This window comes from Lissotriton vulgaris, unplaced genomic scaffold (genome assembly GCF_964263255.1).
Source record: "Lissotriton vulgaris unplaced genomic scaffold, aLisVul1.2 SCAFFOLD_511, whole genome shotgun sequence".
NCBI lineage: Eukaryota > Metazoa > Chordata > Amphibia > Caudata > Salamandridae > Lissotriton > Lissotriton vulgaris.
The window spans coordinates 224492-368670 of NW_028252725.1; the positions used below are offsets into that span (position 1 = coordinate 224492).

Below are 144179 nucleotides of genomic sequence, written 5' to 3' on the forward strand. Positions count from 1 at the left end.
ATCCTCCTATCCTCAAAAACCTACACTGGCTCCCAATTGAAGGTCGATCAACCTACAAGATTGCTTGCATCACGCACAAAGCTCTTCACCAAACCAACCCCTCTTACTTTTCAAGCAAACTACTAAAAGCTGGGACCACTAGATCCTTGAGAAGTACAAACTTCCTTGTCCTTATTCCTCCTAAACTTAAATGTAAAAAGACCCAATTGCGGGCATTCTCCGGTAATACCCCTACGATCTGGAATTCCCTACCCAAAGACCTTCGCTGCAACCCCTCCTACCCTCTCTTCAAAAAAAGACTCAAAATACTTCTCCTCAATAAATATTGGGGCTCTTAATGTTTCTTGATCTTGACCCTTCTCATCTCCCATCTACTCTGATTCGCTCTCTTACTCAACCCCTCTCCCACTTCCATCTCACTCTCCCCCACCTCACCCCCTTCTTTAGCGCTATTGTCAACTCTCCCTGTCCCTCTACTACTCCTCTCTCCTTACCCCTATCACTTAAGTCACGCAATGTTTTTATCTCTTTTAATCTTCCTATTCACTTTCAACCACATATTGTACTTACTATGTTCCTGTGTTATCACTATGTAAAGCACTCTGATACTCTCGGGTCCAGCAGCGCTATATAAAACCTTTTAAATAAATAAATCTCCTGCTCACTGTTGGGAATGCTGTAGACGTTGCACCATAATGTTTATCCTGTTTTTATGAAGGAGTCAATCAATCAATTAACACTTATAGAGCGCAGCAAATCACTTGTGAGGGTCTCGAGGCGCTGTAGTTCAGTGTAGCCCTCCTTGCATTGGGAGTGTCTCCATCCTCTCCAGTGCATGAAGGAAGCGAACCAATCACATGATGCTCACAAGGGGAAAGAGTGTATGGTCTGCAGCCTGCATGGGAGTCATACATCTCACCAGATACAAGAGCATGTCTTGCCCAGTAGTTCCAGGCTCCAACCGGATAGCCCCATTACAGCCCATACGACATTCCAGTCCACAGCCGGTCAGCAGATCCTCAGCTCAGATTTCTGCATTTGGTTTTCCATTAGGATGAACATATATTTGGTCTGAAATTGCTTCCAGAGCTCTAAAAGCCAACGGGAGCCACAAGAGCCTTGGTATCTGATCTCTTGAATAGTTGGCCAGTTCAGCTACTGTGTTCGGGGGTCATAGGGGCATATTCTCAAGGAGTTATCGCTGAGTTATCAGCACTTTATCGCAGCCAAAGTTGGAATAAAATCATCACCCCATTCACAAGGTGGTGCTAACAGCCCATAGCACCAGTTTACCTGCGATAGCCGTCGCAAAAAACATCACCACAGATGACCCCGGCAACTTTCGCTAATGAGATGCAGAGTAGGTGTTACAGTGCAAAAAGCAGAGACAACACCACTCCGCAACATTCTCAATGACCCGCCAAATCGGTGATAAGAACACAAAACTGACGATAAGCCGCGTTAGCAGCAGGAAATAACACCTGCTCTGACCTGATGTAAAGTCGGATGACAGCCTACACCACAAAAGGGAGCACAGCCCAGAGCAACACCTGAAGGGCAACAGATGCCTTGGAGCCAACGATCATGCAGCGTGGAGCCCTAACAGGGCCAATACACCCACCACCACCACCCCCAAGACCCCCCTCCCCCAGGAGCCAGCCCCCCCTCAGACCAACACTGAGGCAGCGCAGACAAAGACAGCAACCCTCAGAAAATGCACCAAACTCACAGACCCAACACCAGAGAATGCCATTGCCCACTACATGCTCGAAGGGACAACGATCCTCAGCATCCTGACCACCATTGGCCACAGGCTGGCGGTGCCAATACAGCGGACAACCAACATCCCACCTCAGACAAAGCTGCTGGCCGTGCCTCACTTGTCGGCCTCTGGTACCCTCCAACCAACAACCACATGAGACAGAGGAGTCACACTGCCAGCCCAATTCAAATCCTCCCAAAAATTGCCATGGTTGACACCATCAGCTTGGTACCCCACTATCTATACTTCCCCCACACTGCGCAGGAACAGCCGGAGACCAAGCAAGGCGTCTATGCCACAGCTGGCATCCCGCACGTGTCAGGGGGCAATTGACTGTACACATGTCCTATTTGTGCCCCCTGGCAACACTGCACACAATAACCCCAACAGAAAGCGCACATATCACACCAATGTGCAGGCTCTAGTTTACCACTGGGAAATCACCACCAACTTTGAAGCCAACCACCCAGGCAGTCTGCATGCTTTACACATCTTCCGTCAGTCCGTCATCAACCTGTGTTATGTGGATGCCACCCACGAAAATGAACCGCCCTTAGGCAAATAACAAATGAACAGAGCACACACCTCAACTCCACAATAATGCAACTCACAACACTGGAAATGCACACATCACAAGCTCACATACAATATGCCAACAACATGCGCACACACCAGACAAAACAGCACAACTCACTGTGGGAACCTGGACCAGCCATGTACATCAGCCATCAACGGCATGGCACCTCAGCCACACAATAGCAGAATGTCGGAAGAGGTAGGGACCAGGCATGTGCGAAGGAGGCAATTGACCGATGACGAAGAATGGACAATATACCAAGTGTGGCATGGATGTGAGGGCCAGACTGCAGTATGCAGACCACAGACAGATCCATGTCGACATACATTGCTGGTTTTTGGAGTGTACTGACCAGTGAACACAATCATGTCACCCAAGTCAGTGGGGAAGAATGCAGAAATGTAGCTTGTTACGTCTCCCCGCTTAAGCTTGAGCGGAGTGGGCTGGCCCGGCATACACCAGGCCAGCGTAGGGATGTGAATAAAAAGCACGTAACTCTGGGTGTTGTCCTCTTCCGGAATGGCCAACGTCATTGCCAGGGTGGCGCCTCTCACCCTGCCACGATCCCATCGCCGTGAGCGGTGTTAGCTGCAATCCTGTGCGCCTGCTGCAGCCCGGGCCGCTGGTCCCCGAAGCAGTCTTGCCTGCCCCTGCGCACCCAGGCCTCAATGCCCACCTGCCGCCACCGGCATGTGTCGAAGAGGGCCCACCACCTGCCGGTGCAAGCTCCAAGGCCGAGGCCTGCGACCTTGGGGCCTCCTCAAACAATCACGGCCTCCGCAACACAGGCCCGCAGTACTCCTTTCTCGTTGATGTACGTCACCGGCAGACACAGCGGACAAGTAGGTCACACGTTTGGAACTGGGACTTGATTAAACCATGGCAGGGAACATAGGATCACTGAAATAATATCGAGGGACAAAATATCGACTTGCCAAAATATCGTGGACAAAATATCGACAGTCAAAATATCGAGTTTGTATCTACAAACAGGTAAGTACAAAAATATCGAGTACAAAATATCGTTAACAATAATATAGATGTAAAAAATATCGACTTTATTAAAAACAGTGTTAAATTAAATTAATATTAAATTTTAATTACTAAAATATACTTAAAAATACTTAAATTAAATTATAATTAAATAATAAATGAAAATAATAAAAATAATTTTTACAATCTTATTTGTTGACCCTGAACCCTAAAATATACCCCTTTACCCAAAAACCCAAAACTGACCCTGAACCCTAAAAATACCCCTTTACCCAAAAACTAAAAACTGACCCTGAACCCTAAAAATGGCCCTTTACCCAAAAAACTGAAAACTGACCCTGAACCCTAAAAATGCCCCTTTACCCAAAAACTGAAAACTGACCTTGAACCCTAAAAATGCCCCTTTACCCAAAAACTGAAAACTGACCCTGAACCCTAAAAATGCCCCTTTAACCAAAAACTAAAAACTGACCCTGAACCCTAAAAATGCCCCTTTACCCAAAAACTGAAAACTGACCCTGAACCCTAAAAATGCCCCTTTACCCAAAAACTAAAAACTGACCCTGAACCCTAAAAATACCCCTTTACCCTAAAACTTAAAACTGACCCAAAACCCTAAAAATACCCCTTTACCCAAGAACTGAAAACTGACCCTGAACCCTAAACATACCCCTTTACCCAAAATTTATCAATATTATTTAATTACCAAATAATTATTAATTAACAATAACAATAAAGTAAATATATTAACACATTAGCTGTAATTATTTTAATAATTAATATTATTTGTTTCCAATTAATTACTTAACAATAACACAAAATTATATATATTAAAATGTACTCTAATTAATGTAATTAACTAATTACAATTAATTAATTACCAATTAATTACTAATACAAAATATGTACAAAATTATATTAATTAATTAACTAATTATCATTGATTAATTATCAATTAATTATTAATTATAAATATTTACAAACATATATTAATTAATTAATTATTATTAAATTACTTCCCACCCTATTCCCCTATAAACCCACAACCCGCTACAGAATTACATTACGCAATTATAAAAAAAAAAAATTCATTTAATAAAATATTTTATAACATTAATACACACTTTTCACACATATTATTACATAAAAATACACTATAAAATATTATATATTATTAAAAATTCGATATTTTTGCTATCTATATTTTATACAGTCGATATTACTTCACTTACCTGAAAAACGATATTTTTGTAGTCGATATTATGTCCAGTCGATATTTTGTCCAGTCTATATTTAAAACTCGATATTATGTCCAGTCGATATTTTGGAGTCGATATTTTGTCTGTGCACCGGGAACATAATATATGGCAGATTTTAAATCTCTATACTCCCTTCGATTAGTGGTGCGACTAAGTCTGTGCATAGAATCACAACCACACGTGCATGTGGGCCCACCCGGACTACTGCCCTCGGCCTACGCTGCGCTCGAGTAGGTCACACATTTGGGGCTGAGTCTTGATTACACCGTGGCAGAGGACATTCACTGTGGCAGAGCCTATGTCACTATACTCCCTTCGATTAATGGTGCCACAAAGTCTGTGCATAGCATCACAACCACACATGCATGTGGGCCCACACGAACTACTGCCCCTGGCCTACGCTGCGCACGAGTAGGTCACACATCTGAAACTGAGTCTTGATTACACCATGGCAGAGAACATTAATTGTGACAGAGTCTATGTCACTAAACTCCCTTCGATTAGTGGTGCCACCAAGTCTGTGCATAGAATCGCAACCACACATGCATTTGGGCCCACGCGGACTACTGCCCTCGAACTACGCTGCTCTCGAGTAGGTTACACATTTGGAACTGAGCATCGATTTTTCAAAGACAGAGCACATATTATTGCACGCAAGGAGAGGCGTAAGAGGATGACGCGGTGCAGTCGGGAGGAAAAAAGGATCATCGTTACGGAGGTGATCGTACACTACCGAGTATGTGGATTGCCGAAGCACTCTATATCAAGTAAAAGATTGTACAGTGACAATTTATCAAGCAAATACAAACACCAATTTGACAGAAGTGAAAAAAAGTTCCAATAGATGAGTAAATCTTGGAGTCTTTAATGAAGATTACAGCCAGCCGACACGTGTTTCATCGCCTTCGCGATTCCTCAGGGCTGAAACAAACAAATGAGTAGCGTCTAGCATATTCTTTGTACAAATAGATTTACATACAAGACCATAATTCTTGGTCCTTACGAGCATACAGTGAGTGCTTCCTCTTGCAGTGAGCATACAGTGATTTTTTCAAGTTTGTTTCACTAGTGCCACCACAATACATCCGTGTCGAAAAAGGAGTGTCTATTATCGATGTTTTATAAGGACGTGGATGTATGTGATCATGATTGTGATGGATCTGTGCAGGGACGGAAAATTCATCAGTTATCTCCAACGACAAAATGACACGTGCTCTACCTCGCAACGGAAGTGTCCTATCCGTGTACGGCTCTTACATCCATCATGCCGAATCTTAGTGAAATAGTGAAAACATGTGTCATTATAAAAGCCTACCTAGATGGCCGTGTCAACGTCAGAAGGTCTATATGTTTGTTGAGAAGAAAAAGACAAAATCGGAAAAATCTCATCACTAATTGTACTAACGTGATATTCAGGCAACATATCACCATAATGAGAATGTCCGCCAATAACTACAAGCAGACTCACCGCTCAGCTGGTGATACTTCCGACCCAGCCGGGCCCTTGACCTGTTACACTAGTTCGAGTGCGTCCAGCAGCAGTAAAAATTCTTTGTTTCTGTGACAGAGTAAAAGTAGATGTGTCACCTTAGATACATGTTGTTCGAAACATCATCTCGGTGAGTCGAGTCGATACTTAGCTATGTAATCCAAAGTTTCAAGGATTATCTTAATAGAACCATTGTCTTCAAAATACCTGCCTAGAACTTCCCTTTCTATTGTTTAGATCTCATTACTTATCCCGATTTCTTGAGCATACTTAGTGTGTCATGCATGACCTTAAAAAGTACTTCTATTCTACTTACATGCGTCTAGATATCACACAAGTATAAATCGGGCTCGGAGACCACCCGATATAGTTCACGAAATTTTGAAACTTCCGTTTTCAACAAGATGCTGTTAGGGAAAATGATATTACCGTCAAATATTGACAAAGTTAGTCATTACTGAACAAAGTTACATCTCAGAAGGTCTGGGTTAACCTTACCAAATTGACTTTCTGTGCGTGGATACCGGTTGCGGCTCCAATTCAGGCGTGCGCCAAGCTAAAAGAAATCGAGTGATAGGGAAATATTAGACCTATACTCGTTATACACAGTGAATCAAGAAGCAACTCCTATTTTAGAATCCGTGTACGTTCGCATGATTCACTTACCCGTGTGCGGCTCTTCCGATTGTGTCCGGTGGGTGCACCTCCTCCGAGCCCTGTTCCTGTTTGGACACGTGATAGCGTTCAAACCGACGTATATGCGTGCCTAAACGTGACGCGTTCAAAAGACTAGAACGCATACGGGAGTAGCGCCTCGGCCATGTTGGATAGTTTAGTTCTGTTTAGTTACCCTACTTGCTGAGTAGGACTTCCGTTCATGTAATATTTACAACTCGTATAAGATGAAGTGAGAGTTTATTCTTGTAGGTTATAAAACATAAGTATGTTGTAGCAGATGTGCGATCAGTTGGTCGCAATATCAATCGTCCGAAACACTCTCGTCGAAGTGTATCAAATTCCATACATATCATATTACCAGTGGGTATATATCCTAGGGAACGCCAGTATTTTGCATGGTAGATTCCAATTCACTAGTGCAGTGTAACACTAGATTCCAATATGGTTGTCCATAGTGAAGTGCACACCGTGGTAGACCAACTGATCGCACATCTGCTACAACATACTTATGTCTTATAACCTACAAGAATAAACTCTCACTTCATCTTATACGAGTTGTAAATATTACATGAACGGAAGTCCTACTCAGCAAGTAGGGTAACTAAACAGAACTAAACTATCCAACATGGCCGAGGCGCTACTCCCGTATGCGTTCTAGTCTTTTGAACGCGTCACGTTTAGGCACGCATATACGTCGGTTTGAACGCTATCACGTGTCCAAACAGGAACAGGGCTCGGAGGAGGTGCACCCACCGGACACAATCGGAAGAGCCGCACACGGGTAAGTGAATCATGCGAACGTACACGGATTCTAAAATAGGAGTTGCTTCTTGATTCACTGTGTATAACGAGTATAGGTCTAATATTTCCCTATCACTCGATTTCTTTTAGCTTGGCGCACGCCTGAATTGGAACCGCAACCGGTATCCACGCACAGAAAGTCAATTTGGTAAGGTTAACCCAGACCTTCTGAGATGTAACTTTGTTCAGTAATGACTAACTTTGTCAATATTTGACGGTAATATCATTTTCCCTAACAGCATCTTGTTGAAAACGGAAGTTTCAAAATTTCGTGAACTATATCGGGTGGTCTCCGAGCCCGATTTATACTTGTGTGATATCTAGACGCATGTAAGTAGAATAGAAGTACTTTTTAAGGTCATGCATGACACACTAAGTATGCTCAAGAAATCGGGATAAGTAATGAGATCTAAACAATAGAAAGGGAAGTTCTAGGCAGGTATTTTGAAGACAATGGTTCTATTAAGATAATCCTTGAAACTTTGGATTACATAGCTAAGTATCGACTCGACTCACCGAGATGATGTTTCGAACAACATGTATCTAAGGTGACACATCTACTTTTACTCTGTCACAGAAACAAAGAATTTTTACTGCTGCTGGACGCACTCGAACTAGTGTAACAGGTCAAGGGCCCGGCTGGGTTGGAAGTATCACCAGCTGAGCGGTGAGTCTGCTTGTAGTTATTGGCGGACATTCTCATTATGGTGATATCTTGCCTGAATATCACGTTAGTACAATTAGTGATGAGATTTTTCCGATTTTGTCTTTTTCTTCTCAACAAACATATAGACCTTCTGACGTTGACACGGCCATCTAGGTAGGCTTTTATAATGACACATATTTTCATTATTTCACTAAGATTCGGCATGATGGATGTAAGAGCCGTACACGGATAGGACACTTCCGTTGCGAGGTAGAGCACGTGTCATTTTTTCGTTGGAGATAACTGATGAATTTTCCGTCCCTGCACAGATCCATCACAATCATGATCACATACATCCACGTCCTTATAAAACATCGATAATAGACACTCCTTTTTCGACACGGATGTATTGTGGTGGCACTAGTGAAACGAACTTGAAAAAATCACTGTATGCTCACTGCAAGAGGAAGCACTCACTGTATGCTCGTAAGGACCAAGAATTATGGTCTTGTATGTAAATCTATTTGTACAAAGAATATGCTAGACGCTACTCATTTGTTTGTTTCAGCCCTGAGGAATCGCGAAGGCGATGAAACACGTGTTGGCTGGCTGTAATCTTCATTAAAGACTCCAAGATTTACTCATCTATTGGAACTTTTTTTCACTTCTGTCAAATTGGTGTTTGTAATTGCTTGATAAATTGTCACTGTACAATCTTTTACTTGATATAGAGTGCTTCGGCAATCCACATACTAGTTAGTAGTAATTCTCTACTCATAGGAGTGGTTTAGGTTTACCCACTCGCCGATTAGCACCTAGGAAACTCAGAGTTATAACCATATGCGTATAAACTGGCAGTGCACCCAATCAGAACTGGTCCAAAAACCTTCATCTCCTTAGTCTGTCTGCAGTTGAGGGTAGCCGCCACGCATTATTAACATTTGTGAAACATTTCTAGTATACCAGTGCTAGATACACCAGATATTCCCAATATGGATCGTACCAAAATGGCAGAAGAATTGTTTGAGAACCTAGCGAAAGGCATGTCCTCTCAAACTGCTTCCACTAGCACTAATCCCCCTCGCATTGAGGGCCTCAGAGACAAATTCATTAAACTAGAACGCTTAAAGAAGCTAGAAAATTCAAAATGGTGGTATGGAGCGACTCTCAAACAATATTTGAGATTAAAACGCGTCCCTAGAGGTCTGAGAGGCCAAATCTTTCCCACCTACGACGACCTGGATGCCGACCTCATGATCAAATGGGAAGAATCTCTCTCTAATAATTCTATTACTCTTATGGAAATATTAATTGTAAGTGCTGAACGCAAAGTTACTAAATTACAAACTGAAATAGCCACAATAGAACAAGAAATTAAAGATTTAAATAAACCTGAATCTACTGTAAAAAATTATACCATCCTGGATGAAATCCTATTAAAACATCAATCTGATATTAAAAATAGGAAAGCCAGGCAACTTAGAAGGGATGAGTTGGATTATACCCGTGGTCGGATTTTTACTTTTGACAAAAAATATGATTCCCTGATCCCTAATAGCTCTAAGAATGTCAATAAGAAAACACAAGGTTCAGAACCTGCCTCTTTGTCATCTAGCAACGCTTCACTCAACTCCCTAGGCGCTGCAGGGGGAGAATCAGACAACCAGGATAGACAAGGGATGCCACCTTTTTTTCAAGAGGTTTTACGGATCAGGAAGGGCAACAGATTCCCTACAGCAAGAAACCAATCAGATCCAAAACCAGGAGGGGCAGGGGACGAAAGCTCAGAGGACTACAGAAGGAAGCTGAGATCAGGGGCCAACAGGAATTAGATGGTGCAGACACTAGAGAAGTTCAGGTGATCAACCTCTCCAAATTACACCTCACTCCAGACATGGTTTTGCTCCTTAGCAAAGGTCTAAGTTTCAATCCATACGCAACTGGGGATATTTGTAAACTAAAAATTGATTTGTTTAAATTTGTGAGGAACCTAAAAATGAAAAAGCATTTCTTTGGTTTGGAGAAAAGGGATAGAGGGGTTAGAAACATACCTGTAACAAGCACCACTGAATCTTTATCAATAAATGATGTGCATGCAACTCATCTTCTTTTATCATTGACCGACATGGAAGATTCTCCTCTAGATATGGACAGACTTCTAGAGGAGTTGGATATAGAATCTGATTTTAGCATTGTCAGTGGGCTCAAATCCAAGTCGAAATGGATTCCCACACTACCTGGTGGCAATGCCATAGACAATTTTTATAGACGTGTGTTAGAAGATCTTGACCACCTGAACCGTCTACACAAAGACAGAATGTTTAAGTACAAGGATAACCTCACCATTGGGGAAAGAGTAGCACTTAACACACTTATGAATGACAACACTATCACCATACGGGAGGCGGACAAGGGAGGGAATGTAGTGGTAATGGATCGCATAGATTATCAACTTGAAATTAATCATCAATTACAAGATGAATTGTGCTATGAACGCCTCACTTACAACCCCATTGGTCCCCTAACAATAGACATTAACTCTCATTTGTTAAATTGGAAGCAATCAGGGTTACTTAATGAGGAAGAATACTTGTATTTAAAAGTATTCAGACCTACATATCCATGGTTATACACTTTGCCTAAGATACACAAAAACCTACCCTTTCCACCGGGGAGACCAATTGTGTCTGGCATAGGGGGCCCGACAGAAAGAATAGCAGAATACGTGGATCTTTTTCTGGGCCCGCTAGTTAAAAACTTACCTTCCTATATACAGGACTCTAAGCATATTCTGAGTACCTTAGCAGACATGGAATGGCAAGAAGACTTTCTTCTTGTAACAATGGATGTGGTGTCCCTGTACACCAGTATTAACACGGATTTGGGTATTCAGGCAATCAACAAATTCCTTGGTAACAGACCTGCCACACTCTGGAAACATACTGAAATGCTATCCACAATGATAGAATTGGTCCTCAAAAATAACTATTTTATGTGTGACAAGAACTGGTATCGACAAAAGCAAGGTGTAGCCATGGGCTCTAAAATATCACCCTCTTTTGCGAACCTGTTCATGGGTGCACTAGAGGCAGACCTGATTTGGGGCGAAAAGGGTGCTCAATATATCGACTCCATAATTTTTTGGGGTCGATATATTGATGACTGCATCCTCATTTGGTCAGGCTCAGAGGAGCAACTACAAAATTTCTTTCAATACCTGAATGATAATACTTGGAAGATCAGCTTCACTATGAAGTGGAGTAAAACGAATATGGAATTCCTAGACATTGAGTTCTATATTTCTTCCAATTGCTTGCATAGTAGACTGTTCAGGAAGTCAACAGCATGCAATGCAATTCTGCATGCTTCAAGCTCTCACCCTTCACATCAGATCAACGCCATACCCTTTGGCGAATTTATTCGGGCAAGGAGAAACTGTAGTGAAGACTGTGAGTTTGGGAGATGTCTTACCAGCATGAAAGAAAGATTCCGCACCAGGGGTTATACAAAGAACACCATTGCCAAAGCTGAGAAAAGAATTAAGAGAGTCAAAAGAATAGATACTCTTACCACTAGACAGAAGCTTAATTCTGACAAGAAAGACTGTATAAGAATGGTCACGGACTTTAATTCACTTCATGTGGATTTACGTAAAAGTCTAACAAAACATTGGAGTCTACTAAAAACTGAGAAAGCACTGACTGAGTACATCACAGATCGACCGCAAATCTCTTTTAGAAGAGGAAATACACTACGGAACAAGTTGAGTCCCACAGTACCCCGGGATATAAGGAGTGCTGATTGGTTGACACAACGTGGTCTGGGTTTCCACAAATGCGGGTTCTGCAGTATGTGTAAATGGGCGAAACACGGCATTACAAATTTTGTGGGCCCTGATGGAGTATTGTATACCATCAGGAGTAACATTAATTGTACAACCAAATTTGTCATTTATATTATTGAATGTGAATGTGGCAAACGTTATGTGGGAAGCACGATTAGACCACTAAAAGAGAGAATGATGGAACATGTGAGAGCCATTGTGAATGGTGACCCCAAATATCCCGTGGCCTTACATGTAGCCTCTTGCCAAAAAGATCAGAGAAACAAAAATGTGCAATTTTTTGGAATAGAAACTGTTCCTTTGGAAACAAGAGGTGGGAATCGTGAGCTGAGACTGAGACGCACTGAAGCGACCTGGATTATGCGTTTAAAGTCTGTGGAGTTAGGGTTAAATTATGACCAGGAAATGCAATACTTTTTGGGTGATTGAATAGAGATACTGTAATATTGCCTACACATCTGATTGTCATAAAAGTAAGAAATGTTGCAGAATTGTGTCTGTGAAAACGCTAATACCTAGATTTTTCCTAAATGCTGGGATGAGTCTCCTGCACTAACGAATATTGTTATAAAATCCAAATACTATCCTACGATACTATACGCAATGTTATGTGATATATAGTCACAGTATGAATGGGCTATTCACTCGTAAAGAAACTTTTCTCTACCACGGTGTGCACTTCACTATGGACAACCATATTGGAATCTAGTGTTACACTGCACTAGTGAATTGGAATCTACCATGCAAAATACCGGCGTTCCCTAGGATATATACCCACTGGTAATATGATATGTATGGAATTTGATACACTTCGACGAGAGTGTTTCGGACGATTGATATTGCGACCAACTGATCGCACATCTGCTACAACATACTTATGTCTTATAACCTACAAGAATAAACTCTCACTTCATCTTATACGAGTTGTAAATATTACATGAACGGAAGTCCTACTCAGCAAGTAGGGTAACTAAACAGAACTAAACTATCCAACATGGCCGAGGCGCTACTCCCGTATGTGTTCTAGTCTTTTGAACGCGTCACGTTTAGGCACGCATATACGTCGGTTTGAACGCTATCACGTGTCCAAACAGGAACAGGGCTCGGAGGAGGTGCACCCACCGGACACAATCGGAAGAGCCGCACACGGGTAAGTGAATCATGCGAACGTACACGGATTCTAAAATAGGAGTTGCTTCTTGATTCACTGTGTATAACGAGTATAGGTCTAATATTTCCCTATCACTCGATTTCTTTTAGCTTGGCGCACGCCTGAATTGGAACCGCAACCGGTATCCACGCACAGAAAGTCAATTTGGTAAGGTTAACCCAGACCTTCTGAGATGTAACTTTGTTCAGTAATGACTAACTTTGTCAATATTTGACGGTAATATCATTTTCCCTAACAGCATCTTGTTGAAAACGGAAGTTTCAAAATTTCGTGAACTATATCGGGTGGTCTCCGAGCCCGATTTATACTTGTGTGATATCTAGACGCATGTAAGTAGAATAGAAGTACTTTTTAAGGTCATGCATGACACACTAAGTATGCTCAAGAAATCGGGATAAGTAATGAGATCTAAACAATAGAAAGGGAAGTTCTAGGCAGGTATTTTGAAGACAATGGTTCTATTAAGATAATCCTTGAAACTTTGGATTACATAGCTAAGTATCGACTCGACTCACCGAGATGATGTTTCGAACAACATGTATCTAAGGTGACACATCTACTTTTACTCTGTCACAGAAACAAAGAATTTTTACTGCTGCTGGACGCACTCGAACTAGTGTAACAGGTCAAGGGCCCGGCTGGGTCGGAAGTATCACCAGCTGAGCGGTGAGTCTGCTTGTAGTTATTGGCGGACATTCTCATTATGGTGATATCTTGCCTGAATATCACGTTAGTACAATTAGTGATGAGATTTTTCCGATTTTGTCTTTTTCTTCTCAACAAACATATAGACCTTCTGACGTTGACACGGCCATCTAGGTAGGCTTTTATAATGACACATGTTTTCACTATTTCACTAAGATTCGGCATGATGGATGTAAGAGCCGTACACGGATAGGACACTTCCGTTGCGAGGTAGAGCACGTGTCATTTTGTCGTTGGAGATAACTGATGAATTTTCCGTCCCTGCACAGATCCATCACAATCATGATCACATACATCCACGTCCTTATAAAACATCGATAATAGACACTCCTTTTTCGACACGGATGTATTGTGGTGGCACTAGTGAAACAAACTTGAAAAAATCACTGTATGCTCACTGCAAGAGGAAGCACTCACTGTATGCTCGTAAGGACCAAGAATTATGGTCTTGTATGTAAATCTATTTGTACAAAGAATATGCTAGACGCTACTCATTTGTTTGTTTCAGCCCTGAGGAATCGCGAAGGCGATGAAACACGTGTCGGCTGGCTGTAATCTTCATTAAAGACTCCAAGATTTACTCATCTATTGGAACTTTTTTTCACTTCTGTCAAATTGGTGTTTGTAATTGCTTGATAAATTGTCACTGTACAATCTTTTACTTGATATAGAGTGCTTCGGCAATCCACATACTAGTTAGTAGTAATTCTCTACTCATAGGAGTGGTTTAGGTTTACCCACTCGCCGATTAGCACCTAGGAAACTCAGAGTTATAACCATATGCGTATAAACTGGCAGTGCACCCAATCAGAACTGGTCCAAAAACCTTCATCTCCTTAATCGTACACTACCGACACCTGCCCTGCTGTCACTTACTCTGTGCACTGCTAGCCTACAACACGTGGCTGTGGGCCAGTGCTCACTGCTGCCTCCGGCCTACACTGCAGTCCAGTAGTTTCATAGAGTCTTGATTTAGCAATGGCAGAGTTCATATCAGTGTACCAGCATAATTTCAGACTGCATCCCCTCTCAGCCTCGGTGCCACTAAGTCTGTACCCCGATATTCATGGACACACTCTGGTTGATCTTTGGTGCCATCTGAGTCTATGGACTATGGGGTAGTTTTCATCCTCAAGTAGCTGATACCGAATTGGTGGTGAAAACTAGGCTGTAGCATTCCACTCCTCAATTTGCTGCTTCTGGACGACTTCTGCCCTCTGCATCATGTCCTGGAAGACACCCTCCACTGTCCCACGCAACCCTCCACCACATTCACTTCGGACATCGATGAGGACCCACTCAGTCCACCTGGCCCCACCTCATTACACCGCAATTTACCGTCCCATAGCATTGTGCCTGTGCCAGCCGCTGTGCATCTAGGGCCACTAACTCTGTGCAGCTCAAGTCAGGGAACATTTCTTCTGATATATTGGATGTCCTCTGCGATGATGGCCTTGGGGTCGTCAACGTCATGTGTCTGTGGCCCTGCGCTGTCCGCTGCCTTCGGCCTCAACTGCGATCCACCAGGGCTCACACATCAAACCGAGTACCGACTGGCCCTGATGTTGCATCACCGCAGGAGGCACATGCCAGCACCGCCAGGACCACCTCCAACCGCCATCTGCCAGAGTCGAATAGTGGCCCTGACAGACTAACGGAGTTGTTCACACCTGTCGTGGATGCCATCATCTGCCTGATACCCTGCTCAGCACTCCGGGTGCCACTGACTCAGTGCACCGCATGTCATTGTCCGTTACTGACAGAGTGTTGTGCTGCGGAGATGTTATGCAGCAATGTCACCTCAGGCAGTGTGGGAGACCTGGGACGATGATGAGGAAGATGATGCAGGTGTAACTCACCCCACTGCAGCTGCATCATGACTATCCCGAAGGCACGCAATCCTAGATAATCCATTCACATGTGCACGCTCATCTTTAGTGCCCCAACCTTAGTGCACTGCAAATCACGGACACTTATGTTTGCATGTTGGGTGTCCTCTGTACTTACTCCGGCTACCACCATGATGCTTCGCAGTTGTTCATGTCATGCTGGTGTTTTCTGTTTCTGTTATAATGGTGATCACTATATAAGTTGTTGCCAGCATCCAACCACTCTGTGTGCGCTGGCTTATGCTCACCCTACACCCATCCAGCACAGGCATCACTGTACATGTGGCCATGCCAATAAAAGGGCCGGGCGCACGTGCCCTTAGCCAGTTCCACATACTATCTGCGTGTGTCCGTGTGGTCATGATGTCTGCATGTGGGCCCCGGGCCCTTCAACATTACTATGTGCTGTGTACAGCGGATGCAACCATGTCACCGCAGGCAGCGGGTAAGACCTTGGACATGTAGCTTTGTCGTCCCCAACTCAATATGTAAGAGTAGTGCGCTGGGCCGCCGTACGCAGGTCCTTCGCGGGTGTGTGACTGATCATAGTGGGGCTCTCGGCGTGGTACATTACATGAAATGTGCAGATGCATGTGTCTGTGTCGTAGTTTGGATCTCCTTTGTGGTGTGTAGGTTGTCCCTGAAGAGAAGTGGGCACCCACGTGTGTGATCTCGATCATCTTCCATGTGTGCAGACCCCACCCGCACCTGTTTAGCCACCTCCCTTTGGCATTCTGACACCTGGCATTGGGATGCCATGTGTGGCTCGGTGAAGTGTTGGGAGTCAGGTGTGGTGGCGGGGGCTTCCTGCTGTGTGGTCTGTGCAGGGGGTGGGCTCTCCTCTATGTAGCATGGCTGCCCTGATCCTGGGAGTGGGTTGCCTGTGATGTCAATGAGCTGTTGCGGGGCATCTGTGCCGAAGGTGTGGTGGTCCTCTCCAGCATCACTGATGAGTTGTGTGGTCGGCTCTGCTGGTGTTGTGTGTCCGTCTGCAATGTGAAGGGGAGATGCATGTTGACATTGTGTTGCCATGTATGTTGGCGCATTGTTTTTGGTTACATGCAGACTGTATGACAGTTTCATTGTGACTGTTAGGGTGGTGCTGGATTTTGATGGTGGACAGTGGACATTTGGACTACTCGACGGATGTGGGGTTGTACGGGTACATTTCCATCTCAATGTTTCCTACTCTGTCAGATGTAGTTGGCCTGTTTCAGTGCATGTACAGAGCCAGTTGTATCCTCTGTTCTGCGGTGTCGGAGTTGCATATTGTACCACATTGTCGTCAATGTGGATGTGCTGTTGTTGCTATGTCTGTGTGCTGCAGAGTGCCAAAGGTATCAGGGGCATGATCCAGGGTCATTGTGGGTGTGCAGTGTGCTAAACATCATTGTGCATGTGTGCCATTGTGCCCATCTCCCTCCGTCCCCCCAGTCCCTGGTCGTTACCCGCCCTGTTGATGTTGTGTCAGGTCCTATGGAGCCGTGTCCGGACTGCCAGCTCATTGCACCGTCTCCACAATGATGACTGTGGCCTCGGTTTCCTCCAGCTCCTCCTGTGGCGCAGGACTCCCACCTCCTGTCACCGTTGCCACCTTCCTGTTGGCAGCGGCTTCATTCCTGGTTTAGATTTTACATCATGCCAGCGCCTCTTGGCCTCCTCCATTGGCCTCCTCGACACTCCAACACCATTCAGGGTAGTGTAATTGTGGGTCGTTGATGGTAGTGTTCTGTCTCCTCCGTGACACTGATCTGGGTTGCCTGCGGACTGCACCCCTTCTTCCTCTCCCTCTTCTCCTTGGCCTTCCCCGACCACTTTGTTCCTGGCTGGTGATCTGTGGGGCTTGTGGGGTTCGCGTTGGCCTCTGCACTCGGTCAGGGTGCATCCATGTTGCTACGCACTTTGGATTGTTTTAGGTGTGTTCTTTTTGTTGTTTTTATTGTGCATTTTCCTGCCACATGCGTGGGGTTTGCAGGCCTGCCGCTGGTTTTTGCTGCTTTTCGTATCGCGATTAGGGGTGGGAGGAATTTGCGTAGTCACGCTACGCAAAGCTCCGCAAAATGGTAAAAAATTTCAGCGAGCACGCCAGAGTTCTGCGAACAGGCAGCATTGCTTTTTCCGTCGTTCGCGATGCTTTTTTCCTGTTTGCGAATGCTGTTTGTGTGCTCTGGGAGAAATATCTCGCAAACACGCATTTTGAAAACGCGAACATGCAAAAAATAACACAAAGCCGCAGATCACAGAATTTTTGACAAGTCCACATTCCCCGCGGAACACAAAATTACCCTAATTCTGCAAGCAGAACAGAATTTACCGCCCAGGCCTAATCGCAAATTTTCTTGTGTTCGTGTTTCGCATTTTTGTGGCGTGGCATTGATTTTAACACGGTCAGTTGACGCATTATCAGGAGACTATCGCATGGTACCGCCGTGTTGTGAAAACATAGTAAACACAGCATAATTTTCCAGCAATAGACTGCGATGTTGTAGGTTGGGTTAAGTTACTTTTGCGATGGTTATCACACGTTCTTCAGAATATGCCCCAAAGTTGTCTGGAATACTACGTTTGTCAACAAATGTTTCTTGTACTGGAAGTCTTGGCCATGCAAGAAAGAACCACAGAGTTTCTTCACATAACTTATGTCTGCAATGTGCAAGTTTTGCCAAGCCGGCCAGGTAATGTTGATTTTGTTGATATAGTTGGTCCTATCATGAGACAAGAGAGCAGAGTACCGAACATTGCACACACTTTGGAGCACCTCAAGCAAATAAACAGTCACATCTCTGCAGACCTCCTTGTTCTGTTACTGGACTTAATGGAAAGCTCGCCAGAAGCAACACGCGACGCTACCTGGCCCGGAAGTACTGACTTCACTTTGTGGATTTGCTTCTTTTTTTCCAGGAGATGTACAAAGTACCTTATAGTGTGGGTGCCCCTTATTCTCTGTGGGGCAACTGTGTGCAACCCTACCTCGCCATCTGCTCCTAGGGACATGCATATATTGTGCTGCATACTCTTCAGAGCCTCTCAGCCCTTCTGTCCTCTCTGCCACCCAGCACTCCCTTTCTTGAAGCCAGGTGGGGGACCCTTTCTTTCTGCGTTGCTATCATTCTTGTGGTATGTGGAGCAGATGATGTGGTTGGTTCCCTGTAGGCCACCTTAACACAGAGCACCTTTGTGGAGGCCAAGGGTCTCCCCAGGGAAGGTGGACCACTTTATTCTAGAAGCCACTATCTCTTAAGGCAAAAACATAATCACAGTGGGAGGTCGTACACTGGACCCTGGGACCAGTGGGGAACAAACGATTTTTGAGAAAAAGCAAAATTGTCCTTAACATATTTAATTGGTGGTGGGTGCACAGCCCCAGTACTCCTGCTGCAATGCTCAAAAAAAGATGTGCACTATTAAAATGATCTCTCAGTCCTCACTGCTCAGTTCTTTGAAGGCACCAGTGCCACCCTCTAAGGACCTCCAGAATTTATTATAGGATTTCCTCAGCTTGCTTCCACCTCTTGCCACTTCATCTTCTTCCCTCTGGGAAAAGCAGCTGAGCCCTCCTGCCCAGGTCAGGCGATCTCCTGACCTGAGATCTTCTTCAGCTGCCCCTCCCCAAAGGTCCTCCATAGTAGACCACTCTCCTTTCCTGCACCCCCAAGCTGCCCAGACCATATGCCACTTGCAGAGTGACTGTGGGCATCAGCAAAGTCTATAGTGCCACCTCTTAAAGGCACTATAGCAAAACTCGATCAGCGGAAATCCAGAGGAGCACCCCATCCCTCACGCCCCGCAAGTAAATCCTCCAATTGGCCTTGGAGTGAGTCAAGATGCTGGAACCACCAGCCCTGGGGAGCCCTCACAAAACCCAGAGTACAAATGAGATGTAGGTGTATCCTGAACTCCTGACAGGGGCTCATGTGCTCTTCCAGGCTCCTTCTCAACTTTCTGAGTCTGCACAGACAATAAAAACAAAAGAGGCACTGCCTGTGATCAGTCCGGCACCCATCCAACCTAGTGGTGCCACATCCTACCTCCACCCTTACTTTTGCTAAAGGAACCAGCCCACTACCTGCCTTCCCCCTGTGCTGCATTGTGGGTAGGGCTGCAAATGGCAGCACTCAGCACATCTCCCTTATAGCTAATCTCCACCCACATAGGCCTGGCTCTCCAAAGGGTCCACCACAGGGAAGCAGAGAGATCCAGCAGGACCCTTCCGTTGTCAAGTCTTGAATCATACTGAAGTAAAGTGCCTACGATCCGTCTCTATTTTAAGTAGGTGTGACTCCATCTTAGGTAAAGGTACTCAACATTTTCTCAATTTTAGGTGATGGGAGTCACCATTTTTACCCCAATGTATGCAGAATCATTCTCATATCTGCAATTGACGCAGCTGTCATCTGACCTTATCATTTGTAGAACTGTGAAAGTGCCAAGTCATTCAGACAATGACATAGATATAACACCTGATGCGACATCGATCTGGGACAAATGTCTAGTTATCATTCACAATGTCAAGGTCAAATGAGTAAAAATACGGATATACAGCCAAAACAGTGTAATCTGAATTGACCTCCATTTACCTTATATGTTCATAAGGATACATCTGGGACACACACACTGATGCACATAATTTATGTCAGAAAATCCTGAACTTATGTCAGAAATTCCAATCTCTGATAAGATAAAGGGCTTTATTTATGCGGTCTTACGCCACCAATTTTTTGCGTTGTGGATACTGATCTACTGTATCTTTATTTAATTGGCTGACTTTCCATTCTAAACATGAGGATTGCATTTATTGTGTTCCTGGATGGGTGAATGTAGTTTTGAACTACCAACTTTGGAAACACCATGTCACTTGGTAGTTCTCTGTAATATCTCGCGATATCACGCGATATATACCACCTCTCGTCGCCGTGATCATATGTTTTGAACCCTAAACAGAGGCTCAATCCACCACCTTTTGTACCCAGTTACAATAAATATGGGAATTTCGTCCTACGGAATTCCTTCATGACCCATGAACGACTCATATTTAAAACGCGCTCATTCTGAACTACACGCATTGAATGCGTGATCTTAGTTTGTAGTTCCTTATGAGCGTGCGCACAACAGAGCTATTCCTAGCTATGGCTGAGCCAGTGAACTACATACGCGTCACGCGTTACATCATTTTGTAGTTCTTGGCACGGTGGCCTCGCGGGACTACGCGCAAGAGCATTTTCCTGTTTCCAGTCCTCATCGAGTGCAACCCGATACGCCTAACATTAAAATATTTTTAGCATGTAAAACCAATATTTGCAAGGAGGCAGGGTTCCCCACATTGGTCTTTTCTACCAGCCCCTCCCTTCCGAGTCACGGATTGGCAGCAGAAGTGACGACAGAATTATTGAAATGGGAGTGATGACGAGAGCCCAGTGCCTCCCCCTGACTCAGTCACTGTTCGAGACAACGAGGGACAGGTAGGAACACAGCTCTAGAGGTTTGCTGTGTGGAATTTGGCTCTACCAGTATTACTTGGATAATTAATAGAGATAGTGAGTCTGGATAGATGGTTTTCCAGTTTTTTTCATCGTTTTTATTTACTTTTGACCATGTGGCAAAACTTGGTGACATCTTCAATTTATAGTTAATGAGAGAGTGGATGTGAGGTTTTTATTAGGGACTAGTTGCTATATGCTAGTCAACTCTGTGTGCAGAAGACCATGAGACCTCGTAGATTGTGAATTGCCAGAGCAGATCAGTTTCTGAACTCTCTGTTCACGATAGTCACGTAGTCGGTTTCTGTTCTTGCAGAGCGGGGTCTCAAATATCCTGAGCCAGGTCCAGGAAGAGGTGAGGTCCACTCCCCGGACACTCTGGGTGAGTCAGCAATTTGTATATATTCACGAACTATGAATGTTTCTAACAGACCATGATAGATGAATGTGACTCACTTGCACGTTTGCCTTCAACAGACATTACCAAGACACCAGGTGCCGAAGAGAGGATTCTAGACAGATGAGGGAACACTATATCGTTTACTGTTGTTGTTTCACTTGTGTGTTTTTTCATATAGTTTTCACACATTTATTCACTGATAGGCAGTAGCACTATAATAGAACAGAGACCCTGATGAAAGCCTGGAACATTTCCGTTTGAGGCTGAAACATGTTGGTCCTTTCGCAGCTATTTGTGTGTACTGCGAGTATTGTGTTATACTGTTCTTGTTTTTAAATTGGCAGGGGCTTACGTTTATTAAATAGGTTTTTGTTAAGTTCCCTATCATCTTTTAATCACCACACATATTTTTATTTTTTGCACTGCACCTTCCCATCATATCAATACCATGTGGTACAACCGAGTGACTGTGGGTCGTCACCCCGAACCGGTCAGCAGGGTATGCTGGGTGTCTCAATAATCAAGAGACATAATACCCTGGAAGGATTATCAGAAGAGAATATTGATTAATACAAGACTTTGATGGGAATCCTCAACTAAGTTTGACTGACGGTTGCTGGTGTTTCGCATTCTATTGATATGGTTTGTTAGTTTAGCTTGTCTTCTGTTCCTACGCACATTAGTTGGCATAGGTACAATAACTAAGAATCACTAAAGGATTTCTAATTTAGACCCCTAAGTATTTTGGTTATAGCTGCGGCAGCATAAACAATACCCCACACTGCGCCATATTTACAAAGTGACTCATCTAGGCAGATGCATCACTTTGTAAACCCCTGCTCTACATTATACCTGCGTCAGGTATAATGTATGCAGGGTGGGTGTTCCTCCGTAAAAAAGGCTTGTAGAATTGAAGCAGTGAAATCTCTGAGATTTCACTGTGCCACTCTATGAGTTCTCTGCATTAAATCCTTATGCCTTCTTCACAGCAGGCGTAAGGAATGATGCGGGCCCTTTTACATTGGACTCGCCCATGTGTAATGTCCCATTGCTGGAGTTGGGTCTGTTTTTGCAATACACTCCAGCAATGCGTCATTACAGCACCGCCAGATACGTCAGGAACCCTGACGTATCTGGTCCATCCTTGCAACATGGAGCGCCATATTGTAAATACGGCGCATCCAGGATGTGGCAAGGAGGGCGGAATGAAAAGTGTTGCATCGCTGTTTTCAACCAGCGATGTGACACTTTTCATAAATGAAGCCCATAGTATATAGGTCCTTTGCCCAAATAATCTCTTAAGATACTGATGGAGATATTCTTGACGGTACACAGACAAAATATCGAGTTTTAAATTTCGATATACAATTATATCGAAGTTTAAATATCGATGGGACAAAATATCGAAGGTAAGTAATATCGACAGTCTTAATATCGATATTAGTATGATATCAGTAATATCGAAGTTTTAAATATCGATGTCAATAATATCGAAATAAATAACTTCGATGTTACTAATATCAATTTTTAAATAAATTTAGTGTATATTATATTGTATTTATTATGTTTTATTATTTATTTTTAATGTAAATTAATTAAATATTGTCTTTTACTACTGTAGCGTGTTGTGGGTTTATAGGGGAATAGGGTGGGAAGTAATTTAATTATGTTAAATTAGTTATTAATTAGTAGGAATTATTAATTAATTATTTGAGAAATAATTTTTAATTAATTTGAATTAATTGATTAATTGATGAATATGTTCTGTAGCAGGTTATGGGTTTATAGGGGAATAGGGTGGGAAGTAATTTAATAATAATTAATTAATTAATATATGTTTGTACATATTTTAATTAATAATTAATTGGTAATTAATTTATATCAATTAGTTAATTAATTAATATAATTTTGTACATATTTTTAATTATTAATTAGTTGGTAATTAATTAATATTAATTAGTTAATTACATTAATTAGAGTAATTTTTTATATATAATTTTTTGTTATTCTTAATTAATTAGTTGGGGAAAATAATATTAATTATTAAATTAAATTAATTACAGCTAATGTGCTAATATATTTACTTTATTGTTATTGTTAATTAATAATTAATTGGTAATTAAATAATAATAATTAATTTTGGGTAAAGGAGTATTTTTAGGGTTCAGGGTCAGTTTTCAGTTTTTGGGTATAGGGGTATTTTTAGGGTTCAGGGTCAGTTTTCAGTTCCTGGGTAAAGGGGTATTTTTAGGGTTCAGGGTCAGTTTTCAGTTTTTGGGTAAAGGGGTATTTTTAGGGTTCAGGGTCAGTTTTCAGTTTTTGGGTAAAGGGGTATTTTTAGGGTTCAGGGTCAGTTTTCAGATTTTGGGTAAAGGGGTATTTTTAGGGTTCAGGGTCAGTTTTCAGTTCTTGGGTAAAGGGGTATTTTTAGGGTTCAGGGTCAGTTTTCAGTTTTTGGGTAAAGGGGTATTTTTAGGGTTCAGGGTCTGTTTTCAGTTTTTGGGTAAAGGGGTATTTTTAGGGTTCAGGGTCAGTTTTTGGTTTTTGGGGTACAGGGATATTTTTAGGGTTCAGGGTCAGTTTTGGGTTTTTGGGGTACAGGGATATTTTTAGGGTTCAGGGTCAGTTTTGGGTTTTTGGGGTACAGGCGTACAGGGTAAAAATAAAAAAAAATTACATTAAATCAATTAAATGAAATTAAAAAAAAATTACATTAAATTATTAAGTGTTTTATTTATATTAAATGTATATGTATTAGTTTTAATTTCGTTTTAATATTTTTATTTAATATTTGTAAAATTATATGTATTTTAAAATTATTTTTACATTATTATTAATACATTTAAAAAAACGATATTTTTAATTTCCATATTTTTGTACTACGATATTATTTTTTCGATATTTTTGTACTTACCTTTATGAAGATATGACTCCGATATTTTTGATGTCGATATTTTTGTGCCGATATTTTTTTATTTCGATATTCTGTCTGTCAATATTATGTCAGACATTCATTCTTGACTACTACAAGCACACCAGGAAGATACTACGTCACACTTGATACAGATAATGAGGTGACTCCAGGACAAAGGACACTGCCACGACGTGAAATTTTACTTTTACAGCGATCACTGCCTTCACACCTCCCTGATACCACAGCTAATGCCGCCAACAAGGTATACAATGCATTGCTTCTCCCTAAGAAAGTCCAGATTGCAAGTTCTACTTTGCATGATCGCCTAGTGTAGCACAAAGGGGTTTGTTTTAGGGTGGTAGGTTTTAAATTACATTATAATCATGTTAGAAATGTTCATTTTATTCTTGTAGTTCACAATGCATGCCTATTTTCTGTTTTTATAATATTTTCAGTGGTTATTTTAGGTGTGCTGGGAAAACGGTTTGCCCTGTTGCAGTTATTGATGTGAGTTAAAAGTGTCAATTCTTCTTAGTACCATTTGTGTGCGTGATATTGTAAAGAGTAAAATAGGTTTTATTTCTTATACCACGGTGCCCTAGATCCTGGTTTAGGGATTGTTAATAACCCAGAAGCAATGATTCCAGTTCCACAATGTTTTGGGTGGAGTTCTGCGGAGTTACAATAACCTGCATTTCATATTCAGAACTGGTGCATTGAACCAAGTTCACCTGTGTCAACCATGGTGGGAAAGCAAATATTGTAAAACTACGCTAGAGTCGTAGTCTACGTAATATTCCCTCACCTGAATTAGCAAAAAATTGCCAGATGATGGCAATAGAGATTCAAACCCACCCCCTTCCTCTGGCATGAGATCCTTAATAATGGAATCTGCTATTGTCTACTGCCCGCTGATGCAGCATTGATGCACTGCTCTGCCAGCTGGTGCAGAACAGCTATTAACCCCTTCGCTGCGGCGGCAATTCCGTCGCAGCGCTGGGGGTGGGGGGGCGAGCGGCGCTCGCATGCTCGTGACGGAGCCGCTCCGTCACGAGCCGCGGTTGCGCTGTGCTCATGACGGAGCGGTTCCGTCATGGCCCCGCCCGCTCAATAGAACGCGCCGCGCAGGCGGGAAATCAGCGCCGCACAGGCGCGGCGGCAGGGCCATGATGGAACCGCTCCGTCATGAGCACAGCTCAGCCGATGCTCATGACGGAGCGGCTCCGTCATGAGCATGGGAGGGGTTAACTAGCAGACGGCTCAAATAATAGATTCCACTAAAGGCTGGCAGAGGGAAATATGGTATTTCCTAAAGGAATCCAGTTATGTCAAACATGAACTCATATCTGGGTTTCAGTTCCTCGACTTTCTACACACGTTAGTAACTTTGATCCTTGTATCATCTTCAAATCTAAAGCTAATAGTTCAAAGACAAGCACATTATGTAATGTACACTATACCCATACAGCTCTGTTTCTCTCAGTACCAAATGAAATCAAACTAGTTAAGACTAGCCCCATCTGCCACAGGGCTACCCATGCACGGTTGCCAGGCTGAGTCCCTTTTCCTCACCGAAGGGCTTATTTATGAGAGCCCTCGTCAAGTGATGCATGCATGACATAGGGTTCTCAAAAAGTTTCATGAAGTCACCCAAAGTCACCATGTGTGTCCCTGAGTGGCCTAAAAAAGCATGAGTACGGTGACACAGAGCAAATCGATGCACGCCTTACTCTGCGCCCAGGAGGTGTTCCATGGTCGTTGTGGTGGGTTTTCCCATGCAACACCCATGGAATTTGAAGCTGACCCAGATTTCCAAAAATCACGTATAGCTGGGGAAACGCCAAATCCATACGCCTCCCAAGGTGATGTGTAAGGTGGAGAAATAACTTCATTTCTCCTTGTTTTTTCCTCTTTCCGTGTGTGCGGCATTCTGCATCACCTATGGAAAGAGGAGAACGCCTCTTAGGATTGTTTTTGTGGAGGAAGCGGCCCATTTCTGCACAAAAATACACCCTGCCTGCAATGGAGGCACCCTTGTACCGTGGTGCCAATTGGCGATAGCGCAGGTAGAAAGGACAGGAATGCACCATATTGCTTAAATACAGCGCATTCTTGCCCTTTCACTTTGGTGTAGGGCACCAGACCAAGGGTGGCTTGCTTCACTGCCCTGCTCCAAAACCCCATAAATAAGGGCCACAGTCTGCATGCACGCGCCACTTGCGACCAGCTCTGAGCCCTTTATCCCAGCAGGCCACAGCAGCTGAAATTATTTTAAAAGTTGACACTGGATGTAGCAGCTCAAAACCATTTTACAAAAAGCATCACAATGGGTGAGGTTCCATGAGGGTGTCTCACGTCACAGCAGAGGTCCAAAGAAGGAGAGACTAGGCAGTTCTGTGGATAGAACCAACTGAGTTACACTGACCTTGAAGGCTTGACATAGCTGATCAGGTTCAGTTAAAAGTGTGATAACCCAGATCTACATTGGACCCCATCTCATCACATGCATTTAACAACACATTGCAGATCCAGGTGTGAATGAAACCCTTTCCATAAGTAAAGTGCCAGAGCCTCTTGTGCCATCCTAAAGTGCAGGCAGATTTATTAAAGAAAGTGCTAATAAGGGAGTAAACAAACAAATATATTTGTCATCTACGTGTGTATCACTTGTAATTATAACAAGCTGTGTCTCTATTTATATTGTGTGTGTGTTGCGCGCGGTACAATGATATGTTCTTTATGTGCATGATGTGTAACACCCTTTTATAGGCACAGATCATTTAAAGGGGAAGGGACATCACCTTCCTGGGGACCAATTCTTCTCTCCCCACCAGCAATGAGAGGGGTAGCCAATGTGATTTTCATGCCTGCAGGAATATGGTGTACTTCTAAACCCGATGAGAGGCACAGGCACTGTCAATGTTGTCAGCTGCCCCTCTGGAGCAAACCCTTTGACCACACCAATAACTGTGGCCTCAGATCTCCTACAACATCTGCCTGACTGGTACCAACTGCAAGCATTTGCAGCAGACATAGATACCCAACATGATGTTTCAGAGGGCATTGGGGAAGAACTTGAGGACATATTTCCAGGAGAATGGAGAAGCGCCGCGTTAAGCAGGGATGTGCCATATTCACAAGAATGCGGCGCACCCCTGCATTTCCCCTGTGCTGGTGCTGAGTTCAGCTGCCTAGCGCCAATGCAGGCACCCTTGCACCCTAGTGCAAGGGTGCCTGCATCGGGGGGAGATTGTTTATGTGCAGGAAGGTCCCCTTTCCTGCACATAAACAATCTTCAAATGCTTTTTTGTAACTTCTATGTGTGCTGCTTAATGCAGCTTACATAGAAGTTGTAAAACTGAATTTTTAAAAATGATTGTTAATGTGCAGTAAGGGGGACCTTCCTGCACATAAACAACCATAGGCAGTTTACTGTGTCAATGTGTGGTGCACAAGGCAGCAAACATGGAAACAGCAAAAACAAGGAGAAATAAAGCATTTCTCCTCGTTTTGCCCGTTTGAGACCAGGTTTTCCCTGTTATTAGGGCTTGCGCCCTGCGTTGCACTGCACAGCAGTGCGCGCGCAGACGAGAGTCCTTTTGTCCGGGGTTCTGAAACGGTGAGAGTTGTGCGGGCAGTGTCTAAGTGCAGGGTGGGTAGTGGTGAGTTAAGAGTGAGTGGTACATGAAGGTGCAAGATGAGACGTGTGAGTGCAGGAGGAAAGGTGCAGGAATGAGCAGTCTGTGAGAGGGGAGTTAGATGGTTTATGTGAGTAGTGTGCAAGTGTACTTTAGGAGTTCTGAGTGCAGGGTGGCAGACGTGTGAGTAATGTGATCAGTGTGCCAGTGCAGGGTGAGTAGTGCTTGTACAGGATGAGTGATGCAAGTGTAGAGGTTTGTGAGAATCACATAATTTGCTTTTATGCTGTAGCCTCAAGCTAGAATCATGTTTCCCTTGACAGACAAGCATTCGCAATGCAATCGGTCTCGCAGTTCCGCAAGTTTAAGCTATTGTCATTGTAAATGACAATGATGCCTTTTATTTATGGTTTTAAAACAAATGTACAGCCTAGGGATCACTTGAAATAGATATACAGTCCTGTAAAAGAACCACCCCCCTACCTTTTTGGTCCCAGTCCCTCAAATGCATTTTTTATGGGTTACGACTTAGCGCTATATAAAAACAAGAATTTGCAATGCAATAGGTCTTACATTTTTAAAGTTTGAGCTATTGGTGTTGCATTATTTAGCAATACAAATAGCTCAAACTTTAATATTGCGAGACCTATTGCATTGCAAATGCTTGTTAATTTTGGCACTCCCTCCTTTTTACACCACCCTTGTAAATATGGGGGAACGTCAAAATCAATGGGTGTTGAGGTGGAACGCCCACCACAACACTAACTCTGGGCGTAGTGGGGCTACGCGGAGCACCACAGAGTTTAAAACAAACTCTGAACACTTCGCGTAGCTCTGCTACATGCCACCGTCCTCCCACCCGCCCTATTAACAAGTGTTATACAACCTTAAAAAAACGATATAAAGTTTTAAAAATGTATTAGCTGAGCTGCGGCATCCCCGGGCTGCCCTCTTCTTCCATCGCGACTTCTTGATGACAACTGCGCATGCTTTTCTCTTTGGGTAGCCTGCATTACCTTCCTCCTACTCCAAGGCCTCTGCCTTCCACCATAAGAGATTCCTGGAGGACCTTTGCAGGCCTTTGGAACAGGCGTTGGCCAAGCTTGGAAGATGCAAAAGACACACAATTGATGGACGGAATGCAGAACAAATCAAAACATTCACCCCCAGTCAAGGGATATGGGTTAAATCCATCATTCTTTTGCTCACCACCCCAGTTTAGACCTGGCAATATGCAAATCAGTCTTGACCCTGTGTCTCATGGGAACAGTCCAGCCCGAACTGCCAAGCCAGGTCCTCCCTGCACCGGAAACAAGCATCATGGGCCTGGTTTCAGGGTTTCACCCCTCTTCAGCCAGGATAGCTTGATTCCAGTGGCACAGTGAGCCCAGGACCCACGTCTGGGCATACCTGGTGCACTTAGGGCAAGCTTGGAAGATGTACAGCAGTCTGGGCAACACATTTATTTTAGCCCCTGCTACTCTACACAACCAGGAGACAAAGATTGCTGGCCATCGCCCCCAGGACCTCGCTTGTGTCCACTATTAGCAATGGATGTTTGCCCTACAGGCCCTGCAATCACCTACAGACACCTTTTTTGCGCCACGGTGCACCTTGAAACCAGTGCGCCGGGCACAAACAGGGATAGTGCACCCTAACAGGTTGAATGCGCTGCACTCAGGGCAACCCCGAACTTGTGATGCCATGGGGGCAGCTTATTCAAGTGAATTAAGATTTTTTCCAGTTTGGTAGTAGTAAAGTTGAGAAAATTCCAAATTTTAAGACTTTCGGTATTCACAGAAGGCATTTAGAAGTCCTAAAGTTAGGAGTCCTAACTTTACTACTACTAAATTGAGAAAAATCCTAATTTTAAGGCTTTCGGTATTCACAGAAGGCATTTAGGAGTCCTAAAGTTAGGAGTCCTAACTTTACTACTACTAAATTGAGAAAAATCCTAATTTTAAGACTTTCGGTATTCACAGAAGGCATTTAGGAGTCCTAAAGTTCGGAGTCCTAACTTTACTACAACTAAATTGAGAAAAATCCTAACTTTAAGACTTTCGGTATTCACAGAAGGCATTTAGGAGTCTTAAAGTTCGGACTCCTAACTTCTGTGAATACCAAAATGAGTAAGTGCATTCTGTGAATACCAAAATGGTAGTAAGTTTAGGATTTTGTCTTAAGTTAGTTCTGTGAATCGGACCCTGTATCATGTACACTAACTGCATATATTTCTTATAGGTCCACACCATGGGGCATAAAGAACTTTGCAATAATGAAACCCTTCCCAGGCACCATGGACTTGCCTCTACTGCCACCAGATGTCACCAGTGGCAGAGACATGAATGCCACTTGGCAGTAAGGTATGAATGGTAATGACACATCTGTTTCCATTGATTTTTTTGCCTATCTCTTTGACACTGAGAGTCATGTGTGCACACATGCCCAACCTTACTGTGGACCTCACGTTCTACCTAGATGTCTTTTTGCTTCCCAGGATCAAGTGAAACTATATGGGAGGTAGTTTGAGTTTGAGTTTAAAATATTTATTAAGTGCATGTTCACCTGGCGGTTTCATGGCGCTGATTGAACTGATGCCCTGAGGCTTCAGAGACGGGAGGAAAGAAGGGGGGGGGATTAGGAGGGAAAAGCCTGAGTAAAAAGAAAAGTCTTTAAAGCCTTGCGAAAAAGTGAGTATTGAGGGCAAGATCTCAGGTGAGCCGGGAGGGAGTTCCAAAAAGTGGGGGCGAGTGTGGAAAATTTGGATCCACCCCACTTTTTGCGATTGAAACGGGGAACTAGGAGGAGTTGTTGGGTAGAGGAACGTAGCTCCCTGAGGGGAACGTAGAGATGAATTTCGGAAGTAATAAAGGCAGGGGCTGATCCAGCCCGAGCGTTGAAGATGATGCAACCTAGTTTGAACTGGGCACGTTCACGGATGGGGAGCCAGTGTAGAGTCTTAAGAAGAGGGGTGACATGGTGGGACTTGGGTAGGTTAAAAACCAGTCGGGCCGCCTGGTTTTGTACTAATTGAAGGTGTCGCAAACTGTACGCGGGCATGCCACAATAAAGGGCATTGCCATAGTCCAGGCGGGAGATCACCATGGCAAGAACTATAAGTTTGAGAGCTGGATAGGAGAAAAACCGGGAGACTTTACGGATGGTGCGAAGGGAGTGGAAAGATGAGGACACCACCGAACTGACCTGGGAGTGAAGTGAGAGTTGGTGATCTAGTTTAAATCCAAGGGTTTTTACAGAGGAAGAGGGGGTGGGTGGAGAACCCAATGAAGGAGGCCAGAAGGAGGGGGTCCAGGGACTGGAACAACCACCTGTCAGCACCAACTCCGTTTTATCGGGGTTGAGCTTCAGGTGGTTGTGGTTCATCCAGTCCCGGATAAAAGTCATAGTAGATTGAAAATTGGAAATAGACTGAGGGGAAGCAGATAGGGAGAAGATCAGAAGGAGGTCATCCGCGTAATTAAAGACAGAGACCTCCAGCTGTTGGAGAGCAAAGATGAGGGGGGCGATGTACAGGTTAAATAATAACGGGGACAAAGAGGAGCCCTGGGGGACCCCGCATTTGACCGCCTGGAAGTCTGCTGCAAAATCTCCCAGGTGCACAGCTTGGGAGCGGCCGCTCAGAAAGGAGGACAGCCAGACCAGGGCGACGCCTCCGATACCCGCCACCTTGACACAGGATAATAAGATGGAGTGATCGACCGTGTCAAAGGCGGCGGAGAGATCGAGGAAAACCAGGGCCTGGGGATGATTGCTGTCCATACCCTCTCTCAGGGTGTCCAGAACCGAAAGAACCACGGACTCGGTTGAGTGCGATGGACGGAATCCTGCCTGCCTAGGGGCCAAAATCTTATTCTCCTCCACAAATGTGCTGAGCGTCTTGGTTACATGGCGCTCTAGGACTTTCGCCTGAAATGGAAGGAGGGAGATGGGACGGTAGTTGACAAGTGTGGTGGGGTCCGCTCCGGGTTTTTTTAGAATGGGTAAGATGACGGCTGTTTTGAGGGAGGGAATTACAGTGCCTTGAGATAGCGAACTGTTCTGAAGGGTGAGGGGGGGTGAAGTGCAGACCGAGTAGATCTGTTTCAGAATGGGTACAGGGCAAGGATCAAGGGGAGAGCCGGACTTGATCATCAGTAGAATGGAAAGAAAAGATTTTTCTGTAAGAGGTGGAAATGAGTCAAGAGGAGCTGAATTGGGGGGGCATAGGGGAATTACAAAGGAGGGGGAGGGCGGAGGAATATTGGCTTTAATGATGGAAATTTTGTCAAGAAAAAAGTGTTAAGGGAGTTGCAGAGGTGCTGGGAGGGGGAAGGTTTCAAGAAAGCCCTATCGGAGTAAGCAAGATCGTGCACGATGGTGAAAATTTCTTTAGACTGATTCTCTGCGGCTAAAATTTTAGAAGAAAAATAAGCTGTCTTGGTTGCTAGGATGGATTTTTTGTACTGGGCCAGGAGAGAGATATACTGTTTTCTTAGGGTTGGGCAGTAGGCTTGCCTCCAGGCGCGTTCCGCTCGCCGGAGATTGAGTTTTAGATCTTTAAGATCCTGATTGAACCAGCGGTTGGCTTCATTAGTGCGTTTTGAGGATACACGCCTGAGGGGGGCTACTGAGTCACAGCCCGAACAGAGCCAGGAATTGATGGAGTCTGCTTGCTCAAGGGAAGAGAGCCCATGGAGATCTGGGCAGGAATCAGAGAGAGAGGTGGCCAGGGAGGTCACATCTACGCGGTTCCAGGAGCGTGCCCAGATGTTTTTGGGGAGGGGGGGCTTACAGGATGAGCGGATAGGTAGTAAAAAGGAGATAAGAAAATGGTCAGACCAGGTGCAAGGGGAAATAGTCAAGGACGAGACTGGGCAGTTGAGAGACCAGATTTGGTCTAAGATGTGGCCCTTACAGTGGGTAGGGTGGTGCACGGCTGGCAGGAAGTCAAGAGAACGGAGGGACTCAGAAAATTCCTTCGATGTTGAACATTCGGCCGGGTCTGAGGGCCAGAAGTTGAAATCTCCTAGTATGAGAATAGCTGAGTTGTTAACTGCTAGGGTAGCTACCAGGTCAAGAAAAGTCGGGAGAAAGAGTTGGGGAGAGGAGGGAGGATGATACAGCAGCACACAAGTGAGCGGGGTGCTGAAGGAAAGTGAGCGGGCGACCAAGTAATCTGAGGATCCAATTGGGGAGTAAGTTAGGGATTGGAAGACAATGTCTTTACGAGCAATGAGGGCAACGCCTCCGCCTGACTTGCCAGGGGGGCGGTCGGCGCGAAGTGCGTAATACGAAGCCGGAAGAGTGGCTAACAGGGATGGAAGTGAGTTCTCGCAGAACCAAGTTTCCGTAAGAAACAGTAAGTCGGGTTTGTGCGAGTCCAGTAATGTGAAGAGTTCGTGATAATGCTTAACGGCCGACCTGGTGTTGAGGTAGAAGGCAGATACGGTAACTCTTTTATTTTCATTTGACATGTACCTAATCATCTCTGTCTGAGGTGTGCATGGGTACATATGTCTGCCTACTGCCTACCTTTGCCTTGCAATATCCCAGTTCTTTTGAATTAAAAACAATATCTTACATCATCACGTCTCAGTCTCTAGTGCATAGTTTACAAGTGCAATCAGGAGTCGAAGTGCATTTTAAAAAGTAGGGGAAATGTGATACTGTGTGTGATGGGAGGAGGGTCAGTGAGAGAGGGGGCGTAGTCAAAAGAGTGGAGGGAAAACAAAACATCCTGTAAATGTTTTTGGTCTTTCACCTTGAGGAACTTTCATAGAAAATGACGCACAGCATAAATAAAAAATAAATACAAGTTAAGTTAATCAGTGGGAAATGCACTACTGTACATTATTAAACCTCTATTTAATGCTCTGAAAAGATCTGTGTGTGTGGCCAGCAAGACACAGAAATGCACCCTGGGTGGTGCAGTGGAGAATCGTGAATTTTGTATTTTTAGTGCAACGAGTTCCCGCCTGTGACAGAAAGCACTGTGAACATCTAAGTTATTATTTTAAACTCGCATTAGACACAGTATACGAAGGAATGCTATCAAATGTGCGAAAAAGTTTAAAATAAAAAAACGAATTTAAAAATTTTGATTTTAGTAATATCAAGACTATACATAGTGCATTTTTGTTTCTGTAACTGTCCATTAAAAGCACGACTTCACAGCTCAGCTGCTTACTCCCTTGCAATACTGCTAAAAAAAACATAAGGGCCTCATTTACAACAAAATGACGCAGCGTGGGGGCAGCCATCTTGCTGCTCTGTGCTGCATCAGTTTCAAAGCACAACGATGCATCATATCAACAACAATATGACGCATCCTTGTGCTTTTCCCTGCCCTGGCTTACAATTGGCTGCCTTGCACCAGTGCAGCCACTCTTGCGTCATGTTGCAAGGGTGCCTGTGTTGCGGGGATGCTTGTTTTTGTACAGAGAGGACACCTTCCTGCACAAAAACAATAATTGATGCTGTTTCCTCTTTCTATGCGTGCTGCACAATGCACCTCCTTGCGATTCTCACGCATTCCCAGGTTTACGAAAAGTTGTAAATCTGGGAATGCAGCAGAGCCATGGGTGTTGCAGGGGAACACCCACAGCAAACCCCATGGCACGCCCCTTTCACGCAAAGTGATGCGTGAAAAGGGGCCGCATTTACAAGGCCATGAAAAACCACTCAGAGTGGCTTTTTGCGGCCTTGTAAATATGGGCCAACACAATGCGCCGCTGGTGCGTCAACAAAGATGATGCTTTGGCGCAAGAGGCTTGTAAATAAGCCCCTACATCTATGTTATCAGGAAGTTTAAAGTGTTTCCATTAATTAAAGCCAATAATGGTTTCCTAGCACTGTTGACATTTGCAGACTCCCTGCTGTAGGCTTTAGCTGAAGTATTTCAGCTATCAGAATTAGCCATCCCGGGATAGTTTTCTTTTAACAAAAAGTAGGGGAATTGTTTTTCTTAAATCAAAAAAGTATGGGCACGTTGGGCCCCTCAGATCCTACCCACTTCGACCTCTGTGTGTGCAATGAAAAACATTTCCAGGAATAAGCAGTTGTTGGCTTGATGAGGCTCAGTGTGATATTTACAGAAAGATAATTAGATTTTCGTTCAGTGACTCTCAACTGAGACTTGAATGTGGACAAACACGAGATCTGGTTTGCCTGCTTGCTTTTATTAACATTGTTGGTGCCTGAGGCATGTTCCAGCAAACACTGTTGAGTCATTTGTTTGGCATTACATGGCCAGCTAGCAAACAGATTGCATCCCCAGCACCTACTTGAAAATAACTCAAGGTCACTTGGAGGTTAATGACATTTGGTATAGTTCACCCACGGTCTGTAGTCTTAAAAAGGACCACTAGAATTATGCATGGGACAAATTATGCAGCAGGGTTGACTAAATTATGCGGCAAGAAAGGGCAAAATATGTGACATAATGTGGCACATTTTCTCATAGTAGTATGTAGGACAGTGCCTCTTTTGGACCTGGTTAGCCCCCACTTTTTGCCTGGAAAATGATGTTGTTTCGACTGGAAGTGCACAGGATCCCTGCCAACCAGGTCCCCTGTGCCAGTTCTCCTTCCCTAAACTGCACCTTTTGTTTCCACAATTGGCACCCCTTTAATTCACATATAAGTCTCAAATAAAAGGCACCCCTGGTACGAAGGGCCTTGTGATTAAAGAGGGCCCCTAAGGGATGCAGCATGAATTGTGCCACACAAACGGACCCCTCGCCAACCACATGCACACTGCCCCTGCAGCCTTTGTGTCTTATGGCACGCACCCTGTGTGCCACAACCATCGACACCGCATGAGATATAGGTAAGACACCCCTCTAGCAGGCTAGCTCTAAGGAAGTTTGCACTATATCTCAAGTGAGAACATATCTTAATGAGCATATATGCCCCTGCAAAATCCTTGTTGATTCCCATATATTGTAAGTGACCAGGGAAGCCATAGTGAGTACATGGGCTGGACACCCGTCCTTATGAGTTCCCAAGCTCCATGATGGCTTCACTGAACGATGGGGTGTTTAGTACCAAACATCTCAGCATAATAGACCTGCAGTGTCGGATTTATTAAAAAGTGCACACAGAGGACTCCTTAGAGGGGTCCCCTAAAATCAACCAATCCTTAGCGTAGTCACCGACTGGCCTGAGCCAGCCTGCTACCACCAGGCAGAGTTCTGACCTCATGGGGAGAGTGCCTGTACCCTCTGAGGACGAGAACAATGCCTTTCCTAGGCAGAAGTGGTCACACCTCTCCCTGGTCAGGAAGAGCCATCCGTGGCAGGGAGCTTCAAAGGCTTTGCTGCCTTTGAAATGCGACCCCAGTCTCTCCTGTTAGAATAGAATGAGCAGGCCCCCTTCCTTTCCTCACCCTTTTTTGGCAGGAGGACTGGTGGGAACACATAGTAAGAATAGGAGGTGTGCCCCCTCTGCCAACTCCAGCCCTCATGTGCTGGAGGCAAGGTGATGTACACTTTTCAGTATCCACCATCTCAAGGGATTCCTCCAATCAGGATCAGAGATATGCCTACTCCCTAAGGGGGTGAGCATTCAGAGGTTGTAGTCACACTTGAGGTAAGTAGCCCACTGGCTACTACCTGGCACTATATTTAATCACTTCTAAATGTAGTATTTAGGTGGCACCTCTTAGCCATGAATTTCAGCTCCTGATGACCTAAAGAGAGCCAGACACTACAGAGTCGCACCAGCAGAGAAGACTGCAGACACCAACTGACTAAGTCCCAGCCCTACCGGCCTGTCTGCAGCCTTGCGTTAAAAGACGACCTGTCCAGGAGCCCAGCAACGTCCTAAGCCTTGGAAGGACTGCCTGCCTTCAACAAAGATCAAGACTCCCTAGAACAGCAGACCTGTTCACCAAGCAAACATCTTCAAAGTAAAGACTCTGTGACCTGAAGAACCGCAAAGCCTGTCCCCATTTCCACCTCTGCACCGACGCCTCCGGCCCAAGTCCAAGTGGCCCACCATTTCCAGTAAGGTTCCCTAGTGCTCCACAGCCTAAATCCACCAAGAGCTGACCTCTCCTGGATTCCTCGAAGTTGCCTGCAGCCTCCGCACAGAGACCCCCTCAGGCGCGACCTGCTTCAGTAAGCCAATTCTGACACCAAAAGGCACCCCTGTGCTTCCTGGGCCTTAGTGAAGAGGACAAAAGGTGTCCCCGAGCATCGCAACTTGTCTCTGCAGCTGTTGATTTCCTGCGACTGGCCTCCTGGCCTCCTGGCCTGAGCCTGTAGCCTGATTCTGTTTCTGGATGGCTCCATTGCTTTACATTGGGCCCTAATGCTGTGTTGCCACCCTGCATCCGGCCACCCCAATGCCGCTGGTGGGGTAGTGTTGGTGCTGCTTTCGCCCCCATCTAGTTCTTGCTTCAACCCCCAGAGACTACCCCCCAAAGCCACTGCTACATACATGTAAGCAGCCTCAGACTGATTCCCCTAAACCCCATTAATTTGAATAGGGTGTCCACCTTGAACTTGCACCCTGCACCTGGCGGACCCGGTGCCGCTGGTGGTGCATTGTTGGAGCTGAACTGAACCTTGCCCAATACTTACCTTACCATAACGTCTGAAGACTGGTCTTTTAAATTGATGTTATCCCTATGTATGCTGAATGTTTTCTTCCTCCCACATGTTAACCTTGCCAAGTCTGAAAATTGCATTGTGTCCATTTGTTTTATCTCAAAAGTATTTCTTTTGAAAACGTATTTACCTATGAAGAAATTCTGTGGTTCTCTAAAATAAATATAACCAATACTATTTTTAGAAATCGGTGGCTGGTTTATTCATTCAGTGTGTGTCTCATTTATTGCCACAGTGTGTATAACAAATGCTTAACACAGCCCTGTGATAAGCCAAACTGCTCGCCCACACTACCACAAAAGAGAGCATTAGTATTATCTACTTTAGCCTCCGTAAAGCCTCTGGGACCCACTGGACTCTCTGCCCACCATATCTCTTTTTGGTATACTATACAGAGAGCCAGCTTCCTATATAGTACTTCATTATTTTGCCACTTTTACACTTGTTAACACTGTCTGGGCATAGTTTGCATCTCGTTAGTACCAGTTTAACACCCAAACATAGTGTTGCTGCGATTTTAGTAATCTTTGAACCGTTTGGGCTAGAAACGATTTTTTTGTGTTAATATCTGCAGATTATGCAGCAGAGGATGGATTATGTTATACGAAATAAATACTGCAGCTGCACAATCATATATTTCCAGGGGCCCTACTCTTAAGCATCTACTTTGTAATCATCTGATATTTAATCCTAGGGTGCTGGGTTTTGAGGCTATTGGGAAAAAGAAGTCTGCACTATTACCTCCATATAAAATTGGAATGCAGCAAAGACCTTTGGAGGAGACAACTGGACATGCCATAATGCACAGTGTTAAAAGGAAGAATGATGCGCAGGCATGTCTTGTAAGTAAAGGTAGTAGATTTATTCTTCAAGTACATCACAGGTTCAAAGATACAGGAAGATGTTCTTCTCCATGAAAGTGCCCCACCAGGAGCAACCTCCTCGCTGCTCAGCCCTTCCACACTAACTGATTCTCCCTTCAATACAAACACTCCAAACATCCTATAAGACCTCATCATAGGCTGAGCAGCAAGGCAGAGAACCACTGTAGGGAGAGTGCATTGGGTAAATAGTACATTACAACAAGTCTCCCCCCTTATAATGATCGAAAACATTAAAAAGGACTGAAGGTGGTAAGATACACATGTCAGCAAAGGAGGATGCATTAACAACAACACATCCGCCCCCCTGATAATGATCATATACACAAAAATGCATGGAGTAGGTAAAACACACCTTTGACAGAAAAGGAGGATACATTACCACAAAACATTATAACACATTCTTCTCCCTGATAATAATCATTAGACAACAAAGAATGCAAGAAAAAGAGATACATTCTTAAAAATAGTGGATGCTATCCACCATAACTCACACTACAAACTGCTGGTACAATACCACCAGATCACACAGAGTACCCATTGTGCCACAAACTGAGGCACAAGACTGCAGAAACAGGGATCTACAACCCTCAACTGTACATACTAATGGCAGGACTGGTCTACCTCAAGTAAGAGAAATAAACTACACCCATACCAAGACAGGGTAATTATAATCCCAAAACACTCTCTATAAAATAATATGGGTATCTAAAAACCCAATTAAATACAGGGTATAATTTAACCCGAAGCAAATCCAGGGTATATTTAAACCCAGAGTAAATCTAGGGTAACTTTAAACGCGAAACACACTAAAGACACTTTATGGGTATATTTAAACCCAAGGCAAATCCAGGGTATTCTTAAACCCATGACACTCTCACAACATACTATGGGCATCCTTGAAATTCAGAAAAACTACAGAAAAACTAGCACAGGTGCGCAAACTCATACAACATACTATGTGTATCTCTAAAGCCATGACAATCTAGGGTAACCTTAAACCCCAAAACACTCTCGCACATACTATGGGTGTCTTTAGACCCAAAGTAGTTCATGTTATACTTAAACCAAAACATTCCCCATAGCGCAGGAAAACTCAGAAATACATAGGACACATCACATGGTCATAACTCAAGGGAAAACAGACAAAGTATCGTAACCCTTAGAATAAACAATATGTATGACCAAACCCACCTCATGGACTCCCCCACTAACTTGACAAAGGAGCACACCCGCTTACAAAAGATAGAAACATCTAAGTAAAATTGCACCCCTTAAGTTATACCAAGAAAATGTTAAAATAACAGTAAATGGTATGAGAATCTTATAAGACAATATGAACTTCCTTTTAGTGAGAGATTTCTCACTCAATCCTTCATCCCTCAGGAACATGCTTGGCAAAGAATGAATAGCAGTGTTTTCTTCTTCTAGCTGCTAGGCAAACAATCCAAAGTACTTACATCAGCAAAGACACTCCAATCGGCAGCCAGAAACAAAACAGTTGAGTTCCACGACGCAGTCAAAGTGAAAGGCAAACTGGCGGCACGCAGAGTGATACAAAGCATGTCCATGTAGCACGGAGTTAAGTCAACAGCACGATGCACGAGTGAAATCGGCAGGCTCGCACTGGCACCCACATTGCGACACTTGTGGTTTTTGCCATCCACAAGATGGGGGCACGCGCAGTAACGCCGCGCCGGATGGCTTCCAGTATCACCGTGCAGGAAACGTTGCTGGGCAGCAATCTTGACGCAGAGGGAGCGTCACAGAGACTCGAGGGAGAGGACAGAGAAACGCGTGTAAAGAAACTTCAAATAGGTAAGGCTCGCGCTGATACCAACTGATTCATAGTGCAAGGGCACTATGAATTATTTTTAAAAAAACACCAATGCCACACAGTGCAAGACACTGCCAGCCGAGTCGAGTGCTCAAGGGGAAACAAGACTGGCAAAAAGTGGCACAACGAAATGTTCAAGGGAGGCGGCTGGGTTTGAGCTTGGGAAGCGGCATACATGGAGGCATCGTGTCTTTTCCATAGTAAAGAGTTCAACGTTGAGGCAGGCGTCTGGGTTAGATCTGGTAGGGGGGTAACCAGAAGGCAAAATTGGGGCACAGCAGTGCTGCACAATCGAAACCAGCACTCTTCCAAGTAGGTATGTAAGTACTTTAGTAAAGGAGGTAGCAGGCAGAAAATCCAACAGGCAGCATGACAGTGCTCCAGGGTAGCATTAAAGACAGGCGGGCAGCAGACATTTCATCATTAGTAGGCAAGCAGAAAATAACAGCTGAAACTGGCAGGCCCGTGCTAGGGCTAACCGTTCACAGGTGGAGAGAAAAATCAGGAACTTCTGTTAGTCTCATGTGGGGAACCCTCACCCCAAGTTCAGCAAGCACTAGCACGTCCACAATGGGGCGACCGGTCTTTGGTCACAGGTGGGGCTTCTGGACTGCAAGCTTGCTTCTTTTAAATGCGCTTCTTCAGTTTCTTAAGTACAAGTCCATCCAAGGTAGCTCACGTAGGTTCTTTAGATCGTCGCCAGTTTTAAAACGAAGAATGATGGGCAGGCATGTCTTCTAAGTAAAGGTAGTAGATTTATTCTTCAAGTTACATCACAGGTTCAAAGATACAGGAAGATGTTCTGAGCCATGAAAGTGCCCCACCAGGAGCAGCCTCCTCGATGCTTAGCCCTTCCACACCAACTGATTCTCCCTTCAATAAAAACACTCCAAACATTCTATATGACCTCCTCATAGGCTGAGCAGCAAGGCAGAGAACCACTGTAGGGAGTGTGCATTGGGTAAATAGTACATTACAACACACAGCATCATTCATTTGCACTTTTGGTTAATGAACTTTGGCAAATTTAGATGCCAGTGTGCAAGCCTTCCTGATAAGCAAAGATCTTGTAGGCTTTGCTCAACTTACCCTGCACCTCTAATGCATGTACCTTGCATTTGTACATATTTAGAGACAGAAAGGAGGTCCTCACTCAGGCCCACGTTCCTTCCTAGTGATATTCACACCTCTTGGACTGACAATAATTTCTGCCTAAACTGTGAAAACCAAGGGCTGTGTCACATAAGGAAAGCCCTGGGAGTTCTAGATTAAGACACAGCCTCAGCCAGTTTTTGGCTGAGGCTGTTTCTGCTAGGCAGGATATGTAGCTTCATTTGATGACATATATACAGGAAACAACAAAACATAGAAACAGAACAACACAATTAAATCATAAGAGGGCACAAGACAGTCAAAATATACCACATTATAATGCATATGTATGCACAACATGCCATTTCATGCTACAACATTCCACTCCACTGTATGGCACTCCAAGCCACTCGATTCTACAGCACACCACTCCATTCTACAGCATGCCTCTCCAATAAACCACAGGCCACTCCACTCTACAACATGCACTTCACTCTATGCCACTCTACTCTACGACACCCCACTTTACTCTATGCCACTCCCATGTACACCCCTCCACTCTAACAGGGTGTGGTACAACAAACCACTCTATGACACATGACTCCACTCTACTGTACGACATGTCACAACACTCTATGCCATTACACGCTACTTCACTCAATGCCCCTCCAATGTATGCTACTGTACTCTACTCTACAATACACCACTTCACTCTATGACACTCCACTCTGCTACATGCCACTCCACTCTACTACACACCACTCCACTCTGTGACACTTCACTTCACTCTACAACACTCTATGCCACTCCACTGTACGACAAGCCACTCCGCTCTATGACACGCCGCTCCATTCCTCTCTAGTACACACCACTCCACTCAACGACATGCTACTCTACGCCACTCTATGCTCCTTCGCTCTACGACACAACACTCTACTCCAATTTACACCACTCTGTGACACTCTACTCCACTCTCTGCCACTCTACTCAGCTCCTACTATGCCACTCCCTGCCGCTTTACTCCACTGTACTCTATAAAAACTACTGCACAATACTCCACTGCAATATACTACTCTCCTCTATGCCTTGCTTCAGTGCACCACTGTATGCCTCTCCAGTGTATGACACCCTATGACTCTCCACTCTAATACACTGTACAGCACGCCATGCCACTCCACTCTACAATAGTCTACTTACTCTATGCCCCTCCACTGTATGCCAATCTGCACCTCTCTACCACAGACAACTCCACTGTACAACATGCCACTTCACTCTAAGCCACTCCACTCTACACCACTCAACTTGACTCCACTCCACTCTACTCTAGGACGCTCCACACCACTCCACTCTACAACATACCACTCCACGACATGCCACTTCTATTTATGACACGCCACTTCACTCTATGACATGCCACTCAACTGTACACCACTCCATGCCATTCCAATGTACACCACTGAACTCTATGCCGCTCTACTCCACTGTACGCCTCTGCACACCCCAGTATGCCACTGCATTGCATTGTACACCACTCTACTCTAGACTCCACCATTGTACTCTACTCCACTGTACTGTACTCTGCACCACTGTACTCTATGCCACTACACTGAACACCACTGCACTGTATGCCACTCTATTCCACTTTGCACCATTCAACTCTATGCAACTCTATTCTATGCCACTGTACTCCCCTCTACTGTACTCCATGCTACGCCACTACACTTTATGCCACTGCATTCTACACCGCTCCACTTTATGCCACTCTACTCTATGCCACAGTACTCTTCCCCACTTCACTCTACCCTGCTTCACTCTACCCCACTCTACTGTAAGCTACTGTAGTCTATGTCACTGCAATTCTATGCCACCGTACTGAATGCCACTTTACTGCATGCCACTCTACTCCAATGTATGCTATTTTACTCCACTCTGCTCTTCTCTGCACTACTCTACTGTATGCCACTGCATTCTTAACCAATGTAATCTGCATTGCACCACACTACTCTACTTTATTTCACTCTATGCCACTCTACAGTACTCCACTCTACTCTACCCCACTTCACTGTATCCTATTTCACTCTATGCCACTTCACTCTACGCCACTCTACTCTGCGCCACTCGACTCTACCCCAATTCACTCTACCCCACTTCACTTTTGTTGCAGAACTTCTGTTTGGAAACAGAACTATGGCTGGGATCAAAGGACACCAGGATGTAGGGACTGAGTCACCATACCCCTTTAGTATACCTATAGGCCAATATCCTGACTAGCTCATAGTGCCTTACCTGCCCTCTTAACCTTCCCAGAGTAACAGGTAAGTTGACCCCAGAAAACAACTCTCTAGTCCCCTAAGGGAACCGTGGTAGAGGATCATCACCTTTTGTTCTCTCATGTCCACAATAAACAGAAAGGAAACACAAGACCAGTTTACAATAGTTATTGAAACTATTGTGCTCTATTCTGAAGTAACGGTGCTGCAATTAGAAAAAAGTACATACCATAGCAGTGTAATTAGCATTACTAATAAACTGTATTAAATGAGAATCCCTATCATGGCTAATGATATATTTGCCTATTCTAGCATCACTACATGAGCACAATGCTATATTAGTGATCTCTGGGAGTTCTACCGGGCCCCATGGTATGCAGTCCAAATATCGAGTTTTTTATTTCGACTGGACAGAATATCGACTCCAGAATATCGAGATGGCATTAATATCGAGGTAAGTAATATCGATGTTTTTTTATCGATTTCTATGTTAAGTTAAAAATATCGAAGTTAAAAATATCGAGTAATTAATATTGAATGTAAAAAATATCAATTGTTTGTATTAGTAAAAAATACCGAAAGTTAAAATATGGACTGTCAGAATATCGACTGTCAGAATATCGACTGTCCTAATATCGATTGTCAGAATATCGATAATTTAAATGTAGACTGTTTATAATGTTGCAATATTTATTTTTTGTTTAAAATAAATATTATGTTAGTTAATATAGTGTGATAAAATATATACATATTTTAATTTAAAAATAAATAAAATATTAAAAATGTATAATAATTTTTAGGAGCGGGTTGTGGGCTTTTAGGGGAATAGGGTGGGAAGTGTTTTAAAATATATATTTTCATTTATTTTAAAAGTTAATTTTTTTTTTAAATATAGCAAATATTGTACAAATTACAAAAAAAAGAAAAATTGTTAAAAATGTATAATAATTTTTATGAGTGGGTTGTGGGTTTTTAGGGGAATAGAGTGGGAAGTGTTTTAAAATATATAATAAAAAATGTATAAATGTTAAAATGTATGTACAATATTGCTAATATTTATGCTTTAGGAGCGGTTGTGGGTTTTTAGGGGAATAGGGTGGGAAGTGTATTAAAAATGATAAATTTAAAAATTCAAAAATAAATTTCATTTGAAAAATTTACATAATTTTAATAATTTAAAAAAAAATCGAAATTATTTTCCATTTCAAATTTCAACAAAAAGTAAAAAGGAGTGGGTTGTGGAGTTTTGGGGTAATAGGGTGGGAAGTGTATTAAAAAAGTAAATATTCAAATTTTAAAAATACATTTCAGATTTAAAAATTAAATAATATTTTAAAATTTAAAAACAAAACTTCGAAATTAATTTCAATTTACATTTCCAAATTAAATTTAAAAATTAATTTGTGTATGGAAATAATTTTCTAAATATATTTAAATCACAAATATAAAAACAATTTAATGTTCTAATTTTTGTATGGATTGTTTGTAATAATATTGTTTTTTGGTATTATAGAGGAATAGGCTGTGAATCTTTATTTTAATTTTTGAATTTTAAATTTAGAAATCTTTTTGAAAAATGTAAATATAATTTCATTTAACTGGTAAAAGTTATGATTAGTTTGTGATTTTTATTGGTAGTAGTGAAATGTATGAATAATTTGTGTATATTTGTTGGGATAGTTTTATGAAAATGTATAAATAAATGTAATATTTATTTGTAAAGTAAATAAAATGTTCAAATATTTTTATTAAATATTTATATATTTTATTTGGTTTTTAAATTTACCAAATTAGGATTGGTTTGTTATTTAGTATGTTAATAGTATGGGATAAAATACATTATATTTGGTGGTCTAGGAATAGTAATTTATATGGGTTTAGTGTCCAGCATCTTCCCTGATTTTATACTTGGTGGAGTGGGAATAGTAATTTATATGGTTATAGTGTCCAGCACCTTCCCTGATTTTATACTTGGTGGAGTGGCAATAGTAAGTTAAATGCGTTTATTGTCCAGCACCTTCCCTGAGTTTATACTTGGTGGAGTGGGAATAGTAATTTATATGGGTAGAATATCTATCACCTTCCCTGAGTTTATACTTGGTGGAGTGGGAATAGTAATTTATATGGGTTTAGTGTCCAGCACCTTCCCTGAGTTTATACTTGGTGGAGTGGGAATAGTAATTTATATGGGTTGAATATCCATCCCCTTCCCTGAGCTTATACTTGGTGGAGTGGGAATAGTAATTTATATGGTTATAGTGTCCAGCACCTTCCCTGATTTTATACTTGGTGGAGTGGCAATAGTAAGTTATATGCGTTTAGTGTCCAGCACCTTCCCTGAGTTTATACTTGGTGGAGTGGCAATAGTAAGTTATATGCGTTTAGTGTCCAGCATCTTCCCTGAGTTTATACTTGGTGGAGTGGGAATAGTAATATATATGGATTTACTGTCCAGCACCTTCCCTGAGTTTATACTTGGTGGCTGTGAATCTTCAGGGCTGATCTAAATGATCGAGGCGCGTGGTCGGGGAACCGGTGATAATTCCAACCCGGTCCTTATCGGGTGGTATATTCACGTTCAAAAGGAAAAACGGCACCAGTTGGTATGTCCGGTTGCCGTCAGCAAATGCTTACTTGATAAGTTTCAAAATTGCAAGTATTCAAACAATGGTTATCAGGCCGTGTTCAGCCCGTCTAGAAGCTTACTCCAGCTCCGGAATCGGTCTCCAAGTGCGGGATTTATATGGTTATAGTGTCCAGCACCTTCCCTGATTTTATACTTGGTGGAGTGGCAATAGTAAGTTATATGCGTTTAGTGTCCAGCACCTTCCCTGAGTTTATACTTGGTGGAGTGGGAATAGTAATTTATATGGGTAGAATATCTATCACCTTCCCTGAGTTTATACTTGGTGGAGTGGGAATAGTAATTTATATGGGTTTAGTGTCCAGCACCTTCCCTGAGTTTATACTTGGTGGAGTGGGAATAGTAATCTATATGGGTTGAATATCCATCCCCTTCCCTGAGCTTATACTTGGTGGAGTGGGAATAGTAATTTATATGGTTATAGTGTCCAGCACCTTCCCTGATTTTATACTTGGTGGAGTGGCAATAGTAAGTTATATGCGTTTAGTGTCCAGAACCTTCCCTGAGTTTATACTTGGTGGAGTGGGAATAGTAATTTATATGGGTAGAATATCTATCACCTTCCCTGAGTTTATACTTGGTGGAGTGGGAATAGTAATTTATATGGGTTTAGTGTCCAGCACCTTCCCTGAGTTTATACTTGGTGGAGTGGGAATAGTAATTTATATGGGTTGAATATCCATCCCCTTCCCTGAGCTTATACTTGGTGGAGTGGGAATAGTAATTTATATGGTTATAGTGTCCAGCACCTTCCCTGAGTTTATATTTGTTGGAGTGGGAATAGTAATTTTTATGGGTTTACTGTCTAGTACATCTTCTGAGTTTAGAATTGGTGAAGTGGGAATAGGAAAAGATTTTTGTTTGCTAGAATACTACAAGATTTATTTGTATAAAATATAAAAACTGTAGTTGTAATTCTAATTAATGTTAGTTTACTTATAAAATTGATACATAAATCATAATAATTATGAAAATAAAAAAATTCTAGCAAAATATTAAAACTATTATTTAATTATAATTTTTTTTAATAATAAAATATTAGACACACACAGGGCTAAATGGAACAATTGAAATACAGTTTATTGAAATGGAAAAATAAATGAGAAGTAGAGAAAATAATTTTATTAGTAAGATAAATTAAGAAGTAGATACTGTTTATTATCACAAAAAATATAGCAAGTCAATATATACATTTATAAAAAAAATATTCAATTGGATTTAAATAATGTTTATGTTTATTCACATTTATTTTAACTGTAATTTTTAATAACAAACATAATAACTTAGGGCCCCATTAGGATGGCGGGCGGGCTTTGCCCGCCGGCCATCCTATCGGAAATCGGGACCGCACGCACCATTGGGATGTGCCCGCCACAGTGGCGGGCACATCCTGTATTTATAGTATTGTGCTGGGTGGAGCTCTGTGCTCCGCCCGCCACAATACTAAAAATGCTTTGCATCATTTACATAATCAAAGCGGCATGCACCGCGCGGTGCCTGCCGCTTTGATTATGTAAATGCAGGGGGGGAACCACAGGTACCCCCCGTGTGCCATCCCCCTTTGGCCTTCACTCCGGGGGCCCACAGGGGGCCCCCAGAGTGAACACCACCTGCCTTACCATGGCGGCATTGCCGCTGCGGAAAGGCATTGCACTCGTGCCATTGTAATATGTAATAATTTTAATCACATACAAAATAGAAATATTTTAATAATAAACATGTTGAAAATAATTCTTATATTTGTTGTACATACATTTTTTCATCTTTTAAGGAAGAGAATATTGATAGATACATTTTTATAAAGTTTTTACAATAGTAACATTTTTGTGGGTTACAAAATGGAAATAGGTTAATTTAAAAATTAATAAAATTAATATTGAAAATATTAATATTAATAATTTTTACGTCGTTTAATAATGCAGTATATATTTAAATACATAGGTAATTGTCAAAATAACATTAACATCTTTATAAACATAATGTTTAACACAAAGATATATATATATGAGTAATTTTAACATTTAAATTAAATACAAAGTGTACATATAAATAATAATTTCCTGTTAACAGTTAGTTAAATAACAGTGCAAATAATTTTTTTTAAACAAAGGATATTTTTTAAGTATTTAAAAAAATAATAATCAGTAATAACATATAATGTAAGGCTATGTTTTTAATTTTAAAGTGTTGAAAAATAGGTATTAAATAGCCTTTTCACATATACAGGGACTATTTTTTTACCGCATAATGTTATTTTGGTTCATTTGGTGCCGGAACAGGTTGCGGTTGGATGCTGCTTCACGTTGGAGAGGGTAAGTTTGTTTTCATTATATTTTATAAGTTAATGAAGTTATTTTAAGTGTATATGTGGTGTGTTAAGGTTTAGTTAGATAGTATTATTGATGCTAGATTGTGTTTAATTGTTATTTAGAGTGTACGATATTTGGTTTTTACCGCATTTCAGTTGTTGGTGTGTGAGGCATGCTAATATGTTTAAATGTTTGTAATGGATATGTTTAGAGCATACATATGTGTTTTTATATCTGTATGGGTGTATTTGTGTGGGTGGGTATGTATATTTCTATTTTTTAGGTTATCATCGCGGTTTAATGTTTTGGAGGAGGTCGTTTTTTTTTTTATAAAGTTGTGTGACGAGTATTATATACTCTTATTTTTACACACATACTTTGTTTTTCGGGTTTTCCAGGAGCGTTTATTTTTTTAAATTACTATTTTCGGGTTTTGAAGGGTATATTGTGTGGATTACATTGGAGAGGAGTCGCCATGGATTTGCTTGTATTTTTACATTTTTTTGAGGCTTCCTTGGATTGTATGGATCTTTTTAAAGCTTTTGTATGGATTGTTTGAATTTGGATTACTTTTTAAGCAGCTACGGAAATGTAAGTATTTAAAGAAAATTATTTTGGGTGGTAAAACTGATTAAATTTGTTATATTGTTATGTTATATGTAACATTTGATAATTAAATTATCATAATACATTTAATATATGTTTTAATAATGTATTTGATAAATTAATTACAATTTGTTAGATATAACAAAGGTAGGAAATGTTATATTTAGAAGTGGATAATGTTGCATGTATATTTATATTATATTTTATAGAATAGTTTTAGCTATCATTGAGAGATATTCCAGTCCTTTGCTAGTTGGATAGACGGTAACTTGGCTTTGGAGTGTGTTATACATTTTTTTAGTTTCTTTGCTTAATTTAGGTCCAATCAGGGTCACTGATTGCTCCATTCGGAGCTCTTGGTAACTCTGCTCTTTTTGTAAGGATTGTAGTAATTTATGAAGGGTAGGTGTCCCTCTGCCTGTAGTTGATTGGAAGGCATTATGCCATCCTTCAACTGCATTGTTGGTTTTAGCTTCCTTGTTTAGTGTGCTAAGGTAGACATTCCACCTGGCTAGTTGATATTTCGGTTGCCTTCTATGGCCAGATTGGTGTAGCCTTCCTACCCATGTATCTTCAAAGTAGTCAAGCATAGGGCTTAGTCTTTCTTCATTTCTTTTATAGTAGGGGCTTTCTATTAATAAGTTATTGTGTTCTGCAACATCTGTCACAGGCACATAGGCTAGGGAAATTTGTTTTTTATTTGATAAGCAAAGGTGCTGTCTGTGGCGTATTGGACACTTAGGGCTCCATTACGATGTCGGGCGGATCGCCACCGCCATGGTGGCAGTGGCAATCCGCCTGACAGAAATACCCGCCCGCCACCCTTTTCCCCCCGCCACATTACAATGGCGGGGGGACCGCAATGGAGGGAAACACCGCCCGCCACTTTTCTGCCCCAGTCGCCTTGCGGCCGGGGCCGAAAAGGAATAATATGGTGGCGGTGTCTAATAGACACTGCCAGACATATTATGATGTGTGGTGTGCAGTGCCTTTCCGCGGCGGCATGCGGTCTTCACTCTGGGGGCCCCCTGCGGGCCCCCAGAGTGAAGTACAGGTGGGGGGTGCACATGGGGGTACCTGTGGTACCCCCCTTCAATGTCATTTGCAAAGCGGCAGGCACCGCGCGGTGCCTGCCGCTTTGCAAATGACAATGTTAAAGTGCATTTTCAGCATTGTGGCGGGCGGTGCAGAGAGCACCGCCCGCCACAATGCTGAAAATACAGGATGTGCCGCCACTGTGGCGGGCACATCCTAATGGCACCCCCGGGACCCCCGCCCTTATGGCGGGCGGTCCCGATTTACGATGGGATGACGGGCGGGCAAAGTCCGCCCGTCATCCTAATGGACCCCTTAATGTTGATTGTTGGAGGTGTCGCCATATACATTGATTGAAATGATAATAGCAACCTTGTATTGCTGTGTGTGGGTATGTTTTAAGGATGCTGTTTATCATTGCTATCTCAAAGTCAATGATTATTCTTTGTGGGAAATAGTCAATAGTATATTGTTTGACTTGGGTTAGTATTTCCAGATAGGTAGATTGCTGTTTGTTTGGTAGGAGGGCATAAAGGAAGGGAATATTTGCATTTTGGAAATGACCTTGGATTGTGTACATTTGGTAAAAAGGTTTAGGACATACTGAAAAAGTACCGTCCATCATCCACGTTTGGCATTGATTTAGTTTAGTCATGTTGTTTGCTGTGGCAAACAGAATAACTCTTTTATCTTTAGACTTGTTGTCATATATTATAAATGTTTTTTTACTGTGAGTTACTGAGAGTTCAGGGGGAATTTGCACTTCTTCGAAAGTTGTAGGTGTGGGGGGAGTAGTTGATGTAGCTCTTTTTTGACTAGCTATACTTCTTTTAAGGCATTCTATAGATGGTAGTTGGCTAGAAGTATGTTGCGGCAGTACACTTAAATGTTGTTTCAAAATAGCAGTTGTTAGTTGATCAGTACTAGTACTAGCTTCTTTGAGAGAATCAAGCATTTCACTAATCTCTATTTCAGTTACATTGGGTGGGTGATTATGTTCTTTAGTATAAGTAACAGTGGTCTCCTGAGTTATAGCCCTAGCATAACATTTGCTAGAATAGTACTTTGTGCACCTCCCAAAAACTCTGTTTCTCCTGAGTGTAAACATATCCCATATAACAAAGAAGCATTTTCCCTTTTTGAGAATAAACACATTTTGCTGCTTCAGTCATGCTTGCCTTTTGGTGCTAGGAGAAATTACAATTTACGTATTAGGAAAGTATATACATCATGTATGTTCTATTCTGAAAACACAATTTTGAACATTTATTATTTACCTATACATTTCTATGTTGATTTCAGGTGTTTCTTTTCTTCAAACTGTTCTTTTCAGGTGTTGCTATTCTTCAAACTGTTCTTTTCTGGGTATTTCTTTAGTACCTGTGGAGATTGAGAAAATGTGTTACAATCTTTTTAAAGCAGTTATGTTTCTTTGGTTGTGCTCTGCTAGCTACTTTGTAGTTTGTTACCTCTCTATTAAGGTTTTAAGTCATGTTTTAAATTATATACTTACTTTTTATATATTTTTTTAGAAGTGCAGATGTTGTGTAGGTCTTCTTTATTTTCTTTTCCTCTGTAGAAAATAGAGTAGAAATAAAAGATATGTTTTAGGTATTTGTTTTTTAAATACAGGTTTGAGCATTTAGAGTTAGGTGTTGGAGATATATAAAGGTGGTAGTACTTACTTTAGATAGGTTTAGCTGGTTTTCTGTTGAAGTCAATCAGTTTTATTTCAGCAATCCTTCAGAGTTTCCCCTTCCTTTTGTTTGGAGATTTTGACTGCAATTTTAGCTGGTTTTAATCTTGTTTTTATAGCATTAGTTTAATTGTCTCTGAAAGTTTATTGGTTGTTTAAATTGATAGCTTATTCCTATTTGTGCATTTACATTTTTTTAAATTTTATGCTAATTGGTTTCCTTATATGGGTGACGCCAATTACTATTTTTTTTATGTGTAAGGGACTTTTTTCTGTAGGTAATGCCTTTTTTTCCATTGAAAGTGCAAGAATCCTTATAATGTGTGGTACAAAATATTTTATAATTTGCAAAAGTTGTTTATGTGTTTTAAAATGTTTGTTTGATATAAATGTTTATTTGTATCACTTTGCAATATGTATTGTATGTTCTTTATATTTTAAAAAAGAGGTTATGGTTATTTGTGATGAATATAATAATGATATTTAATTACAAAGTGTATTATTTATGTTTTTTGTAAAGTCGATAATGTAGAAATTACGATATTTTTGCATTCTATATTTTTGTGGTCGATATTTTGGCTATGTTTGATGTTAAGATGTGAAAATCGATGTTTTTAAATGCGATAATATTGTTGGTCGATATAGTTGTAGTCGATATTTTTTTTTAACGATATTTTTGTGTTTTCTTGTTTAAGTATTGGGAGTCGATATTTTTGTAGTCGATAATTTGTCAACGATATTTTGTCTAGTCGTTATTCGGTCATACGAGGTTATGTCAGTGATTCGGGCCCCATACCTATCATTTAGCGTTAGCTGGTCTGCATCTCAGATAGCGCAGGACCAGTGCCCTCATTCCAGGGCCTTTCATCTGCTAGAAATCCACCTCCCTGTTTTCAAAATGGCAAGACTTGGCTTATACGATAAGAGTTGCCATGTTAGAAAACATCAGTTGGTTCTCTCTGTTATATCTACCTGTTAGGATGTCTTGTTGAATGACCACAGAGAAAAACAAGGAACAATGTTGTTCGACCTTGTACAGAATGTCCAGACTGAGTTCCAGGAAGAAGTACTGAATAACAAAAATATGCACAGTGTATTTCTAAAATGATATTGTGGCATAGAAATAAACGTGCTGTGTGTAACATGTGCAAAGCAACGGCGGTCTACAACATGTGCAAATAGGCTAACATAGGGGGTAACTACAGTGGGCTCTAAAGGGAACTCACAACACTATACACCACTTTAATCTACGCCGCTGTATTCTATATCAATGTACTCTACGACACTCTACTGTATGCCATTGACCTGTATGCCCCTCTCTACTTAATTCCATTTTACGCCACTACACTCTATACCAGTGCACTCTACTCTTCCAAGTGCACTGTACGCCACTGCACTCTACGCCACTGTACTGTACCCCACTTCACTCTACCCCACTTCACTCTGTGCCACTATACTCTATGTTATTCTACTCTACCCCACCCATTTCACTTTACCCCACTTCAATCTAGCCTACTTTGCTCTACGTCACTCTACTCTAAGCCAATCTCCATCTACGTCAGTTTCCTATACCCCACTTTCCTGCACCCCACTTCATTCTACCCCACTTCAGTCTATGCCACTCTATGCAACTCTACTCTACGCCCCTCTAATCCACTCTACTCTATGCCACTCCACACCTCTCTATTCCACTGCACTCTGTGCCACTGCACTATACGCCTCGTTACTCTAGTCTGTACCACTCTACTGTACGTTAGTGCACTGTGCGCCACTCTAGTCTACACCACTTTCAATTGTACGCCCCTGCACTGAATCCTACTGCACTCTGCACAACTCCACTCTGCTCCACTCTACTGTACGCCACTGCACTTAACACCACTGCACTAAAAGCCATTGCACTCTACTCTGCGCACACTGCACTGTACACCACTGCGCAGTACACCACTGTACTCTATGCCACTGTATTCAACAGCACTGTGCTCTAGTGTCCACCACTCTGTTCCACTGCACTCTATCCCAGTGCACTGTGCGTCACTCTACTCTCTTCTACAACACTATACACTACTACATTGTATGGTGCCCTACTGTACTCTGCCCCACTCTACTCTATGCCACTGCACTCTGTGTCACTCTATGCAACTCTACTCTGCACTACTCCAAGCCACTTTACTCCACCCCACTCTACTCCACTCTACTGTACTCTACTCTATGCCACTTCACATCACACTACGCCATGTCACTTCACTCTATGCCACTCAACAAGACGTTATCGAAAAAATAACACTGTACTATTCAAATTTAAAAAGAAATGATATATGAAAAAATTAATATCAAAATATACCCCATAATGGCATTAGAAACCAATTTTTCCAAATAAAAAAACATAGAAATTCAATGAAAAACAAAGGTTGAAGATAAGTTACAGTTAGGAAAAATCTATTTATTATTTCTATACAAAAACACATTAAACTAACAAATCTTAGAAATTAAAAAGTTACAGTTATAATGTGCACCCCGACCAAAACTTTCTATAACTTGCGCACCTTCAAACAGTGTTGTAAACACGATAGACAGACTAAATCAGGGACATCCAACCTTTTCTGCAATAGTAGCTACTTATGTTCAATGAAAGTCATCCTGAGCTACTAATATCTAGTGACCACATCAAATATGATTACATTAGTGATCACCCTATGCACGTTTAGGAGTAGTAAACATGTTTATGCATGAGGCAGGGTTGCAAACCGTATTTTAAAAAAGTATTTGCCAATTTGGAATGCTTTGCCATGCGTAAAACATAACAGCCATTGGTGCAGTGCTCCTGGCACCAACATAATATTGTCCCCAAAGCTACATGATTTATCAATCAAAATCAGATTTTGATGTATTTTAGAAATTAAGCCATGTTTCCGCTAACATTAACCTATGAGATCTAAAAATACACATATGTACTACTCAAGTACACTCTTTTCAATTTTGATATACATAAATTAATTGATCAAAGCAAAAGCTTTTGCTTTAGTAGGCCGGGATGCACACAGGAGAGATAGCTACTTAAAGTTTGCTGGAGAGCTACCGGTATCTAAGGTTCTACTAATTTGAGAAGCCTGGACTAAATCAACTGTAATTCGTGTCTTCACCATGCACTGCTTGTACACCTTCATATTACGTACAGCACATGACATGCAGTACATTAAATCATATCATTCATAACAACACTCATGCCATCCAAAATCACAATATTTATGAAGGGAGAGGGCCGAGTAATAGTTCATTTAGTCTGTCTATTGAGTTTGCAAAATTCTGCACAAAGATGCACGAGTTATAGAAAGATTTAGTCGGGGTAGAAATTATATATAACTTTGTTTGTGTCGCTTAAGTTGTTTTTGTAAAATATATGATATATATTTTTTCTACATAATAAACATTTTCCTAATTTGAAATATCTTCAAACTTCGTGTTTTTCATTGAATATACATATGATCTATAAACATCTGCCTACGGAACAGCAGCTAAATAAATAAGTAATTTTGGCACCAACCTGGGTCTGTGCTCCACGTTTCTTTCCTTGTGAGAGCGCAAGCAACCTGCTTGTGGGAGTGGAGTGGCGAAGATATATATATATATATATATATATATATATATATATATATATATATCCCATAAACTTCCAAGTTAGACGCGCACTCAGAGGTAAAGTGGTACACAGTGTCGCTTTATTTGCTGTTACGCGTTTCGGAAGCCAAAACTCCCTTGCTCACACAGCAAGCCATTAGCTTTCCACCAGTTACATACACACAGCGTGATGGCCATAGAAACAGGACTGTACACATTTCATTTTGGCTGACATCTTTGAGTGTACTTTTTTGTGATGTTCTTGTACACACATTGTCTCTTATTTACACAACCACTTATTTATGAAAGTGATTAAGTACATTTAATCATTACTTCTTATCTCACATTTCATTCGCCACAGTGGCTAATTGTGCAGTGACTGTTTCTAAACCCTTCTTCTTTCGCCTAGTGGCTTAATAAGGGTTCAATGTCTCTGGTTAAAGCTTTATCTTTAAAAACAAAGAAAAAAGTGCAAAAAAACGTGAACTATATGTGAAGAAATTTCTACTTAGTGAAGAAGTCTTCTACTCTATTTTCGTGAATCTTCTGGGTGACAGGCTCAATTCCTCGTGAAGTGCACGTGATCCCTAATATCTCATCTTGATTTCGCCTGTTAGAGTAAAACAAAAATTAAAATTACAATCTTATTCTCAATAAAACATATTTCCAGCTTAGATATTTAAACCAACATTCCTTCATTGTGACAAACATATATAAATTTGCATTTCATAGGTACAGGATTCTTATTTTAATTCTTCATGAATCATATAGATGAACTACCAATTCCTCATGGTCATTATGCCCATTCGGTTGTCTTGTTTCTAGTTCTAAAATCCATTTAGACTCTTTTTTCTCAACTGCATCTCTCTGTTACCCCCTCTTTGATTTTGTCTCACCTGTTCGATTGCAAAGTATGTTAGCAGATTGCAATTCGATCTGTGATGCTGCGCAAAGTGTCTAGCGACTGGGTATTGAGGGTCCTGATTTGTGATTGCCCTAAGATGTTGCATCACCCTATTTTTAGCCATTACTGTTGTGCTGCCCACATATCTTTTTTTACACGGACATTCAAGCACGTATACCACATGTGTGGTGCTGCACGTGAGGAATTGTGTTATCTTTCTTTTGGTCTTGCCATGAGGGAGATCGAAGTCTTTTCTCATAGGGCTAAACTTGCAGGCTTTACAATGCCCACATGGAGAGGCAGCAAGACAATTAAATAATGAAAACTATTACTGTAAAAGTAATGGTAGCATATACAAAAATAACATCCTAACCATGTGGTCTAACCTCAGTAAGTGGCAGGAGGAAGGTCTCCTGTCTTGGGAGGAGTTTACTTTCTTGAAAAAAGATTACCCCAAATTACCAATAATCTACTTTCTTCCCAAAATACACAAGAACCCACTTATACCACCAGGGAGACCCATAGTGTCATCTATAGGTAGTGTGTATGAAAATGTGTCAAAATATGTGGAATTCTTCCTCCAGGAACATGTGAAAGAGCTACCATCCTATGTGAAGGATACCCAAGACTTTCTGAAAAAGATTGACACCATAAATTGGAAAGCTGAGTACATATTAATAACTATGGATGTAAATTCATTATACACAATCATTGAACATGAACATGGTATAGAGGCATGCATGCATTATCTGAGAAAACGGAACATAATGTACCTAGAGCACACAAGGATGCTAAAGGAAATGATAAGAATATGTTTGGAAAATAATGTATTTATGTTTAATGGTGAACTGTACAAGCAAACAACTGGAACCTGCATGGGTACGAGCTTTGCGCCAAGTTTTGCGAATTTGTTCTTGGGTAAATGGGAAGAGGAGATAAAAAATGACCCCCAGTACAGACAGGCATTCGAAAAAGTCATAGTATGGCTTAGGTACATAGATGACCTTTTTGTAGTGTGGAGTGGGAATGATGCAGAGGCTGATGAATTTGTGAACCTTTTAAATACCAATGAGTACAACATAAAACTTACTCATCAAAAGAATAGACACAAGGTTGAATACTTAGACGTAGAAGTAAGAGCAGAAGGTGACCGTTTAAGAACAAAGTTGTACAGGAAGGAGACTGCAGGCAATAGTGTCCTCCATGCTCTTAGCAGCCACCCTGATACCTTAAAATGGAGCATTCCCTATGGGGAACTGCTAAGAGCAAGGAGAAATTGTTCTAGCACAGAGGAGTACAAACGAGAAAGCGGAGTAATGATACAGAGATTCAAAGAGAGGGGTTACCCCAAATGGGTTCTGGATAGAGCCCTGGCAAAGATGGAAAATGTGACAAGGGAAAGCACTTTAATAACAAAAGAGAGGGAAGCCCAAGAAAATGACACCACCAGGGTAATCCTAACATTTAACAGAGGGTCTCACAAAGTAAGAAAAATAATTGCAAAAAATTGGAACATCCTCAAAAGCGATCCCATCATTGGCCCTGATTTAAGCGCTAGACCAGCCATTACCTACAGGAAAAGTCATAGCCTGAGGGACATACTCACAAAGGGAGACATCACAAACTACAGGGATAGGAACCAACATAATCTGGCAGGTTTCTTTCCATGTGGGCATTGTAAAGCCTGCAAGTTTAGCCCTATGAGAAAAGACTTCGATCTCCCTCATGGCAAGACCAAAAGAAAGATAACACAATTCCTCACGTGCAGCACCACACATGTGGTATACGTGCTTGAATGTCCGTGTAAAAAAAGATATGTGGGCAGCACAACAGTAATGGCTAAAAATAGGGTGATGCAACATCTTAGGGCAATCACAAATCAGGACCCTCAATACCCAGTCGCTAGACACTTTGCGCAGCATCACAGATCGAATTGCAATCTGCTTACATACTTTGCAATCGAACAGGTGAGACAAAATCAAAGAGGGGGTAACAGAGAGATGCAGTTGAGGAAAAAAGAGTCTAAATGGATTTTAGAACTAGAAACAAGACAACCGAATGGGCATAATGACCATGAGGAATTGGTAGTTCATCTATATGATTCATGAAGAATTAAAATAAGAATCCTGTACCTATGAAATGCAAATTTATATATGTTTGTCACAATGAAGGAATGTTGGTTTAAATATCTAAGCTGGAAATATGTTTTATTGAGAATAAGATTGTAATTTTAATTTTTGTTTTACTCTAACAGGCGAAATCAAGATGAGATATTAGGGATCACGTGCACTTCACGAGGAATTGAGCCTGTCACCCAGAAGATTCACGAAAATAGAGTAGAAGACTTCTTCACTAAGTAGAAATTTCTTCACATATAGTTCACGTTTTTTTGCACTTTTTTCTTTGTTTTTAAAGATAAAGCTTTAACCAGAGACATTGAACCCTTATTAAGCCACTAGGCGAAAGAAGAAGGGTTTAGAAACAGTCACTGCACAATTAGCCACTGTGGCGAATGAAATGTGAGATAAGAAGTAATGATTAAATGTACTTAATCACTTTCATAAATAAGTGGTTGTGTAAATAAGAGACAATGTGTGTACAAGAACATCACAAAAAAGTACACTCAAAGATGTCAGCCAAAATGAAATGTGTACAGTCCTGTTTCTATGGCCATCACGCTGTGTGTATGTAACTGGTGGAAAGCTAATGGCTTGCTGTGTGAGCAAGGGAGTTTTGGCTTCCGAAACGCGTAACAGCAAATAAAGCGACACTGTGTACCACTTTACCTCTGAGTGCGCGTCTAACTTGGAAGTTTATGGGAAATAATTGACTGGCGGGGCTCTGCCAGCCGTGAACGCGCCACCGGACTGTGGGAGGTTCCACCGCGAAAGAGCCGTGGGAAGCAAGTATATATATATATATATATATATATATATATATATATATATATATATATATATATATATATATTGCGCTCCTTGTTGCATCAAAAGACGGGGCACTTTGCAGGCGGGTATATATATATATATATATCCAATTACCACTCCGGTGCTTGAACCCACCAAACAGAGAGACAGACTCTTAGCTGATTTCAATCACTGCCGGCTACAGTGACCTTTATTTAATCCAAAAAAGTGCAAGTCATGCGGACAGATGACGCGTTTCGACCAACAAGGTTGCCTTGCTCACATACCTGCGTTGCTTGATTGTCAAGTTTAAATACACAAAGTGACTTAATCACGTGACTGTAAAAGAACTACCACATAGATGGACACGGAAAAAATACTGCTTTAGTACAAAGACTACCAGTGAAGGACTCTCGTGTCTAGACAAGGGCTATGTACATCTGATACTGTTTGCATTCGGTTCGTGAAATTAGATTCTGATGAAATATAACGGGGCAACACAACACAAAATGACACATTTAAAAGTCGTCATTTAAGAAAAATCAACAATGTTACTGGAAGGATAAAAAGCTAGCAGAATATATATGTATATAAGGAAATATACATTTCGACAAATATAGTTGCCATAGAACAGTGCTGAGATGCAACTGCTCAATCTTGATTTACGTTTTGTATAGTATATATAGAAGTACTGAAAAATATATACATATATACAAATCCAAAATGTTGTACGTAATGTGTGTATCTAATGAGCCATTTAATAGCTCACATTGTTCAATTTGATGTCCTATGGATACATCGTATTTTATGTTATCCAATTCACAAATTGACTGCACAAATGCGCAAATACTACATAGGTATAATTACATATGGACATGCATATAATGATTATATGTACAAAATGGAAAGGAGAAAACAAATGAATCCTTACCCAAATGCTAGAACCCCTGTTAAATGATTATGGCAAAAATTCATTATCTAAAAAATAGACATAGATTCTCTTATCGCTCCTCCCTGGAAACAATGCTTTCAGTGCCTCATTCAGGCTCTTGTTGCAAACAAAAAAAACCATATACAAATAAAGTGTTTCCCCCTTGGGACCTTGATGTTATAAAAGACTGGTCCTTCATACCTGTTGTTAATCGTGTTATGTGGTAAAAACTAAGAGTGTGCTAAAAAAGTGACTAGTGCTCTAAAAGAAAGATATATATAGAAGCAATAACTACATGCGACAACTATAAGAAAAGGAAAAAGCTGAGATGTTAAGCGAATTGTTCGGCAATACTAAGCAAAAAACCCTCCACACAGATGGTAATAGGATGGGGGCAAGGACCAAATATAGAGTGAAATACCCGCATGGCAAAGTCCAAAAGGAAATATCTCAATGGACAAAAACAGGCAGAAATATGGACCATAACTATTGAAAGAATACTACAGCAAATGCAAAAAGTGGCAGACAACAAAGGCGTTGTAGTGTGTCGGTGGAATGCCATGGTGTTGCAATGAAGGGTTAGTTACAGATAGTGATGTAAATCTTTGCAGATGTTCAACCCCTTCGGAGCCTTAGTGTTGAGCTCAATTATATACTTCGTCTCTAGCTGTCTAAGCTGTTTCTCTCGATTTCCTCCTCTTTTGCTGAGAGGGACACTATCGATGACAAAGTATTTGAGCACATTAAGGTTATTCTCATGCCCCATTTTGACGTGACGGGCAACTGGATACGTGGGATCGGAATTCACAGTTGCCCGAAGATGTAAGATTCGCTGATACGCCGGGAGCTTTGTGCTACCTACGTAGCATAACCCGCACACACATTGCAAAATGTAAACTACATGGTCTGTGCGGCACGAATAATACCCCTTCAAATGAACGGGGGCATCTGTGAAAGTAGTCATATAGGTTTTGACATTCATGCCGAATTTACACGCACGACATGTGCTGCATTTGTGAAAGCCTTTGCTAGAAGATAACCATCCTGTTTTCAGGTCAAGTTCAGGACTGGTTTTAACAAGATCGCTGCGCATAGAGCGTGCTTTTCTATACGTAAAGTTAGGCTTGATGGGTAAAACCTGAGACAAGGTGGTGTCAGTTAGTACTATAGGCCACTGGGCATTGATAATGCCCTTGATCTTATTGGCCTGCCTACTGTACCTAGAGAAAAACCTGCAAGTGACCACGTCACTACGGGTATGGCTTTCAATCTGGCTAGGAGTGGAATGCGATTGTGTCGCTGGCATAGCTGATATAGAATGAGTTTGCAGCAAAGCTAGTCTGTCGTGTGTGTTGGCTTTTTTCAGGGCTGCATCAAGCAATTTAGATCTATAGCCTCTTTGGAGAAACCTGTTTCTCGCTGCCTCCTGTACTGCATTCAATGACTCAGAGGTACTACATGCTCTGTGTATCCTCAAAAACTTACCATATGGTAAACTGGTAATGGTGTGCTGAGAATGAAAACTTGTGGCGTGTAAAAGTGCGTTACCTGCCGTTGGCTTCCGAAACAACCGTGTTTCTAACCTACCGTTTTCAATATACACAGTAATGTCAAGGAAATTGACTGTACTCTGATCAATGTGTGCTGTAAATTGTAGATTTAGTTGGTTGTTGTTGATGGCATTGACAAATTCTAAGGCCTGATTTCTAGTGCCTTTCCAAACGACAAAAATGTTGTCTATGTACCTCCAGATATGGACTAAATGTGTGTCAACCAGTGTTTTATGTTCCACCATGAGTACATGCTTCTCCCACCAGCCAACGTGCAAGCACACATAGCTGGGGGAGAAGCATGCACCCATGGCCACGCCCTGTTCTTGCTTAAAAATCTTGACGTCGAACATAAACAGATTATTAAACAGACACCAGTGTATCATGCTGAGTAGCATGATGTTATGACGATACATCAAAATACATCTGTTTTTTAGAAAATTATGTACAGCATTAAGTCCATTTACATGTCTTATACTAGTGTAAAGGGAGGTAATGTCTAGAATCATAAGCAAGTACTTACTAGACCACTGTATGTCGCTGAGATTCCTAAGGAAGTCTTTAGTGTCTCTTAGATAGGTAGGCAATGCGATCACATGTTCCTGTAAATAGTGGTCGACGTATCTAGAAGTGTTTTCAAAGACACTGTTCATCGCTGAAATTATTGGACATCCTGGAACCGGGGTCACAAGCTTGTGGACCTTTGGGATCAAGTAGAAAGTTGGTAAGATCGGGAATTCTTTGTAGAGAAAGCTGAATTCTTCTTTGGTGATTAAGCCTTCTCTCTTCCAAACATTAAGTTGTTCTTTATAGTCTTTGCTGACTTTTTTTACTGCTGCCCCATTTGAAAGTTCATAGCATTCAGTAATATTCAGGTGTCTATATGCTTCTTGTTTGTATTCCGCTTTATCCCACAATACTATATTGGACCATAGAGTCCTTGCGTCTAGAGCGTCTTAAAAAGTGCTTATGTGCATTAACCCCTCTTTGCTTTTCATTACAATGCGTTACTAGACTGCTATCATTCATATTCAATCAGTGGTAACATTTGCTAACCATTTTGAAGTGTAATTGTAAAGTACATACAATTCATTTTGATATATTTCTCCTTATGGCACTAAAGAGTTCGCATAAAGTGCAGGTGCATATATTTTCCAATAATTATAAGAAAATGTTTCATTAATTGATGAAATATTATCAAAACAGATGACCATTAAATTCATTATAAATATAATGTAAAGTCTTAAATGTAGAAATACAATAGAATTATAAGAATTATTTGTTCTTCAAATATAATTCATAATTGAATACTATATTAAAATGGTAAGTTTGATTGGTGAAGTATCGATAAGAGAGATTTCTGTTATATTTTGTTACATATATCAATCGCATTTCTAATAAATGGTGAAGTATATAACAATTGATTTCTTCACCATTCCACTACTATATTTCTAAAAAAGTATTATCTGAATTTCTTTTTCCAAATTCCATAAACGCTTCTGTATTGTTTGTTATAACCATCAATTCTTATACATATATATGTGTATATATATATATATATATATATATATATATATATATATATATATATATATATATATATATATATATATATATATATACAGAAAGTGCTAGTGTGATAGTGCAGACATGATTTAAAACTGACACCCTGCTATAGAAATTTATGAATCCTACATCATCCTGTTTTCATGTTTCTTACACACTTAGATTTTCTTGTCTTATTAAAACAAATGTGAAAGAGCAGTTAATAATGTAGTGACAGATAAAAGTTCACTTTCTTAGACTGATTTAACTCCTATAGGTGTATGTGCAATTCTGCATCCAAATTATGTTCAGATGGATTTTCTGTTCCAATTTCTAAAATTAAACAAGATTCTGTCCGTCTTAGAGTTAACATTCTGTCACCTCCCTGTTCCTTTGCTCCCACGTGTTTTATTCCAAAGTACTTCAGTTGTTGGCTGTCACTTGTGTGAATGTCAAAGAAATTTTTAGTGATGGGATAGGAAACGTCTTACTTTTTATATAGCGCGCAGATGTTGGAGAATTCGTAATTTCTGCTTTTTTATGGTGCTTCCTACGTTTTATTTCCCATTCCAACATGTACACTACATACTTTGACTCACAAGTAATGTGTTCTTTAGTTTGCTCAATCTTTCCATTTCGCAGTTTACTTGTTAATGAATTTTGACCATGCTCACATGCTCAACATTTTAAATATTTCCAGAAGTCTGGTGTATTTAGCCAAGATGATGTTGTTGATTGTTTTATATCAAGATAACATTGTGTAAGACTTCTCCAAGGGAGGATTTTCCAGTTTCTTTGTATGATTTCTTTTAGCTCTTATTTTTGTTATTGAAATCTATAATCAACAGTATTTTTTTATTTCCATTGTCTTTCTCATTAGTTTTTGTTTGAGGGGTTAAAAGTTAATTACTTTTTTTTTTTTTTTTTTTTAGAGTTTTCTATAGCGCGAACTTGAACCGATAAGGTTATCAGAGCGCTTTACATAGCACCAGTTCCGTTACATGTTGTCACAGCAGTTTACATAGAATCAGTTACGTTGCACATTTCAGGATCTTGAACCGATTAGGTTATCAGAGCGCTTTACATAAGACAGCATTCGATGTCCAGTGCCCTCCTCCGCCGTGTAGCGGGGGACCTCATCCAGCCCTCCGAAAGTCGTCGAGCTGCCGGGACTAGGCTCCTGGAATTTCAGCTGATTTAGGATTACACGCGTTACAAAAAGGTGCAAATAGAAAAGAAAAAAATTGCAAATGTACAAGAGATAGAATCACACGAGGAGGAGATACAAATGGATATACTCTAGGCCTATACTGGTCAGAGGCAATAAGAGAGACAGTAGGAAAGTCAAAAGGACAGTGAGAGATCACTAAAATGGCGGAAGAAAAAGTTAGTAGAAGAGGCACGTCATATAGAGATAATGGCGGGGAGCGCGAAGGTCCGAGTCCGAAGGTTAAGAAAGAGGGTTGGCATAGCCAGCAGGTCCAGGGGGGGACAGGCAGTCCGCAGCAAAGTCGCAGCCTCATCGTTCAAGAGGAGCTGGGCAGGGGAGTTCAATCCGGAGACCAGAGGAGGGTCAGGGGAGAAAGACCCCCGGTGCCCAGGCAGAGATGGAAGGCAGCAAAGTTTGAAGCAAAGGTTTCCCCTGGCATGCGTTCGTGTCCCTGGAGCCTGTGTCCGCCGGTGATCGGAAGCGTGTCCCCAAGGGCGCCATCTTGGAGTCAGGCACCGTTTGCGCGAAGCAGCGTGGTCAGTGAGGGGGGGTGGGGGGGGGGCACATTTCTGACCTCGGGCCCAGGCCCGTCTGTTGCGAAGAATGGATGCATGCCCCCCGGAGCAGGTAGGTGAGGATAGTCTCGAGGCAGCGCCGTCGTTAGCAGAGGGCGCCGCCGTCAATCACCGGCCCCTTTCGGGTGTAACCGCAGAGTCTCGGCGGGTGGCGGGGGGGGGGGGGTTTGGCGCGGTAGGAGCCCTACATACCGCTCGGGTGACCAGCTCCCGTCAGACTCTCCCCCGGCAGGACGCAACAGGCTCCGCTCCTCGTCGTTGTTGTTAAGCCCGGGCTGGTAATGGGCGGCCGCCATGTTGGGTCCAGGCAGGGATCGGGAGCAATCCACCAACGCCGCTCCACGGGCACCAGCAGCGATCGGGACAGCCCTGCAGGTGCCCCACACCTCCCGCTTCAGTCAGGAAGCGTGCGCGTCGCGGAGGGCTGCCTAAGGCCGCTTGGTTCCAGGCCGGAGCAGCGCGTGGGCCGGGAGCCGAGACGGTCCACGTCCGTCCACCTCGGCTCCTCCCTCAATTACTTCCAATGAATAGCCTCTTTCAAGAAATCGATTGCTCATTTCTTCCAATTGTTGCTCAGTATCGGATATATCTGAGCAATTTCTTTTTGCTCAGAGCATTTCTCCGTATGGTATACTCTACTTTAAGGTTTTTGGGTGTCCCACTGTTTGCATGGAGGATACTATTGCACAAAAGTGGCTTTCGATGTTTTTTTTTGCAGAGGTTTTGGTTCTATATAAAAACCTCCACATCTAGGAAGATGACACTTTGTTTGCTGATCGAAGATGTAAAGGACAAGTTATATTTGTTGTTATTCAATGAGTGTATGAAGTTCTCACGGGCACTTTGATTTCCTTCCCATATAACGAAAAGATCATCAATGAATCTTGTCCAAAATGTGATGTTCAGATTCTCTTTTTTCTTCATGATTTCAGTTTTCCATAGTGCCATTAGAAGATTAGCATAAGTGGGCGCAAAAGATGTACCCATTGCAGTCCCCTGTTTTTGTCGAAGATGGTCTCCTTTGAAAAGAAATATGTTATGGGTTAGGCAGTATGTCAACATTTCTATTAGCATTGCTAAATGTTCCATGAAGCGGATTGACCTTGTGTAAGTAAGTGGCTCTGTATATACTGCACCAAAGTAAGGTACAGTGTGTACAGAGTCCAGGAGTCCCCAAAGGTTTGGCAGAGGTTTATGTTAGATATAATCTTACTCTCTAAAGTGGTAGCTTAGTCAAGCAGTAAGGCAGTATTCAGAGGACAATGTAAAGCATTTGTTGTATACACTCAGTCAGCAAATGGTCTCACACACTCAAGAGCTGAACTCTAGGCCAATTGTTTTGTATATAAAATTATTGTTGCTTTATTTTAGAACCACAAATAGGTGTAAAAATACTTTCTCAGAATGAGTTGCTACAGTTGAATACTTTCAATGAGCAATAGACTTTTAAATGCAATAGATACAGTTGTTGCAATATGCATTGAGCTCAACGGGGATTTTAAGTAAAATGCAGTAACAGTAACTTTACATAGGTTTTTCATACTCAGGGCTGAATCCTGGATTCAGCCGTGGTGCATCTCCTGTAAACAGTTGGAAGAAATCGTTTTTGTTTCACAGGCGATTTTTAAGGAATGTTTGTATGTTTCAAAAATCGACACTTAGAAGAATTTCTGACAAAAACCAGCCAATGTTATCCTATGGAGGAAAATCAAGTTATCGGAAAATCACAGTTGTAGTTACTTTTCAGGGTCAGTGCTGGGTACAAACATCCAGCACTGGTATCTCTCCTGGTAACAAGTGAGTAATTTCGTTTTTGTCGATTGGTTGATTTTTAGTGAATATTTCAAAGTTTCCTAACTCGACACTTAGAAGAATTTCCAAGTGAAAACCAGTCAATGTTACCCTATGCTGAAAATGTGAGTTACCATTTTGCAGGTAAGTACTCGGCTGGCAGAGTGAAGGTTCTGGGGTTAGACTCAGGGGTCTCCCAGGTTAAGGTTGGTGTAGTAGTTACACCCTCAGCGGCACAGGGGCAGCCGGGTGCAGAGAGAGTAGGCCCAATGTTAGCCTATGGGGGGTAAGGGGCCTGTGGTTGGTGGCTGCTTGCAGGCAAGCCACGGGGCTGTGGGATCGAACCTCCTGGTCACTTACTCAGAGCAAGTGGGGAAGTAGATCAGAACAGTTAGTGCACCTCCAGTTTCACTGGGGCAGCTGGGTGCAGGGTGCATTTGGGCCATCGGATGCCCAATGGATTTCAATGGGAAAGCTGCAAGACGAACAAAGGCTGCAAGCTCGGGGATGGAGATTCTTCAGATGCGACCACCACTTCGAGGGGTAAATTGGGAAGCTGTAGGTTGGGTAGACACCCAGGAGTTGGGCACAGGGGGCCGTGGGGTGCCGGTTGCAGGGTTGTCTTTAGACGTTGGCAAATCTTACCCTCTGCTGATCGCGGTTGGAGGGGTCCCTAGTGTTGAGGCTGCAGGTGTCGTCAGGAGCGTCGAGGGGAGTCCTTGGGTGCTGGATTCTTGGTCACAGTTGCCGGGGGGACGTCCTCATGGTCTTTTTTTACTCAGGCACGGGCTGGTCTCGGCGGGTGCATGAGTGTGCTTGATTTGCGGTTCCTGGCTGGCACCAGGATGGACCTGTCTTTTGGACCTCAGATAGGCCGTGTGGTGGGGGTTTGCTTCAGCGTTCTAAAAAGCCTGCGGAAGGTATTAGATCTTCTCCCCACGTCAGCCCGCAAGACGCTGGTGCATGCCCTCGTCACATCGCGCCTGGACTATGGCAATCTGCTTTATCTGGGAGCCACCAGTAAGGCGATCAACCGCCTCCAGGTGCTGCAGAATGCAGCGGCTCGCCTGATTCTGAAATTCCCCAAGAGATCAGCGTCCAAGGCAGCCCTTCAGGCCCTTCATTGGCTCCCAGTAAGGAGCAGGGTCGAGTTTAAGGCCCTTTGCACATGCCACCGCATCTTGGGTGGTAAGGCACCAGCTCCGCTTCAGGGTTTGATCACTCGGTACGCGCCAGTGCGCGCTCTACGATCCTCCTGCGTAGGGCTACTAAAGGTCCCCAGGATAAAAAAGGCACGCATGGGAGGTAGGTCTTTTAGAGACCTGGCCGCAAAAAGTTGGAATGTTTTGCCACTGGACCTTCGCCTGGAGCCATCTGAACTTGGCTTCAGGAAGAAGTTAAAAACCCACCTCTACACGCAGTAAGCCGGGCTGACCTTGCGGTACGACTCTGCTGATTCCACTCACCACAGCGCGGGGACACGCCATCTGTGCGTAACCAGGCGCTTTATAATTTTCCCTTATTATTATTATTATAGATGTTTGAGCAGAACTACTGCTCGATGGAGTCCCAGGCTTTAGTTGAGCAAGATAGTCAGGTCCTCTGGGGTTTTTGAGGTTTCTGACCACAGGAGACGCTGGGGTTTAGCAGGAGCAGGTTCGAGGGTCGACAGGCCGGTAGGGCTGGGGCCAAGTCCGTTGGTGTCATCCTCTTGTTAGCAGCTGCACGGCTTGTCTTCTTTCTTCTTGTTCTTCTTGTAGTTTCGGAATCAGGATCTGAGGAAGAAAGATTCAGGGTGCCCCTAAATACCAAATTTAGGGGTGTTACAGGTAGGTAAAGGTCAGGGACCAATGGGTCCCTTCCCAGGGGTAGGTACACCCCCTATTCTGCCACTCTCCAGTGGGAGGGGGGCAGGGGCCTGTCCCTGGTTGGCTGGGTCCCCCATCCTCAAGATGGCTGGGACCCAAGGTCACCTCGGGTGGAGTTGGCAGAGGTGGGGACACCTCTCTTCCTCATTTGTTTTTCCCGCCAGTCCTCCCGCCCAAAGTGGGGGTAGAACCAGTGGGGGGCCCGTTGCTAAAAGCAGCAAATGGTCTGGATAGGCTCACAAAGGGGGCATGCCTTTGAAGCTTACCCTTCATGAACCCTGCCCATCCGGGAGGAGGGGGCTTGGTACCTTGTCCCAGGATGTGCATTGTTTCAGGCCCAGAGAGCAGCAAGCTTTCGACCCAGAGGTCCAGAAACATGTCTGGTGGTGGCAGCCTAGGCAACCACTCAGTCAGGTCTCTAGGAGTCGGTTGAGTTTCAGGGGGCATCTCTAAGATGCCCTCTGTTGTGCATTTTACATTAAATCCCACACTGGCATCAGTGTGGGTTTAATGTGCTGAGAAGTTTGATACCAAACTTCCCAGTCTTCAGTGCAGCCATTATGGTGCTGTGGAGTTCGTAACTACAAACTCCCAGCACCATATACTCTTAATGGCAGCACTGCACTTACAGTGCTCAGTAAGGGACCTGGGTACTGTAAGGGTACAGGGCTCATGCACCTGTACCCTCACCACTGGCATAGGGCACCCAGCTAGAGGGGTGACTGATGTATGCTGGTGCAGTGTTTTGTGGGCATGGCATACAGGGATGTGTGCCATGTCGATTCTTCACTTTGTTTTGCACCAAGACACACAGCCTGCCAAGGCAGTGTGCAAGTGTCAGGATACAGGGCCTCTAAGGGTGGCACAATAAGTGATGCAGCCCTTAGAGGTCTTCCCTGGTCACAGTGCCCTGGGTACATGTGGTCCCATTTACCAGGGGCTGACCTGTGGCCAGAGATGCCAATTGGGTTTGTTTTGGGGGACAACAGAGGCCCTGGAAACCTGATTGGCAGGAACCCAGGGCACACCAGGGAAAAGTGCATCAGTAGTCTGGCAAAAAGTGTGGGGGGGGGGTTACTGCAACAGAAACCCACTTTCCTACACTTTGTTTCTAGGAAATGTTTTACAGCTGATATTCCATCCTCATGGAGAATTGATGTGTATAAGGATGCCACATCTATTGTTGCCATTACAAGATCATTTTCCCATGGGATTTTTGGGATTTTATTGAGAAAGTCCATTGAATCATGTAAATAAGATGGTAAAGAGAAGACATAATCCATTAAAAAAACATCAATGAATCTAGATGTTTTCTCTAGAAGAGAGTCAATTGAACTACGTATTGGTCTTCCTGGTGGATTTATTAATGATTAGTGCACTTTTGGTATAAATTATGTTGTCAGGATAGGGGGATGATCAACCTTCAAGTATATGTACTCTTCAAAATTAATCAGATCTCGGTCTTTCCATTCCTGTATTTTGAGATGGTATTCTTGAGTTAAGGCTTCCATGGGATTATTCTTAAGTCTTTCATAATGATCTTCATTTCTCAATTGTCTATTGGCTTCCTTTATGTAATCATCAAGATCCTGGATTGCAATATTACCACCTTTATCTGAGGCTTTCATGATAATGTTGAGGTCTTCCTTTAGTTCCTTTAGCGCTCTATGTTCTCCTTGGGTTATATTCCATGATTTTTTAAGTTTCTTACTTCTCTTATTCTGAGAGTTGTTTTGCATTAATTGATTGATATCCTCGACCATGATCTCATGAAAGAGGTCAATCTTATTTCCAGGTGGTAGTTGTGGACAGACAGTTAATTGCGCTTTTAGGCCACTGTCTACTCCTTTCCATATCGCAACGCCTAGATTCTGACAGAATTGTTTATCAGATTTCACAGGTTGTTCCAGCTCTGTGGACCTCAGTTCTTGTTCTTCTCCCAATAATATCAGGGCTCTCAGAATCGGTATATCTTTTTGGATATTGCCAATGTGTCCATAATAGTTGATGTTGTTTTTGCTGGATTCCGTGGTTTAATCTCAAAATGTTTTTTAAGCTTCAGTTTACAAAAGAAATTGTAGAATCCAATTCTAAAATTGGGTAGGTTGATGTCACTGTTAGGGCAGAAGGAGAGTCCTTTGTTTAACAGTTTGATTTGATCAGGACTTAGTATTTTCGAGGAGATGTTGATCACTAGGGGCCAGATGTAGGTCGGTCGGTAACGGCCGAAAATCGGTATTTTCGGCTGTTACCGACTGGTATACATGATTTGGCATGTAGGGGCACAATTTTACAGAATCGGTAACTTTACCGAATCGGTAAAGTTACCGATTCTGTAAAATACCGAATCGGTATTTTTACCGATTCGGTAAATCTCAGATGTAGGTGGGACTCTTCTGAGTCCCAAAGGCCCTACAAAATCGGTATTTTACCACACAATCCTATTGTGTGGTAAAATACCGATTTCAGGTGTGCATGCACATGTGTGCATGCACACCTAGCCATGTGACAGACAGACATGCCCTTAGGGCATGTCTGTGTGCCACATGGCGCACATGCCTATTTGTGGGGTGCCAGAGGGTGTCAAAGTGACACCCCCTGCACCCTTGCAAAATTCGGTATTTACCGATTCTGTAAATACAGAATCGGTATTTCCCATTGATTCCTATGGGCTTTGAAGCCCATAGGAATCAATGGGAAATGCCGATTCTGTATTTACAGAATCGGTAAATACCGAATGTTACAGAATCGGTATTTCCACATCTGGAAATACCTACATGTCCACCACATTGATTTACCGATTTTCAATTACCGAATCGGTAAAATTCGGTAATTAAAAATCGGTAAATCAATTTTACCTACATCGGGCCCTAGATCCTTTATGATTAATTTCTTTTCTAGTTTTGTTTTTTCTTTCCTCTTCCTTTTTTGGTTTCTGCTCTGTTTTCTACTTCTTCTGATTGCGGTTTGCTTTGTCCCCTCCCCCACGTGGTTCCTCGTCCTCTCCCTCTTTGATGCGTAATTATCTGTACTAGTTGCATTTCCCCGAAAAAAATCCAAATTCAAGGTGTGTGGTTCTTCATCCGCTGAGCTTATATTTGAGCTATCCACTGTTCCTGATGTTTGATAGCCAGCTCATTTATCCATTACCACTCTGTTTCTGTACATGTCGTACTTTCTTGCAAATGTATAAATCCATCCACTAGCGTCATCTTTTCTGTCCGTTAAATTTTCTTGCTTTCCTTTTTTTCACTTCTGTCTCATATTAATTTATATTTTTTTCCATTCGCATCTTAGTTCTTTACTTTCCTCATTTGCGGTGTATTTTTCTAGTTCTTCTTCGAATTCCTTGAGTTTAGTTGTTATATTTTCCAATTTCCTTTCAGCGTGCATGATTAAGGTCTTCATTTATTTTAAGGAGCACTCGTTTGTATCAGTTTGCCATTGTTTTATCAGGTCTATGTCCAAAACATTCAAGGTTGGCATTATCAAAATTCTCAGACCTCTTGGCACTCTTTTATATTCAATATACTTTTCAAGGGTGGTCTTTTCCCACCATTTGTTTACTTCCATCAGACGATTATGTTCTAATTCTCCAATGATACACTTTATTGTCCTTCTTTTTCCTTCTCCATTTGTCTCCTTTGTGCCTGTGCTTGTCGATGTTATCATGTTATCACTTAACAATTCACTTGCTCTTTGTGTTCTGCTCCTGCTCCTTTCTGCCATATTGGATTATGAAGATTATCACTTGATCTTCTTGTGTTGCCTTGGTGTGTTAATTATTTGTCTCCTTTTCCTTTAATTCTTATGTTATTGTTTTTTGTGTAACCCTTTGTCTATTTCTACAATTTTGCCTCATCATTGCAGAATTCGGGAAAATGTCCCATAGAGATTGTCTTAGTTCTATTTTCATTTTGTTGCTTTTCTCGCTATATATCCATGCTGAATATGCAGTTAGTTGTAATTCTGGAGATTGGCGCCAGGACAGTTGTGTGATCATAGCCGCACGTTATTTCACCGGCGCGGCTCAATTCTCAGCGGTTTTCCTTTACAGCGTGGGTTGGGAAGGAACCGTCTCCCTAATGCCGCCCCCGCAGCATTTAAGTTGCTGCTCACTATGCCTCCCCCTGCCTTCTGTACTCCACCCCAGGACTTTACCGCTTACCAATTCTTGAAGGCCGTCCTCGGTCTCATATTTCCTCAGCAAGAGTGACGTCAACACTTCTTCTGACAGAGATGCCGGCAGCGGTACATCCACTATTTTCAACCGCTGCAAGGTTCATGGCGTTTCGTCTCACTCTCCGAGTGCATGTGATGTGCAGTGCAGTCACTGCAGGGCATATTATCAAGCATGGCATTATAATTATCGCCGCTTTAGCGGCAGGAGACTGGCGCTAAAGCGGCAATAATGGGCAAGATAATATGCAGTAGAGAATTCCCATAGAAGCCCATGTTCACACCAGAACATGGGCTTCTATGGGAATTCACAAGGGTATATTATCAAGCCCATTATCGCTGCTTTAGCGGCAGTTTTCCACCGCTAAAGCGGCAATAATTATAACGCCATGCTTGGGACCCTCCGGGTAAGTAGTGCGCTATATAAATGCCTATACATTTACAATTACATTTACATAATATGCCCCTGCATTCGATATGCTCCACAGTCTTCGCTCCTCCTCACGGCGAAAAATTCATGGCACCATAGACAGTAGGTTACTTCTTTTAGTTAGTCACACCATCGTGCAAACACAATTGGCGGTCTACGGGTATATATATATATATATATATATATATATATATATATTACCTACTGGCGGTCGCCAGTAGGTATATATAGTTAGGATTTTTTCTCTATGGGATTTTTGAAAATTCTATGTCTAATAACTTTGGCGTTTGTGGACGGAATTGGCTGAAATTTTCAGGAAAATGGAACATTTTGTTTCTGAGCAGCCCCTGACAATTTGGAGGGGTTTCATCAAGGGGGGGCTGAGAAAAAATGGGGGTCCCAAAACGCGTTTTTCCCATGTTAATTTCCATAGGGCGCTTGGCCTCACTTTTAGCTCGAACGGCTGAATGGATTTGCACGAAACTTGGCAAAATTGTAGGGACTGCTAGCCCGATGTGCCTTTGCTAGGTCTCAATATATGTGCTCCAGTGGATTTTGAATAATTTAGGTTCAAAAAAAGATATATATCTGGGCGGAGCCTAACCACACATCTGATCTGATTGGCTGTCAGCAATTCATCCAAGAAGTGTTGGCAGCCATCTTGGGACCAATATACATGATAGCACCTCATTAAAAAGCATTGTAGTTAATAGAGGGTTTTAGGACTTTAGTTACATTATAAATCATTTGTTGATGGTACCATACTCGTTTTAGGAATTGTGGTGGGTTCTAAGGTGATTTTACCATGTGAAAAAACCTTCTGCTGTGATATCATGAATATTGTTTGAAAGAAAACTAATATCTCATTATTTTCCCACAGTGGTTTGGAAGGGGATCTATAAGCTAAACTGAAAGCATATTTTCTGTAAATTCACATTATCTTTCTCAGTCATGTGAAAATGAAGTCTGACATTCTCAGTAAAACATGTACATCCAACAAGGACAGAGACTGTCAGTTGATTCCTTTGTGTTCTACTGCAGCCTCCTAGAGTGTTCTAAAGAACAACTAGAGCGCTAACAGTCCTACTTATTACAAAGGTATGGCACACCTGAAGCCACCTTGATTGGAATAAAGTGGTAACTCTTAAAACATTTAATTTAAAAAGAAACAACATGAGGGGGTATATTTTGCCATAGAAAGTATGATTAGTGCTGCAGAATAAAAAATTAGGGCACATTTTGAGTGACTTCTCAAATCCTTTTCTATTTCATTAAAACATTCTGACATGCAGTCTCCCAAAATGGCCACCAGAGACAAAAGAGCCCAAATGTAGCCCAAATATCACCCAGATGTAGCCCAAGTATAGCCCAATGACAGAATGTCCCATAGTGTTCTAAAGAACAACTAGAGCGCTAACAGTCCTACTTATTACAAAGGTATGGCACACCTGAAGCCATCTTGATTGGAATAAAGTGGTAACTCTTAAAACATTGAATTTAAAAAGAAACAACACGAGGGGGTATATTTTGCCATAGAAAGTATGATTAGTGCTGCAGAATGAAAAATTAGGGCACATTTTGAGTGACTTCTCAAATCCTTTTCTATTTCATTAAAACATTCTGACATGCAGTCTCCCAAAATGGCCACCAGAGACAAAAGAGCCCAAATGTAGCCCAAATATCACCCAGATGTAGCCCAAGTATAGCCCAATGACAGAATGTCCCAGAGTGTTCTAAAGAACAACTAGAGCGCTAACAGTCCTACTTATTACAAAGGTATAGCACACCTGGAGCCATTGTGATGGGAATAAAGTGGTAACTCTTAAAACATTTAATTTAAAAAGGAACAAAATGAGGGGGTATATTATGCAATAGAAGGTATTATTAGTGCTGCAGAAAGAAAAATTAGGGCACATTTTGAGTGACTTTTCAAATCCTCTTCTATTTCATTAAACAATTCTGACATGCAGTCTCCCAAAATGGCCACCAGAGACAAAAGAGCCCAAATGTAGCCCAAATATCACCCAGATGTAGCCCAAGTATAGCCCAATGACAGAATGTCCCAGAGTGTTCTAAAGAACAACTAGAGCGCTAACAGTCCTACTTATTACAAAGGTATGGCACACCTGAAGCCATCTTGATTGGAATAAAGTGGTAACTCTTAAAACATTTAATTTAAAAAGGAACAAAATGAGGGGGTATATTTTGCCATATGAATTATGATTAGTGCTGCAGAAAGAAAAATTAGGGCACATTTTGAGTGACTTCTCAAACCCTCTTCAATTTCATTAAAATATTCTGACATACAGTCTCCCAAGATGGCCACCAGAGACAAAAGAGCCTAAATGTAGCCCAAATATCACCCAGATGTACCCCAAGTATAGCCCAATGACAGAATGTCCCAGAGTGTTCTAAAGAACAACTAGAGCGCTAACAGTCTTACTTATGACAAAAGTATGGCACACCAGAAGCCATCTTGATTGGAATGAAGTGGTAAGTCTGAAAACACTCAATTTAAAAAGGAACAACATGAGGGGGTTAATTTTGCCATAGAAAGTATGATTAGTGCTTCAGAAAGAAAAATTAGGGATCATTTTGAGTGACTTCTCAAATCCTCTTCTATTTCATTAAAAAAATTCTGACATGCAGACTGAAACATGCACTTTGAATACCAGCAGCAGACGTCCCTGGTGAGCAGTAGCTTTACTACAGTGATCTAATGTGCAATTAGAGTGCTAACATTCAGAATTTATGGCAAATGTGTGACACATCTGAATGCCTTCTTGATGGAACCAAAGTAAACAAGCATTGAAAATGCAATAGATCTCGCCCTCGTTTAAGTTAAAGCCATTCTGTTTGTAATGAGGTGGCTTTTTAGCTTTGCTTTTATTAGTGTTTTTTCAACTTTCATGTAAATAACATGCATCTGTATGCATATAAGTATATGTATGCATGCATTTATGTTTGTATTTATATAGATATACAGATGATATATGTTTATATATGTATGTGTATATATATATATTCACTGAAAAAACCATAGGCTATAGACCATATATAGTTAGGAATTAGCATTTACAAAACCTTGAAAATTCACTGAAAAAACCATAGGTTATAGACCATATATAGTTAGGAATTAGCATTTACAAAACCTTGAAAATTCACTGAAAAAACCATAGGTTATAGACCATATATAGTTAGGAATTCGCATTTACAAAACCTTATTTTACTCACACAAAACCATTGAAATTCCATATATAGTTAGTTGCACTAACTATATATCGCGCACCCGCAATCCACTGCTGATGATGTCACATATTACATCATTCATGACATGGTCAGTGACATCACTGATGACATCACACTGATGACATCTCAAATGACATCACTGATGACATCACTGATGACAACATCCAGTGACTGTATGTGTCTGTAAAGTTAAAATATGTCTTACATATTGAAGAATGAGTGGATGTATAAGTGTCTGGATGAAGGATTTAGTAGGTGCATGACTGACTGTATGAGTGAGTGATTAAATGTGTCTCACTGAGTGCATGGGTTAGTGACTAAACTGTCTTAATTTGTGCATCATTATGTCTGTTGTTCTGTAAACTGTTGCATGTGTTGATAAGTAGCTATATGAGTAACTATATGGGTTATTGATTGGTTGCCCAAGTATTTGTATGGGAGACTGAGTGTGTGTGTGTGGGTGGCTGGGAGGTGTATGACTCTGTGCATAGATGTGTGAGCAGTTGATTCACTAGATGTATGGTTTCAAAAGTGCATGTGGAAAGAGCTGTATGGGCGGTTGACTGTGTGCATGAGTGTATTGGTGAGTGAATGGATATCTCAGTGCTACATGTCAAAGTAAGTACATATGTAAAACACAGTACATGTGAGAGTTGACATATATAAATAACTGTGCATAAGAGCGAGTGAATGTGTCAGTGGCTGTATGGATCATTGTGAACTTGTATCAGGGATTGTATAAGAGAGTAAATATGTGTTAGTTATGTTTGAATAAGTAAAGTTTGTATAACTGTATAGTTGAGGAAATGGAGGTGTGATTGATTCTTTGCATGACTGACTAGGTGTGTGAGTAACTCCATGGATGAGTGGCAGTCTGTGAGTGTCTGTTTACACTGATTGTATCTAAGGTTATATTAGAGTCTGAAGAGGTTCATCGTATTATCACATGAATGATATCATCAGTGATGTGATCAGTAATGTCAAATGAGATGTCATCAGTGATGTCATCAGTGATGTCATTTGAGATGTCATCAGTGATGTCATTTGAGATGTCATCAGTGATGTCATCAGTGATGTCACTGACCATGTCATGAATGATATAATATGTGACATCATCAGCAGTGGATTGCGGGTGCGCGATATATAGTTAGTGCAACTAACTATATATGGAATTTCAATGGTTTTGTGTGAGTAAAATAAGGTTTTGTAAATGCGAATTCCTAACTATATATGGTCTATAACCTATGGTTTTTTCAGTGAATATATATATATATATATATATATATATATATATATATATATATATATATATATATATATATATATATATATATATATATATATATATATATATATATATATATATATATATATATATATATATATATATATATATATATATATATATATATATATGCAATGTGAGCAAGGCCACTTGGTCCAAATGCGTCGCTGAGCGGTGCTAACATTTTGTTAATAAACAGGGTTGATTTGCTTTCCTGAGTGCACGTTTGGTACTTCTGAAACCCTATGTTGCCATGGGAAAGAATTTTCAGTCAGGTATCACACCTGAGGTAGTTTGATATCCCTGCTGGGCGGGGCAGCTAAAGCAGAAAGGGGGTGTTACATTGTGTCAAGTGGGGTACTTGACTCAAAACTCAGAAGTACCACACTTGCACTCATTGCAGCAAATCGACCGTGTATTAACAAAATGTCAGCACAGAGATGCATTACCTCCTCGTCCGTCTTCCTCGCCACAGCAATTACCCATGAGCCTCCGGCTCCTACAGAAACTCCAAGCATAAAAAACGTTCTAGTCTCCCTCTCCCTCCTCCAAGATAGCCCCCATTGGCGCCAGCCAATCCCATAAAGGGATACAGAAACACCAACACGACCTGTTCTTTTTTTCTGCACTACTCCGAGTGCTGTCTCCCTGATCAGGTGAGTGGGGCTGGGGTCTTGATTGACAGCCCCTTATAGCCTTGGGTATTACGATGGGGGATGTTAGGTTCGTATTATGTTATTGTTGTTTTCGGTTTTTAACTTTGTTTTATTCCCCATGCGTTTGCCTCCGCGCTCCGTGTCCTGCTGTAGCGGACCTTGGAGGCGTTTGTTTTTCTGTGCTCGGTCGCTTTGGACCTCACGCTGTGTGGGGGCATCTGTGATCCTGCTGAGTGGGGACGTTTTCAGGTTTTGCTCTTTCCCAACCGCGCGTCCTGCTGAGCGGGCATAGCGCGGCTGGGTGCGATTCTCATTAGGGAGCGGGGGTTCCTCTTTTCCCTACCGCTTACCTGATACCGCGACTGGGTGAATTGGAAACGGTGCACGCGCCGGTCTTTATGCGCTCTTATTCACTTTGGGGGCGTGTGTTGGGTGATTGGATTGGTTGCCTAGCAACCTCAGGTCCTTTTTTACCGGCGTGGGGGGTTCTAATTTGCCTGTGTTTGTTCCCTCGTCTATGGTGGCCATGGAGCGTGGTTCTTCGGACTTGCCTGATCCTGGCTCATCTTCAGGGGCTTCTGCTTCTGGGGTGACGATTCCTTCTATGGAGTTGTTGCAAAAAATGATTAACTCTGCTGTGGCTGTTGCCTTGCAGGGTCAGGGGCCTGTTCCTGCTGATAAAAGGGCCAGATGTGATGACGCTCCTGCTCTTGATTCAGACGCTGAGGAGGATGTTGACTTGAAGGGTCGCTTTGTGCAATGGGCGGATCTTAAGTTAGTCCTTGGACACATTCGCATAAATTTGGTGTTTCCTGATTCTGTGTCCCCTCTTGATGATGATTTATTCTCCCAGTATCAGCGTCCTGAGCCTGAGTCTTTGCCCATTCATTCTTCAGTGTGGAAGGTTTTGGAGTCGAAATGGAAGGATGTGGACAAGGGGTCCTTTCAGCGTTTTCTGAATAAACGCTATCCTCTCCAGGATTTTGCCGTGAAGTTTCCTTCCTCGGTCAAGGTGGATTCCTTGTTGGCCAGTATGTCATCTCATGGGGCTGTTGTTTCTGAGGATTCCTCTCCTGCTGACCCTGTAGATCGGAAGGTGGATGGTGCGGTGAAGCGCACTTTTGCGGCTGCTAATTTTTCCATTCGAGCGGCGGCCTATTCCTCTTACACGATCCAGTCCTTGCTTAAGGATTTTCAATCTCTGTCTGAATTGTTGGACCAGGGGGAGGATGTCTCTTCTACTCTGGCGATGATGGAGCAGCAGGTTCGACTGCTTTCTGATGTTTCTTTTGATTCATTGGGGGCGGCGGCTTCTGCGGCTGGGTCTTCTGTCGCTACGAGACGTCAGTTGTGGCTCCGCTCCTGGAAGGCTGATGCTGTGCAGAAGATCCCCTTTTCTGGGGTTAAGCTGTTTGGTTCCCCATTGGATGAGATGGGGAATAAGACGGCGGAGGACCGTAAGCTCCTTGCTCCTGAGCGGGCTGGTCGCTTCTGTGCCTTTGGTTCTCAGAGGGATTTTGGTAATTCTAGGAGGGGCCGTGCTGGTCAGCCCTTTCGTGGGAGGGGGCGAGGCTGGGGTGCTCCTTCATTTGATAAGTCCCGGTTCTCCAGTGCTTCTGCCTCCTCCGCTCCTGCTTCAAAATCATGACTGGATCGCACCTGGTGTGGGTCCAGTTGGGGGTCGCCTCACTTGCTTCATGGAATCTTGGTGCGAGACTGTGTCAGACCTGTGGGTGCTTCAGGTGGTTTCGGAGGGTTTACGTCTTGGGTTTACCCAGACTCCCCCAGACTGTTTCAGATCCACTCCTTGTCCCAGAGACCCTCTAAGATGGATTGCGCTTTTGGAAGGCATCGAATCCCTGGTAGTAAAAAATGCGGTGATTCCTGTGCCCGACAATCAGTTGGGGTTGGGCGTGTATTCCATTCTATTTCTGGTGTCCAAACGCACAAGGGATCTCAGGCCTGTGATGGACTTGAAGTGGGTCAATACTTTCATTTCTCACCAGAAGTTCAAAATGGTTTCGCTACAGTTGATCCCTCCTCTGGTGTCTCAGGGAGATTTCCTGGCCTCGATAGATTTGAGGGATGCTTATCTGCATGTGCCTGTTCACCCCGACTCTCAGAGGTTTCTCCGGTTCTGCGTCCTGGGTCGTCACTACCAGTTCCAGGTATTACCTTTTGGGCTCTGCTCTTCTCCCAGGATTTTTACTAAAGTTCTGGCTCCACTTATTGGACATTTGCATGGGGAGGGCATTAGTGTTTTTCCTTATCTGGACGATATTTTGATTTCTGCTTCTTCTCTTTCTAAGGCGGAGTTGCATGTCCAGAGAGTTTGCCATGTCCTGGAGCATCACGGATTCCTAGTGAATGTGCCGAAGTCATCACTGGTTCCTGTGCAGGAATTGACTTTCATTGGGGCTCTGTTCAAGACGCAGTTGGGGATGGTGTTCCTGCCCCCTGCTCGGATTCTGTCCCTGATGTCTGCAGTTCGTTCCCTGTTGTTGGGGCCTTTTCATCCTGTGAGCTTGTGGTTGAGGGTCCAGGGTCTGATGTCTGCGTCTTTGTTGACGGTGCCATGGGCTCGCCTCCACATGTATCCGGTGGTGTCCCACATTTTGTTGCATTGGGACCCCAGTTCCCTAGATATGAATGTTTTGATTCCTATGTCCGAGGATGTTCGAGTGGTCCTGGGTTGGTGGTTGGACGAGGGTTATCTGTCCAGGGGTCGCCCATTTCTAATTGTTCCCACCCGCGTTCTCACTGCAGATGCCAGCCTGCTGGGTTGGGGTGCTACTGTGGGGGATTCGTCAACCCAGGGGGTTAGGGCTCCCTCGATGGTGTCTTGTTCCTCCAACTTCAAAGAACTGAAGGCTGTTCTGTTGGGTCTGTTGGCCTTCTCAGATCTTCCTCTGGGTCACCATGTGCAAGTCCTGATGGACAATCAAGTGGTAATGTCCTATGTCAACCATCAAGGGGGTTGCAGAGTTCTTTCCCTCAGTCGCCTCGATCGTCGGATTTGTTCTTGGGCGGAATTGAATCTGGCTTCTCTGTCTGCCATTTACCTGCCCGGTCGGGAGAACACTGTGGCGGACTGTCTGAGCAGAGTGTTTCCTTCCATGGGGTCTTTGTCCCTGACAACATTGATGTTCCCGAGGTTGGTGAGGATGTTTGGGTCTCCGATCGTGGACGTCTTTGCTTCCCAGTCAAATGCCAAGGTCAACTGTTTTTGCACAATTATGACTTGCCGGGATGCTTGGAGAGTGGATGCTCTGTCTTTCCCTTGGCTGAGGGGGCTCTTGTATGCCTTTGTCCCTGTTCCCCTAATTCCGGCGGTCTTGCAGAAGTCCTTTGTCCTTCTGGTGGTTCCGGGATGGTGTCGTCGCCCTTGGTATCCACTGTTGTTGAAATTGGCTGTGACTCCGGGGTGGGCCTTGCCGTTTGTACCTTACCCTCTGATGGGGCCTCTTCTTCCTCTGCCACTGTTCAGGTCCCTGGGTCTGCGGGCCTGGCCCTTGAGAGGGATTCGCTGATGCATGATGGGGGTTCCTTGACTGTTGCTGGGGTCGTTCAGCAGTCCCGGAGGCCTTCTACGCTGTAGTTGTACGCTAAACATTGGGATAATTTTGCTTCTTGGTGTGTGGGTTGCGGGCTGTCAGTGGATTCTTTGGACCAAGCTCGCATTCTGGATTTTTTGAATGATGGGTTTGTGTTGGGCTTGGCCATTTCGACTCTTCGAGCTCAGTGGGCCGCCATTCGGGCATTTCGTGTCCTCCCTTTGATTTTGATTTCTCCTTTGGTGGCACGTCTTTTTAAGTCTCTATCTTCCAAACGTCCCCGTCCTATCCTGTGTCCTCCTCCTTGGGACCTTCCTTTGGTGTTGCGTTCCTTACAGTTGGCTCCTTTCGAGCCGTTGGAGTCGGTGGACTTGAAGTTTTTGACGCTCAAGGTTGTGTTTCTTGTGGCCATTGCTTCTGCCAGGCGTATTGGGGAGTTGGGGGCTTTCCTGAGATCTGCCCCATTTTTGGTCATTTTGTCGGATCGTGTGGTCTTGTGCCCTCATCCTACTTTTGTGCCTAAGGTGGATTCTTATTTTCACCGGTCTGCGGAGGTGGTTCTTCCGGTTCTTTGCCCTGATCCTTCCTCGGATGAGGATTGCCTTTTGCACCTCTTGGATGTTCATCGTGCCTTATTGATTTATTTGTCACACACGTCTTCCTTTTGTAAGGTGGACAATTTGTATGTCAATTTTGGTCTGTCACGTCAGGGCCTAAAACCCCCTCTCTCCAAGGTCAGTCGTTGGATTAAAGAGGCCATTCTGTTGGCTTATGGTTCTGTTTCTGAGGTTCCCTCTCTTCCGATTCAAGGTCGGTCCACCAGGTCTGTTGCTGTGTCATGGGCTGCTTTCAAGGGGGTCTCCATGGAGGATGTTTGCAGGGCTGCTACTTGGTCATCCCCTCATACCTTCATGTCCCATTACCGCCTTCAGGTTGGGGGTGGGGGTTCTGTTTTGTTTGCCTCTTCTGTTCTATCTGCTGGGGTTACTTGAGTGGTTGTCCTTTTTGGTTGCTGTACCTCTTGTTATTAAAATAAGTTTTCGCTGCATTGATGGTGTGGCCTGTTTTCCTTACATGAAGCTGATTTGCTTTGTTATCGGCTCATGGGTAATTACTGTGGTGAGGAAGACGGACGAGGAGGTAATGCTCCGGTTACTTACTGGTAATCTTCATTACTCCGAGTTCTTGGCTTCCTCGCCACAGTATAGTTTTCCTTCCCTCCCAGCCCTGTTGGTGGCTTCATGTCTGTGTCTGCGGCTTGCTTATTCAGGTCATGTGGTGTTTCTGTATCCCTTTATGGGATTGGCTGGAGCCACTGGGGGCCATCTTGGAGGAGGGAGAGGGAGACTAGAACGTTTTTAATGCTTGGAGTTTCTGTAGGAGCCGGAGGCTCATGGGTAATTACTGTGGCGAGGAAGACAAGGACTCGGAGTAATGAAGATTACCGGTAAGTAACCGGGGCATTTTGGCCATATTGCCTATTTATCTATCTATCTGTCTGTCTGTCTGTCTGTCTGTCTGTCTGTCTGTCTGTCTGTCTGTCTGTCTGTCTATCTATATATATATATATATATTCTGTACAAAACAGAGTCCCACTCGCGCTCTCAGACCATTTCAAACATCAAGAATCCACAAGAGTTTGCCAGCAAAATGGGGGGTTTATTCAAATCATAAACCCGCTGTGACGCATTTCACCCTCAAAAGGGCTTGTTCACACAGCGGCATAACACAAAACCATGGCATTACATACTCTTCCTGGTGAAATAACAAACATAGTGAAAGGACTTCACAATTCCATCAACGTTACGCTCGAATCTCACTAGACGCCATATTTTCATAATGATAAGCCAATGTTACTGAGTATACATCAAGTCTTGTTCACTTATTCTCATGCACCTAATGTCTATGCGTCAAAGTATAATAAATACATATATTGTATCAAGGCAAAAATATATATTAAAATTGATTCGGCCCGCAAAAACCCGATATTTGTTTTACGTGTTATACAATGCCTAGTGTAGGTATTCTGGCAACATGGTGAATTACAAGGCGTTAATGATACCTTATTCCAATAATATTGTTGAGTGAATGTACATGTTCCCTAGCGCAAGTAATCTGTTTCTCCCCGGTTCCAACAAGGCATTGTGGTATTTGTAGTGAGATGCGCTGATTGGTAGCTTGGCGCATGAAATCTTATTGTGCTAATCGCAGCTATCTTTGATCTAAATGCAATTGCTTTGGTGCACTGCTGCGATTGCACCTGAAGTAGAATACTTCTGTATGATTATTGAAATTCCTCCCTTGTTAGTGGGTATGAGTGGCGCATTCTTTTATCGTCAGTGATGCGCTCCGTAAGCCTCGCCTGTCCTAATGTTCCTGTGACATGCATGTAAAAATGATAACCTCAATAGTGGGAACATGCTATAATCGCATGGTGCTTCTAGTGTATGAAGCCCATAGTGGAAACCAATAGACATGAATAGATCAATATTGTCTATGAAGGGGTGAGGCTTTACCAATATTCCAATGCATACGTTGAATTCCTTTTCCTTGCATAGAACCAAATTTATCACAAATTGGGAAGTCATTGTAATGTCCATTGAATTGCCTGGCTTGTTCACCCCTGTGAAATACCCCTAGTGTTCTCAAATATAGAATAGACATATGTACAATAACACAAATTAAAATCTTATCTGCATCTTGTAGTATGGTTGGAGGATGGTACGAAGAAAAGGGTAGGGATTCCGTTGCCACTGGCTTGAGACATATTCCCTTCCTTTCCTCCTGTGAGAGAGTGATATACAGTACACAATATTAGACAATTGCATTCTTCATATCCATCCTGTGAATAAGTGTCAGTGTTAAAAAACAATTCATTTAATTCTTTAAGGTACAAAATCCCAGGCTATGAGGCCACTACTCTCCTTGAAGGTGTATTGCCATCTCGTCATCCAAATTATGTCCATTAGGGAAACGGGTACACATACCTATACTGTGTCTAGATTCTCGTTGTCTAAGTCTAAGAACACGGGGGCATATTATCAAGGGATTTATCTCCGCTTTTTTGGCTTTAAAAGCCAAGGAAGCAGAGATAAAATTATCTCCCTATCAGCTACAGGGTGCTAACACGCAAATTTGCATGTTAGCACCCTTTTTCTCTACGCTTCCCCTTGCATCTCTAATGAGATGCAAAGGGGGCATTCCAGAGAAAAATAATAGGAGAAATGTCGTTAAGCGACATTTCTCCTATTATCAAGGATATCGCTAACCATGTAAGTGATATAAAAAAAGCAGCGCTAACCACGGTTAGCGCTGCTTTTTTTACACCTGGTATTTTCCTGACTTAGCCATGATATCCTATGGAAGGTGGATATCATGGCTAAGTTTGTGAGCCCCTATCATCAAGCTAACTCCAAACTTCGAGAGATTATCGTTGGTTTTCCAGCGATAATCTCTTGTTTGGCAGTTAGCGTGAGGATTTTTATCACTTCTGAGATAAACGTTGCTAATAGCAAGTTATCTCAGTGATAATTTCCGGCGATGCTTAGCGATAAAAAAATCGTTGCAAAGCCTAGTTAGCGATAAATATTGCTACTCATGGGTAATATGCCCCTCGGTTTCCTCCTCTTATCTTAGGTAAGACCTGTTCTATGGCATAGTACGACAGTTTGGTGTAGTCTGAGAAATTAGGACAATGGGATACTATTTGTCTGTATTCGTAATGGCCCTTATATGCTCGAAAAACGCGTTTTTTTGCCATATGTGTCGTACTGCCCATGCATCTAAGCTTACATGGGCACTCTAACACATAAATGACGAAAGTACTGGTGCATGTCAGGAATTGTGTTATACTGATCATGGTTGTGGTGCTGGTGTTCCAAAATTTCTTTTACCATCCAGCTATTCCCACAGGCCTTGCAATGGCCGCATGGGAAAAAACCTTGCAGGTCAATTCCCTTGTTGCCTGTGTCTCGGGTCAAGTCACTGTGCACTAGTAAATCTTTTAAATTAGGTAATTTAAGTGACATAATGTGGCACGCTTCAAGGAAGCCTTCCTTCCTATTTGGGCTGTGAACTGCACTGGCTGACAGGAAACGCTCAGTTGTTTCTACAACCGAGGGATTGGATTCTCCCAGGCAGCCCGCCTACTCACTCACCTTCGTGGTCAAGTAGCTGCTGCCAGACGGCCGGCGGACTTGGACTTCCGTGGAGCCACTTGTATTTATCTCGCATCTCCAGCCTTGGCAGCAATGGAGGAGCAGGCTTGAAAGCAGGGGACTCGAGGACGCTTATTCCCCGTATTCTCGCCGGACATTTCCACTGCAGCATGGACCGGTTTGGTGCATCAAGGAGCATTCTGGTACTAGCAGTCCGCGGCAGGGGCGGGTCTGGCATCCACCTTCATCACATGCTAGGAGGAGCTTCTCATAAAAGACTTCCTGGGAGTGTTTGTGGCGGACAGAGGCGTTTGAGGAGGCTAGTCGCCGACATCGGTCATGCCGAATCTTCTCTAATAAACGTCCAAACGTACTCCGTTGTGTCCCTTGCTTCTTCTGATGGGGGAGAGTGTTTGTGTGATACATATACATAAATGTATATTTAAAACACAAAATATGCTGTTGTGTTATTGACACATTTTCTGCGGGCCGACCCACTTGTAGCCGAAGGGGACCATCATAAGAGGGCGGACCCCTCAGAGCCACAAGATGGCGAGCGTAGCAGCCCTGTGAGTCGTCAGCTCCTTCAGTGAAGGCGCGTCACTTCCGGCCGGGTGGAGGGGGTGGGGCCGGAGTACTTAAAGCTTCCCCCACCTCTAGGCGGCCTCTTTGTCCTCCTCTCCCTCGATGTTGGTCGTGCCCAGGAATCGCTGGAATTAAGGTGAGCGCTCTACCCCCTTCGTGCCTGCTCCCCCCATTATGGGAGCAGAGCCGGGCCAGGCGGCCTGCATAGTAGCGGGCAGCTGAAGCTGGGGCGTGCTATCATTGAATGCTTGATGATTATTATTTTGTTTTGTGTGCGATATGTGCGGTTCGGGGGTGGCGTTCTGGGCACGGCGTTGTGTGCTTCCCACCGGCTCTAGGCCAAGGGGATGGTTTTTAGTGTCACTGGTTTTCCTTGTGAAAAAGCTTTCGTTCTCGGCGGATTTTTGACATGGTCCAACGGGGGGGGGATATTTCACAGCCTTGTCTGAACCTCCCGGTGCGGGCTTTCTCCGCCGCGGAGTAGGAGTGAATTGTTTGCCTACGACGGGCCAGTGTCCTGCCCGTGTTTTTCCTTCCTCCCTGCTGCTCCCAGTTTGGGGCAGGGGAGGTGTTGTGGTCTTCCCCGCGACTTCCCTTACAGTTTGTCCCGGCAGAGGGGTCACAGGAGTCGTTTTCTTACATCAGTGTTTGCAAACCTTGTACCACTGCCGGTCCCCCCCATTGTACCTAGGACTCTCCCTAGGAGGGCTCGAGAGAGTATCAAGTGTATGTGGTTTACGGCCGACATGGGTGAGTCCCCGGGAGAAATGGTGTCCATGAGGAGGGCCATTCACCTTCCTTCGGGTCCGAGAGGGCTGGAATATATTTTGGAAATTGTTTAGGTTACCGGCGCTCCAAGATCATGGTATTTGTATTACACAGTTTTGTAGTATTCCGGTGTTGGTTCAGTTGCGGCATAGAAATACTGCCCACGTGGGTAATGGCGCCCTGGTGTGGCCATCTTGGCTTCAGTTGCGGCATAGAAATACTGACCACGTGGGTAATGGCGCTCGGGTGCGACCATCTTGGCTTCAGTTGCAGCTTAGGGGTACTGCACACATGGGTAAGGGTGCCCGGGTGCGGCCATCTTGGCTTCTTTTTACTTGTTCGGGGGGCTATGCTCCTGGACTTTGCGGAGGAAGGTCTACTCACATCTGGCATTTTAGGCGTCACATGCAAAAGAAGGTTTACTCGCATCTAGTATGGTATGCGTAACAAGGATTAGTATGTGGCTTGTAGCGGGTTTAGACTCTCTGTGGTTGCTCCAGTTTATAGGCCGCTATGAGGACAATTTTAAGTGGTGAGCGCGCGGTCAAGGTTTGGGTTGGCTGCGCGGCTCGGGCGGGAATTACATTCCAGAGGCTGGATATGTAATCCTCAATTCTGATACTGATAACAAGCCGGCGATTCAATTTTCCCAGAAGTCACTGGGACAACGCAATATCTAGGTTATTGTGTCAGGGCGGGCTCCCTATGCAGATTGGGATCTGTCTAGTTAGTCTGTTGAGGCTTACGCCCAGGTGGTTGCAGTGATTCACATGGGGAGCCGTTATGTCCATCAACTTCCCGTTAGCCCATGCTGCCCTGCTCATGTTCAATTTTATGGGGAAGGATCTGGGGGCTGTGCCACAAGGGGGCCGCGCACCCGTTTGGGAAGTGCAGCTTTGGTTGCTTGCGGACGCCCCACGTAGAGTACCAGCATCCAGGCCTTCTAGGGTTAATGCTGCACGTTTGATCTCCTACGACTTCGGGGGGGACGCGCCCAGGGATGGCTGCGTGTTTCTTCTTTCCCGATATCTGGTGCTTTGCTCTCGGTGCCCTCTTCGCAGGCGAACGTTAGGCACCGCCTAACACTAGATAATGGTACAACATGGCATTCCTTTTAAGCTTCTTTAAGCGTTATGTCTCTCAGCATTCAGGGCTAAGCATGGGCGAATTTTGCGGATCTCGCGTTCGCGAATTTTGCGGATTTGCGAACTCGCAATCCGCAAAATCCGCGAATATCCGCGAATTTGCGGATTTTTTTTTTTTGTGTGTTCGCAATTGTTTCTGCCAGTTCGCGAGGATTTGGTACTAGTTCGCAATTGCAAACTTACTTGTCGGCTCGCAACGGTCGCGACTATGTTGTTTCTACGTCTGGTTCATCATCACAGCCTCCCAGCACCCTCTCTTTTACCACTGGCACCCTCTCTTTGACCCATGCCACCCTCTGTTACATCAATGCCACCCTCTGGTTCATCATCACTGTAGAAGATGGGGGGGAAAAGCAAGCCCACCTGCCCTGCTTGAACTGACATGAATTAATTTGGGGTTAGTTTATTAACAACACCTGCCCTGCCCCAACTGACAATAATGAATTAGGGGCTAATTAATGTGTCACTGAAAGAATTTAAAGTTCCAGCCTGGCACCTGCTTGTCTGCTCCTTTAGCTGTAAATCAGGACCTTTGTGGCATACAGTTAAGGTCAGAGCAGGGTCACACAATAGTTGCAAGCAGGCAACCGAATTCTGGAGGGCCCCCTCAGGAAGCACTACAAAGAATCGTTACAAATCATGAGGTTGACCTTTTGCACCTGCTCATTGCTTTTGCTTTTGCTGAAATCGTTTTTCGGTTTCTTTCGCGCTATTCGCGGGGCGCGGCGTCGTGCGAAACCGACCGCGGAAGCCGCCAATTCGTGCGAATGAGCATTTTATTTTTTTGCGGCTTGTTGTTTCGCGAGTTTTTTTGCAGTATTCGCGAGCCGCTTGCAGCGCAACACGCGAATTTACCCCAAGGTCGAGTACGGGCGCGGCCATTTTGTTTGCGTGACGTATTTCCGTTTCCGCCCGCTATGTATAATCTCGCGCAGTAAGCGCATTGCGAGTAGAGGTTCGCACGAGATCGCGCGGGAAATCTAAAGGTTCGCACGAGATCGCGAGGAAAATCTCGCGCGAACTTACTTTCGCGCTCGTGAACGGGCGCCGGCCATCTTGTTTTTCATTCATTTCCTGTGTCTGGGCATGGTGTTTAATCCTCTTGGTATCTTTGCCATCCTTTGCTTGTTTTCAGTTTTTTTTTTACGATTTTGCTTCTTATCTATCCCTCTCTTTTCCTAGCTGTATATTTTTGTCTTTTCTGCTATTTTTCTTTACTTTTAAACTACTTTTTTAAACTCTTTTCTTTTCTTCTTCCCTATCCTATTCTTTCTTAATTTTCTACTTCTTCCTACCTTACCTGCCCAGACCATGGTCAAGCCAGGCGCCGTGAAGCTGCCCAGGCACTTGAGGGCCGCAGCGGCGGCGGGGAGTAGTGCTGGACCCAGTGGCAGGACAGCATGCGGGAGATTGAGGGGGGAGCAGGTGACGCGACGGGAGATATTCAGCCCGGAGGAAGTGGGCGCGCTGGTCTACTTCGTCCAGCGCCGCCTGCCCAGGACCATCGCGGGAGGCGGCAGGATCGCGGCCGGCGGCTACAACATGCGGGAGCGCCGGAAGCGGTGGGAGAAGGTGTGCTGGGCCATATCCCACCTCTACGGGGTCCAGCGCACCTACAGCCAGGTCACCCATCGCTGGACGGACCTCCTGGACCGCGAGCGCGACCTGCTGGACCAGCTCGGCTTGGAGATCCCCGGGCTTGGTGAGTAGTAGTAGCCATTTAATCACTCACTACTATGATGTTTTCTCCTGCTCTGTGTTGTTGTATTGCAAATATTTGTTTTTTACATGGAGCAAGCCAATATTGCCGCTGATGACGATTACATTGTAGTTAAATTATATTTCAAAATCTTCTGTGCATTTCAGGTGCACTGCTCTCCTTCTAAGTGGCGTTGCTACTATGCTTATTTGTTTTCTATTTCGTGGTCTCATTGGCCTGAGTAACTATTATGTATGAGTGTACTTTACAGAACTGCGTAATGCTAGACACTAGGGGGCAGATTACATTTACAAGCCCCTTGCGCCACGTTTACGTTGCCTTGCGTGACGCAACAGCGGCGTAAACGTGCCGCATCCCTGCGAGTCATTTACAGCATGACGCATCTAGGGAGATGCGTCACGTTATAAAGCCATGGGCCTGCACCACAATGGGTGCGTTCCTAGTACGCAGGGTGGGCGGTCCAGCGGCTGTGCGCCTCGCAAAATTGCCTGCGTGAAATGTACAAGATTTAACGCAGGCACTTCTGCGACGCTGCTACGTCAATTCAATTCCTTATGTCTGCTCGAAGCAGGCGAAAGGACTGACACAGCATGTTAAGTATTGGGTGGCCCTGAGCATTACTGGAGTTGCATTGCGTTGGCGACGTGACTCCAGCGATGCGCCGCTCTTACGTGACGAGATGCGTCACGCAAGTGCCTACCCTTGCGCCAGGGCGCGCCGCTTTGTAAATGAGGCACATCTGCCGTGTCGCAAGGGTAGTTTTGCGTGACGCATTTGATCTGGCGCATCTCTGGAGATGCGCCAGAACGCGTAAGTAAGTATGCCCCTAAGGGGCAGAATTGCAATTACCGTCGCATCCCTGCAAAGTAGCAGGGATGCGCCATTAATTGTGCGGCCCGCTACCACCACCAAACATGGTGCGCCGTATTTGCAATGCGGCGCACCATGGGCCCAAAACGTCACCGAAGCTTTACTGCTGGAGTTGCGTCGCAACGATGGCGCAGCTCCATCAATGCTCTGGGGTACCCTATCTCCCCAATGCTGGGTCAAGCCGTACGTCTGCTTCAAGCAGGTGCAGGGTTTGTGTGACGCATCATTGTCCTAAAGGTGACTGATTGATATTTTGTAGATTTCCCTCAGCCACTATTAGGATGTGTTCCAGCGCAGGAATGCCCTCCCTTGCGCCGGAACGCCCCCTGATGGCGCAGGGCTTTATAACGGGATGCATCTCCCAAATGCGTCACGTTGTTATAATATTATACGCCGCACCATGGCGCCCTTTTTTGTTTAGCTGCTGCGTCACAAAAGTCACGCAAGAACGGCGCAAAAGAGCCGCAAGGGCTTAAATCTGCCCCTTCCTTTGTACCCCTGACAATAAGAAAAATAGTGGCGGTGGATTGATAGTTTGACTATTTAAATGACTGGTAATGTAGCAGGCAACTGTTAGTGTTGTCACTGATCTGACTGAAATCACAATGGAGTTTGTCTGTCACTTTGCGTCTTGCCTGCGGACTGCTGCCTGCCAGTCCTAGGTGAACGTTTCAGTACTTTGTTTAGTGAGTTACGTGACTTTCGAAGTCACAGGTCCGCAAATAAATGAAAAGTAACCATAATCAATATAATTTCGCGGAAATATTTTGTTATTGTTCTTTTGAAATGTTTGATTTGGTTGACATTGACAAGCAACAATCATCCATGTTTTCTGTTCTTTCTTTCATGTTGTACGTCAGCTCCCCCCAGGGGCGAGAGGAGGACACAGGAGCAGCAGGCGGCGGATGCTGTTCAACAGGGCCAGGATCGGGCAGGCGAGGGCTCCTCTGCTGGCCCCAGTAAGTTTTCATTTTAGACTAGTACCTATTTTTCCTAGCGTTCCTCATTTGACTTTTTTCAAAATTGTCTTTGCTCTTCTTGTAGACTGTATCTAAATTCTTATCCTGCCTCTACTATGACTCCCTGTGGTATTACTAGATTATTCTTATTAGTCTGTCTGTGTAGCTAACTAAGATTGCACGGTTGGCGAAACTCCCATGATTCTAGTCAGCAATAGCTCTATCAACTTAGTGCAGTCCTCTGGGATTGTCCATAATGTCTTTTGAAGTGTTCTATCTGGACTCATGCTTGCAAAAATTGCAAAACCTTTCGCTCAGTCACTCTAGTCTGGACCAAAAAACACAGATTGTATTTAAGTTTAAAAGCTTTATTAAAAGTAAACACATTTATTAAAATGAAGTCATAATAAAACTAAACGTTTAACTGATAATGGAAAAGTAGTTAGTGCTGACGATTAATTGAAGACATTTCTTGTGGTCGAGCCGAGCTCTCACCTGGTTTCAACTTGATCTTGTTGTTAGAAGTCCATCTTCTGTCTGTGTGGAGAAAAATGGTGCGTGTTAAAAAAACAGCCTTCATCAGTTGTGCCAAAAAGTGCAGCAAGACAACCTTCCCTGGAAAAAGGGACATTTTTTTTAACTTTAACGTAGACAGTCACAAATTACATTGTTTTCACATGTCTTCATTCCTAGACCAAAGACTAGTGAGTGCTTTATTCTAACATTCTTAAATGTACTTTGTAGGTGGAACATCTGGTGGCGGGGCCAGTGTGGAGGTGGTGGTGCTCGACACGGAGGCGGAGGGCGATTCTTCAGGGGAGGAGGCGGCGGCTGTGAGAGTTGAGACGGTGGTGGTGGCGGCCAGAGGTAAGCTCTTATATATTCCTTACTTATTGAGATTGAAGACTAGCTGGGAAGGCAAGAATATGAGATGCATGGCTGGGTGAATGATGAAGCAATGATGGGTGGAAGGACAACAGCCTGGGTGGGTGACACAGAAACTGTATGTGTCCATATACCTGGATCATGCTACTATCTGACTCTTAGATAGCATATGTGTATCTAGAGCAGGGGTACTCCTAGTATGGCCCGCGGGCCGGTGGTGGCCCGGCAAGCCTTCCTTGGCGGTGCGCAGACCTTGCAGACAATCACTGCTCCCCCGGCCCCCACAGAGCAGAGGCTTTTTTGTATTTCACCTGTTAGCGCCCCTGCATCTCCACTCTGACAATCACTGCTCCCCCGGCCCCCACAGAGCAGAGTGGAGATGCAAGGCCACAAAGAGGTGAAATAGAACAAAGCCTCTGCTCTGTGGGGCCGGGCAAGCAGTGATTGTCAGGGTGGAGAAGCAGGGGCGCTACAACAAACAAAGCCTCAATAATATGTTCATGGTCTTTTAAAGACCTGTTAAGTACTTTGGTGTTGTTGTCTGTGTGTGCGCGTTGAGGAAGCGGTCTCAACCCGGGCTGAAGGCTGACACAGATAGACACACACACAGTGAGATGACAGAGGGGGAGGGAGAGGGAGGGCAGGAGGGAGAGAGAGATGGAGGGAGGGCAGGAGGGAGAGCAGGAGGGAGAGAGATGTATGTAAATGCTGGGTCTGGTGGCTCAGTGGATGAGGGCATCTGCTGCAGGGACCTGTGTGCAACCTCATGGTCACAAGTTATCGTTTTGCTTTAGCCCCGCCCCCTCTGACTCCGCCCCCACCAGTGCGGCCCTCGGCCCCAAACTACACTGTAAATGTAGCCCCTGAGAGAAAGTTTGTGAGTACCCATGATCTTGAGAGAGTAGACGGTCAGTGGATGAACTAAGTGTAACTTTGAAGAGCATGTAACACTGCACCCGCACGTCCGTTCCAGTGTAGGAAAGGCAAGGAAAAGAACTTTTAATTTTGTCCAAATACTACCATAAATAGTAGCAGTAGTTTGTATTGCAAGCACTGCATAGATCCGGTTATTATGGTGGCCACTCCCTACCTCTCTTAATAAGTTTAGTAGTACTCAGTCATTCATGTGTGGATGTATCACTGGTCACTCAATAAAAAGCAAAGCACCTAAAGTCATCCCATATATAAGCAAAAACATCCCATGTGAAGTGATAGATAATCAGATTATTTATCTTCTTCAATTTTCCATTTCTAGTACTCATTTCCACTGTAGGGTGAAAGTTAAATTAATTAAGCAGTAGCCCTTGAGTTGTAACAGAGTATTCTCAGTGCCACCCGTACTAGAAAAGTAAGAGCTTCACCACCTGCATGTACTGGACGGGTACAGTAACGCAACGGCAACGCAAGTCTAGGTCACTCCTCATGGCGTGCGTCTCTTTTTCTCGGGTGCAAGTTTACTGCGCTGGCATTATGCCGGCTTGCAGAAAATAACGTACCAATTTTCCAAAACAAGAGATAAGAAGAAGAATAAGACTGGTGTACTTTCATAGTCGACTCCAATGGAAGGCCACAGTGCTCGTAGAATTTGTTCCTTAAACTCCCACTAATGTTAGAGCAAGGATGAAGAAGTGTGAGGTTAGATAGATACTGGCCTCAATAGTTATGTAATGCGCTTGCAAGTTGCTAGTTGTACTGCAACACAAATTTCTGCTGAATGATTGAGTTAATCTTAAAGAGCATTGGTTACAGACTATGTCTTTCTTTCTTCATATAGGTTCTCCTTCCAAACGAACAAGGAGGAAGGAGCTGGCTAGAGCGGCCCGGCAACGGAGGATCGAGGCCACTGTTGCGGAATATCGGCGGCTGGTGGCCCTGGAGGACGAGGAAAGTGTGCAGTCGACAACAACAACAACGTCGTCTGCATCGGCCTCCGTGGCCCCACGGGCTGCCACCCAGCACAGTGGTCCACCCAGACTGAGCCGGGCTGCCAAAGGCAAACGCCACCGCCGAGCAGCAAGGCCAACAGCTGCCTCTCACAGGCATTGCACCTGCAAGGCAGTGAAGGCACGCCTGCGCCGCACTACCCTGATGGTGTCCCGCCTTCAGCAGGAGCTCGCCTTGCTCCGCGAGGAGCATGATGCCCTGGCCCAAAAAGTTAACAGCATCCACCCATAGTGTCCCTTGCCCCTTTTTTAGAGACTTTTGGGGGGTGGGAATTGGGAGTTGGGTTTTTGGGGACTTTTGAAGGACAATCGTTGGGGTTAGGGAGGGTCTTGCGGGAGATTATTTTGTTAGGGATATAAATATACTTTTTCAAACTTTATCTGAGCATACCTGTTTTTTACTGCTTGCCTGGTGGGTGGGGGTTTAACGTTGACTGTTTTCCTGAAAGTTTAGTTCCATTTTCTTCCTTTAAGTGTAAATGCCCAAATGTTTTCAACACTAAGTGCCTCTCACAGACTAAGTGAAGTGAATCCAAGAGTCCTAGGACTTTAGTAGTACTACCTTCAGTCTCTCGTCTCTCGTACTAATACTCCATTATACCCCCAAACCACCAAACGCTTATCTTACCTGTAATTTGTGTTTGAAAGTAGGGCTAGACCCAGGGCTGGCTCCACGGGAAACACCGAATAAGGTTGGCAATCTTGGTCGGATAAAATTTCCTCATAGCGGTGGTACTAGTGGTGTGTGACACAGTGGCAGTTGCATGCCTATGAAAAAAAAGAAAATGAAATCTGGTTTGTCCTCCTGAGCAATTCAACGGTACAACTGAGAATATAGCAGGTGACAGAAGTACAGTAGAGCAGTGCCACATTGTAGCCTAACAAATGGTAAAGTATAACTACTAATTCGGTTGAAGTTCTTTCACATTAGCAATGGTTCTTTGTCAAGCAGAGTAAGAATATATCCTCGGATTTCTTCACCAGCCTGTTGCTATCACCTTATCCTCCCCAGCAAGTGTGTGGATTTATTGCTGTAATAATAATTTAGTCACACATCAATCAAAACCACACAGCCCGGGGGAAGAGGGTTAGGGTTTGAAAAATGGATGGGTACGGGGGTTTTTGGGAAAGGTTTTGGGAGACAAGAAAAAATAGCACAGCATAGACAAACTATTGTGAACATAAACAAATCTTTGGGTACAAACCTATCCATCAATCTTTGAAAGTGCATGCACTACTGCATGCATGTCAGTGAAAAGTAAGTAGTACATTAGACAACTGTGGAAAGAAAGAATGCGACAGTACAGGGCCTGTGTGGAATTATTGATAACGATATTCAACATAAGGTCTCTGTAGCCAGATACCCGAGAGCCTTGCTGGTCACTATAAATCCATTCACAACAACACTCAATGGGGTTGGTCTGGAAGGTGTCAGGTTTACTCCCCGTGATCCAGTCGATGCAAATATGGTTCCACCTCCAAATGTCACCAACACCCAGAAGTGTAAACACAGGGTGTTCGAGCCATTAGGCGGGGGAGAAAAATAACAAACTAAAATAAAAAATGTGGGATGGGTAAAGGTAGGGTCAGCAGGGAAAGGATACCTGTAACAGAAGACAAGACAGGCATCAGTGAAGTGCTGTCCTAACATACAAGGGTACTCTCATATAGTCTCACTAAATAACCAAGGAAGTAGACAAGTACCTGAGCACCAAGAAAACATGACCTTGGATAGGAAATACTATAGCCCTTCTGCCACAATCTGTGAGGAAGGCCTAAGAAACACATAAACATATAGTTAACGAACACACTCCTGTCGCACCAAACACACTCGCGTTATACTAAGACATCAAACCCACTACTCACAACATACCACAAACATGGTAGAGGACTCAATGTACAAAGGGGGTTCCAAATAGTCAAAGCAAAGATGTATGGTCCAACAAAAAGGAAGAGGGAAACGGTAGTGTGTAGGAAGCAAGAACTACAACACTGCGCTCTCTAAGTAATGACCCAGTAGAGAATCTTTGGTGAATGTCAAACAGAAAAACGTAGTTGCGACCACCACTGAATTCTGCCAACAACACACCCCACGGTGCACTACACAAAGAGAACTGGGGTAGCCTGTAGTTACCTCACTACATGCCCAGTTATGGAGGTCCTTTGAAATACACAGTTATACAACGGAGACGCGTAGTTGTCCTTACTACCGCGCTCCGTTTTAATAGTACAAAAACGATCCCCGATGTGAACGCTAACACGTGGTATAGACCGCCACTGTGCTCCGCCACACACAATTCAACCAAACAGGAATTCATCAAAGGTAGAATTCTGTTAGAAAACAGTCACAGAACCTCCCTTAACAATCCGTTCAGGCAGTAATCAGCTGACCGCACGGGCGGCCGAAGAGTTTAGAGCGGCTTTACCTGAAGACGCGTGAAGTCCGTCTACCGCCAACTAAGGACAGAACACGGAAGCGCTCCCCACTGAGCCTCAGGGGGGGGGGGAAGGTGATAGTCCACAGGAGACACGATAGAAAAGCATGCAGAGCGTCCGCTCTCATGCCGGTGCAGAACAGAAACCAGAATAACGCGCAACAGGAAGCGCGTCTGTTCCCCAGATAAACTTCCTGCAAGTCTCCCGCCTACTCATGGGAAATGTAGTTTCATAGTACGGTAGGCGCTTAGGGGCTGCGTAACCTGACAGAAGGTATAGTAGATAGAAAAGGAGAAATTGCTTTTTTTCTAGGTGTCCCCTCACTCACCAGGGTTGCCCCTTGGTGACATGCTTCATCATTGGGGCCATCCCAGTCCTCTACGACCTGGGGCGTGCTGCGACTTGCGAATTACGTATGAGCACTTACAAATGACTATGTGTGGTGCAGATGTGATAGTGGAGTGGACTAAGTGATGTGTTAAGGGATCAATTTAGAAGCCTAGAGAGAGCCAAGAAATGCAGTCACAGTCAGAGAAAAAGGCAAGGGATACTGCATCTATGTGGTTGTAGTGGTCCTGTTGGAAGTTGTAAGTAAGTTGCCTGCAGAAAAAAAATCCTCCTATTAGCGGCACTCCTCCATTGCAGCCGACGCTTCGTCCATCGATGTTGGTCACCAGAAGACACCCTGTAAAAAAAAGCACAGCATAGACAAACAATTGAACATAAACAATTCTTTGGGTACAAACCTATCCATCAATCTTTGAAAGTGCATGCACTACTGCATGCATGTCAGTGAAAAGTAAGTAGTACATTCGACAACTGTGGAAGAAAGAATGCAACAGTAAAGGGCCTATGTGTAAATTATTGATAACGATATTCAACATAAGGTCTCTGTAGCCAGATACCCGAGAGCCTTGCTGGTCACTATAAATCCATTCACAACAACACTCAGTGGGGTTGGTCTGGAAGGTATAGTAGATAGAAAAGGAGAAATTGCTTTTTTTCTAGGTGTCCCCTCACTCACCAGGGTTGCCCCTTGGTGACATGCTTCATCATTGGGGCCATCCCAGTCCTCTACGGCCTGGGGCGTGCTGCGACTTGCGAATTACGTAGGAGCACTTACAAATGACTATGTGTGGTGCAGATGTGATAGTGGAGTGGACTAAGTGATGTGTTAAGGGATCAATGTAGAAGCCGAGAGAGAGCCAAGAAATGCAGTCACAGTCAGAGAAAAAGGCAAGGGATACTGTATCTATGTGGTTGTAGTGGTCCTGTTGGAAGTGGTAAGTAAGTTGCCTGCAGAAAAAAAATCCTCCTATTAGCGGCACTCCTCCATTGCAGCCGACGCTTCGTCCATCGATGTTGGTCTCCAGAAGACACCCTGTCCACTGCCTGCCTGATGCTGAATTGTGGCTCGCTACTGTGAAGCCTGACTCCATCCTTTTTTCCCCATTGCAGAGACTGAAACCCGGCCTGTAATTATTCAACGAAAAACAGGAAGTGATATAATATTACAACACCACTGATAAATAAATATAAGGTATGTAGGCTGTGGAGTGCAAAAAGTCACAATTTGATTTTCCTAGTAGACAGTACAATATTTTTGAAAGTGCGTACTCTGAGTCACCTTTTGAAGGATAAATAAGTATGGGCAAATTAATGTAGCGGATCTTGCCCCTCAAGCTAGGTGTACTGTAAACTGTGTTTTAGAACAAAATTAGATCTTCCTAGCAGTGCTCCCACCCAGACCCTTACTAAAGCCAGTCGCAAAAATGTAGAAGACCCCCAATCAAATCTCAAAAAACGAGGCCTAGCAGAAAACTGGTGACAAAACTTACTTTGAAAGTAAAAGTAGGCCGAAGTACCCCCTTCCTAATTACCCATTACCCACCGTGGATTGCATTCAAACCACTTGCAAGCAACCAAGCAAAAGTAGCCATAGCCAGCATCGCTCCAAGACTCGAAATCCCCCCCACTCAAACACATGCAATAGAAATACTGCTAACCCTAACGAACCCTAAGTTAAGAATAGTGGCAAAGGCTTTCTTTAACTATGCCAAATCCCCCCTTTCCCACCATGGATTTTCTTCAAATGACTTGCAACCAAAATTACACATTCTCACGAGTGCTCTAAGACCCCAGAACTCAGTTGGAAAAATCTAGAACACCCCGAAACACATGCAATCCTGCTGCTAGGGCTAACCCTAACGAACCCTAAGTTACAAAAAGTGCCAAAACTAAAGGCTTTTCCGCGCGGATTTTGTCCCAACCACTTCTACCCGGTATTAGACCTTCCCAGGAATGCCCCAAGACCCGGCAACCCACCCGCCAAGAAGCGTAACACCCCCAAACAGGCCAAAAGCAAAATCTCATACTTGCAATATTTCTGGGCCTTCGGTCCAAACGCGCTGCGTAGCTAGGCCATAAGTCGGGGTTGACACGACGGATTTCCTGAAAAGCAAATGCAATCAAGATTAGAGTGTCCCAGCAGTGCTCCCAGACCACGAAACTCACCCACAAACACCAGGAAGCCCCCCAAACAGGCCCCCGAAAACGCTACATAGAGCAAAATGTCAGAAATAGCCAAAAAAAAAATCGGCCTGGATTTTGTCCCAACCACTTCTACCCGGTATTAGACCTTCCCAGGAATGCCCCAAGACCCGGCAACCCACCCGCCAAGAAGCATAACACCCCCAAACAGGCCAAAAGCAAAATCTCATACTTGCAATATTTCTGGGCCTTCGGTCCAAACGCGCTGCGTAGCTAGGCCATAAGTCGGGGTTGGCACGACGGATTTCCTGAAAAGCAAATGCAATCAAGATTAGAGTGTCCCAGCAATGCTCCCAGACCACGAAACTCACCCACAAACAGACGGAACCCCCCCTAAGAGCACCTCAAAGGCAAGCAAGTCATCAAAAACACAAAAAAAATTCCGCCTGGGATTTGGTCCAAAACACTTTTATCCGGTATTAGAGCTTCCCAGCAATGGCCCCAGAGCCGTCAACCCAGGAGAAAACGAGTAGAAGACCCCCAAACAGCCAAAGAGCAAAAGTACAAAAATGGGGACTTAGTCAATTTTTCCCAAATTTCCCAAATCACTCCGCGCGCGCTCTGCAGCTAGGCCCTAAGTCCCCCCTGCCACCATGGATTTGCTTCAAACCACTTGCAAAGTAAAGTATATATAGCCAGCAGTGCTCCCAGACCACGAAACTCACCCACAAACACCAGGAAGCCCCCCAAACAGGCCCCCGAAAACGCTACATAGAGCAAAATGTCAGAAATAGCCACAAAAAAAATCGGCCTGGATTTTGTCCCAACCACTTCTACCCGGTATTAGACCTTCCCAGGAATGCCCCAAGACCCGTCAACCCACCCGCCAAGAAGCATAACACCCCCAAACAGGCCAAAAGCAAAATCTCATACTTGCAATATTTCTGGGCCTTCGGTCCAAACGCGCTGCGTAGCTAGGCCATAAGTCGGGGTTGGCACGACGGATTTCCTGAAAAGCAAATGCAATCAAGATTAGAGTGTCCCAGCAGTGCTCCCAGACCACGAAACTCACCCACAAACACCAGGAAGCCCCCCAAACAGGCCCCCGAAAACGCTACATAGAGCAAAATGTCAGAAATAGCAAAAAAAAATATCGGCCTGGATTTTGTCCCAACCACTTCTACCCGGTATTAGACCTTCCCAGGAATGCCCCAAGACCCGTCAACCCACCCGCCAAGAAGCATAACACCCCCAAACAGGCCAAAAGCAAAATCTCATACTTGCAATATTTCTGGGCCTTCGGTCCAAACGCACTGCGTAGCTAGGCCATAAGTCGGGGTTGCCACGACGGATTTCCTGAAAAGCAAATGCAATCAAGATTAGAGTGTCCCAGCAGTGCTCCCAGACCACGAAACTCACCCACAAACACCAGGAAGCCCCCCAAACAGGACCCCCGAAAACGCTACATAGAGCAAAATGTCAGAAATAGCCACAAAAAAAAATCGGCCTGGATTTTGTCCCAACCACTTCTACCCGGTATTAGACCTTCCCAGGAATGCCCCAAGACCCGGCAACCCACCCGCCAAGAAGCATAACACCCCCAAACAGGCCAAAAGCAAAATCTCATACTTGCAATATTTCTGGGCCTTCGGTCCAAACGCGCTGCGTAGCTAGGCCATAAGTCGGGGTTGGCACGACGGATTTCCTGAAAAGCAAATGCAATCAAGATTAGAGTGTCCCAGCAATGCTCCCAGACCACGAAACTCACCCACAAACAGACGGAACCCACCCTAAGAGCACCTCAAAGGCAAGCAAGTCATCAAAAACACAAAAAATTTTCCGCCTCGGATTTGGTCCAAACCACTTTTAGTGCTTCCCAGCAATGGCCCCAGACCCGTCAACTCACCTGCAAAGAGGTAGAACAACACCCCCACAAGTGCTGAGTCTTTCTTCATTGGGCGTAAACCAGCCCTCTACTTTGATGGAAATAGGAGTCTGGAGGAGGAGGATAGAGGAGCATGTTCTTCTGAACTTGTGAACCTGAGGAATGCAGACTGCGGCACCTTCAAATAAATTAGCAAACAAGTGAAGACAGTTCTGCTGATGGGCTTGTTTTTGTGATTATCTGATTAAAGTTTGAATTATATTAACTGTGCACAACAAAGAAAGACAGACACACAGGAATAAAAGTGAATAAGGATGAAAAAGAAAGTTATTGATTCGTTGTCTCATTTTCAGGGCTCGAAGTCGGTATCACGGTCCAGGAATAAGAATAAGGCTTTGTCATCATACTCTGCGAATTCAGGCAGGGAGAGCTCAGTGTCACCTGACAGAGTAGAAATTCCCTCATCTATGTTGCTGGCCACCTCCTCTTCATCCGGCACGCTCTCTCGTACTCTGAAATCTGGTGGTATGAGGTGCTGATTCATCTTGATCATTGTTAACCTCTCCACATTTTTGGGCGAGAGGCGGCTCCGTTTGGGAGTTACAATCCCACCAGCCGCACTGAAAACCCGTTCAGAAGACACGCTTGCGAGTGGGCAAGACAAGTAGTTTAAAGCCAGGTTGGTGAGCTGTGGCCACAATTCTTTTTTCCCATGCCAATACGCCAATGGGTCAGAATTAACATAGACCTCTGTTGAGTCATTCAGATAGTCCTTCACCATCGACTCAAGGTCCTCATCCAAGGTTCCTCCACTTTGCTTAGCTCTTGCTGTGCCTCTGACCTTTTGAGAACCAAACCCACGCAGAGCTAGCCAATCCTCTTCAGCCTCCAATGTTTCTGTTGTCTTTCGTGCAGATGATCCGGTTGCCGGTGTCTTTAACGGCTGAGAGGTCACTTGTGCCACAGCCACAGGTGCAGAAGTGGATTGTTTTGACTGGGGATGGCCTGCTGATGTACTGCCATTTCCTTCAATTTCCAGCCGTTCTGTTTCAAACTTCTTGGCTGACAAGGCTAGCCAACGTTTGTACTTTAGAACATGTTCATCATCAAAAGGAAAGAATGCTTGGCCTGCCAGCGCCTTTTTGTAGCGTGGATCCAGAATAGTAGCACAAATGTAATGCTGTTCTGAGTGGATCTTTTTAAGACGTTCATCACCTTGTAGGAGCTCTAATAATTGCTCGGCCAGAAGCAAAGAGTCTTGGTTTTTATCTTTTCCAAACACAGAACACACCTCCTTCAGTTGGTCCTCCAGCATGTACAACAATGGGATAGCTTTTCCCAAATTAGAGTCCTCCTTGCTGACTGCACGCGTGAAGAACTCAAAAGGACGAAGCATGCGTGTCAGGCTTTCAACTATGTTCCATTGCGGCCCACCCATCCTCAGCTCCTCTGCACCCTCTTTAAAGAAATATTGATCGAGTTCCGTATACTGCTCATACAGACGCTCAAGCATGTAGAAGGTTGAGTTCCAACGTGTTACCACCTCCTGGATGAGTGCTTTCACTGGCATTTGATGTTGATATAGCAGGCTCCTCAGCTGCTTCCGGGCCTTAAAAGAATGGCTGAAATGCTTGCACATTTTTCGGCAGGTGTCCAATACACTGTACGCTGCACTGCCTTTATTACCCAAGAATTTTTGGACAACCAGGTTTATACAGTGCGCCAAACACGGCACTCTGAAATAGTAACCGTCTCTCATGGCCTTAACTATATTGGCGCCATTGTCCGTGGAAACATAACCAACCTTGCGTTTTAGTGGGGACAGACAGTTAAGGACCTTTGTGTTAAAGACATCCAAAATGTTTTCTGCTGTGTGACGTTTCTCCAAACCAAACATGGCTAGTGTTGCATGTTTCCGAGCACCTTTAAAAACAATGTTCGTGTCAACACCTGCGTTTAGCTTTGCTTTAGCCCCTGAAAAAGAGACCCAGTGTGCAGTGATGCACATGTAATCAGCGCCTGCGCCACTGGTCCACATGTCTGTTGTCAGATGTATAGTGTGAACAGCACTCTTCTGCAAAGCTGCCCCAATCACCTTCAGAACATCTTCATGTAGTGCTGGAACCGCAACTCGGGCAAAATAGAACCGGCTAGGAACCTTCCATTTAGGGCAGAGCGCTGTCACTAATTCTAGAAAACCAACCCCTTCTACAAAAGAAAAAGGGAGAAGGTCCAGAGCTAGCATTTTAGCCAGCTTAGTGTTATACAGACGGGTCATTGGGTGGTTGCGTTCATATTGCGCTTCTGTAAACAACATCTTTTTAATGTTGCCCTGGACCAAGGATTTACGGGATGATGATGATCTCTTCGACCCAGTTACGCTCGCTGATGAACTTTTCCGCATTGATGTCTCACTCTCTCCCACACTCTTAGTGTGGCTCCCATGGGGTGTGCTGCTGACATGGGAACTGGGTGTAAGTGAAGTGTTTGAATCGTCTTCTACCTCCTCGTCATCAGCAGATGAAAAATCAACGTTTTCATTACGTGCAATTCCGGCTTTCTTGACCGCCTCTAGGTGCGGAAACCATTGGACAGGGTGCGCTCTCTCAAGATGACCTCTCTGGCCTCCGGTACCATAGTTAGAACCAAGCTTACCACGACTAAATCGAAGCTTACAAAGGCTACAAATGGCTACGTTTTCCTTTTTTGGGCAAACACTAAAGAAGTCCCAAACTGGAGACTTGAAATGTCTTCGGGGGCCGGAGGAGGCGGCGATACTGGTGGTGGTGGTCCTGCTGCTAATGCCAGATGAAGTGGAGGATGTGGATTGCCGAACTTCAGTACGTTTTGCACTTTCACCACCACGAATTGAGGTCGAGGACGAGGTGGGTACCTTCTTGCGAGGAAGAAATATGGAAGCGGTAGGTTTTGGTGTACTACTTAACTCCAAATCTAATGATTCCATTTCCATTGCCTCCTCGCCGACATCATCATCACGCTCAGCAGCTTCTCGGGATAGGGTCAAAATGTCTCTTTGCTGCATGCCCGGTGGGGCTGCAGTGACCTTTGTGATGACTGGCTCGTCGTCATCGTGAGAGGCTTCATCACCAGCAGTATCTGTCACTTCTTGTTGAGCCTCATCACACTCCATAGGTTTGAGTTTTTGGACGACCTTCCTTTTACGCTTAGGTACCGGTGTCAGATCATGGTGTGCCTCACTGTCAGACCGCAGTTGTGGTTCCCAAGACAGATCACTTGCATCAGAACGAGGTGGGCTTGAAGAAGATGTAGACACCCCCCTTGATCTTTTCCTTGCTAGGGATGTGGAAGACAATGAATGATCATCAGGAGGAGTGGCTTCCAATGATACCTCGGCTTCATTGTCGATTTCCTGATGTGCCCCTACTTCGGGAGGAACAACTATTGTGGGCACTTGTGAACCTCCATGCACCTTTGCTTGCGCATCTCCTTTTGCTGCCTCTCCTTCCACATGTACTTGGGCGTGTACTTGCACATGGTGTTGTTGTTGCGGCTGTGGTTGTTCAACACTTGTCAGATGAGTTACAACAACCTGTGTTGATTCAGGGACATTGCTGCTACTTTCTTGCGATGAGCCAACATCACTGGTCGATGGTGATTGGAGAAGTACACTGACTGCCTCTGAAGCACTCAAGGGCTTTGACTTAAGTTGGCGTGGTGGTGGAGGCACTGAACCCAATGGAGCAGGGGTGCTGCTCCCAGCTTGGTCCCCAGCAGATCCTGCTGCTGCAGGCGTACTTTTTTTTTTGCTCCCAAAAAACGTGGCGGGTGGCACACCAGCCTCCTTGGTAACTTGCTTCTTCTGCTCCTTACTAGCAACTTTCTTGCTAGAGGAGCTACGGAGAACTTTCTTTGGGGGCGGGGCCATCTTCTTCAGAGCAGGTCAGACAGCAGGCCGCAGTTGCACGAATTGTAGAGTTGTCTGAGGCCAGACGTGACGTCGCGTGACGTTATGCTGCACACACACACCGCTGCAGGACTTCTTCCTGGCACTGGTGGTTCTCTTGAGTCTTGTGCACCTAAAAAAAAATGGAAGACAGAGGAACATCAGTTCAGTTATAGAGCACAAAAAAATCGAAAAACACTGCAAAATCAGCACAATACCAATCCATCCATGCCCTCCATAATGTTTAAATTCAAGACAACCCACAGAAAGACTAGGCCCATGCAAGACTCACTACCCCTGGGCATAAATAAAGGTTGAAAAGTAGGCAAAATGGTTGGAGGCCTAACAACAAAGTCTGCATTCAAAATGGCCACTTGCCTGCCAGCACATGGCCAGTGCCTGTAGCTGCACTCAAAATGGCCACCAGCCACATGGCATGTCCCTCCCCATGAACACCCCCAAAAATCGAAAAACACTGCAAAATCAGCACAATCCCATTCCATCCATGCCCTCCATGATGTTTAAATTCAAGACACCCCACAGAAAGACTAGGCCCATGCACCACTCACTACCCCTGGTCAAGGCCCCAACAACAGGTCAAAAATCGAAAAACACAGAAAAATCAGCACAATCCCATTCCATCCATGCCCTCCATGATGTTTAAGTTCAAGACAGCCCACAGAAAGACTAGGCCCATGCTAGACTCAAATACCCCTGGTGAAAAGGCCACAAGTACAGGCCCAAAAAACGAAAATCACTGAAAAATCTGCACAATCCCATTCCATCCATGGCCTCCATGATGTTTAAATTCAAGACAACCCACAGAAAGACTAGGCCCATGCAAGACTCACTACCCCTGGGCATAAATAAAGGTTGAAAAGTAGGCAAAATGGTTGGAGGCCTAACAACAAAGCCTGCATTCAAAATGGCCACTTGCCTGCCAGTGCCAGCACATGGCCAGTGCCTGTAGCTGCACTCAAAATGGCCACCAGCCACATGGCATGTCCCTCCCCATGAACACCCCCAAAAATCGAAAAACACTGCAAAATCAGCACAATCCCATTCCATCCATGGCCTCCATGATGTTTAAATTCAAGACAACCCACAGAAAGACTAGGCCCATGCAAGACTCACTACCCCTGGGCATAAATAAAGGTTGAAAAGTAGGCAAAATGGTTGGAGGCCTAACAACAAAGCCTGCATTCAAAATGGCCACTTGCCTGCCAGCACATGGCCAGTGCCTGTAGCTGCACTCAAAATGGCCACCAGCCACATGGCATGTCCCTCCCCATGAACACCCCCAAAAATCGAAAAACACTGCAAAATCAGCACAATCCCATTCCATCCATGCCCTCCATGATGTTTAAATTCAAGACACCCCACAGAAAGACTAGGCCCATGCACCACTCACTACCCCTGGTCAAGGCCCCAACAACAGGTCAAAAATCGAAAAACATAGAAAAATCAGCACAATCCCATTCCATCCATGCCCTCCATGATGTTTAAGTTCAAGACAGCCCACAGAAAGACTAGGCCCATGCTAGACTCAAATACCCCTGGTGAAAAGGCCACAAGTACAGGCCCAAAAAACGAAAATCACTGAAAAATCTGCACAATCCCATTCCATCCATGGCCTCCATGATGTTTAAATTCAAGACAACCCACAGAAAGACTAGGCCCATGCAAGACTCACTACCCCTGGGCATAAATAAAGGTTGAAAAGTAGGCAAAATGGTTGGAGGCCTAACAACAAAGCCTGCATTCAAAATGGCCACTTGCCTGCCAGCACATGGCCAGTGCCTGTAGCTGCACTCAAAATGGCCACCAGCCACATGGCATGTCCCTCCCCATGAACACCCCCAAAAATCGAAAAACACTGCAAAATCAGCACAATCCCATTCCATCCATGGCCTCCATGATGTTTAAATTCAAGACAACCCACAGAAAGACTAGGCCCATGCAAGACTCACTACCCCTGGGCATAAATAAAGGTTGAAAAGTAGGCAAAATGGTTGGAGGCCTAACAACAAAGCCTGCATTCAAAATGGCCACTTGCCTGCCAGCACATGGCCAGTGCCTGTAGCTGCACTCAAAATGGCCACCAGCCACATGGCATGTCCCTCCCCATGAACACCCCCAAAAATCGAAAAACACTGCAAAATCAGCACAATCCCATTCCATCCATGCCCTCCATGATGTTAAAGTTCAAGACAGCCCACAGAAAGACTAGGCCCATGCACCACTCACTACCCCTGGTCAAGGCCCCAACAACAGGTCAAAAATCGAAAAACACAGAAAAATCAGCACAATCCCATTCCATCCATGCCCTCCATGATGTTTAAATTCAAGACACCCCACAGAAAGACTAGGCCCATGTAACACTCACTACCCCTGGTGAAAAGGCCACAAGTACAGCCCAAAAAAACGAAAATCACTGAAAAATAAGCACAATCCCAAGCCATCCAGCCCCTCCATGATGTTTAAATTCAAGACACCCCACAGAAAGACTCAGTCCACCCACCACTGAGTACCCCTGGGCAAAAGGCCCCAAAACAGCCCAAAAATCGAAAATTCCAAAATTTTAATTGCAGCAACTGTAATGCCCCAAACAAACTTACTTGTAAAATTTCTAATCCAACAGTGATCCAAAGAAAGTCAAAAAGGCCTCAAATCCAAATATCCAGCAGCATCCACAAAAAGTAATCCTTCCAGCTCCAGACCCAAATGAAAAGTGACCAGGAGATGGACAAAGCACTGGGAGGAGCCTGCTGAACAGGAACAGGAAGTTGAAGACTGTGGGGCACTTCCTTCCTCCCACCCCCCTGCCCCCCTCCCCAAAATGGACTCCTCGCTAAAAAAGTGCAGGCAAATGTCAAACTAAGGAGTTATTCAGATAAAAATCATCATTTCTAGAAGGTTTATGCTGCTTGCTGGTGGATTTCTTGTGCAGAATTGCAAATTTATATTTTCGCTCGCCGCATCTCAAATCTCGCAATTGCGAAGTACCGCGAGACGTGATCTCGCCGTACTCGCGTTGACAAACTATCGCTGGCAAGCCGCGATGACGTAATCGCGCTCGCCAATTCCCGCGGGATCACACAGCAAGATCCAAAATGGCGCAGCACTCGCAAACTATCGAAAAAAACAACTCGGCAAACGATGATAAACGCCGCGCGCCGCAAAAATTGTATCACCAACGCCGCGCGCCGCCAAAAAAATCCGCTGCGTGCGAATTTGCGGATTTTGCGGGAAATCCGCAAATCTCGCGGATTGCGGATTTCCCGAAAATCCGCAAAATCCGCGAGCGTAACGGATTTTCCGCCCATGCTTATTCAGGGCACAAGAGGAATTTCACATGGTGCAGGGTCTCGCCGCGGGCTTTATGATTGCGGCCTCCACACGGTTGGGGCGCTAGGGGCATTCGGTCTGCCCTCAGGCCCACTGACTTGGTTTCCTTGGTAAGGTTGACAGGCGTTTATCTTCATACCTGCTTTGGGGAACTACCTGCAAAGGGTGTCCGGCCAGACAGTGCTGCCCTTTCCATCTCTTGTGACTCGTTATCGGTGTGGCTACAGGTTTTAGGGCAAAAGTTGTGGACATGCATAAAAGAAATACATTTTTAATATGCTGGGCTAACATGTGTGTAGGAAGGGAGTGCCTTAGTTACTTCTACGAAGGACTGCCCAGAGGAGAGCTGGGCTGGGGGATGGATGACGCCAACCCGAAATGAACAAGGCAGAAAAACGAATCAGGATGAAAAGAACTTTATGACAATTTTGTTTTATATTACAGGAGTCAAAGCAAAACAGCCGGTGCAACGGACGAGCATTGTTGTCCCTTCAGCAAAGAATTGAATTTAGCAGAAGCAGGTATATGGCTGGGATCCTGTCTAGAGGGGGACAAAAGGGGGGTGGTTGGCCCGCTAAAGGCAGGATGGAGCAGGCAGAGTGTATGTCGGGAAGAGCGTCACATTCAAGTGCACCAACTAACGATAGTTCTTTCCCTCCTAGCCCACTTTCACCCTCGCTCGCAAAGTCTCTACCGCATCGAGCGCACTTTCCATTCAGGTCCATTCTCTATCAGTGGTTATGTAAATATGTAGGGGTCTGGGACACGATCAGCTCGGTAGCGCTGGACGGACAGAACAACTACTGTCATTTATTTTCTTGTGGCTGATCCCACTTTTTATCCCCCGATCACGTGAGGGCGGGCAGAAGTGAGAATGGACAGCCAAAGTTCACCCCCTCTTTTTCCGGAGATTACCCAAGTGGAGGACTTGTTGCCGGGTACCTCCCAGGATGCACAGTGGGCGGAATTAATCGAAATGGCAAAGCTTAAAGGCCTTGCTTGGGCTCAGAGCTTGATGCATGCCCCCGAACCAGAGGATTCTGGATACATGGGCGAATCGCCACCTCCGGAACCGCAGAACAGCGCCGATGCCGCCCCTTCCAGGCCCAAGCGGATCCGAAAGCCCACTGTTAGGGATTTCCCGCAGGAACCGCTGCCGACACCGCAAAGCAAATGTGTCGACCCCCGGGAGGTCCCTTCGCAGGTGTCTATTGTCCCACCTCCAACTCCGGGCCTCACAAGGGACAGCCAGGGTGCCCAAGGTAATTTTGCAACCAGAGACGACCTTGCTAAAATGATGGATACTTTGAACACTTTCATTGGACGTTTCCAAGCAGGGTCTGCAGTGACAGGCCTGTCTCAAGGGGGGGGGGGTGAATATCGTTGATAATGTGAGTCCTGCCCCGGCAGCATCTATTGTTTGGCCCTCTGGTCAGCCTAACATTCAGGGTGGAACTTCCCAGGTAGTGAACACACCATTGGTAATAGGGCTGGGGGCGCAAAGCGCAGTGCCTCCCCCAGTCGCTCCTCCCCCGGTCGCTCCTGCCTTGGTTCCCAGCCCTCCTTTGGCTACAACCGTCATTAATGCAGGGGTCCCTCCTGCTGTTAGCCCGTTGCCCATTTCCCTGCCATCCACAGTTCCTGCTGTCTCCAAAGCCCTGATCCTTTCCAGGCGTTGCTCCTTGGCTTGGCAAGTGCCGCAGGCCGCAAAAGAAGGGATATGGAAAAGGGAGTTCTTGGATATTTTCACGCTTCTTATGTTGGGACAAGAGGGCATGGACGCTAGGAAGATAGGGGCTAAGGAAGATGACAGAAAGGTTAAGTACCAGCCATGGCCTGAAAAGAACATTGCAAATTGGTTAGAAGCCTTCTCCATATTAGCGTCCGTCACTATGGAAAATTTTCCTGAACAGGACCCTGGCCTGGTCCAGCACTCCAGGATTATACACAATGAGGCTTTGAAATGGGGTGGCAATGGTTGGATCAATTATGACAGGGAATTTAGAAGGAAAATGTCGCAATGCCCAGAGATGAACTGGGATCAAAAAGAAATGCAGCTCTGGATGGAGCACATGGGTGCACGTGGTCAGACTTCTGCTGGTGCTCAAGGTAGTCTCCCTGGGGGGCAGTCTTCAGTGGGGGGGGTCCTTTCAGTTCTGGGGTAGGGGCAAGCATGCCTTTCGCGGAGGCCGAAGAGGGGGTGGACATAAAGGGGACTTCAAGCGATCCCCCCCCAGGGACATGCCGTCTATTTAACAACGGGTCTTGCTCCTGGGGTAAGACATGCAAATTCTTACATGCGTGTCACACCTGTGGGGAACCCCCCCTCAACCTCCTGCCACAGGAAACAAAGCCCGCAGCCAGCAGGAAGAGGGGGGCAGCAAAATTGAGGCAGTCAGCATGCCTCCAACTCTGGCTCCCCCGTCTGAAGGACTGGGTTTTTCTAAGACCCAGCAGTGCCAGGGGACAACACCTGAAACCTTCGTGGGTAACCTGTTCCGGCGTACAAATGACAGAGACACGGGACACTTCCTTCGGCGTCAAAGATTCGAGGTTTATTACTGCAGGGAACACAGAAGTCACGAGAAGTACATAACGTAGGTTCACGGAGCCTGATTCAATTTGCTACTGTGGATCGCTCCTTTTATACAGTTTTCTCTCATACGTTAACATGGTACACAAAGGTTTACAACTTGGTTCCCATAATTATCCCCGAGAGGGGTCGCTTTGATGTATTCAAGGTCCGGAACATATGTACAGAAACATTCGGTGGTTCCCAACTGTAAAAACCCATCTTCCCACCATTAGTACATTCCAATCTGCAGTAAACAGATCGAAGAAGGAACAAGGACAGGTGCAGAGGAAGGCAGAAACAGTGGGGAGATCGGAAAGGGTGTAAAAGGGGTGGTATCGGGAAACACGAGCTGCAGGCATCAAAGGGACGTGCCTAATGAGATGCACGGCTAAGACAATAGACCGGCACGGCAAGATGAGCCTCGAGCGGGGACATCTGCCTTACAGTATCATCCCCCTCATCATAAAGACACTTTCAAAGGAAACGTGTCTTCCGCAAAGGTCTTGGGAATCCCAGGGTCGCGAAGCGGACAGCGTCCGTTCGCTGGCTACTTGAGGGCAAGAGACAAAATGGATGCCATATCTAAGATGGAACCTGTGGGTACAGATAGAAACCCACGAAACAAACGAACGGTTCAGGTTAGCACAGCGAAACTGCGCACACCCACTAAACTCGTCATTTGCGGTTCATAGATACCAGATTCGACCATATTCGTGCGAGTCGAAAACACCACTTACGATCGTCACGGAACCTCAGACGCTCCTTTTGCCCTCATGTAGGTAAGCACTAGTCAGAATCATACTCGATATTCATCAGACCATCTAGATGTTGCTGCAACATAACTCTGTTCAACTGAGCTCCTTTGGTAACAGGCGGCTGTCTTATACACGTCGTAGCACAGAGGCCACATAAGGCAGGACCACACTGTACACAAAGGCAACACGTGAACAGAAACGCTACAACAACTCCGATGATCATCAGAATCTTCCAACCCCAGGTCGACATCAGGCCCCAAAACCACCCAAGCAGCGTCCAATCCCCTACGTCCACGTGTATGGACTCAGAGATCTTATGCAACTTTGAGATGGCTTGATAAACAGTCGGAGCGTTGTCTGGAATGAAAATACAGCAGCTCGAATGGATCACCTTACATACTCCACCTCGATCTGCTAAGACCACGTCTAAAACCATACAGTTTTGTAACGTCATAAGCCTATCCGCCTGAAGTTCTGTGGTGATATTACCAAGGGCACTGGCAGTGATATTAGCTGTCGATTCCACCACTCGAGTCAATTGTCTCAGGTTCCTACTATTGACCATAGGTCCCCAAAACGGGAGGAAACCCTTGAAAAAGTCTCCTGCCTCTTGACCGGCAGTGTCCTCTTCGCTAATCACGCCTCTCACAACTCTAGTCTTGTGATAGTCTGCATCTACAGTGAACGTCGGAGGCAACAGATTTGCGATGAAACATGAGCCCACAAAGTCGGAGGGCAACCATGTATATGCACGATCATGGCAGACAAAGTATGTACCCTTGGCAGCCAGAAACACAGGGGACGAGACCATCGGCAGGATATAAGTCTCGGAGCAAGCACTCTCTCCAAGACGAGCTTTTGATCTTCGGCCACGACCCAATAGACAGAAATTACCAAGGTGGGGTACGACCCATATCGGAGGCGAGCTCCTGAGCTGCTTTTCACCAGTAAGCGCACTATACTCGACCTTACTCAGGACCCTATAGGCTTGTACCTCTTCTTCTGGAATGAGCGACGGTTCATAGATATCTCTATCTAAGTCCTCTATCGCTATAGACAAAGGCTTCTGACACGAGCCGGGACCAGAGTAGGGAGAACGTGGCTCTCGATTGGGGTAGGAATCTAGTGCGCTTCGAAACATTGTTTGGAATGCTCGAGCTGAACCCTGGGAACTATAAGGAAGAACCAGATATGGAATTCCCTTATCCGTGGTATGTGGCATTAACCCACACACCCGACAATTTGTAGTATTAACCACTAACTGATGCTGATGAAGGAGCTGAATAAAGGAATTGTTTCTGAATTCCGCACGTCTAGCCTGTTCGTGTTCAGGTAAGATATGGAAAGAATGAGGGGATGCAGTGGAGGTAGATTTAGGTTCAGAAGTAGGAGTAGGTACGGCAGAAGGTAAGAAGTACGACATCATGTAATACACCCCACCCGCCAATAACGAAGAAACAGTCAGAAACAGTAGGAACACTTGAAACATAAAACATTTGGTATGAGTTATCTGCTGTAGTTTGAATCTTTGCGCCTGAGCTTCTTCCAAGTCCATCAGCTTTGAAAACGCCATCCCCTAAGACCGTCCGCAACGTTTCTTGACGCACTTCGTTCTGTGTAGCAGTAGTCAATCCCTAGGAGTTCCCAGGGACCGACGGTCTTTGACCTAGCGCCAAGACCTACTAACCAGAAGGAAGTACACGCGCGGCCCTACGGTACACCTGGATGCAAGGTATCTTATTTACAAATGTGTACGAAAGTCTCTTAGCTGTGGAAGTAAAAACACATAGATGGAACGAAACTCAATATTTACAAAAATAATCACAGTTATACGGGTGTTTTAGACTGATCGTGGCAAATGGGATGATGTAGATGTCAAGGGACAAAACGAAATCTTTATTAGTCTCTGGTGCTGTATCGCAAAAAGTATCGAGTTTTCCCAGGACGTGTCTGTTCATCAAACAATGGATCCGATGAGGGGACAGAGTTCTGTTGATCAGTCGATTGTTCAGATCTTGAGTCTTTTGATGGCCAATGTTCAACACTGTCTTTCTGCTGCACTGAGGATTCTCCGACAGGCTGCGCGTCGCTAAAGGGTACAAAGGTCTGTAATCCTTCGGTTTCAGATGAAGCAATACCCTTCCTTACCCACGAGTCCGCCGGTAAAGGTATAGGAACCTTTTTAGTATGAGTGGCGTGCACCCAATTTTTGCGCCCTTCCAAACTAACGGCAGTTCTCGTGGCAAGGAGGACCTGGAAGGGTCCAGTAAAGCGGGGTAGCAAATTCTTCTTGCGAGCAAAATTGCGAGTAACCACCCAATCTCCTGGTTGGAGCTGGTGTCCTGGACCCTCCGTCTGCGTCGGCAGTGCTTCGTAAACCTGTTGGTGAATTAACCTCAGTTTAGCAGTCAGATCATGAAGATAATCAATCAACATTGGGTACTCAAGATTAGAAAACACACTTGGTCTAGGGACCCCCCAAACATTCGCAGGACGGCCGAACACTATTTCATAGGGACTGAGCCCTACTCGGGAGTGTACTGTCGCCCTTGTTGACAACAAGGCAAGGGGCAAAGCGTCAGGCCACGAAAGACCAGTCGTAGCCTGAATCTTAGCCATTTTGAGTTTAAGGGTGCCATTATACCCCTCAACCAAACCTGCTGACTGGGGATGATTGGCGCTGTGGAATTTTTGATTAATTCCAAGGCCCTTACACACACTCTTCATCATACTCCCTACAAACTCACTTCCGTTATCAGACCATACAATTCGGGGCATTCCATACCGAGGAAAGTATTCCTTCAGCAGGATTTTCGCAGTAGACAGGGCAGTATTGTCTTTAAGAGGATAGGCTTCAATCCATCGGGAGAATGCGCAAACCACAACCAAAACGTATTTCAGATTATTGCATCGCTCCATATGGATGAAGTCTAGCTGGATTACTTCAAAGGGATATGAAGGAGGAGCAAAATGGCCAGGAGGTGTGGGGGTCCCCTTACCAGGATTGTACAACATACATATCATGCAATTCTTCACCAATCTCTCAGCACATTTCGTAATACCATCATTTTTCCACACAGGAGACAACAGCTTACAAATACCTTTTGCACTAATATGTGCTAACCCGTGTGCCATTGTCACAACAGCCAGCACATACGCATCTGGCAACATCCATCTCTTGTGTTCCGACAAATCGACCCAACAACCATTCGCATCCAACTTTCCCGTACTCTCCTTCCACTTCGTTTTTTCAGTATCATTGGCCTCATTCTGAATCGTTTTCACACTCTCGATGGTATCCTCACACATACTAGTCTCTGTAGGCCACCTAACCGAACTCGTCACATACATTCTAGTGCTAAGGTTCCGGGCAGTCTCCTTAGCAGTCTCATCAGCAAACGCATTACCCTGGCCAACATCATCCGTCACCTTACGGTGTGCACTACATTTAACAATCGCTACCTGCTTAGGCAATGTAAGTGCATCCAAAAGATCATTCACAAGCTGTCCATGCTGAATCTTCGTACCATGCGACGTCATAAAACCTCTCTCTCTCCACAATCGTCCAAAGCTATGAGCGACGCCAAAAGCATATTGGCTGTCGGTAAACACATTCACTCGTTTCCCTTTCGCCAACACACATGCTCTAGTTAAAACAATCAGCTCTGCAGCCTGGGCAGAGTTCTGATTCAATCTCGCAGCTTCCACAACAGTATTCAACGTTACCACAGCATACGCAGTCGTCACATCACCATTTGGCAATTTAAAACATGAACCATCCACATACAAAGTTCCATCGGGATCTTCCAAAGGAGTGTTTTTAAGGTCCACTCGACCTTTTGTTTCCTCCTCAGTCCTTAAGTAACAGTCATGCGCTGCTACTTCATCTGACTCTGCACTAATTGGCAATAAGGTCGCCGGGTTTAGGACATTACAACGTTTTATCTGAATATGACTTGCTAACAGCGTCAACTCGTACCCAGACAACCTCGCACTCGTCAAGTGCTGAGTTTTCGTACGATTCAAAAGAGTGTCAACTGCATGTGGCACCATCACCGTAAGCATATTATCCATGACCAATCCTGCTGATTGTCGGATGGACACCGCAGCTGCCGCTGTTGCTCTTAAACAACTCGGCAATGCTCTAGCTACCGGGTCCAAGGTCGAGGAAAAATATGCACATGGACGTTGCTTATCACCGAAGGGTTGCGTTAAGACACTCAACGCACAACCTTCCCTCTCGTGAACGTATAGTGTAAACGGCTTGCTGTAGTCAGGAGTACCTAACACAGGAGCCGAACACAATGCATCACGCAGTTCAGAAAAACTTTTCTGACATTCTTCCGTCCATGGTAAAGGAGTTGAAACATCCTTGCACGTAAGAGCCACCAATGGTTTAGCTAACAATGAAAAATTTGGAATCCACTGTCTGCAGTATGACGTGATACCTAGAAAGGCACGCACATCTCTTTGGGTTGTTGGCACAGATATTCGCGCAATGGCTGCAATTCTCTCTGGGGTCAACCTTCTTCCCTCCTTTGACAATAAGTGACCTAGGTAGGTTACTTCTTGACAACAATATTGAAGTTTAGAAGGTGACACCTTGTGATGTAAATCACAGAGATGTTGCAACAACGACACCGTAGCAATTTTACAAATGTCCTGAGTATCTGCAGCCACTAATAAGTCGTCAACGTATTGAATTAAGGCTGCACCAGCCGGCAACACAAACGCATCCAGTTGGCCCTTCAAGGCTTGACTGTATATAGATGGACTCTCACAGTAGCCCTGAGGAGCACGTTTGAACCGGAAGCTACGACCACCAAGAGAGAAACCGAAAAGGTCTCTGCTTTCCTCAGCAATCGGAATACTGAAGAACGCATTCTTCAGATCGATCACTGAAAACCATGATGCCGAAGCTGGAATCAGAGTCAGTAACGCCGTGATGTCAGGCACAACAGGGAACTGAAGAATCACAATTTTATTTACCTCCCGTAAATCGATAACAAAACGATAAACAGGTGGTTTGGAAGGATCGGTACGTTTCAAAATAGGCAATACAGGGCTGTTGCACACGTTTCCGCGGGTCTCCTCAATAACATCTTTCTCGATCAAATCATAGATGATCGCCAACAGCGCCCGTTCACCGTCAAGAGAGATTCGATACTGGGGAATACGTGGCAGTCGCACATTAGATTTCACGTGAACAACATAAGGGGAGATGTCAAGCAGGCCCACGTCATTTGGACCTGTTGCCCACAAAGATGCAGGAAGAGAACTCAATTCCGGTGGAAGTTTATCGAGAGACAAGTACATTGGAGAGATAACTCTCTCACCTAAAGTAAGCTTCACTCCCGCAGGAGAACAATACAAAGTCGCATACAAATGTTTTAGCAAATCCAGGCCCAAAAGATTTTCACCACAGCCACTGGTCAAAATCAACGGAGCTTTGAGCTCACGAGGCCCAATCGTAAGTGGCAAAGGGCACGAAACCGGATTGCTAACAGGGGCGCCAGAGAATCCAACGGAAACATTTGTTAAGCCAGACAAAGGTGCGCCAGGGAGTTTCGAATGCATGATGGAACTTTTCGCTGCACCAGTGTCCAGTAGAAAAGGCTCAACGACGCCCGATGTGGCAACTGCGACGTAAGGCCCTCTCTGATCACCCGGAACTGATACTACTCCCTCTCCGTGTCTGTGGCTGTCCTAGTAATTACCGTCGTCAGTTCCTTGATCGACGTAGTAGTCATCTACATTGTATTGCGCAGATCGTCCTTGCGATGATCCACGTTGATCAAAACAATTATTGGAATTTGACAAATTGTCTGAATGATCATTGGGAGCACCACGACCCCTACCACGTGATGTCTGCTGAGAACCACCACGACCTCCTCTAGATGTGTTACCACTATTACGCTCATGCAGAACAGGACAGTTGAATTTTAAATGACCCTCCTGTCTACAATAGGCACACTGATTGTACCCTAACGAAGATCTCTGCGAAGAGGAGTCATTCCGCGATTGCGACCTATTAGATTGCGACTGCGTTCGATTACGTTGTTGCGAATCATTCTGATTCGAACGCGGAGGATATGCCTGCTGCAACAACACTTTAGTCTTAAGTTCTTTTGTCTTTTTATCAGCGCGGTCATTCTCCTCTTTCTCCCTATTCTCATAATATTGTGCCGTAGTCAATATTTGAGCAGATGTAGAGACAGCCCACGCACTCTCAGAATTTTTTAATTTGTTGCTCAAGTCGGGCAATAAGTTTGATACAAATTTATCCACAAACAACCGCTGACCACCCTCGGTACCCATATCCTGACCACTGTGATCGATGAATGCCTCCTCAAATCTCGTAAAGAAGTCGGAGACACTCTCGTCCTTCTTCTGTCTGCAAGCTGACAACTTGTCCCAGTTCACCCTCATAGCTGGCATAAGCGTTTTCATGAGGGTAATAATTCTCTGAGGGAGAGCAGTAATAAGCTGTTCAGGCTTAGCCCCACCAATTTGTCGTGTATCGGCCGCAGTAAGAGCAGCCCAATCACCACCCAATTCGTTTGCATGATCTTCCTGACGAATCTTGGCCCACACCGGTTGTGGTACGACATTGCCAAACAGCATATCGATATCGGCAAGATTCATTATTGTAGCATCTACAAGCTGTGACAATTCCTTATAATACCCTGCAGGATTTTTGCGAGGGTCAGGCAAAGATTGCTTCACCTGTAAAACTTCCGATCGTTTCCATGGGAGGTGTATCCATACTCTCTGAAAATATGGCAGAATAGCAGGATTAGCAGCAGGATCACCTGGCATCCACACTGGTGGAACTTCGCGCATGGGGTACTGACCAGACGCATCTAACTGTCTCTCAACATCCTCAACGAACAATGCTTGAGGTATCGGAGAGGGACGGAGGGCCAATAATTGCTCGATGGCACGTCGAACATTGGTACCCACTACCATTCCACTCGAAAACTGAAGCTGTAAGTTGGTCAAAGCAGTTAATACATCTTCCGATGCATCTGCCGATATTTGATCGCGCAAAACCTTGCACATTTCTTCAAAAACATACCTCTGTGTCGGTATATTGAATTGACTAAACGTATTCAACACCGAACGTGGAGGATTTCTATAGGGATGCAGCATCCATGACATCGCCATGTTGTACAACGCGGCACGTTCCCTATTACCAGGAAGCTGACTACGTCTTTGTGGACCGTCCGAATTAGCGGACTCAAGAATAGGTCCAAGAGAATTAGCAAAATTTGCAGCCATTGAAGGGGTACGACGTCGAGTTGTTGGAGAAGTATACGATAGAGTAGTAACAAGAGAAGGAGTAGGAACAGAAGAAGCAGTAGGAGTAAGTAGAACAGGAGCAGTAGCGGGAGCAGGAGTATGTGGAAGTACAAGCGGAGGAGCAGTAGGGACAGCAATAGGCAAGGGAGCAGGAACAGTCGGAAGAACAGGTTGAGGAGCAGGTACAGGAGCAGGTACAGGAGGAATCACAGGAGCTGCGGTACCCTGTGCGTACGGTGGTGGTAACTTCATAAGATAGGACATTAAAGGATCCTCAACTAATTCCTCCTTCTTATCCGACTCCGTTGGTAAAGCGGGATAACATTTATCTATAGTCATACGCTGAAGCCTGTCAAAAACTTCCTTTTCCTTTTCCTCCTTATCACGCTGAAACTGCTCTGCTTTCTTTACAATGGTAGCAACACCATCTCTCTGATTACGTTTTGTCTGTCTGATCTCTTTCTGTCTGGCTTCTTTGCGCCATAACCGAAAGGCATCAAACATGGCCGGCCTAGACTTTTTCGTAAACAATTTAGCCTCAAGATTATCTAAAATCGGGGTCTCGAAACTACCATAAGGTGGCCAACTAAGGACTCCATCTTTTTTGGTGTAGCGAATCCAATATTCATTAAAGGTAATCGGACCTAACCCATGCTTGCTATAAAGCTCATAAGTGGGAGTTCCAACCGGAGGTATCGGACACGAGTCCTCCAGTCGGGAATCCGTACCACAACGTCTGAAACAACTGAACAAAGTACTACGACCAGGCATCTTGCACACTAGCCGAGTTTCACAAACTTCAAGGGTTACGGGATTTACCAAGTCCCTGCAAAGAGCAAAAACCCTCGGTTTTTGGCGGCTGCAGTCGTCAAATATCACAACAAAGAACCAAGTACGAAGAACCACAAATGCAATGGAACCATGCAACAACTAAGAACCACAACTAAGGACTCTGGGAGCGACCCACAAATACTTAACTCAAAGATTGATGGCGTCACCAGGAAGGCCCGTCAATCGTCTCGCTGTACCAAGGTCTACGCCGGGCGCCAAAACAGGTCTACAGTCAGGGCAGCAGTCCGTCGCAGCCGTCAGGAGGCGGGAATCTTCGCGGGAAAAGTCGTCGGGCCACTTATTTCGACAACAGGATCGATGAAGCGGGGTGCACCTTCCCTCGGAGATTTCACACGAAGTTCCTCACGATCGTCGGGCTTGGACCGGTACCACTGATGCAGCCCCACTATGGGCGCCAACTGAAGGACTGGGTTTTTCTAAGACCCAGCGGTGCCAAGGGACAACACCTGAAACCTTCGTGGGTAACCTGTTCCGGCGTACAAATGACAGAGACACGGGACACTTCCTTCGGCGTCAAAGATTCGAAGTTTATTACTGCAGGGAACACAGAAGTCACGAGAAGTACATAACGTAGGTTCACGGAGCCTGATTCAATTTGCTACTGTGGATCGCTCCTTTTATACAGTTTTCTCTCATACGTTAACATGGTATACAAAGGTTTACAACTTGGTTCCCATAATTATCCCCGAGAGGGGTCGCTTTGATGTATTCAAGGTCCGGAACATATGTACAGAAACATTCGGTGGTTCCCAACTGTAAAAACCCATCTTCCCACCATTAGTACATTCCAATCTGCAGTAAACAGATCGAAGAAGGAACAAGGACAGGTGCAGAGGAAGGCAGAAACAGTGGGGAGATCGGAAAGGGTGTAAAAGGGGTGGTATCGGGAAACACGAGCTGCAGGCATCAAAGGGACGTGCCTAATGAGATGCACGGCTAAGACAATAGACCGGCACGGCAAGATGAGCCTCGAGCGGGGACATCTCCCTTACAGTATCATCCCCCTCATCATAAAGACACTTTCAAAGGAAACGTGTCTTCCACAAAGGTCTTGGGAATCCCAGGGTCGCGAAGCGGACAGCGTCCGTTCGCTGGCTACTTGAGGGCAAGAGACAAAATGGATGCCATATCTAAGATGGAACCCGTGGGTACAGATAGAAACCCACGAAACAAACGAACGGTTCAGGTTAGCACAGCGAAACTGCGCACACCCACTAAACTCGTCATTTGCGGTTCATAGATACCAGATTCGACCATATTTGTGCGAGTCGAAAACACCACTTACGATCGTCACGGAATCTCACGTCCATGCTTCCCCACTCAGCCCCTGCGCAGCACATGGGCGGTATTGGGTGCTCCTTTTCTCCTTTTTCCCCCTCACATCCAACCCCCTCCCCACTGCAAGCTCCGGTGGGTGTGTCTCCAGTTATTGTAGACAACATCACTCCCTTGCTCAGGCGCTATCCCTTAGAGGCAGCAGCCGTTTGCTGTTGTTTGGCTTTCATGAAGGCTTCAAGATCCCTTTTACAGGTGCCCTGGGGAGCAAGGACGCAGACAACCTCAGATCTGCAAAAGAACAACCAGAGGTGGTTAGGGCGAAAGTAGAGAAGGAGAGATCTTTGGTCAGAGTGGGTGGACCTTTCCTGCTTCCCCCTCCATGTCTGTCCCTCGTACTTTGTCGTATCTCCCCTGGGGGTTGATGGGATTATAATACGATAAATACCTGTGACTGGCCTTATATATACAATATAACCTTATAACCGCACGTTAGCATTGCATTATTCACATTGTATTATTATAGTTAGGAACGATTCACTTCAGTGTTGCCTAAACCTTTTGGTATGACCAGAGCCCTCTTGTTTCGTTTCTCTGTCTCCAATACTGTTTCCCTGAAATCATGTGATTAGGCTTTCTGGAAGAAACCACAATGGCAGACCTAGCTGTCTGCTCCATTCGTTAGTTTGTAGCTCAGGGAAACCCAAGGTCACACCTGCCCTTCTTGTGGGATGCGCACATTCTAGCAGATCCCGTTCCTGTACTCCCCGAGCTACAGATAGAAAGGGAGGCACCTTACTGACCTGCCCCCGAATAGCTTAGGCCCAGCTACTAGCAATCAATCAATTGTGCCTTATATGGGTCTTCCTGCTGGCTCCCTGACAAGTTGTATCTTTCCTAGTAAGGTGACATTGTGCTATGTGTGAAACGTAGCCCTGCTTGTATGTAGTCAGTCTCCTCTGCGCACCTCCGAGGGTCGTGTAGACTGAGGCTCCCCTGTCAGGGCTTGTATTTGCCGAATAAACAATTGAACCTTCTCCATTGCCGACTGATTTATTATTCATGAATAAGGTATATGGGCTATTGGTGAGTATAGTCCATTAGTATAATATTTTGGTTCCTTCAGTTGGCGACTCCGCCGGGACTCTGCGATAGGGTCGTCCCCTCCTGTAAACAGGAGTAGAAGGTACAGGGAGGAGTTCTGGCCGAGTGGGTGGACTGAAAAGAGAATCCTGATTTGATACACCCGTTTGTGGTACGAAAACAAGAAATTCCACGCTCAAGCCCAGTATCCCTCCCAGCTGCTGAAGACCCTACGCCGGAGTCCTATGGGCTTAACCCGAGAGAAAAACAGACTGTGCCGGTCTGTCTAGGAGTCGGCAGTGGAGAACTTGCAATCGACCTGAGTGCACCAGGTGAGTGAATTTTGATTATATTGGATGAGAAACACTTGGAAGAAGTGTCTCCTTGGTAGCGGTTAACTGCTTTTTGAAGGTGGCCGGACGGAAGCCGGACCACAAGGGAATCTGAGGGTCTGATGTTGCGGCGAAGTGGCTGCGCGGGTAGATACCTCACGGACTTGTTTGGTGAAAACTTGAGACAACACCTGGTGCCTTAGCGGTGTACTGAGTTACTCGCTCGGCCGAATCCTCTTCGGGAAAGCCCTGGGAGCAACTGGGTAAGCTAGGGTTCTGGAGCTACGTGCCCAGACGCCCAGCCCAACCAGAACGGGACCATGGGATGGCCTGTAAGAGGGTTTGTGACTCGCCTACCAGGTGATCTCAGAACAGTCTAGCGACTGTTCCTTTTGCTGTTGAATTTTGTTGGTCCGGAACTCTTTTGAATCGATTCCCCGAACAGGAGTCGACGGGCTCTGTTAGTTTTGAAGACATGTCATTTGCATAGAACAAGTAACGTTATTGCCTTGCGACGCTTTACAGCACTTTATTGCCAGAAAATACAAGAATATGAGAGTGTGGGTGGTGAGGAGGACGCGTCCGAATGTGAATGAGTATATGAGTAGAATTGTGTGAACATTACAAATAATGTCTTGTTGTAGTAAAATGTGTTTTGGGTGCTGCTGTCGGCGAGATAAGCGGCTGGAAGAAAGACAGCCTGTGCCCCCCCCCCCCCCCCCACACCCCCCGGGGCAGCCCCAGTTTTGATATGTATGTGAAACACGGTCTTACACCAATTTTGTTTCATACAATTTGGAATAAGTACACCAAAGATAATTCCGATTTGCAATGGCCTCTAACGGGGACGTTTGACGAGAAAAAGATTAATTACATCCAAAACAAATTGTTTATGAAGAAAAGCCGCCAGTCGATGTTTGACTCCTTGAACCTATGGTTGAAGGACACAAAACGACGACGGATAAGAGAAGAGAAATTGGGGAAGCTTAAATCAGGACAGTCACCCAGAAAGCTACAGCTTATGATAAAGGGAAGGTGAAAGAAAATATCGCACAAATGGATAGGCAGTTCCATCTGGAGACAGATAAAAGTTATATGATTCGACCGAAGACTGGAGATGAAATAGAGGAGTTATTAGAAGCCCGACCACCTCCTCCTTATGCCCCACAGGGATTGGACCCAGCCGTGCCTTTGTTACGGACGGGCCAAATTGGAACTGCATCGGTCGCGGGAGCACCGGTAACGGCTGCCACGGTCCCTGCTGACGGATCAGTACGGAGTACGTTACTTCCCCCTCCCACTCTCCGACCAACTACCTCACCCTTGATTTCCTTCCAACCGGACCTAGCTGTCCCTTCCCCTTTGCACCCTGTATTTCTCTCCCCTCCGACTCAGACTGCCATAGATCCCCGATACACGGCTTGCCTAGATACCACACCCAATCGCCTTAGACCTGACTTGAGTGATCAGCGACTCTATACTAGGTCGTTGTTGGGTACGGAAGAAAGGAAGGCCATAGTAGTTCAGGCATCCCAGTGGATGCGGAACGCCATTTACACCTTGGAGGACATTTGGAGCACCATGAAAGATTTTGAACCAGTTGCGCAGCAACTAGCTTTGGAGAATATGGCGATCCAATTAATTTCACCATGGGAGCAGTGTTTCGAAGAGGTAATACCTCCTCAAATACTGCATGATATAAGAGATCAAGCTTTTAAATTCCAATTACAGGCTGATGAATTCTATCAGAACGTAGCAACTCTTGTGCATTATCACGAACGAATGCACCGAAAGTGCGCTGATTGGGGAGCACAGCACCCCATGAGAGAGGTGCATCCCCTCTTTTATCCTGAAATACCCGAATTAAGGGATGGCGCTGGCCAAGTAACTAGGGCTCGTGTGGACGCTAGGCTTCAGGAACAATGGGTTTATACCCCTTGGAAACGAAGCAAGGTCCTCACTCTAAAAGCTCAGCTCCCTGACCCCCGTAAAAATCCCACTGCTTACTATAAGGAATTGACTGAGGCCGCCAATTCTGCTATCATGACAATACCCGATATCGAGCTGTTCTTTGGCCTTTTGATCCCGGTAGACATTTGGAGACAAATACATGACACGGACCATGCCCCCTAGTAGGGAGGGACATGGGACAAATTAAAAACTTGGGATAAGGAACGAAAGCCTGGAGAAAAACCTAGAGATGAGGTACTAGCAGTACCTGCTAAAATTATTACTTATATGCAGACTCTCCTCCCTCCTAGAAAAGTTGATTGGGACAAATTAACCGCCTGTAGACAGAAGAAGGATGAAAGTGTGTCAGATTTCTTTACCAGGTTTGAGAAAGTATGTATAGACTTTAGTGGGCAAGGCCTATCAACGGAAGGTGGGATACGGTTGTTTGGGAATCGGTTTGTTACAAATTTGCTTCCCGAAGTTATGTGCCGTCTCCAAGCAGCCGAGAGCACGTGGACTACGGCTGCCCCGTCAGTGATGCTCAGTATGGCCCAATATTATGAACATCGAGAGAAGGAAAGTAAAGTAAAGTCAGAATAGAAGACTAAGGACTTGAAGACTAGGGTTCTGTTGCAGCAAGTTAGCAGAGGACAGAGCGCAGGACGGGTGCAATGGCAGGAAGAGGTAGAGGAGGTCCCCCAAATATTGGTATAAATCAATGTTCCTATTGCAAACAGGAAGGGCATCAGAGGGCCAGTTGACCAGGAGGGACCTTATGTACAAGGGGAAATGTTGGGAACATCAGGAACATTTCTAGTGGATACTGGGGCAATGAATAGTTCAGTTGCCCATACACTGGTCCCAGGGGCTGGTCTGTCTGGCCAAAATAATGTATCAGTAGGATTCTCTGGAATACCTGTGGTAAGCCCCGTTTCTAAACCTCTGCCCTTCACTGTAGGCCCCATTACTATACATTCACCTTTTCTTTCAACTTCAAATTGTGGAGAAAATCTTTTGGGCCTGGACATTTTGAAAAAGTTACATGCACGGATTTATTGTTCCCCCGATGGTGTCTATTTAACGATGCAGAAACCATCCCCGAATGCAGCCCAGTATTTTGCCAAAAATGAGAGCCTTCACCCTGAATTCTCTACGATTCCTCAGACACTGTGGGCTACAGGAGACACCGATGTTGGTCTGTTAAGAATAGCCCTGTGTCAATAACTCTGAAACCTCATGTCCAGCTGCCCGGCATTCCGCAGTATAAAATTTCACCAGAAGGTGAACAGGCCTTGTTGCACATTATTCGCAACCTCATCCAGAAGTGAGTGGTGGAGGAGACAGCTGCTAATGTTTGTAACAGTCCGATTTTACCGATTTTAAAGAAGACACCAATTGACGGTGCCCTGGATTATTAAAATACATATCGTTTTGTAATTGACCTCCGAGAGGTCAATAAAATTGTGGTCCCACAATATCCGGTGGTACCTGATATAAGTGCTATTCTGACAATGATTCCCCCCATAGCTCAGTATTTTTCAGTAATCGATTCAAAGAATGCTTTCTTTAGCATTCCAATTCATCCTGATAGCAGACATATCTTCGGATTCTCATTAGCTGGCCGAAGCTTTAGATTTACTCACGCCCCTCAAGGCTATACAGAGAGTCTTAGCATTTACAGCCAAGCCTTAAAATCAGTCCTCGATGAATTAATTATACCAGCAGGGAATACAATCATCCAGTATATGGATGATAACCTGGTGGCCTCCGACACACAGGAAGGCTGCTAGGAGGCCACGGTCAAATTATTAACACGTTTGGCTAAAAAGGGTAATAAAGTGTCACTGTCTAAATTTCAGTATTGTCGACAGGAAGTGACCTACCTTGGCCACTTACTGTCGAAAGCAGGGAGACGATTGACTCCAGAGCGAATATCTGTAACAACTAACATGTCTGTCCCTCGTACTCAACATGATGTTCGTGCTTTTCTTGGCATTACCTCTTACTGTCGCCGGTGGATTCCTAACTATTCACTTCTCTCTAAACCCTTGTTGCATTTGACAACCAAAGATGTGCATGAACCCTTACCCTGGACGGATGAATGTCAAGAAGCCTTTGATTCTTTAAAGTCTGCTCTTTGTTCTGCACCTGTCTTGGGTACTCCAGATTGCTGAAAGCCTTTTTCACTTTATGTGCACGAGGTGGATGGCTGTTCCCTTTCAGTGTTAACACAGGGTTTTGGTGGGAAGCAGAGACCCTGTGCATTCTTTTCATCAGTCTTGGATATTGTTGCACAAGCCCTCCCGAGTTGACTGAGGGACACTGCTGCAGTAGCGGTGGCCATCCGGCAATCAGAGGGAATCGTTACAGACCTCACAGTCATGGTACCGCATGCTGTAGATATTCTTTTGAACAGAACTAAGACCCAGCACCTTACGAGTGCTAGATTGACAGGGTATGAGCTAACCTTGTTTGCACCCCATATCACGATCAAAAGATGTGCCACTCTGAACCCAGCCACATTACTACCCCTCCCTTCAAACAATGAAAAGGACGACGTCCATGATTGTATATTTAGAACAGAAGAGGAAACGAAGGGATGCGTATTTCTTACTGACATCCCTTTATCTGAACCTCAAGGGGAGTTGTATGTGGATGGTTCTTGTTTTAAGTTACCAGATGGCACTGCGACAGCTGCTAATGCGGCATTAAGGACAGTGGTGGAGGTCGCAAGGATTTCCCATCACTCAGCCCAGGCAGCTGAACTAATAGCCTTGTTAAGAGCATGCGAATTGAGTGAAGGATTGAGGGTGAACATTTTTACGGACAGCCAGTATGCCTTTGGCGTGGCCCATAGTTTTGGGAGGCTGTGCAGGGAGAGGGGTTTCTTTACTACACATGGCCAGAAAATTCAACATGGCCCCTTAATTGACCGATTGCTATTTGCTTTGACACTACCAGAGAAGGTGGCCATCATCAAGTGCAGCGCCCATAAAAAGTTGTTGATTCCACTGGATGGGTAGCTGAAACATCCCTGTTTGACAATACTATTGAAAGTGTGAAAGAACTACAGGAGGAAGCAACAGTAGATGAAGTACAGAGATGGGAAAAGGAAGTAGGAAAATTAGATAAGAATGATTGTTGGATAGATCTATCTGAAAAGCAACGATGGTTACTGCCAATGCATTAGTATATGCTGTAGAGACGATGGCCCATGGTCCAGCCCACATAGGCGCGAAAGGTATTTGCGCCGTATTAGATCCAGTATGGAACAACCCAAACATTTCCAAAACTGCAGCACATATAGTGAAATATTGCCCGGTGTGTTTCCGCCACAATCCAGGAGGTAGAGAATCTGTTTTGAGTGGAAATTTTGCCCCACTGTCCTTGCCCTTTGAGGTAATACAAATTGATTACATCCAGATGGAAAGAGTGAATAATCTAAAGTATGTATTAGTGGTGGTATGTGCTTTTAGTAAATGGGTTGAAGCCTACCCTACTAAAGAAGCCACTGCAGTTGCAACTGCCAAAGCCCTGTTTAAAGAATACCTGCCCCGATATTGTTTGCCCTGTGTCATCTGGTCCGACAACGGGCCTCATTTTAATGCTCAGCTAGTACAGAGCGTTTGTAAAGGATTGCAGATAAAACAGAAGTTCCATGCCGCCAGACACCCCCAGTCGGCTGGACTAGTTGAAAAATATAATGGCACCCTGAAATTATAAATAGCTAAAATCTGTGAGAGCACTGGATTAAATTGGCCTAATGCACTCCCATTGGCACTGCTGTCTCTAAGAACAACCCCTCACACTAGAACTGGACTGTCCCCTTACGAGGTGATCTTTGGCAGACCCGCCAATGTGTGGGGAGTCCCCAGACCCCGATCCTTTAGGGAAATTGATTACACTTTGATGACAGACTACCTGTACGCCTTGACTAAAGATTTGCGTTCTATTCATCAACAGGTATCGGACACATTGCAGCCACTACCGGAGGGTCCTGGACATCGATTGGAACCTAGCCAGTGGGTACTGGTGAAGAACTACCAACGGAAATCGAGTTTGGAGCCCAGGTGGTCAGAGCCTTATCAGATCCTCCTGGTAACGAGAACGGCGGTGAAAGTGCATGGAAGAAAGCACTAGATCCACGTCACTCATCTAAAACGCCTGCCGCTGCCTTTGCCATTTATTCTACAAAACCAAGAAGGAATTCCGAGCCAGGAAAGAGAGCTGATTCAAAACTTTGTGCCTTTTTCAGACGCCCAAGAAGTAGGGCAACCGAATGAGGTGTTACCCACCATCGCAAGTGAAACAGCTCAATCAGCGGAGGCTGTCATTTCCAAGGCACCACAAGTTTTGAACGCATCAGATGCCCTTGCAGCAGAATTGTTTTCTGACCAGGAGCAACCTGGCCGTTGTAAATACGACCTGCGGCCCCGAAAACAGCGCAGTACCCCAGCTTCCAATGGTAGGAGCTAGACAAACACTTGAGGTGAAAAACGTCTGATAGAATTACTGGGGTATGGAGCGAGACACTGGACTGAACCCGATGAGAGCTTGGAACATTGTGTTAAATAGCTCTGTTCAGAAAGAAAGACTGAGTTAAGGGCCGCTGTCGTATCATTGGGATACAAGGCTTGTTCTTTTTGATGAACGATAGGAGTCTGCCTGTGAGGCTCTAACGGACACAGGGAGAAGATCCCTCAGCAGAAAGAAGAATCCTCTGGTGGTGTGCGTGCTTTGTGGATACAAAGATTAGTTTTTGGGCTTTTAGAGAGGATCCGAGTTAGAATTTGGACTTATAGAGAGCATGTTTCCCTTTGCCCGATTTGTCATGGAGGATGAACGACCAATTGCCCCTCGACGCTATATTGATAATACGCAATCGTTTTCCGGATGGACCACCAGAGTGAAGGTGGCATTTGTTGCTTTTATTGTTGTAATTACGGTAATTTTAATGTGTGTATTTGTGTATTTAGAATTTAAGCACTCTGTACAGAAACTGCTAGGAACTACCCCTGCCCCAGAAGAACATCTCTTTTATTCCCTACCTCCACATAAGGCTAGACACAAAGAAACTTATGCGAAAAATGTTTTTATTGAAATGTTACATCAGACCCATAGCACTACCAACAAGACGAATTGTTGGGTCTGTGGGTTACTTCCGTCAGTAATGCATCAGCATGAATTATTCATTTCCCTGCCCTTGTCCCACTTAGCTAGCTGTGAAGCCTGGTTCCAATTATTGTCATTGATGTATTCCCACTATGTAGCTGAACCTAAGATATATACTGAAAAGGACTATGAGGCCATTCTGAAATATATAGAGCAGCACCAAGGATTTGATGCTGAAGGAAATGGAGGAGCGGGATCCCTGGACCCAAATGTTTGTATGAATATATGCACTGAATATGAAAATGCTACCTGGTTACAAAAGGAAATGCAGGATTTTGAACTTTTCAACTCCACCATGTATTTTCAGCATTTTAAAGAACAAAATGTCACTAATGACAAAGCTTTGCCAATTCCCATTATAAATAGCACTTCCCCCTTTTGCATCCAGGGACAAGGTCATATTAAGGTAGGTCGCAGTAGATGTAATTACACTTATACCCTGCAGACATACAGTGCTTCTCCTGTGATTACTCCCCCTAACGTATATTTTGTGTGCGATGAAAACGCATATACCTGGCTTCCCCGGGGATGGGCAGGGCGGTGTTACCTCTCGTTCCTCTACCCCCAGTATATGTTGCCCCATCTGATTATCATAAGACGCATCAACTAGTTAGACGAGAGATGGAATCTAATAGGAGCATTAGGAGTTTTGATACTGATAGTACTGATCAGACTGACACCTCCTTGCAACAGTTCGAAGATATTTCCAAAGGTCTCACTCCTTTTTGGGGACCGATTTTCAATAGCCGTAGTATAAGACGCCAGTTGAGAATAGTGGAAACCGTGGTTCAGACCACAACTGGGATTCTGACGAATATTACTGTTGAGCTTCAGGCTACGAGGCTTGTTTCGCTTCAGAACCGAATGGTTCTTGACGTCATCTTAGCAGATAGGGGTGGAGCCTGTCGCGTGATCGGCAGCTCTTGTTGTGTTTTCATTCCTGATTCGGCCCCTACTATACACCTCGCAATCCAGAAACTTCACCGGTTAGCTAATGAAGCACATGTCGACAATGGTACTTGGTCCCTTAGTGGATGGTTCTGTGGTCTTTTATCCATCTGGGGTTGGAAGATATTCATGATTCTTGCTGGAGCCTTTGGAGTCATATTTACTTGCTGCCTATGTCTCCATTGTGGCCCGGCTTGTTGTTCTTTCTGTGCGGCTAGAATAATGTCTGCCTTGCAAATCTCTCGACAGGCCAAATTCGACAAACAAATGATCCAGAAAGAGGTCTCAGATCTTATGCAGATCGATGAGGGAGTGTTTGTAGAATAAATCTAGTTATATTGGCTATAGTAGGCCAAAAGGGCCGTCTGATGGGATATAAATACGATAAATACCTGTGATTGGCCTAATATATACAATATAACCTTATAACCGCACGTTAGCATTGCATTATTCACATTGTATTATTATAGTGAGGAACGATTCACTTCAGTGTTGCCTAAACCTATTCGTATGACCAGAGCCCTCTTGTTTCGTTTCTCTGTCTCCAATACTGTTTCCCTGAAATCACGTGATTAGGCTTTCTGCACGAAACCACGATGCAGACCTAGCTGTCTGCTCCATTCGTTAGTTTGTAGCTCAGGGAAACCCAAGGTCACACCTGCCCTTCTTGTGGGATGCGCACATTCTAGCAGATCCCGTTCCTGTACTCCCCGAGCTACAGATAGAAAGGGAGGCCCCTTACTGACCTGCCCCCGGAATAGCTTAGGCCCAGCTACTAGCAATCAATTGTGCCTTATATGGGTCTTCCTGCTGGCTCCCTGACAAGTTGTATCTTTCCTAGTAAGGTGACATTGTGCTATGTGTGAAACGTATATATGCTTTGCCCTGCTTGTATGTAGTCAGTCTCCTCTGCGCACCTCCGAGGGTCGTGTAGACTAAGGCTCCCCTGTCAGGGCTTGTATTTGCAGAATAAATGATTGAACCTTCTCCATTGACGACTGATTTATTATTCATGAATAAGGTATATGTGCTATTAGTGAATATAGTCCATTAGTATAATATTTTGGTTCCTTCAGGGTAGTACCCAAGAAAGAACCAGGTGCCTTCAGACTCATTCATCATCTCTCCTACCCTAAAGGGACTTTGGTCAATGATGGTTTAGAGGATGGAGTATGCTCTGTGTCATACTGTACGCTGGACGTAGCATTAGACTTGGTCAGGAGGGCGGGCAGAGGGGCCTGGTTAGCCAAAGCAGGCATTGAATCAGCTTTTCGGTTACTACCAGTTCACCCGAGCAGCTATCACCTACTAAGTTTCAAGCTAGACGGTAAGTTCTACTATGACAAATGCTTGCCCATGGGTTGCGCTTTGTCCTGTGCGTATTTCGAAGCTTTCAGTTGTTTTCTGCAATGGGCACTCCAAGACACGCACGGTGAGGAAGGGGTGACTCATTACCTAGGTGACTTTTTGTTCATCGGGAGTGACGGGACACAGCTTTGTGCTCAGGCATTGTCAGACTTCGTACTTCTCACAAATCACTTGGGGGTCCCCCTCGCACCTGGTAAGACAGTGGGGCCAGCACAAATGTTGACTTTCCTGGGAATAGAGATTGATACTATTGCAGGGGAGTCGAGATTACCAGCAGAAAAAGTGCGCGACCTGGTGAACAAAATTCAAGCGCTAGCTGGATTGGCTAGGGCCTCCCTGGTGTGCATCCAGGGCATCTTAGGTCTCCTCAACTTTGCTTCTAGAATCATCCCAGCAGGTAGGGTCTTTGCCAGGAGACTCGCTAGGGCTACTGCCGGTATCTTGAAAAAGCACCACATGGTGAAGTTGAGCAAAGGCATTTAGCATGACCTGGCCATGTGGGCTGAGTTGCTGGTCAATTTCAATGGGGCAGTGATTTGGAGGGCTCCCTGGGCTGGCAGCCCCGACCTTGCCCTCTACACGGATGCATCTGGTAAGCACAGTTTTGGCGCCATCTTAGACAGGGATTGGTGCGCTCAGAAATGGCCCAACGCCTGGCTTAAGAAAAAGGTTACAGCAAAGATCACTGTCCTGGAGGTTTTTCCCATTGTTGTGGCTTTCCACTTATGGCCTGCAATATTGTGAGAATCATGAGCGTTTCATGGCAGTTTGGCATGGAGTACTTGTGAGCAGTAGAGTGATGGCTCTTTTGTAATTATTCAACAGGTTTGACGATCACTTGCGGTGTTGAGTGGATGTAGTACGACTATTAGAATAAAGAGCCTTTTTTGAAGCTACACGAGGTATGTACAGACTACCGTCGTGATTGTTTGATGGTAAAATGAGGATATAAGATAGTGATGACTTTCTGTCAACACGTTACAGGTCGGCATTGGTTCGAGTATAAAGAGTGTAATACGGAGTCTGATTGGTGAAACTTTCATAACCCGCTTGTGGAACCAAGTCAATAGGTATGCAAATCAGTGGCTTTTATGCCATGTATTGATGTTATGTGACTGACAGGGAATAACATTGAGTTCTATATCATTGGTTTGAATTCTTGTTTACAGTTTTTTTATGTTGATTGACTTCAGCTACTCCGCAACCTCTCGGAATTTTGGTCCTTTGGTGTGAGTTAAAAAGTTTTTCCTAACACAAATATCACATGGGTGATAATGGTGAAGGTACTATTTTTGTTTTTAGCAAGATGATATTTTAAGACTTTTTTCTTGTACATTTGAAATGTTTTACGATATACTGATGTGCCTGTATATTATGTTTTTTTACAGTGGTGCCCCTGACGAAGGGACTCTCCTAACGTCCTGAAATGCATTGGGCGAATGCCAATCTAACCTACTTTGCATTGATTGTTTTCTTTTTGTTTATACATTGAACATTGTATTGATGTGACTCAATATGAATAACGTGAAATGTTAAATAATGTTATAGTATGAATGCTGAAAACAACAGTGAACGAAATATGAATAAAACAAAGTTTATGATGAGAATAAACAGTGTTTAGATCAACAAATTTATTAGGCTGTGCGCAATTAAGTCTGTGTCAACGCCAGTTGACCAGCCACCTGTTTAACTGCAATATTGTCCGCCAAAAGGGTCCTGCTTTGGTTGGACAACTTGGCAGTAGTGCAAGCCATAAACTCCTACTCTGCCAGTTGCCCCATGGTGTTATGCTTACTGCGCGAGCTGGTGCGAGCTTGCCTGTACAACAATATTGAATGCAGGGCGCGCCACATTCAAGGTACCAAGAACATTGCGGCTGATGCTCTCTCTCGTTTTCAGTGGCAACGGTTTCGAGAAGCATAGCCGAGAGCGAGAGAGGAAGCCACCCCCTTCCCGGCACATCTCTGGTACCTGTTGAAGTGGTAAAATGAATGAGGGCCCTGGGGAGCTGTCGCTGGCACCTAAGACCAACAAGAGATACAAAGCATGCGTTGAAAAATTTTGTGCCACAGTTGGGGCATGGGAGGACACTGGGGCAGCCATTGAGTTGAGAGTGCAGGCTTTCATCCTGTGGGCTAAAGACAACAAGAAGAGCCACTCGTGGATAGTGGGCCACCTAGCAGCCGTCAGCCACCACGCCAAGCTAAAGGGACAGGCTGACCCTACCAAGACCATTGTAATTAAGGCAGCATTAAAAGGGTGGGCTAGAAGCAAACCCAAGGCACCTGACAGCAGATCGCCCATTGACTTCCATACGCTACAAGGCATGATCAATTGTCTGCCCCAGGTCACAACCTCAGATTTTGAGGCGTCACTGTTCGCCACCAATTTCAGCTTGGCCTTCTTTGGTGCGTTTAGGATCTGCGAACTGGTGGCTAGATCTAAGAACGACACGACTGGTGTAGCAATCCAGTTGCAAGATGTGTCAGTGATAGGCAATGCACTCAAGATCACGCTGCGACAATCTAAAACTGACCAGCGGGGGAGAGGGAAAGTGTTTTGGTTGGAAAGCCTAGGACTGAACAAGTTCTGCCCAGTTAGTCTACTGGTTGCCTATGTAGCCATACGCCCGGCAGTGGATGGGTATCTCCTCATACATGCAGATGGCACCCCTCTTTCCAAATATCAAGTGTAACATGTCATGCAAGCAAGTTTGGTGTGGTCAGGTGTATCTACACCGGGCAAGCGTTTTTGCACGCACTCCTTCCTCATAGGCGCAGCCACCACAGCATTCTCCGAGGGTTTATACATAGAAGGCATAAATTAAGTGGGGACATGGCATTCAAATTGTTACAAGAGACCAGAAATCAATATCTAGGTTGCAGTTTTTCAACAGAATGTTAGGAGTGTTTTAATAGAAATAAAAAGCAGTAATTATGAAGCCAACCTGGCCACTAGCCATATAATCATTGGGCGGCTAGTTATCGGGCCCTGTCCTGCAACAGTATGTTATGTTATGTATCGATTTGCAGTGTGGTTTTAACGTGTGTTAATAAAAGTAGTTTCATACTCCACTTCTCTTTATTTACCAGGAACAACAGTCTGGGTGTTGGGCCACGAGGGTGTCTCCAAGTTGGCTCTGTGGGCCGAAAGCAGGAAGTGGAAACATGGGTTTATCAAAACTCAATTTGTATGGCGTGGATTCAATGGCTTGCGTTGGAATGGGGTCCTGGGCATATTGATACAAGAATTGCAGGGGAGCCCCCATCCCCCAGACATGCTAGTACTGCACCTGGGAGGGAACGACCTACCTATTCTGGGTAAAAGATTTCTGCTGAGGGACATGAAGGTGAACATTACCAAGATAGGTAACTTATTAGGGTCCTGTGAGCTGTGGTGGTTTGAGATCACGCCACGCCTGGTTTGGCTCGGGGCACGTTCTGGGCAGGCGTTAGAGGTAGCGTGCAGGAGGGTTAACTGCACTATGCGTAATTTCGCCGAGCTGATGGGTTTTGTCTTAATTAGACATGGGGAACTTCACGCAAAATCCACCAGAGGAGGAAGGAGTTCACCTCTCCAGGGTAGGCATGGACCTATTCCTGTTGGACCTTCAGGAAGCTTTAGTATCAGCAGGCTGCGAGTAAGGAAGTGAGCTCAGGTGGGTGGCCCTGGCTGCGACGGTCGCCACAACAAGGGCTGTGGCAGAGTTACTGGACGATCCAGAGGCGGAAAGGTAATCAGGAGTACCCTATTCAGAAGCACAAAGGGTGCTGAGGCCCAATATCCCTGGGAGATCTGTGCGGTGGACCCTCGGGTGCCATGGCACCCCGTTATCCTACGGGCGGTTGGAAACCTGGACAACCGGGGGTCGCTTGAACGCTCCGCCCCTCGTATGGGAGGGTGTGAGCAAGAGGGTGGCCCAATGGTTCACGGGATATGGGAGGGGCTATCCTCTCACCACAACCGCTAAGCACCGTCTGGCCAAGGCTGCAATGCTACTTGGCCTATCAGGTGGCAAGCTGCGAGGGGCGGCTTGCCTCTGGATCGTCTGTAAGATAACCCACCATGTTTTGGCATAAGTTATGCTAATAAACCTGCAGCTACGTTTTCCCATCAACCAGTTGTCTTGTCTGTTTATTTATGGGATATACAATATGTTATGGGGGGCTGGTGTGCGGGCCGATATTGGCACTAAAGGCTTTACATATAAAGGCAAGTAAAATTGCAAAGCCAGGTTTCTAATAGGGTTACTGCTTTACAGGGAGAGCTCAGAAACTCTGCAACACATAACAATTCACAGCATACTATTATAACCGTGCAATCGATTGCACATGCTCTGATTGACTCAAGATTGTGGTATATCAATAAGTGGCGAAGATTCACATAAAAAACGCTTGATAATTTCATGCTTGGTGGCTCAGTGTTCCTGTGGGGCTAGTCTGCCTCTTTACCAAGCCTGAAAGCAGCGACTGCTTTATGATTTCTAGAGCACACTGGGAAGGCACACATTCATGGGGGAGCAGAAAAGATAGGTGTCCATTGGAAGAACATTGATTTTGTGCAGGGTGCCGGCCATGCAACAGAGCTTATGAACTCAAATCACAGTGCAAATGAAAAGACTGCTGTTTGTAAGCTCTGTGTTGCCCTTTCAATATAACACAGACATTTAAAAGACGAGTGTAGGTAGAGAGCAGCTTTTGTCCTTTAGGGATGTATGGTGCAGCTCTATGTAATTGCGCAGGAAAAACACGTGCAGCAAAGACATATGTTTCTGGACAATTATTCACTAAATATAGTGATGCATTAAAAGTGGTATCCAGTAGAATTCCTGCTTGATGTTACTAGTATTAAAAAAACTACAAAATGAGTGGCCAGCGGATGTGTAGCAGCACAGTATATCTGAAAACCGGGGGCTTCGATTAGAGCTGGGGGATGGATACCCTGTGATCAGCCCCCCACCCCCCAGGTCCTACTTATAGCCGGAAATACAATACTCTTCCCTATGCTGGAGATGATAAATCTGTCTATCAGCACAGGTCTAGTTCCCGCACCATGGAAACCTGCTACCTATGAATGCGAGAAGGATCCTGAGACAGACCCTGATCCTATCAAGTTTGGATTATGGAAACCCCCTCTACCTAGGAGCTCCCAAGGCAACAACAAGGAAGCTCCACAGAACTGTGCTGCAAGACTGGTGCTGGGGATCCCAAAACATCAGTCGGTCAAACCAGCTCTGAAGACCTTACACTGGCTAGCTAGCTTGCAAAGAATAAAGTACAATGCACTGTGCATAGCCCATAAGATCATATGTGAACTTCCTCATCACCCTCTATCGCCCTGAGGGATGTTTGCTCTCTGCCTATTTCAACCTTGCAGTTACCCCCAAAATTAGAAGAGCAAGAAGTGGAGGGAGATCCTTTGCCTACAATGTTGCCAGACTCGGGAACACAATGCCCTTACACAGGCCACAAGTCCTATGAAAATAGGTGGGGGGACTGACAATATGCAAATGACCTCATGACATCACGCGCGCAACGTGTCCTGGTGTCTGAAAATTACACGGGGACACGTGGGGCCCAGCTTCTTGGCAGGGGGGACGGCGTCCACCCCGTGAAAAGAGTGGGGGTACACCGTCCACCCACGTGTACCCCCGACTCTAGCCCTGCCCTCACACCTTCGCACGGAACTTCGCCATCTTCCCTTCCGAAAACTCCTCAAGACTTGGCTCTTCTAACACTCCTCCCTATAATCGAGCACATACTGTCTGTACTGTTAAAAACGTTCACCCTTGTTTAGTCGCTAGCGCTGGGATGGCGCTGGGTAGATACGCGCTCTACAAATGCTAAATAATAATGATAATAGTAATAATGATAATCCATCTCAAAGGTGGCAGATGCCCCATCTGCCATCCTACAAGTGCATTATACGTTCTAGTGCTTGTAATACAATGGATGGGGTAACCGTCCCCTTGTAATAGAGTATCCTGACTGTCAACCTCTAAGACCCCAGGTCCCTAATGCAGCTCGTGTCTTCTTTCAGAACCTGCAGTGTCCATCTTCGATGTGGGTGCAGCAGTATATAGGTGACAGTTAATTAACTAATGAATATAGGATTCCAAATGATGTGTTCTTGCGAATTCTAATGCAGTAAATAGTCCAGGTAATCGATATATCATGAGCCCCTGAAGGTGATTAGGCCTTCGTGTCTAGATCAGATTGGGTTTGAATAATCACATGTATTTGTATTGCTTACCCTTGAAAAAGAGACAATGACCTTATCTCTAAATCATTATTTGGATCAGGTTCATTTGTAAGCATATGCTAATAATTCTGCAAATTCCTATATACTTGAGACCAAAAACTTGGTTATAATTCTCATTTTTTCTTAACCAAGAGCCAAACTATTGGTCCTTGGCAAGGAAAGGTGTTGTCTTTCAGTTCCTCACACAAGCTAAAACACTTCCATCATGTGTTCCTCATATCCTTATTGAGAAACCACTCATGCAGTTGAGAGGCGTAAGTCTGAAATATGTTGAATGAGTGTAGCATGTACATTGTCCACACAAACTCACTTTCCAGCATATTATCGTCTTAGTGACTGGGATGGTGGCTCCTCATGTACAAAATAGAGCCAACTGTGGTACGTTTAGAAAAGATCTTGGACACCAGCTTGCCTTGATGAAAAAAGAATGAAATATCTAAACAAGGTGTTTCAGCAAAACTGCTAGGCGCTATTAGTTTGGAATTAAATATATTATTGTTGAGTATTCAATTAGTTATTGTGTCCTCCACAAACCTATAGAACATGAAGAACATTTTCAATATATGCAGATAGCCCAACAAACTGGACATGTTCACTTTCATGCAGCCCTATAAATAGATTTGCGTATGAGGTGCATAACTCTTCCCCTTTGCCATTCAGCTATCACCTCTTAATTCGTTATTTCTGGTAGAAATGGATCATCCACATGGGTCTACAGCTACGTCACATCATCTCAAGAACACTTTGTTAACTGAAATTTAAAGATTGAAATGTAAAGATTTTTCACATGCGATGTGGCCTACATGGTGCATGTGCATATATATTTGGGAATATGTATAATGGGGAAGCCAGGAAATGTTGTTCATGTATTTTAGAAGATCTTTGGAGGAACCCATTGATCTCTCAAAGTGGCATACATTTTGTTCTGTACAAACAAAAGGAATTGTGTTGAGGTGGAGTTATGTCTCTCTCATTTGTACAGTAGGGTTACCTCACAGTGGACGGCCACAGAGTTTGTATGTACGGACACTGGCTTTGCCAAGAATTGGGGTCTAGAAAATAATTTTGTTTATTATATATGCTGCATATATGTTTTGTATATAAGAAATGAGATAAGAAATTAAATACGGTTGTGACATGGAATGACACATGAATGTGATTTGTTTTTTGTTTAACAAAAACTAAAATTTGTTGGGATTAGGACCCAATATGTTGGAGTAATTAAATGTACTCTGATGGAGTAATGTTATAATATTCGTTCCACAACCTAATTTTTCCTTTTGAATTTATTCATAGCCCAGAAAGTGGAGGGTTATTTGGGTGAAGCCCTTCTTTTCGGATATCCTTTGAAGCAAACAGAAAGCACCATTGGTCCCTGGTGGCGTACAGGTGCCAAGGTTCTAAACAGCTCTTGCTATATCAGAGTTCTCCATGGAGACAGGGTGCGGTGTTGGGAAGAGGTAGGGCATGTGTGCGTTACATGCAAGGGTCGTGAATGGCACTGGATGGGGTGTTCAGTATGACGGGCCTGCTTCTCGCATTGGATTAGCATGGAGGGAAGGTAGGGAAAGGCTATTGAGTACTATATCCTACATGCAGAATAGTAGCAGTATAGTGTTTCATATTGATGAATTTGCAATTCCAAATCCTTACTGGGTGTGCAAGTGGATCTGACATTACGATGGTGGAAATGTCATTTTGGGAAAGTGGACACTTTGATGTTTGTGGCTTTGTGTGCCTGAAGTCTGTCTCCAATTCACATATGGGTGCTGAAGGACAACTAAATCTGTGCATTCCTGATAGAAGGCCATAAATGGGTCTCAAGGGAAACTGCAGACCTCTGATTCTGAGGGGCATTTCTGAGACGGTTACATTGAGGTGGAATTGGGACATGCATTCCAATGGGCAGGGTCTTAGCCCCACTAAAGATAGTGATGAAACCTCCCAAGGTAGGATGGTAGACAGGACAACATTTAGAGAGGGCCTGTGTATTTCAAAGGTGGCCTTTTGAACTGATTGCATCTTCAAAGGTCATTATGGGTTTAACTTCTGAGGCTCTGGCCTCAGAAGTTTGAAACACTTTTGGATTTGGAACCATACTACGCTGGATCGACACTGGGACATCGAGAGGAGGAATCATTAGGGCAGGAGGGACTGCAACTAGATTATCCACAGACTTGTGGTGGCCTGGAGCTTGTCGTGCTTCAGGAAGGGGACTATCACTTGGTTAATTTTGCCTCAACGCTGATAGCCTGCCGCTAAGTGCCACCTGTTGTGGCCTGAGTCCCTAAGTACACTTTAAGAGCTGGTTGGCTGGCCTCCTGGCCACGAGATCCCGGGGACACAAAGGATCTCCCCATTTCCACAAGATTGTAAGGACCGGGCAGAGTGTGGTGGAAATGAGTGGAAGTGATCATCGGTTTGGAGAAGGACCGTCCCGATGTACACCATCATCACACTGTGAGGAGGAGTGTGCTCGTAAAAGATCAGCAACCCACCTGAGGTACCGGGACATGAGGAGTCCAAGGAGTGCAGAGGGAAGCTTGCAAAGTCCGATGGACCTGTGCTTGCAACAAGGGGACCTGTGCTAGCGCGTACTCTGGAGTGTGTGGTGTCCGAGGGCTGTTGGGGGACCTGAGCTGGGAGCTGAGACTGTCTTTGACCTCCAGATCGGGAGGACAACAGTGCCTGACATCATGTCCTCCGTCTGAGGTCACTAAGGACACTTTAAGGGCTGGTTGGCTGGCCTCCTGGCCACGAGATCCCAGGGACACAAAGGATCTCCCCATTTCCACAAGATTGTAAGGACCGCGCAGAGTGTGGTGGAAATGAGTGGAAGTGATCATCGATTTGGAGAAGGACCGTCCCGAAGTACACCATCATCACACTGTAAAGAGGAGTGTGCTCGTAAAAGATCAGCAACCCACCTGAGGTACCGGGACATGAGGATTCCAAGGAGTGCAGAGGGAATCTTGCAGAGTCCGATGGACCTGTGCTTGCAACAAGGGGACCTGTGCTAGCGCGTACTCTGGAGTGTGTGGTGTCCGAGGGGCGTTGGGGGACCTGAGCTGGGAGCTGGGACTGTCTTTGACCTCCAGATCGGGAGGACAACAGTGCCTGAAATCATGTCCTCTGTCTGAGGTCACTGGCTCCCTCTCCCTGGACCCACGCCACAAGGTACTGTGTTGTGGAGAACATCGTGACAGGGCCCAAAGGATTTCGTTGTGCCTTGTGGGCACCTACGGCTGGCTATCAGGAGCATTAGCAGCTCGCACCTCCGTTTGAGGGGAATCATTTTCTCCAGACATGGAAGCATGCCAGCTGTCTGAATCACTACCTTTTGTCTACAGGAGGATATGGATCCTGCACTCGTGCAGGAGCAGCTGGGCGCTTGGAGGTCTAATCTGGATGGTTGAAACTAAGTATTTGTTTCTTTCCATTTTAGATGGTTCTGACAATCTAATCATTGTGGCACCAGCAGGGGCAACATGTATTGCTGGATGGGGTAGTTGAGTGACTTACAGGTAGATTCATCAAGCATTTTTGCGTGCGCAAACGGTGTGAATCGCAAAAATCGGCCGTTTGCGCCCACAAAAATTGCATTTGGGATTCCTCAATTGTTCATGCTCTCGCAATGTAAGAATTCGCAAATAATAGCGAGTTCTGATATTGCGATTGCATTTAAGGAATCGCAATTTGCGATTCCTTATATGCAATGCATGAACCATTTTAAAATTGTGATTTCGCAATCCGGGGCCGCTATTTACCGCGAAGTCTGACTATGTGGTAAATAGCGAAAACTTAGATAAATGCACTTTAGTGCATTTATCTAAGTTGCATGTTACACACACACATGTCCTTTGGACATGTGTGCGCGCAACATCAGTGTACATTTCCATTTCAGGGGTGCTACAGGGTGTCCTTTGGACACCCTGGCACCCTTGAAATCGCATCCTTATTTGCGATTCGCTAATTGCTAATCGCAAATAAGGATTGACTCCCCATTCATTCCTATGGGCCTTTAGGCCCATACGAATGAATGGGAAATCTCATCCTTATTTGCGATTCTCAATTTGCGAATCACAAAATAAGGAAGCAGTAGAAATCGCAAAAAATATTGCGATTTCTACATGCATCCCGTTTTGCGAGTCTGTAATAGCGATTCCTTAATAAGCGCTAATACAGACTCGCAAAAGAGGACTTTGATGAATCTGGGGGTTAGTGTTTGGGTCACTTGGCACAGTCAAAGACCTGTGATTGCTTGACTATTGCAACTGTTGGGCGTATGCAATATTAGGGAATGTTGTGTTGGAGTAATACCTCTGATTAGGGCATATATGTTCATGCCGTTCTGCTGCTAATGGGAAAGGTCACCAATCGCATATAACTGTAAAGTGTATGTACAATGTGTATCTCGTTTTTTTTAAATCTGTGTTTAATACAAAGACGAGTGTTTTATACATTCAGTGTGGAGTCATTTTGTGGCGTACGCAGCATAGTGCGTGGGTGGTGTTGTGCCAATGCTTTACACAGGGCCCTGAGGATAAGCCTGACTGCTGGGTGCCAAGCTACCCAAGTGTGAGCCAGGTTATTGAACATGTTTATTGTGCTAATCCTATCCAGGAGGATAGATTCTGACTGGCTTTGGTACATCCCAGGTAGCCAGAAACCACTTGGTCTAACAGTTACCTTATTACTTTATTAAATGCTGTTTTC

General features: G+C 44.5%; 1 pseudogene; it reads right to left on the reverse strand.

Annotated features, from left to right (window-relative positions):
* Positions 1 to 588: 588 nt before the first annotated feature.
* LOC147662057 (cathepsin B pseudogene) lies at positions 589 to 65755 on the reverse strand (annotated as a pseudogene).
* Positions 65756 to 144179: the final 78424 nt, after the last annotated feature.